General features: G+C 46.6%; 1 protein-coding gene across 6 annotated transcripts; it reads right to left on the bottom strand.

Moving 5' to 3' along the window:
• Positions 1 to 59,402: 59,402 nt before the first annotated feature.
• On the bottom strand, positions 59,403 to 133,360 carry ACTR3B (actin related protein 3B). Of its 6 annotated transcripts, XM_025291905.3 has the most exons (13): positions 111,146 to 111,170; positions 105,716 to 105,794; positions 104,960 to 105,126; positions 99,396 to 99,520; positions 98,593 to 98,703; positions 86,742 to 86,837; positions 85,736 to 85,843; positions 82,118 to 82,261; positions 79,094 to 79,267; positions 77,599 to 77,691; positions 62,858 to 62,983; positions 61,506 to 61,589; positions 59,403 to 60,848 (listed from the first exon to the last, which is right to left on the bottom strand). In XM_025291905.3, exons 5-13 carry the CDS (start codon positions 98,662 to 98,664, stop codon positions 60,753 to 60,755), a joined length of 993 nt encoding a protein of 330 aa, XP_025147690.1. In that variant the 5' UTR covers positions 98,665 to 98,703; positions 99,396 to 99,520; positions 104,960 to 105,126; positions 105,716 to 105,794; positions 111,146 to 111,170; the 3' UTR covers positions 59,403 to 60,752. The 6 variants fall into 6 exon arrangements, with proteins under 6 accessions (XP_025147690.1, XP_025147687.1, XP_025147689.1 ...); XM_025291902.3 differs by lacking the exons at positions 104,960 to 105,126; positions 105,716 to 105,794 and adding an exon at positions 133,205 to 133,360 and having other exon boundaries at positions 111,146 to 111,201; XM_025291904.3 differs by lacking the exons at positions 62,858 to 62,983; positions 104,960 to 105,126; positions 105,716 to 105,794 and adding an exon at positions 133,205 to 133,360 and having other exon boundaries at positions 111,146 to 111,201.
• Positions 133,361 to 144,179: the final 10,819 nt, after the last annotated feature.

Raw genomic sequence — 144,179 nt, 5'->3', positions numbered from 1 at the left:
ACCTCCTCCCATCACCAGTGAGAAGGGCAAGCCCGGCGTTGGCTCGATACAAAGGCAGAGTGGCTCAGTGAAAGAACCTGGGCGCTGAATGAACCAAGGTTCATCTATGGGTTCTGACCACCTAACTAGCTGTGACACCCTTGATTCTTTGCCCATAAAATGACCTTGTGCAGAATCATTTGTGCTGTACCAGTCAGCTCTGGCTGTTCTAAAAGAATGCCCTCAGTAGGTGGCTTAAACACAGAACTATTTTCTCAGAGCTCTGGAGACTGGCAGTCCAAGATCAAGGCGCTGGACGGTTTGGATTCCAGGGAGGCTCTCCTCCTGGTCTGCACACAGCAGCCTTCTAACTGTGTCCTCACATGCTGGAGAAAAAGCAAACTCTCTCCTGTCTTTTCTTAAAAGTTACTAATACCATCTGATCAGGGCCCCACCCTTCTGAAGCATTTATCCCTACTTACTTCCATAAACTTTATGGAAGTTATGTTTTTGGAGCCACCCACTCCAAAAACAGTGGGTGGCTGGGGCTTCAACATATGAATTACAGGTGGAACCCGTTTCAGTCCATGGCAAGTGCTTAATGAAAATACAGATTCCTCTAAAAAAAATGATACAAATGAACTTGTCTACAAAATAGAAATAATCTCAGAGACTTTGAGAAGAAGCTTGTGGTTGCTGGTAGGGGGCAGGGGAGGAATGGAAGAAGGGATGGTTAAGGAGTTTGAGATGGACAGGAACACACTGCTCTATTTAAAATGGGTAACCACCAAGGACCTACTGTATAGCACAGGGAACTCTGCTCAATGTTACGTGGCAGCCTGGATGGGGGTGGGGGGGTTTTGGGGAGAATGGATACTTGGGTAGGTATAGCTGAGTTCCGTGGCTGTTTACCTGGAACTATCGCACGTTGTCAATCAGCTATGCATGTGTGCGTGCTCAGTCGCTTTGGTCGTGTCCGACTCTCTGCAACTCTATGGACCATGGCCTGCCAGGCTCCTCTGTCCATGGGATTCTCCCACTGGAGTGGGTTGCCATTTCCTTCTCCAGTTAATTGGCTATACTCTAATACAAAATAGAAAGTTTAAAGTTTGAAAAATAAAATAAAATGGGTAACTAACAAGGACCTACTTATAGCACAGGAAATTCCACTCAAGTTTACATGGCAGCCTGGATGGAAGGAGTGTTTCGGGGAGAATGGATGCACGTACAGGTATGGCTGGGTCCCTTGTTTGTTTACTAAAACTATCACAGCATTGTTAACTGGTTATACTCCAATACAAAGTAAAAAGTTTTTTAAATGCTACATGGCCAATAAACAAAAGCATACAGATTCCTAGGCCCCCTTGAGGCCCATAGAATCAGAGCCCATGGGGGTGAGGCCCAGGAAGCTGAATGATGAGCAAGCCTCTCTTTCCCACTTCAGGTGCCGGCCCTGCACAGTTTGAGAACTGCTGGGTGTGTCACTTGCTCACAGAGCAAAGGAGCCCTTTACAAGAGGGACGGAATTACCAAAGAGTCCCCTGTCAGCCCCCCATTTACCAGCAGCCATATTAAAAAAAAAAATGGAAACTGTGACAGACTTTATTTTCTTGGGCTCCAAAATCAGTGTGGACAGAGACCCAGGCCATAAAGCTAAAAGATGCTTGCTCTTTGGAAGAAAAGATATGACAAACCTGTGCTTAGTCACACAGTCACGTCTGACCCTTTGCGACCCCATGGACTGTATCCCACCAGGCACCCTTGTCCACGGAGATTCTCCAGGAAAGAATATGACAAACCTAGACATCATACTAAAAAGCAGAGATATCACTTTGCCAAGAAAGGTTCATATAGTCAACGCTATGGTTTTTCCATTAGTCATGTACAGATGTGAGAGTTGGACCATGAAGAAGACTGAGTGCCAAAGAATTGATGCTTTGGAACTGGAGTAGTGCTGGAGAAGACTCTTGAGAGTCCCTTGGACTGCAAGGAGATCCAACCCATCAATCCTAGAGGAAATCATTGTGAGTATTCATTGGAAGGACTGATGCTGAAGCTGAAGCTCTAATACTTTGGCCACCTGATGAAGAGTCGACTCATTGGAAAAGACCCTGATGCTGAGAAAGATTGAAGGCAGGAGGAGAAGGGACAACAGAGGATGAGATTATTGGCTAACATCACTGACTCAATGAACATGAGTTTGAGCAAGCTCTGGAAGATCGTGAAGGACGGGGAAGTCTGGCATGCTGCGGTCCATGGGGTAGCAAAGAGTCGGACACGACAGCAGCTGAACAACAAGATCAACTTATATGAAGGGGCTCCTTATGCTGCCACCAGGGAGCCTCTGTGTGTTTGAGAATAAAAGTCAAAGGGAGCTTTTAGAGACCTCGTCACTTCAGAGGAGAAAGGTGGGAAGAAATTAAAAGCAAGCATGGTTCAGAGGCCAAGCCCAGGACAGCTAAACACGTGCCAGCCCGCTCTGTGGCAGACACCCATCACCCCACCCACCCATCTGCCAAAACTCTGCCAGATTATTCCGTGTTTTTTCACCTTTAATCACTTTGGTCAGATAAGACTTTAGAAATTCATCCTTAGAGTTCAATAGGAACATTTTATGGGGGAGGAAGCAGAGAACTAAGAGATCTAGGAATTCTGATTTTAAATTCATTAGGGTCTTTAGCAGCAATATTCACAGTGAACAAATGAGAGACAAAGAATGGGAATATCTAGGGAATTCGGGGGTTATCCGTCCATAAACACTCCTGTGAAATGAGCACTCAGAGTCCTTTCGATTCTAACAGCCCCCAAAACAGCCGTGTGGATGGTGGGACTTTGGGTAGGGGAGCAGCTCCTTGGAGGACACCTCTCAGGACCACCAGCCTGGGCAGACTCACCCAGGGGTCAGCAGACCCCAAGCTGTCCCAAGGGTCCCGGGGCCGTGTTGGGTTGGGGGGAAATGGGCTGGGAGGTGGGAAGAGGTGCAAGGAGAGAGGGGACAGGTTAGAGAGAGAACTTCTCTGAAATCCCTTTAAAACAATGAGATGTCAGGACACACGGGATGCCAGTGGGGAGGCGGAGCGGCAGCAACTGGCATCGTTGCTGGTGGGAAGGCAGCCTGGGCAGCCACCTGGGAAGATGATACGCGAGGTCTCAGGGAGCTCAGCCCTCTCAACCTGCGACCACACCTGCCCCGCGCCGCGCGGGCGCCCGGCTGCTGCCTGGGGAGCCGCCCCACCGCCTGCGCCCCGGGGGCTGTCCCCGCGCTGTGCAGACGCAGCCCGGCCGGAGAGGGGCCTGAGAGTCAGCAGCGAGGGCTCCTCCGCGGACCGATGCCGGCGGCCAAGTCAGGGCCCCCCCGGACGGCAGCTAGCCCTCCTGTGAATGATGACGGCCGGGCCCTCTGCGTTCCTGCCCCGCACTCCCCAGCCCCCAGTCAGCGCCAGCAGCGACCCGAACCCACCTCCTGAAGCAAGTCACACACACGCACGCAATACCATCATGCACACCAGTTCACACACCACTACACACACCAACTCACACCCCAACTCACACACCACCTGCACACACACCCCAACTCACACACCACTACACACACACCCCAACTCACATACCACTACACACACACACCACCTACACACACACCCCAACTCACACACCACTTACACACATGCCACCTACACACACACCCAAATTCACACACCACTACACATACCAACTCACACCCCAACTCACACGCCACCTACACACACACATACATACACACCAACATACACCAATACACACTACCTACACACACACACACACATATACCAACTCACATATACACATGAACTCACACCACCTACACACACACATACACACACCAACTCATATACACAGCAACTGACACACACCATCTACACACACATACCATAACACCCAGGCACACCCCAATTCAGATACCACGTGCATGCATACATGCACACACCAACTCATACTCTCACACACCACCTACACACACACATACACACATACCAACTCACACATACACACCAACTCACACACTGCCTACACACAAACATGACATACACACCAGTTTACATACCACCTGCATACCCATACACACACCAACTCACACACCCACACACCCCCGACATACATACCGATTCACACACAACCTACACACACACACACACACACACAGGCGCCTATGGGAGTTAAACTCGGTAAAATTGGACATCACAAGTGGGCTTGGGGAAGACGGACCTCTGAAAGGCAGCCTTGGGGAAGTGCATGGAAAGGGTTTTCCACCCCACGCACAAGGTGGCATTTGCAGGTTAGAGAAGGGGGCAACGTAGATTTTTTTGGAGCATACACACGGACGCAGCGAGGCTCATCCCTCTCTGTGACCAGCCTCCTGCCCCAGGGCCCTGCGGCCAGCCGGGGAGCCAGCCTCGACCCATGGAGAGGGAGGCCGCTCCGGGGCCGCCTTCTCCATGTCCTTGGATGGGAGCTGGCCGGGCTGGCGCTGGCCCATCACTGAGTAACTCAGCGACCAGCGCTGCTTCCTGCAGGACCAGCCTCCCGTGGGGGCCCCAGGAGGCAGGCCCGCCCCCCAGCACAGCCCACCTGCTCGGGGAGGCCCTGCCAGCGTGGATTTCATTTTCAGTCAATCGGCTCCATCACAGCGATCTTTTTCACCAGGCGACAATATATTTCAGGCCAGGAGTGGTCACCCATTTAGTATATTAGTGCTTTGGGTCTAAATCAGTGGCCGTGGCCTGGGCTCGGTGTGTGTTCACTCTGCTTCAGCGGGTGATGTATTTGAGTCAGGCTGATGAATCTGGTTTAGGAGGTGATCTATTTCCATTTCCAGCCAGTAATTATGTTTTAATGTGTGATATATCCCTTTCTGGATGAGGTATATTAAACCCCTGATGACTGTAGTATTTATTTCAGCGTGTTATGTATGCATACAGCCATTCATACACATTTCCACGTTTAATGCATCCGCTCTGCCATGCCATATATATTCCTGACTCCTTCTGAAGTTTCGGACTGAATGGCACCTCATAAAAATGCCACTTCATTAAGAATCAACAGGAATAAGCCAACCAGAAAAAAAAATTTTTTTTTTTATTGATGAAGGTTGAACAGAGAAATATCAAGTTCACGTCTCACTTCCCACAGGGGAACCAGACAATGAAATCTTTATTGGGAGATTCTGGATGTCAGGAATGCACTTCATCTTGTCAGGGGTTGTACAGCTGGGGAAAATAGATCACCTGAGGTGAATCGTGGCCAAAGAAGCCTTCTCATCTCAGCGGCTGGGGTGCCTTTGTGTCAAATGGCCCGATGTTTCCCTTCCTGAACGACCTCTTTTTGTCAGTGGGCCCTGCATTCCAGTCCCTCCCAGAAGCCCTTGAACACTGAGCATTGAGCCTTCAGAATCCTCTCTTCCCCATCGCAGCCAGCTTTCCCAGAGTGGACGCTGTGATGGGGTCCAAGTGGAGGGACCTGGTGGGCATGACCATGTGTGGAGGGCAGATGCTGCAGAGCTGCCCCACGGGACCCACTGGCAATGCCTGTATCCCCATCGCACCTGGAGGTGGGAGGTGGTACCCAGGATGGCAGCTGAGGCAGCTCTGTAGCTGAGACAGGAACTGAGGCCTCCTAGTATTTGGGGCCGCAGGACACCACACACCTAGGGGCACCAAGCAGCCACCTTCCCAACTCCCAAAACACACAAAATACACACCAGCTCCCCTCCCTCTTCCCTGGTGGCTCAGCAGTAAAGAATCTGCCTGGAATTCAGGAGACCTTGGTTCAATCCCTGGGTTGGGAAGATCCCCTGGAGAAGAAAACGGCTACCCACTCCAGTACTCTTGCATGGAGAATCCCATGGACCAAGGAGCCTGGCAGGCTACAGCCCATGGGCTTTCAAAAGACCTGGACATGACTTTAATGAAGACTAAACCACCACCACTCCCTCTAACAAGGCTCTCCCCAGGAAGTTCTCCAGCAATCCCCACCCTGTTGTCCTTTTAACCAACAAGGAGAATGCTGCAAACACTCTCCTGGTGGGTGGGATTTTGGTCAAGGTCAGGCTGATCTTTCACTACAAACACCATGTGATATCACTTATATGTGAAACCTCAGATAAGACACAAATGGACAAATCTGTGGAACAGAAACAGACTCACAAACATAGAGAACAGACTTGTAGTTGCCAAGGGGGTGAGGGGGTCGGGGAGGGATGGATTGGGCGTTTGGGATCAGCAGATGCTAACTATTGTGTATAGGATGGATAAACCACAAGGTCCGACTGTAGGACACAATATCCCGTGATAAACCATCATGGAAGAGAAGCTGGAAAAGAACATTTATGTGGGTATAAGAGTCATTTTGCTGTACAGCAAATCGTTAATGTTTAATATGTTGGAATTAATACAGCATTGTAAATCAACTTTACTTCAATAAAACTTTTTCAAAATTAATCTTTTTATTCATAAAATCCATTCTAGATTTTTTTAGAAGTAAATGAGCACTCCTGCCTCTTCCCTGGGGGACTCATCATTCCCAGACACCCTGGTCCTGCCTGTCACCAAAGAAAGATGCTGCCGTCAGCATCTCCAGAGGAATAAGGAAGGTGCTCCCGTGAAGGCCAGGGCAACACTAGGAAGCAGAGAGGGGCTCTCACGGGTGGGGAGCTGCACCCATGGAGGCCACCCCAGCCTTCATCTTTCCTTGGAGGTCTCAAGCTTTAACTTCCCAATGTCATGGACTCCCTAAGCTGTGGAAAGATAGAAACCCCTCCTCCTTTACCCTTGGGCCCATGAGCCTGACAGCTCTTGGCTGTGGGGTTGCTTGTACATTTTAGAGTGTGGGCACCTGCTGAGCTTTTACCCACTAGATACCACCTCCGACCCAGTCACGACAACCAAAAACGTCTCTCGATGTGGCCAGATGTCCCCAGAGGCAAGACTGTCCCCTGGATGAGAATCACTGCTTTAGGCTTATGGTTTTCAAATGGAACATAACAAAAAACTGACTTAAAAAAAAGAAACATAGTATATAGTGCAGTAAGGCGGAAAGAGAGAAGGAATCTGGGAAGATGGTCCTGATGGACCCGTCTACAGAGCGGCAATAGCGCTGCAGACGCAGAGAACAGGCGGGTGGACGCAGCGCGGGAGGAGCGGGCGGGGCGCATGGGGAGGGGAGCGCGGAAACGCGCACGGCCATACGTGAAACGGACGCCGCGGGGATTTCCTGCGTGAGGCAGGGAGCTCGAACCCGGGGCTCTGTGACAGCCGAGGGGTGGGATGGGGTGGGAGGGGGAGGGAGGTTCCAGAGGGAGGGGACGTCCGTGTACCTGTGGCTGAGTCTTACGGATGTGTGGCAGACACCAACACAATATTACAAAGCAATTATTCTCCAATTAAACATAAATAACTTTTTTTTAATTTTAAAGGAGAAAAACACAGTAAGAACAGAAAATATGAACAGCATGAAAATAGCCAATCTAAAACTCTGGGTTTACATTCTAAGAACCTCATTCCAAACCTCCAAGGACTGCATGGCACCCAAACGGCCTCCTTCCAGGACAGCTGCCCCAGCTGGGTGCACACAGCCTCAGGGCCCCCGCCCCCAGCTGTGTCTTCTCACACAGGCCCAGCAGGTTCCACATTCATCTTGCCTTTACCATAAAGAAATGCCCACTTCCCGGTTCCTTCAAAAGTATACTAGGGAGGAGGAAGAGGCAAAGACAGAGGAAAAAGGAAGAAAAACTATTAGAGTAATTTCAAAGATTTTAAAGACATTTCAAGGACAATTTTTTTCATTTCAATGACTCATCCCCTGCATCAGTTCAGTTCAGTAGCTCAGTCATGTCCGACTCTTTGTGACCCCATGGCCTGCAGCATGTTAGACCTCCCTGTCCATCACCAACTCCTGGAGTTTACTCAAACTCATGTCCATTGAGTCTGTGATGTCATCCAACCATCTCATTCTCTGTCGTCCCCTTCTCCCACCATCAATCTTTCCCAGCATCAAGGTCTTTTCTGAGGATTCAGTTCTTCACATCAGGTGGCTAAAGTATTGGAGCTTCAGCTTCAGCATCAGTCCTTCCAATGAATATTCAGGACTGATTTCCTTTAGGATGGACTGGTTGGATCTCCTTGCAGTCCAAGGGACTCTCAAGAGTCTTCTCCAACACCACAATTCAAAAGCATCAATTCTTCAGTGCTCAGCTTTCTTTATAGTCCAACTCGCACATCCACACATGACTACTGGAAAAACCATAGCCTTGACTAGACAGACCTTTCTCAGCAGAGTAATGTCTCTACTTTCTAATATGCTCTCTAGGTTGGTCATAGCTTTTCTTGCAAGGAGCAAGCATCTTTTAATTTCATGGCTGCACTCACCATCTGCAGTGATTTTGGAGCCCAAGAAAATAAAGTCTCTCACTGTTTGCATTGTTTCTCCATCTATTTGCCATGAAATGATGGGACCAGATGCCATAATCTAAGTTTTTTGAATGTGGAGTTTTAAGCCAGCTTTTTCACTCTCCTCTTTCACTTTCATCAAGAGGCTCTTTAGTTCTTCTTCACTTTCTGCCATAAGGATGGTATTATCTGCATATCTGAGGTTATTGATATTTCTCCCAGCAATCTTGATTTCAACTTGTGGTTCATCCAGCCTGGCATTTCGCATGATGTACTCTGCATATAAGTTAAATAAGCAGGGTGACAATATACAGCCTTGATGTACTCCTTTCCTGATTTGGAACCAGTCTGTTGTTCCACGTCCAGTTCTAACTGTTGTTTCTTGACCTGCATACAGATTTCTCAGGAGGCAGGTAAGGTGGTCTGGTATTCCCATCTCTTTAAGTATGTTCCACAGTTTTTTGTGATCCACACAGTCAAAGCATTTGGTGTAGTCAATAAAGCAATTGGCGTAAGCATTTGGCATAGTCAATAAAGCAGAAGTAGATGTTTCTCTGGAACTCTCTTGCTTTTTCTACGATCCAACTGGAGAAGGGAATGGCAAACCATTTCAGTATCACCCCCATCACCTTCACACAAATATTTTAACTTTTATACATTCAGTGTGGGCCACATGTATATTCTTCAGTGACTATGTATCAACTACATGCAACTTTGTAGCCCAATTGTTTTACTTCACCTTGTATTATAAGCATTTTCCCAAGATGCTGTGTAAGTGTTAGTTGCTTCAGTGGTATCCGACTCTTTTGCAATCCCATGGACTGTAGCTCACCAGGCTCCTCTGTCCATGGGATTCTCCAGGCAAGAACACTAGAGTAGGTTTCCATTCCCTTATCCACAAGTTGTTTTATAGGTTTAGAATTATGAGCTGTTCATAATTGAGCAATATCTCAACGATGGTAAAAACAAATAGGATAAGCTCAGTTTTGCTGTGATTAGGATCAATTCCAAACCATCCCAATGAGGTCTATTCTGTGCTCACTCCAAGTCCATGAGGGTCCATGAGCATCTGAGGACTGTCCAGCAGCTGTCCCCGTGGATGGCCTGAACACTGTGACCTCCCATGATGACAACACCAGGGGAAGAGCCCACAGAGAAGCCCCAGCAGCTTTACCTGCTGCCCCGAGTGGCCGGGATCAGTTCCTGCCACGGAGGTGAGAAACACTTCCTGCGTAGCCAGGAGAGGAGGAGGCGCTGGAAATTCTGTGCACCCAACGGTCCGTAAGTCTCCATAGGTAAACTGTTCACCCCCATCACTGACCTTTATTTTCAAAGTGGAAAGTCGCTCAGTCGTGTCCAACTCTTTGTGACCCCAGGGACTGTAGCCCACCAGGCTTCTCTATCCATGGAATTCTCCAAGCAAGAACCCTGGAGTAGGTTGCCATTCCCTTCTCCAGAGAATCTTCCCAACCCAGGGTTTGAACCCAGGTTTCCTGCATTACAGGCAGATTCTTTACCATCTGAGCCACCAGGGAAGCCCCCTTATTTCCAAAAGCAACGTTTTATGACTCAAACTGCCTAGTCTCCATAAGGAACTCTCAGTTACTTAAATCCTTGATCTCAGATTCCACTGATCATCAGAGGTACCTGGGGTGTGACTCAGAAGGTATGGAGTGGGAGCCTAAGAATAAGCATTCTGAAAGTGGCTCCCTGACAGCCAGGTTAGGGGCCACAACAGTTACAGGTAATTTTCAAGGCAGTGGTGACCAATGCCTCAATTTCCAGTGATCTATGACAAGGCTTCCCAAGCCCAAAGCTCCAGGTCCTTGCTGCGAGCCTGGGAATTAATTACAAGAGGTCTACAAATCTGTGCTCAAACCAAGCTCTGATTGAATACTGAGTAAATAGTATTGATTGTGCATACGATTTGGGGAATGGATGTGACGCGATTGTGATTGATAAAATATAGATGCCTTAAACACATTCCTGCAGATAGAGTATATTTCTGACTATATGAGTTGACTCAAGATCGACCGCATCAGTCAGAAGGGTCCCAAAAGGAAATGAACAGACACGCTAAGCTGGTAACTGAGGAGTTTAACAAGAGGACTATTAATCCAGGGAAATCCAAGAAAAGATGGGGATGGTCCCCAGAGCTAGGATTGGTGGAGAATGTGGGGACAGGGGAGGGGCTGTCACCAGAACCCGAGGGGGAGACCCGGGAGCAGCAGAGGGTTAGGCAGCCAGCGGCTCCACAGCGGAAGGAGCTGGAGAAATCAACACAGTGACTGTACCTTTCTCTAGGCTCCCCCCACCCTCGTGGGAAGCTAGAGAGCTGAGGACCTGGTGAGTCAGTACAGGGCAACCTCCCAGGGCTCAGAGCAGATGGTGAAGGGCAGAGAGGCAAAGAAGGCCTCTGGCACCAATGCTAAACATACCACTGTTATTATGTGAGCACCTGTGGCTTCCCAGGTGGTGCTAGTGGTAAAGAACCCGCCTGCCAAAGCAGGAGACTTAAGAGACACAGGTTCGATCCCTGGGTTTGGAAGATCCCCTGGAAGAGGGCATGGTAACCCACCTCAGTATTCTTGCCTGGAGAATTTCATGGACAGAGGAGCCTGGCAGGCTACAGTCCACAGGGTCATAAAGAGTCGGATTCAACTTAGTGACTGAGCAGCCCAAGCAAAGACTCTAGTGGATCATCACTGCCTAGAGAACTCCATTTCCAGCCAAGATGTGTGTGGGGGTCTGTGTGATATAACTGTGCCAGGGGGTCCCTAAGGCTATTTTCAAACTTGATGATTCACTAAAAGGACCCACAAAACTCAGGAAAAGCTGTCATTCTTATGGTTATGGTTTATGACAAAGAAAAGGTACAGATTAAAGCCAGCAATGAGAAAAGGTCGTGGGTGGAGGTACCAGCCACAAGCTTGCAGGTTTGTCTCCCAGAGCAGCTACAAGTGAAAGTCACTCAGTCATGTCCCACTCTTTGTGATCCCATGGACTATACAGTCCATGGAATTCTCCAGGCCAGAATACTGGAGTGGGACCTTTCCCAGGAGATCTTCCCAACCCAGGGATGGAACCCAGGTCTCCCACATTGCAGGCAGATTCTTTACCAGCTGAGCCACCAGGGAAGCCCAAGAATACTGGAGTGGGTCGCCTAGCCCTTCTCCAGGGGATCTCCCCATCCCAGGGTCTCTTGCCTTGCAGGTGGATTCTTTATCAGCTGAGAGACACATGAAAGGTTGTTGTTGAATCACGCGAATACACCGGGATTCTTGGCCCCCGGAGGAGAAGAATTCAATCCGGGGCCAGAGACGAGGCTTGATCGCTCAGAGCTTTTGTGTAATAAAGTTTTATTAAAGTATAAAGGAGATAGAGAAAGCTTTTGACACAGGCATCAGAAGGGGGCAGAAAGAGTACCCCCCTGCTAGTCTTCAGCTGGATGTTATATAGTCACTAGCAGTCTGTTAATGAAAGAAAGGAATGTCTTAAAATTTAGAATGGCACCAAATGGTTTATCTTGGGCCATAAAATAATTAACTTGAATCTTAAAGAAGGACAGACCACCATACAAATAGTTTCATTTACATAGATTAGGGGAACAATATCTGAGTATAACATACTGGTTTGTCAAGTAGGTTTTGGGCCAAGAGGCGAACCGACTTGGAGACAGAGTTTGGGGTAAAGGCGTAGTACATTAGCATAGCTTAAGACAAACATTTCCATAAGAAAAAGGCATTGGTTATCTCTAGTGTCATTATGGCAACACAGTATTTTAAGAGAAACCTCTCTTTAAATTTGTATAGAGAAGGAAAAAAATATTGTTAGTTTGTTTCCTCCTGCCGCTTAAGAGAGATAAAAATGTCTGACACTTGCAGGCTATTTCCTCCATTTGGAGACCCCTGGCCTTCCTGCCTGTTACCCTCTCACACACAACTCCCAGCAACAGCGTGTGACAACACAGCACACAGGAAGTGCTGCCGCCCAGGGAAGCTCGTCTGTGCTGCGGTGTCCAGAGATTTACCCGGGTCTGCCATGGAGTCCAGGCGGCAGGTCCACAGGCAAGAGACGGCAAAGGCTGCCAGGGACCACCAGCAGCCGGGAGAGAGGCCTGGGAGAGGTGCTTCCCCCAGACAGAGACCAGCCCTGCCCACCTCTGGATCTCCTCCGTCCAGCCTGCAGACCATGAGACTAATTCTCTTGTGTTTGCCACCCTATTCGGAGAAGGCAGTGGCACCCCACTCCAGTACTCTTGCCTGGAAAATCCCATGGATGGAGGAGCCTGGTGGGCTGCAGTCCATGGGGTCACAAAGAGTCGGACATGACTGAGTGACTTCACTTTCACTTCTCACTTTCATGCATTGGAGAAGGAAATGGCAACCCACTCCAGTGTTCTTGCCTGTAAGAACACTGAGACGGGGGAGCCTGGTGGGCTGCCGTCTATAGGGTCGCACAGAGTCGGACACGACTGAAGCAACTTAGCAGCAGCAGCAGCATTCCGCCCTGTTTGCAGTGCTTTCTTTGTTCAGCAGCCTTAGCAAGCCAGTATAGCTCGGGTGTCTATTGCAGAGACCCCGGGGACAGATGCTTTTTTTCACATAACGTTCTCTTCCTGTACGAGTTTCCGATGGGTGCTCTAACAAATCATCACAAACTGTGAATTAAAACAGCACACAGATCTTCTCCTACAGTTCTGGAGTCAGGAGTCAAAAACCAGGGCTGGGTCGGGACTTCCTTTGTGGTCCAGCTGTGAAGAATCTGCCTTCTTAAGAACCTGCAGGGCATACAGATTCCATCTCTGGTCAGGGAACTCAGATCGCACATGCCTTGGAGCCACTAAGCCCAAGCACCAGAGCTAGAGAGAAACCCAAGTGCCACAGCTAAGAACTGACACGGTCAAATAAATAAGTAAAATATTTTTTATAAAAAACCAGGACTAGGTCAAATCAAGGTGCTGGGAAGGCCATGCCCAACCCAAGGCTCTAGGGGAGAATCTGCTTCCTTGCTTTTTCCAGCTTCAAGAGCATCTTCCTACTGGAATGTTCCACAGCCCCTTCCTTCCTTTCTAAGTCAAGCAGGGTAGCACCTGCTTCAGTCGTCATTGCCCTCCTCTGCAGCCTGGTGACCTCCTTCTGACCCCTTCTTACAAGAGTGTTTATGATTCATCCAGGGTCCACCTAGAGTATCCCAGGCTTCCCCAGTGGCTCAGATGGTAAAGCATCTGCCTGCAATGCAGGAGACTTGGGTTCAATCCCTGGATCAGGAAGATCCCCTGGAGAAGGAAATAGCAACCCACTCCAGTATTCTTTTCCTAGAGAACCGCACAGACAGGGGAGCCTGGCCAGCTACAATCTGTGGGGTTGCAAAGAGTCAAACACGACTGAGTGACTAACACACTCACACACTAGATTATCCATGATAATCACCCCATTTTAAGATCTTAATTTAACCATATCTGTAACGTCCCTTTTGCCATATAAGGCTAACATTCACAGGTTCCAGGGACGTGGGTCTGAAGATCTCTGGGGGCCATTTTTCACCTTCCTTACTTCTCTCCTGGATCTGCAAAGAGATTTTATTATGGATTAAATACCTAAATGTAAGACCTGAACCATAAAACTTCTAGAAGAGAACATGGGCAGAACACTCTGACATAAATCATAACAATATTTTATTGGATCTGTCTCCTAAGGCAAATGAAATAAAAGCAAAAATAAACAAATGGGATTACACTGATTTTTAAACGTCAGTCTCACATTCCTGGGATAAATCCCTCTTGGCCATGATGTACTACATATTTATATATATATATATATATATTTTTTTAGATTCAAATTGCTATGTTGTGCTAAGAACATCTGAATTCATGATGGCTATTAGTTTGTGGCTTTGTGTTTTCTTGAACTGTCTTTTTCTGGTTTGGGTACCAATAGGATGCTGCATTCAGAGAATGAGTTGGAAAGAATCCTCCTCTTCAGTTTTCTGAAAGTCTGTGTGGAATTGCTATTATGTCTTCCTTAAATACGCTGGAGTGGGTAGCCATTCCCTTCTCCGGGAATCTTCCCAACCCCAGGATCAAATCTGGATCTCCTGCATTGCTGGCAGGTTCTTGACCATCTGAGCCAGAAGGGAAGCCCCACAATTGTGATAAACTTTACCATCACGTCTATAGTTCTCTTTATGTGAAGGCTTTTAACTATAAATTCAATTTTTAACAGATGCAGGGCCATTCAGTATATCTACTCCTTCTTGGGTGAGTTTTGATAGTTTGTGTTTCAAGAAATTTATCCATTTTATTTCTAAGTTGTGGAACTTTTTGGCACGATCGGTTCATAATATTCTCTCACCTTTTTTTTTATTTAAATTTATTTTAATTGGAGGCTAATTACGTTACAATATTATATTGGTTTTGCCATACATCAACATGAATCCGCCACGGGTGTACACGTGTTCCCCATCCTGAACACCCCCCTCCACCTCCCTCCCCATCCCATCCCTCTGGGTCATCCCAGTGCACCAGCCCCAAGCATCCTGTATCCTGCATCGAACCTGGACTGGTGATTCATTTCTTATATGATATTATACATGTTTCAATGCCATTCTCCCAAATCATCCCACCCTCTCCCTCTCCCACAGAGTCCAAAAGACTGCCCTATACATCTGTCTCTTTTGCTGTCTCTCATCATTATCAGGTAGAATATTTCCCTCTCATTCCTGACACTGGTAATTTGGGCCTTATCTCTTTATTTCCCCATCAGTCTTTTGAGACATTTATCAATTTGGTTGATCTTCTCCAACAACCAAATTTCGGTGTCACTGATTTTTCTCTATTATTTATCTGCCGTCTAGTTCACTGATTTCTGTTCTTATCTCTCTTGTTCCCTTCATTCTGCTTAATCTGAGTTTCCTTTCTCTTCCTTTACTAGTTTCCATGCTAGGAAAAATCACTGATAAAAATGCGACTTCTATATTATGTGGAAAACAGTCTCCAGGTTGCCACTTACCCCTGGCTCTTTTGTGTTATACCCACATATACAAAACATATCCCTGGCTAAGGAAGACAAAAGTCGCTTTAAGGTCAAATGGAACACGCTCTGTGTCTGATCGTTATCAGTCTCCATCTTCAGAGAATTTGTCCTCATTCCCTACCTATGACCTCAAGTTTAGATTAACTTGAGATTCCCTTAAATGCTTGTTAGAGGAAACTGTATGTGTTGGAGTATGTTTTTGCAGAAAATCATGCCTGTCCTCTTACAGTGGCATGTGGCAACAATGCTTGCCACAGAAAATTGAATTTACTTACCAACTGGCTATACTTAACCCAGTCATTTTGACCTAACCAATCTCTTCTGAGTAAAATTGCCTCTATATGAACTGAATCAATTCTCTTGCTAGTTTACAAAATATCTCAGATTATGGGTCCAGATCTTTCTTCTTGTGAGCTATTCAAGTAAAATTAAAATGGAAATGTGCACATTCATTTTGGAAAGCTACAGGAAATATATTTTCACCACATGCATCTTGCCAATGGTCCCCCAGGAGCGGGGTCTGGGTGGGATGGTAAACAGTCCTCCACCCGCAGGGCGGTTTTCTTTCAAGTTTGAACCCCCCTGAAGCGCATGGCAGGGGGGCGGTGCTGGCCCACAGGAGCAGGGAGCTTCAGGGGCTGCAGCCTTGAAGTGAAGCGAAGTGAAAGTTGCTCTGTCGTGTCCGACTCTTTGCAACCCCATGGACTGTAGTCCATGGAATTCTCCAGGCCAGAATACCGGAGTGGGTAACCTATCCCTTCTCCAGCGGGATCTTTCTGACCCAGGAATCCAAGCGGGGTCTCCTGCATTGCAGGTGGATTCTTTACCAGCTGAGCTATCAAGGAAGCCCGTTGCAGGCTTGGGGGCTGACAATCCTCCTTGCCTGCCCTTCGCCCCTGTGGGGCCCTCCTGCTACTGTGCCCGCCCCCAACCCCAGCTCTATGGGCTTTCACGTGAGATCGGCTTCTCTCCTATTGTGCTGCCTGCCTGCCAAGAAGTCAGGAAATCTGCAAAGACCTCTGGTGCCAAGAAACTACCCAAGGTGTCCCTTTGCCAGTAAATTTGATGTGACAAAGAGATATGAGGGAGGAGGAAATCAGGTCACCTCTGCCGGCCCTGAGGGGGTCGGGGGGTCACGTGAGGAGAAGACTGGCCTCGGCTCTGCTCCATGGGTGCGTTGGAGCTGCAGGAAGTCGTGGCACTGTCTCTTTCCATGGCACCATGTATTTAAGTATAGCGGATTTATCCTGTCCTGTTAATTTCTAGTATATAGCAAAGTGGTTCTGTTATACATATATACACACACATTTTTTTCAGATTCTTTTCTGTTATGGTTTATCACAGGGTATTGAATAGAGTTCCCCGTGCTGTACAGTCAGCCAGTCAGCTCTGTCGCTCAGTCGTGTCCCACTCTTTGCAACCCTGTGGACTGCAGCACGCCAGGCCTCCCTGTCCATCACCAGCTCTACAGTAGCACAACCTTATGATATAGCAACTATTATTACCTCCACCTGACAAGTTAGAAAAATGAGGCAAAGAGGTGAACTAGCTTGCTAAAGATCTTTGGACTAGAAAGAAAATGCCAGTCTAAGGCCATGCCACCCTGAACATGCCTGATCGCGTCTGATCTCTGAAGGTAAGCAGGGTCGGGCCTGGTTAGTACTTGGATGGGAAAGGGAAAAGCCAGACTTTGGCCCCATCCCCTCTCCAGATCCCCACCTCTTGGGGCCCACACTATGTGCTCTGCATTTTCATTGTCACTTAATACATGTTACTATCACATTCAACAGTGGGAAATGTTATACTGAGGCATAGGAGAAAAACAGACGCACCTCGGTGCCACCTCACCTGCCGTTCCTTTTTGCAGGAAACTCTGTTGCAACAGGTGGTTTTCCAGGAACACGCCTGTTGCATAAAGCAAGGCCTGGCTGTGCTGGGGTTTCAGGCGCACGGCCGCCCTGCGGGCCAGGGCCAGCCAGGGCTCTGTGGCAGTGATAGGCCCAGAAACACGGGACGCTCGGAACAGCCAGGGGTCGGCGGGCCCAGCACGCAGCGATGGGAACAAAGAGAAACCAAGCCAGTTCACGGGCAGCCTGGTTTACGAAGCTCACCCCTCCCATTTGTCATAATCCCAACCTCAGAAGGTCAGCGCTTCCCGAGTCTGTCAGATGGCTAACTACCTCCTGGGGCCCTCAGGGGACAGGGGATGGTAAGGTTTGGAAGAAAAGGCAGTGGGGAGGGCCTGGAGGTGGTGAGCCCGCCAGGTGGGGGCTGGGGTGGGGATGTCGAGGCCGCTGGAGGCACAGGGTACTTCATGGCGAGCCTCCAGGTCTCCTGCCATCATCAGTTCAGTTCAGTCGCTCAGTCGTGTCCGACTCTGCGACACCATGGACTGTAGCACACCAGGCCTCCCTGTCCATCACCAGCTCCCGGAGTTTACTCAAACTCATGTGCATTGTGTCAGTGATGCCATCCAACCATCTCATCCTCCATCGTCCCCTTCTCCTCCCGCCTTCAATCTTTCCCAGCATCAGGGTCTTTTCCAAGGAGTCAGCTCTTCGCATCAGGTGGCCAAAGTATTGGAGTTTCAGCTTCAGCATCAGTCCTTCCAATGAATATTTAGACTGATCTCCTTTAGGATGGGCTGGTTGGATCTCCTTGCTGAACAAGGAGCTCTTATTGTCATCTCTTGATGACACTCTCTTGTCATCATAACAGGCCACAAACTCACGATGCAGGTGTGGTTGTGCTGGAAAGTGTGGGGAGCCACGGACTGCATTTCCAGAACGGAGGTCCGTGCCTGGTTGGAATGCCACCTCCTGGCATACATGAGCATGTGAAGGCAGGCCGCGCAAGTGGGAGACACGTGGACCAGCCCGGAGCCCGGGGTCTGCTCACCGGGGGCAGGTCCAGGAGTCAGGAAGAGCCTCAAACCCCCAGCCCCACCCTTCCATCCCCTGCCTCACGCCCGCCCACAAAGCCCCAGGGCCCACATCACCCCCAGAGGGTGGCAGGGCTCCCCCAGTCTGCCAAGCCCCCACCACCCCCCAGGGCTCTGCTGTGACCTCCCCTGGGCACCTGCACTCCCCACAACCCTACCCCCTCTTCCCCCTACCTCCATCCCCCCCTCCCTCTATATCCCTGCCCTTACCACCCCCCATCCACTCACCCCTCCAGCTCTGCTCCACCCACCTCTTGCCTCTTGAGAGCATCACTGGCTCCCAGGACACATCCCTGACCCACTGGGCTCCTCTGGGGCTTCTCCACCCCACACCCCGACTTTCAGGTCCACGTGACAGACTGCCACCTCCTTCCCGCTCCCCCCACCCACTCCACTCCCCCCATCACACAGGCCCTCTCCCTCCCCAAAAAGCAGAAGCCAATAGAGCAATGGAGACTCAGGGAATCTGGTGGGCATTTTCAGGGACATAAATCAAGTAACTAACGCAGGAGAGGGGGCGGTGGCTTTGGGGGAGGGGTCCCTGCAACCACCCTCTGAGCACCAACCCGGGGAGACCCCCACAATGACCGTGCGTTAAGCAGGTGACTACAGTCAGACACAGGCTCGGCTCCAGTTTTATTCCCAACACACTTGCCAGGGAGAGAGGGGATATACAATTGAGAATCTGCCCAAGTAAGCAGTGGGTTCTCAGAATCCCTTCAGAGGCTTCTGGTGGAAAATTCTAGAAGCATATAATTGTGTGAGGGAACTGCACAGTTGTCTGAGAGCCGGTCAAGCAGCCTCAGGGTCTCATACTCTGTGAGCTCCTCTGACGATGGCGGGGGTCGCCCGGGGGTGATGGACGGGGCGGGGCCAGCACACCCAGCCCCGCCTCCCAGGCGCCCATGGCGGATCCAGTTCTGAGTAGATCCTCCTGAAATGCAGCTCGAAACCAACACACCGTCTGCGACTCAAAATCAGCAACGTTTGGACAGGATTTCATTTTTAAAAACAGTTTAGATTACGCTGGCAGAAGGTTTCCAACATGAAAAGAGAAAATTTGCAAACACATTCCTAAAGTCACGCACTCCCCTTGCCTTTGGCAGCAGCTGCACCTCCCGCCCACCCCTCTCATGGAGGAAATTCCCCAGGAAGGTGCCTGCTCCTTGCTGGGTCTCCGCTGGGGAGCGGGTGGTCCAGCCCCCACCCCCTGGAGGAGTCGGGGAGGGGCTGCACTTCACTAAGCACGTGTTCAGTTCAGTAGCTCAGTGGAGTCCGACTCTTTGCAACCCCATGGACTGTAGCTCGCCAGGCTCCTCTGTCCATCACCAACTCCCGGAGTTTACCCAAACTCATGTCCATTGAGCTGGTGATGCCATCTGACCATCTCATCCTCTGTCTTCCCCTTCTCCTCCCGCCTTCAATCTTTTCCAGCATCAGGGTCTTTTCCAAGGAGTCCTCTCTTCGCATCAGGTGGCCAAAGTATTGGAGTTTGAGCTTCAGCATCAGTCCAATGAACACTGAATGTTCATGTTCCAGTCCTGAATGAACATTCAGGACTGATTTCCTTTAGGACGGGCTGGTTGGATCTCCTTGCAGTCCAAGGGACTCTCAAGAGTCTCCTCCAACACCACTGTTCAAAAGCATCAATTCTTCGGCACTCAGCTTTCTTTATAGTCCAACTCTCACATCCATAGGTGACTACTGGAAAAACCATAGCTTTGACTAGATGGACCTTTGTTGGCAAAGTAATGTCTCTGCTTTTTAATATGCTGTCTAGGTTGGTCATAACTTTCCTTCCAAAGAGTAAGTGTCTTTTAATTTCATGGCTGCAGTCACCATCTGCAGTGATTTAGTTAGAAGCACTGATACCAGATAAGATGTCCTTGACTCCAGACTTGACAGAAAAGGTTCTTTTTATTATGGAAAGGACACACAAGAGTGATGTGAGCTGTGCTTAAGGGTTTGGAGTGCTGGGGCCCCCAGCTCCGGAGAGAAATTAAGGTCCAGGGGAGGGACATCCTTTACAGGGGGTGGAGGGGGGATCTCCAGAGGGGTGTGATCTGTGGACAGAGGCCCAGCAGTGCCAGCCACCCTGTGTTTGCTTGGCTCTTCCCAGGCTTATGGGTCACTATGCTGACCTGTTATAGTAACGAAATTCCACAGGTCGCTTGCATGGTTTTGGGAAGGGTGCACCTGTTGTTGCAAATTTTATGGATTTAGGCGTAGATATAAACATAGACCAGGTCTTCCCAGGTGGCACTAATGGTAAAGAATCCACCTGCAATGCAAGAGACTTGGGTTCAATCCTGGGTGGGGAAGATCCCCTAGAGATGGAAATGGCAACCCACTCCAGTATTCTTGCCTGGAGAATCCCATGGACAGAGGAGCCCGGCGGGACAGAGGAGTTCATGGGGTTGCAAAGAGCAGGACTGACTTAAGTGACTTAGCACATGCATATAAACACACATAAATATAAATCAAGGGACTTCCCTGGAGGTCCAGTGGTTAACGATCCTCCTTCTGATGCAAGGGGTGTGAGTTCAATCCCTGGTCAGGGAACTAAGATCCCACATGGCCAAAAAACAAAAACAAAACAAAAACAAAAAAATACATATTGTAACAGATTCAATAAAAAGACTTTAAAAATGGCTCACATAAAAAAAACTTTAAATTTTTTTAAATTAATTTTTTAAATAAATGAATAAACATTCATTTATTTTCATTCTAATCCCAAAGAAAGGCAATGCCAAAGAATGCTCAAACTACCGCACAATTGCACTCATCTCACACGCTAATAGTAATCCTCAAAATTCTCCAAGCCAGGCTTCAGCAATACATGAACTGTGAACTTTCTTTTGTTCAAGCTGGTTTTAGAAAAGGCAGAGGAGTCAGAGATCAAATTGCCAACATCCACTGGATCATGGAAAAAGCAAGAGAGTTCCAGAAAAACATCTATTTCTGCTTTATTGACTATGCCAAAGCCTTTGACTGTGTGGATCACAATAAACTGTGGAAAATTCTGAAAGAGATGTGGGAATACCAGACCACCTGATCTGCCTCTTGAGAAACCTATATGCAGGTCAGGAAGCAACAGTTAAAACTGGACGTGGAACAACAGACTGGTTCCAAATAGGAAAAGGAGTTCGTCAAGGCTGTATATTGTCACCCTGCTTATTTAACTTATATGCAGAGTACATCATGAGAAACGCTGGACTGGAAAAAACACAAGCTGGAATCAAGATTGCCAGGAGAAATATCAATAACCTCAGATATGCAGATGACACCAGCCTTATGGCAGAAAGTGAAGAGGAACTAAAAAGCCTCTTGATGAAAGTGAAAGTGGAGAGTGAAAAAGTTGGCTTAAAGCTCAACATTCAGAAAACGAAGATCATGGCATCTGGTCCCATCACTTCATGGGAAATAGATGGGGAAACAGTGGAAACAGTGTCAGACTTTATTTTTTTGGGCTCCAAAAGTACTGCAGATGGTGACTGCAGCCATGAAATTAAAAGACACTTACTCCTTGGAAAAAAAGTTATGACCAACCTAGATAGCATATTGAAAAGCAGAGACATTACTTTGCCAACAGAGGTCCGTCTAGTCAAGGCTATGGTTTTTCCAGTAGTCACGTATGGATGTGAGAGTTGGACTGTGAAGAAGGCTGAGTGCCAAAGAATTGATGCTTTTGAACTGTGGTGTTGGAGAAGACTCTTGAGAGTCCCTTGGATTGCAAGGAGATCCAACCAGTCCATTCTGAAGGAGATCAGCCCTGGGATTTCTTTGGAAGGAATGATGCTAAAGCTGAAACTCCAGTCCTTTGGCCACTTCATGCGAAGAGTTGACTCCTTGGAAAAGACTCTGATGCTGGGAGGGATTGGGGGCAGGAGGAGAAGGGGACGACAGAGGATGAGATGGCTGGATGGCATCACCGACTCGATGGACGTGAGTCAGTGAACTCTGGGAGTTGGTGATGGACAGGGAGGCCTGGCGTGCTGCGATTCATGGGGTCCCAAAGAGTCGGACACGACTGAGCAACTGAACTGAACTGAAGACACTGAGACACATGGGGAAGAAAGGAGAGAGGGACCTCCTCCCCTCACCAGCTGCTGGGGATCAAACTGGGTCTTCCCCAAAATTGAGCCTGACCCCCAGGACCTCACCACGTGACGTTATCTGGAAATATGCTCTTCGCAAATCAAGATAAAATGAGCTCACGGGGGAGCCCTCCTCCGAGATGCCTGGCGTCCCTATCAAAGGGGGAAATTTGAACACAGTCAGACATGCACACGAGACATGCAGACCCACCTTTCCAGGAAGATGAAGACCCATGTCCACAAGCTGAGGAGAGAGCCCTCAGGAGGAGCCCACCCACCTCCACCTTGATCTGGGACTTCCTGCCCCAGAACCTGGAGATAACTCATTCGGGTTAAGCCACCCAGTCTGGGCTGGTTTTTTATGGGGTGCCCAGGAGACTGATGCCCTGGAGGATAATAGGTTCTCAATAAAATCTAAAGATGAAATAAACCACGTAGTGGTAGCAATTGGGAAAATCCCAAAAGGGACAGACGACCACAGCTGCTGTGTAATCCTTTTTCCCCCCTCCAGAGCCAGTGACACCAACAAGCTGGCAGCAAGGTCCACCAGGTGCCACCCTCTGTCCAAGACAACACCGCCTGCTTATCTCCCAGTTCCCGGCCCCGAGGAAGGAAGCCCTGCCTGCATGTTCTCTCTGATACGTGTACATTGGAGAAAAGAAAGCGGTATCTGGATTTCCCCAACATCGACCATCTCTGCTCTGAGAAAAGTCACAGATTAGGGAGAAATGAACCCTTGTTGTTCTGAATAAGGCAGAGAGGTTGTCCTTGGTTTTCACCTCAAGTCTTTAGTTGCTGAAAACACGACAGAAATGGAGAGACCCCCCATGTGGTGGTGTTGACAAGGGGCCAGGCTTCTGTCTGAGGCTCTCTGCTGTTGTTCCGTGTGCACCCTGGGGACAGCACTATTCAGATGACATTGGGTCCCCACCCTCTGGATCCCCACCTGGAAGCAGGGCCAAGACTCAGAACAAGCTGGAAACTTTCAAGCACCACCCATGATAGAGCAGAGGGCCCTCCGAACACATGAGCCAGTTCCAAGATATATATCTTGGTGTTTTAAAATTTCTCTCTCTTTTTTGTGATTAAAAGAAAGGGTATGATCTGCTACAGAGAGCGGAGGCAGCTTCAGATATGGCTCACCCTATCACCACTGCAGATGGCGACTACAGCCATGAAATTAAAAGACGCTTGCTCCTTGGAAGAAAAGTCATGACCAACCAAGACAGCATATTAAAAAGCAGAGACATTACTTTGCCAACAAAGGTCCATCTAGTCAAGGCTATGGTTTTTCCAGTGGTCATGTATGGATATGAGAGTTAGACTATAAAAAAAGCTGAGCACTGAAGAATTGATGCTTTTGAACTTTGGTGTTGGAGAAGACTCTTGAGAGTCCCTTGGACAGCAAGGAGATCCAACCAGTCCATCCTAAAGGAAATCCGTCCTGAGTAGTCATTGGAAAGAGTGATGCTGCAGCTGAAGCTCCAATACTTTGGCCACCTGATGCGAAGAACTGACTCATTGGAAAAGACTCTGATGCTGGGAAAGATTGAAGGGCAGAGAAGGGGATGACAGAGGATTACATGGTTGGATGGCATCACCGACTCAACGGACATGAGTTTGAGCAAACTCTGGGAGTTGTTGATGGACAGGGAGGCCTGGCATGCTGCAGTCTGCCAGGGTCGCAAAGAGTTGGACACAACTGAGTGACTGAACTAAACTGAACTGATCACCACTGGCACACCCTCTAGCCAGAGTGATGAAGAACTTTCAAATAGCTCTAGGTCGCCAAGGACAAAACTGCACCACCGAAAGGCATAAATCAGGCAGTGCTGTGTATACTTCAAAAGCCACAGCTCTGTACCTCAGATGTGTATGTGACACGTAAGTCCAAAGAACACGGCCCATTTTTTCTGGCTTTCGTATTTAAAACCTGGTGTGGATTAGATGCTCTTTGGGAAGAACTCCGGTTAAAGCTGCTGGCCAATCTGGGACTCCCGTGAAGATAAATGAAAAAGACAGAAGGGGTTACAGTCCTATACCTTGGTGTGCTGGGCTGTTCTCTAGAGGAAGGTGGAGTTTGTGTTCTCAGCTCTCCCTTCAGATAAGAAGTGCCTCGTGCGGCTTTCCTGGTGGCTCAGTGGTAAGGAATCTGCCTGCGAATGCAGGAGACACGGGTTCGATCCCTGGTCCTGGAAGATCCCTCATGCTGCAGCAAGGAAGCCCGAGCGCCACGACTCCTGAGCCTGTGCTCTCAAGCCCGGGAACCACGACTACTGAAGCCGTCACCCCCTAGAGCCCGTGATCAGCAGCAAGAGAAGGCACCGGGACGCAAAGCCCGCCTGCCACAGCGAGAGAGTAGGCCACGTGGCAATGAAGACCTAGCACAGCCAAACAAATAAAAGTATCAGCCACGGGTATGAACCAGATTTAAAGAGTTCCTCGTGTAAATGAAGTTTGTCTACATCATCCTGCTGGTGGGCTGGGTGCATTGCAGCTTGCCCTCAATCCCTCCAACCTAACGCCAGCCCCAGGACCCCACCTGGGCACCCCTCCAAAATGTTCCACCTGACAGTGAACACCCAGCCAAATAGCATCTCTCCACTCTCATGTCTTGTCTGAAATCCTGCAGCATTTGCAGATAGATCAGAGGCTTAGCCTTGGTTACATATTAACATACAGTTTTCCTAGTAAGATTGCAAGATCTCAAGGGTCGAGAAGGTGCTGAACGCTTCCTTTGGGGCACCTGTGTGTTCAAGGGGAGGTGGGAAGGCAGCTGCAGTTGGTCAGGGCGGTGGTGGGTACCCTGGGGTGTAGCAAGGGAAGGACAAGCTTTCTGCGATCCGGGCTCACACGCCACAGTGCAAAGCAGGTGTTAGAAACACGGTTAGGACACGGCACTTTCCCTTCCAGGGCGTGGGTTGAATCCCTGGTCAGCGCACGAAGACTCGGCAAGGTGCACAGCACAGGAAAGGACGGAAGGAAGGAGGGAAGAGGGGAGAGATGGAGAAGGGAGCAGATGAGGAGGCATCACCGGCAGGCGGAGGGGAGGGACCCTCCTGCCCTCTCTCCATCCCCACCCACCACCTGTGCCCACCCCATGATAACCGGGGGCACCACAGCAAGGTACAGAGGACCCTCGTCTTTACAAATCAACACACAGCTCCTCGGTGATGGGCCCTTACGTGAAAATTCCAGGTGACTCCGTTAGTTTCCAGGTGGTGCTAGCGGTAAAGAAGCTGCCTGCCAGTGCAGGGGACACAAAAGACCCAGGTTCGATCCCTGGGTGGGGAAGATCCCCTGGAGGAGGAAATGGCAACCCACTCCAGTATTCTTGCCTGGAGAATCCCATGGACGGAGGAGCCTGGCGGGCTACAGTCCACGGGGTAACAAAAGAGTCAGACGCAACTGAGCACCATTAGTTCCATTTATTCGTTTACGAAACCTTCTTTAAACCATTTTAAGCTAAAAACTTTCTTAAACTGCTGACACGCCTTTGAGTCTCCTTAGTGCATGCGGATCCTATTTCGTCTTCCTGGTTCAGAATCGCCATCATGTTCACCAAGTCCTGTGCCAAGTTGACCTCTTCCTCACCATCAGGGTCAGTCCTACAGTTGGAGGGCAGCCCCTTCCCCCACTCTGATTTGTGGCTTCTGGTGGGCAAGATGCTGGGTAATTTGTGTGTGTGTGTTTGTGTGTGAGACAGAGAGAAATTTAAACTCTGAGAGAACGAAGCCCCCAGACCCCCCCAGCACGAGGGTTTGGTGAGGTCACACCAGCTCTCCTGGGTTCAGGCATCTGGGCACCCCGCCCCCAGGCAAATTCCGCACAGTGAGGCTGCTGGGTGTGCAGCCAGCAGGGAGACGGAGCGCCCTGGAACCAGGCTTTCCCTTGGCGCTGAGTTCTTGTTTCCAAAGAGCCAAAAGGGTCATATGAGCACACTCTCTCTGTCCCCCAAAGCCCAGCTGATTCATTACCACTCCCTGCAGTGATAAGTCCCTTGGACACCAGGAGGTCACAAGTAGATCCTAAAGGAAGTCAACCCTGAATATTCATTGGAAGGACTGATGCTGAAGCTGAAACTCCAATCCTTTGGCCACTTGATGGAAAGAGCTGACTCACTGGAAAAGACCCTGATGCTGGGAAAGATGGAGGGCAGGAGAATAAGGGGGCAACGGAAGATGGGATGGTTAGATAGCATCACTGACTCAACAGACATGACTGTGGGCAAACTCCTGGAGATAATGGAGGACAGAGGAGCCTGGTGTGCAGTCCAGGGGGTCACAAAGAGTGGGACACGACTGAGCCACTGAACAACTGTGATAAGTTTTTTCAATAACCCGGAAGGGTTAATGCATGTAATTTGTCCTCTGTTCTCCTGGATTTCAGCTTGGAAGTGACCTCTGAGGATGGATAATGAGGTCAGCACTTTGCAGCCACATATGGCCCACCCCCAGCCCCACGCCCCCACCCCATACTCTCCAAGGTCAGCCTGGAGCCAGAACCTACCAGCCCGAGCAGGACCAGAGCGGTCAGTGGTGCTGGGGCGCCCTCTGGTGCCCACTTCTGGGACAGGCGCTGGAAACCTGCTTCCAAAGGTCAGATGGACCGTGGCCACTGGCATAAAATCACGCATCTCTTAACATGACGACAGGTATCTGTTCCATTAGCCGACATCCATAAAGAGTGCCCCCTAGAGTTAGAAGAGCAGACAGGTGCCCTCTCTGGTGCCGACTGGGCACAATCAGTCCCTGCATATTTGGGGTGATTTCTGAGGCCGAGTCCAGGTCAGGAGGAAAGATCCTGGCTGGCAATTACACCGGATACCCCGAGCCCGAGAGACGACAGAGACAGAGAGGACTGGAGGTCAGGTGTGGGTCAAGGCTCTGCAGAGAAACAGACCCAATAGGAGGCGTGCATGTGTATGTGGGCAGTGTTCCACGGGGGATTTATTTTAAGGAATCCACTCGTGATTGGAGGGACTTGGCAAATCTGCAACTCAGAAGGTTGGCTGACCATCTGTGAAGTCAGTAACAGATGGTGTTACAGTCTCGACTCTGAAGCCTGCAGGACAGCTTGGCAAGCTGGCCACTCAGGCAGGACGTCTGTGTTACAGTTTAGAGGCAGAATTCCTTCTTCCCCAGAAACCCTCACATTTTTGCTCTTAGAGCCCTCAACTGATGAGATGCGGCCCACCTACATTATGGAAGGCGATCTCCTTAATGTCCATGCTCACAGATGTGACTCACATCCATGGCATACCGTCCTGGTAACGTCTAGTGTGCAGCCAGACAGCTGGGCCCCAGAGCCCAGCCAAGAGGACCCATGAAACACTCTGTCACAGGCGCCCTGAATCTCCCTACCCTGCTTAGAAAGTGCTGCTCATCCAACCTGTCACTGACTTCGTGTACCCTTAGAACAAGGCTGAGGCCATTAGATTCTCAATGGGGCCGCTTCTGAGTCAGATTTCTTCATTGGTTTTCTTGTTTGTTTGTTTGTTTTTTGATTGAAGTATAGTTGATTTACAATGTTATGTTAATTTCTGCTATACAGCAAAATGATTCTGTTATACTTACATACACATTCTTTCTCATGTTCTTTTCCATTATGGTTTATCCCAGGATACTGAACACAGCTCCCTGTGCTCTGCAGTAGGGTTGCTGTTTTTTCTATATACAGTAGTCTGCATCTGCTAACCCCAGACTTCCAGTCCGTCCTTCTCCCTCCCCCATCACCTGGCCTTGGAAACCACGAGTCCATCTCACTGTCTGTGTGTCTATTTCTGTCTCACAGGTTCATTTGTGTCTTATCTTAGATTCCACACATAAGTGGTGATCATATAGTATTTGTCTTTCTCTTTCTGACTTACTTTGCTGAGGTTTTGATAATCTCTAGGTCCATCCATAGGGCTGCAAATGGCATTATTTCATTCTTTTATACGGCTGGGTAATATTCCTCATTGGGACCACATCTTAACAAACTATGCAATTAATAAAGTCGATGCTTGACTGTAGAATTTAGAAGCCTTGAGGAATTTAATAACTCCATAAGAAAGTTCTTAGAGGGTCCAAGACACGTCTGGTGAGCATCTGGTTCATTCCCCTGAGCTTGGAAGTCTCCTATTCACCATTTTTAAACCCAGAAGAGACTCTTTCCCGATGCCTGAGAAAGGGGAAGCAGAAAGAGGATTTACAGGAAAAACGGAAGGTAAAATCCAATATGCACTAATAGCTTAATAAGCAGGAATAAATTGATTTTTCCATTAGAAGCCAAAAGGCAACAAGCTCAACAGGCCTCCGCCTGCTTATAGCCTGTACACACGGTGGTGTGTGGATGCAATAAGGCTTAACTGGTTTTGTTAGATGGCACAGAAGGAAATAGTACAGATCCCAACTGCCAGCCCTAATTAGAACCTCAGAGAAACACACCACCCACTTCTGCCACCGCATTCTGATCTTCTTGATAAAATGTGTGCACCCAGCCATCCTGGTGAGTCCTCCGACAGCCCTCCCACCAGATCTGTACGATTAGGCCACCCTTGCACATGGCCACGGATGCCCAGTCTGGGCTGACAGGTGGTTGGGAGCCCGTAAGGACATCTCTGCTTGCTTAGCTTTGTGTCTCCAACTCAGAGTCTCACTTCCTCCCTGAAGGCTTCCCCAATGACTCCTGGTGGGGCAACCAGTCAGTAAAGAACCTGCCTGCCAATGCTGGAGACCTGGGTTTGATTCCTGGGTGGGGAAGATCCCCTGGAGAAGGAAATGGCAACCCGCTCCAGCATTCGTGCCTGGAGAATCCCCATGGACAGAGGAGCTTGGTGGGCTACAGTCCATGGGGTCGCAGAGTCAGACACGACTGGCATGACTTAGCACATAGCAACCACCGGTGCCCCTGTGATCTCTTGTGGTGTTGACCCCAGAGCCCTGGACCCATAGCCGCCTCCAGCACTCACACATGACTTACGTTATTTAGGATGTCTTGTGGACATCTCGTCTCTGTATCAGAATTACGAACGTTTAGAACGGCAGTCACATCTTTCCGCCCATTATTTTGGTCAGCAAATGTTCCGTGAATGATGCTTCTTATACAGACATCTGCCGAACTTAAGACAGCATCACAGCAGCAGCGATTGAGCAGATGGTGTACCAAGCACTTCTACACATTACCTTATTTGATTCTCCCCATATGATATGTCCCTATAACATATGTGGCTTGACTTCTCATGTTGTCAATGGGAAACTGAATCTCGTGTCTTCAGTTGCGGATCGTGAAGGTCCGCACAGAGCTTTTCCATCGGCTCCAGCCTTCTGAATCTGAACTCTGCTCTTTCACACCAAGCAGCAAGGACCCGATTTCCCCATCGCTCTGGGTAGGTGGGGAGGGGTCAGCATGAAAATGGTGGCAGCTTCCATTACATTTTGTAGATCTGGGAGTGACCAGATGTCAGCTAAGACGTGTCCTCCCCAGTCTTCCCCCTCAGTCTTACTTTCCTTATCCCTCGGCGGAAAGGACATTTGTCACTTCTGACTTCTGTTCGCTATTCCAAGAATACTGGCGTGGGAACCTGTCCCTTCTCCAGCAGATCTTCCTGACCCAGCAATCTAACCGGGGTCTCCCACATTACGGGTGAATTTTTACCAACTGAGCCATCAGGGAAGCCCTTTCAAGAAGCTAACTGCCTCAATAAGAAATTTGTGTGTGGGGGGGGGGGTTGATGATGTAATTTTATTTAATACTTTGTTGACTCTAGTTGCTTTACAATGTTGTGTTACTTTCAGATGTACAGCAAAGTGAGTCAGTTTTGCATACACTACATCCATTCTTCTTCAGACTCTTTTCTCAGACAGGTCATCAGAGATGTTGGGTAGAGTTCCCTGTGCTACACAGTGGGTCTTACTGGTTTTCTACTTTGTGTACAGTAGGTGTATATGCGTGTTCATCCCCAAATCCTGATTTACCCCTCCCCTTTCCACCACATTTCTGCTTTGGCAACCATAATTAAAACATTTGCCTTTCAAGTGAGTTATTTGTAGTTATAAAATGTAAAACTTGAATCTATCAAACTGTCATCCAAAAGCAGTGTTGCACACCTTAAGCTTACACACTGCCGTGAGTTTACACTGCTGTGAGCTTACACTGCTGTGAGCTTACACTGCTGTGAGCTTACACACTGCCGTGAGCTTACACACTGCTGTGAGCTCACACTGCTGTGAGCTTACACACTGCTGTGAGCTTACACACTGCTGCGAGCTCACACTGCCGTGAGCTTACACACTGCCGTGACCTTACACACTGCCGTGAGCTTACACTGCCGTGAGCTTACACACTGCCATGAGCTTACACACTGCCATGGGCTTACACACTGCCGTGAGCTTACACACTGCCATGAGCTTACACACTGCCGTGAGCTCACACTGCCGTGAGCTTACACACTGCCATGAGCTTACACACTGCCATGAACTTACACTGCCGTGAGCTTACACACTGCTGTGTGTCACTGAAAGTGAAAGTCGTTCAGTCGTGTCCGACTCTTTGTGACCCCATGGGCTGTAGCCCGCCAGGCTCCTCTGTCCACGGGATTCTCCAGGCAAGGATACTGGAAGGGGTTGCCACTTCCTTCTCCAGGGGATCTTCCTGACTCAGGGATCAAACCCGGGTCTCTCACATTGCAGGCAGACTCTTTACCATCTGAGCCAACAGGGAAGTCCCATTGTGTCATTACATCTCAATAAAACTGGAAAAAAGAAAACATAACAGGTAGCAAATTGGGGGGCGGGGTGTCAGCGGGGCGTTGTAGAGGAAGCCCTCTTGGGCTTCTCCTTGACTCACCGGCCCTGTCCTGGGGCACCCCGCCTCGCACACCCCCGCCCGCTGCCCAGCTAGACTGTAGGGTGCAACCCACAGCCACAACCACTCTGCACCTCTTGTCGTGACGGCCCTGGTCAGGCCGATGGAGGCAAGTGCTCTGCCCCACACCCCTGCCGCAGTGAAGCCATCTTCCGGCTGGTTTTGTCTCAGTGGGTAAAGAAGCTGCCTGCAGCACAAGAGCCGCAGGAGACTCAGGTTCGATCCTTGAGTCGGGAAGATCCCCTGGAGGAGGAAATGGCAACCCACTGCAGGATTCTTGCCTGGAGAATCCCCATGGACAGAGATGACGACTTGGGGTCTCAAAGAACCAGACACGACTGAACAACTGAGCACACACCCCGGAGAAGTGCGGGCCTTAGTCCCCCGTGGCAGCTGTCCTTACCAGGACAGGAGAGGGAATTCTCTCTCGGTGGGCCAGTGCTTAGGACTTGGCGCTTTCTCCACCCCAAGCTCAAGCCCTGGTTGGGGAACTAAGATCCCGCAAGCCGTGCGGCACAGCCAAGAGAAGAAGAGGGGGAGAGACACAGGAGAAGGCCGTGGGAAGTCAGACCCCAGAGCGCAGGCAGCCACGGGTGACGGAGGCAGAGCTTGGAGTGATGCCGTTGCAACCAAGGAAGGCGGAGGACCGGGGCCGCCTCTAGAGTCCAGAAGGGGAGCCTGGCCCTGCCGGCACCTTGACCTTGGAATTGCGGCCTCCAGAACTGAACAGCAGAGATGTCTGCTGTTTAAGCCACCCAGTTTGTGATAGTCTGAGGGCAGCAGGCCTAGCAGACTCATCCAGGAGCCTTGTTTTCATTTGTTTTGTTTGCTTTAAACAGCAGGGAGAGGGCAGGGGGGAAAAGGAAGAGATCGATAGCCTAAGATTAAAATGAAGGGTCTTCTAGTAATTTCTATCACCTCATTCCTACTCTCAACGGTCCAAATAAGACAATATTAGCTGTGTTGATGGAGAATTCAAGGCCAGCAAAGAGCATCCTCCAGAAAAGTGTCCTATTTCCTTAAGTTTAGATGAAAGAAAAGACGCATAAAGACCCACTGGTGTGCTTTTAAGCCACCGGCCTGACTCTTGGGAACTAGAACTTGATGTCAGCACATGTAGCATCGCAGGAGGGGGCAACCCTGAACTCAGGCCAGGGCAGGAGGCCCTATTGTCCTTGACGTCATCGATCCTTCAACTCTGCTGTGGCAGAGACGGCTCATCACTGCCCAACATCCACCCTCCTGCTTTGTAATCATGAAACACCGATTCTTAGCTAGGCCCAGTGTCCCTCAGCCAAATGATTACACGAACCAGCATCCCTGGTAGCTGGCTGTCACCTTGTTCAAGCAAGCTCAAGAAAGTGTGGGATGGTGCCTCTGTGTAGTACCCTGAAAACGGGGCACTCCCTTTCTTGTCACTTTCTTCCTCCTGCTGACTGGAAAGCAGGTGTGTTAGCTGGAGCTCCAGCCACCACTTTGGGCTATGAGGACCGTGGCCACACTCTAGGGACTGTAGGCCAGAACACTGGGAGGAGCACATCCCAGGGGCACTCAGGTAAACTTCAATGCCAGCTATGGACAGCCCACCTACAGGAAAAAATAAAACCTTATATATTGAAACTACTTTTGATACTTGTTTTTTGTCACAAGGAGTCAAACTAACTAGATCCTTTTATTTACAAATAAAAACTCCACTCTTTCACTAGACCAATAAATATATTGAGGGCAAAAAATAGGCTTCTACATGAAGTGTTTTAAACCAACCTCCTCTACTCCTGAAAAGCTTGTTTGTAGATAATTATATTCATGAAATGGGAATATTTTCTTACTTGCCTGACAGGAATCATTACTCACCCTAAAGAAGTCATAGACCTACTACAAGCAGCGCAGTTTAAATTCTTTCTTTCATTTTTTCACTGCTCTAACCCTTAGTACATCTGATACGCCAGTCTAACAGTAAAATTGAGCCTCTGTCTTCAGATCACCCGGGCAGTTTCTGCTTATACCGCTTAGTCACTGGATAACATTTCCATTTCTAAAATGGTTAAAAGAATCTGATCCTATTAAAAATACAATTGAACCAAATTTGAAACTAGAGTATCTGTCTCTTCTGACAAAGGGGACAGTGTGTGTGTGTTGGGGTGGGGGGGGGTGGCTTTCCAGCTTTTTCCTTCCCACATGATGGTGTCTCTTGTTCTTTCAGCTCTTTCCTTGTTCAGCCTCTTCCCACCTACAGCTTCCGGAGAGGAACTCAATTTGCTTTTATTTTAACTGCCTCACAGCCCGAGTTCAGATGCAGAGACAAAGGACATAAATCACCATGTTTAGGATCAGACTGGTGAGGAAGCCAGGCAGAAAAAGCGCTGGGGTCTGAAGAAACCTGAAGTGAACCGGGCAATTCAACTGCCTTCTCCAGGAGACGGCAGCATGAGCCACCTGCCCGGGGGGACACGTTTCCCACGTGGTCTCGCAGCTGGCGTTCCCCATGGGACCAGGTCTGCCCGGCAGAAGTCAGCAGTGGAGAGGGGCAGCCCACACCAAGACGTCATCTCCGGCAGCACAGGCGTGCAGGCTTGTGTTTTTTTTTCGGGCGGTAGCAGCAAGGATGCAGCTACGTGGTGCAGCGGGACGGTGGTTCGGCATTTCCGGTTGTCTTCCGGGCATTCCTCCTCGTGACTGTGCGCTGGTCCTCCTGGGTTTTCTGAAACCATCAGCCCTCTTGTTCTTGTAGACTCTAACTCGGTACAGTCGTCATTTTATAATAATTTTAAGAGGAGTATGAAAGAGAGTCGTGAAAGTATTAGTTGTGTCTGACTCTTTGCAACCCCGTGGACTGTAGCCTGCCAGGCTCCTCTGTCCATGGAATTCTCCAGGTAAGAATACCGGAGTGGGTTGCCATGCCCTTCTCCAGGGGATCTTCCCAACCCAGAGCCTGAACCTGGGTCTCCTGCATTACAGGCAGATTCTGTACCATCTGAGCCATCAGGGAAGGCCCAATACTAAATTCTATACTAAACCTATATATTGGATTGGCCAAAAAATTAGTTCAGGTTTTTCCATAAGATCATAAGGAAAAACCCAAATGAACTTTTTGGCCCATCCAATATTATTCTTCAAGCTTTCTGCTGCTGAATATTATTTAAATTTGAAAGTCTCAAGAGCAGAAGCAAGTTTTGAAGTAAGTATTTCTTAAAATCCCCTCCCAACCTAATTCTGCTGAAATAACTTATTGTGTTTTCACTGTATCCTATCTGGAGATAAACCACATGCTTTGCAAATAGGAAATGAGAATAATCTGTTCTGAAGGACAACCTCAGTTTGACAAAACCCATGGCTCAGAGGGTAAAGAATCTGCCTGCAATGCAGGAATCCCTGGAGATGCAGGATCAATCCCTGGGACAGGAAGATCCCCTGGAGGAGAAAATGGCAACCCATTCCAGTTTCTTGCCTGAAAAAATCCCATGGACAGAGGAGCCTGGCAGGCTACAGTCCAAAGGGTCACAAAAAGTCAGACACGACTGAGCAACTAAGTGCACACACACACATACACAAAACATTTATTAATAGGAAACTCTTTATGGGGGAGAAAAAGACAATCTTGTGAAAGTAAAAGGTAGATAGATATTGTTTGAATAGATCAATAGTTTATAGACGATCTTGCCTGAAATCCATGGACATGGTAGCTCTTGCTATCCTGAGCTTGCTTTAGTTCACGGACAATCTCCCTTTGGAAGTGTTCAGTTCAGTTCAGTCGCTCATTCATGTCTGGATCTTTGCAACCCCATGGGCTGCAGCACGCCAGGCCTCCCTGTCCATCACCAACTCCCGGAGCTTGCCCAAACTCATGTCCATCAAGTCGGTGATGCCATCCAACCATCTCATCCTCTGTCTACGTTCCCTGGGCCCCTGCCAAGTGTACTGAGTGTATGATATTCATGATGCACCCTCGCAAATGTTTTAATTCTTCACTTGCTTTTGTCTGACACAAACACAAGTTTAAGCTGGATAATCATTTGTGCTTCACCAGGAGAACAAGATTTGGTAGAGAAGCAAACCAGGTCCATCAATAGGAGTGTCCCTGTCCCAGGGCTGAGCCACAAGCCACACATCTGCCCCGCCCCACATTCAAGTTCCCCCCTACAGCCTGAACTTGGGGACCCCCCAGCTATGCCAAAGGGAAGAGAGGCGGGCCCTGGCAGGCCGCTCTAGTTGACTGTCCCAGTGTGAGCATTCACCGGGTGCCCTCGAGAGCTCAGAATGTGTTTCCTGGCCACAGTTGTTTCTTCTGTCTTCAGCTTTACAGGAAGACTCGCGGATCAGTAAACAGCACGGCCTGGCGCGTGGCAGACTCACCCCTGGGCGGTCTCACCCCCTGCTCCCCAGGGAGGAACGCAGCCTGGTGATAATGGGCATCCTTACAAAGGACTGGGATTCCTCCCAGGGGCCTGTGCTCTCCCACCTAGGAGGGGTTGCCCCTCCATCGACCCCTGCAAGGTGAGTGGGCCACGCTGCTTCCAGTTGCATCTCCGCCCTCCTGCACACGGCTGCTTCCCCAGATGTCGGTGGTCCTTTGGACGCCTCTTCCTGGGAAACTTTGGCAGCTGCTTGATCACAGGGACTCCGCGCTCAGCCTGAACAGCTTGCTCCTGCCATCCTGAATTCTGAATCATTTTCACACAGGGGTCCACGTTCTGATTTACCACAGTGGTCCTGAGACCACTCAACGAGGGGCCTGGTGATGAGGCACAGTGTTCTGTGTGCAGAGAAGTTTCTTCGCGAGGCCCTGCCCTCAGGAACAGAGCCCCAGGGAGAGGGGCGAGGAGCAGCAACGTCCACGGCCCAAAATGAACTTGAGAACATTGATTGCCAACTGCTTCCTGGAGAAGTGAGGCCTGAGCTCGGCCATCCACGTCTGCAAGTGTCTGGGAATGCAGGCTGGGCCGTCAGAGGTAGAGAAAGCACTTTCTGCCCGAGCCCAGACGCCCGGTCCTTTAGTGAGACATGCTGTTCCTCTTTCCACATGCTGATCCTTGCAATCCTGCAGACCAAGGGCTTCTGGTCACATTTGTAACAGCTCTTCTATCCCAGGAACCGTGCTGAGCCCTTTCCTTTCCACCTATTCCCTCTTTTAATCCTAAAGCACATGAGGTCTGCCTCACCACCCTCCTCTTACAAGTGGGGAGACTGCCTGGGTAACGTGGCAGAGTTGCCTGCGGAGACCCCAGGAGCATGGCAGACAGACACCCAGCAGCCCCAAGGAACCCAAGGCTCGTGTGTTCAGGGGTCTCGTTATGCATTAAATGGCCTCCCCACAAACCTGTATGTCTTTGACTAACCTCCAGTACCTCGGAACATGATCTTATTGGGAAATAAGCAGTTTTTTGTTTTTCTCTCTTTTTTTTTTTTTAGCTCACCAACATGCAGAGTCTTAGTCCCCCAACCTGGAATTGAACACATGCCCCCTGCAGTGAAAGCACAAAGTCCCAACCACTGGACCATCTGGGAACTTCCAGGAGGTAAGTGGCTCTGATGACATAACTCTGTGATGAGGTCATGTTGGAGAAGGGCGGCCCTTCACCTGAGATGATTGGCATCCTTATAAACAGGGGGAAGGTGGGCCCCGACAGGCCCAGAGGGAGAAGGCCACCGAGACCAGCCCGGCCCTGCCACACTGTGACCTTGGACCCTCAGCCTCTAGACGGTGCAACGGTGCATCTCTGTTGCTTTCGGCGCCCTTGCTTGCGGTCCTGCGTTAGCACAGCCCCGGGAAATGGATGCAGGTCTCCCCAGCTGTCTTCTGGGTTTTGCTGTGTCATCACAAGACCCCAGGGAGTTGGGGACCTCATCATACCCACCCCCAGGGCCACCGGCGGCCCAGGGATGGGCGATGCTCGTGGGACCACAGAGCACAGCCGAGCAGGGCAGGGACCAGCACTCTGGCGCAGCGGCTGCATCTGGGGGTCTTTCTGCCATCACCCAAGTCTTCTATGGGAAAATGCAGTTGGTGATAGAAACGTTTCAAAGGCTTCATTGCCTTGAAGTGATAGCAGCACGCAGAGCAGCATGGACTCCACATCGGGCGGCCAGTGTGCGTGCTTTGGGGGAGGGAAGAATGTAGACTGGACCATCCACACATTACTCATAATTTCACCTTCCCATTGAAAAACTAAACACACGACCTGACGGCCGTCAGACCGAATGTGACAGCCTGCCCCAGACCCACAACCTGCAGCATGTGAAATAAAATCCATATTTTATGGCAAGACAAGAACAATCTAAACATAAACATTCTTCTCTGCCCTTTGACGTCTTCCCTCCCCCCACCACCCAACTGCTGTGTACATGTATATGCATTACGTATGGATCAAACCTCTCCCATTGGCAGAAACATGCTCAGCCTAAAAGAGCAACCCTGGGACTTCCCTGGTGGTCCAGTGGCTAAGACTCCGCACTCTTAATGCAGGGGCCTGGGTTCCATCCCTGAGCAGAAAACTCGATCCCACACGTCATAAGTGAAAAGATCCTGGGCACTGCAACTAAGACCTCATACAGCCAAAGCAACAACAATAACGAAAGCCCAGGACAAAAAGAGCAACATTCTCCCAGCATCAGCAAGACAACTCCTTAAAGGTAGCATTCCTCCTTGATCCTGTAAGGGATTCCTTGGTAGCTCAGATGGTAAAGAGTCTGCCTGCAACGTGGGAGACCCAAGTTCGACCCCTGGGTTGGGAAGATCCCCTGGAGAAGGAAATGGCAACCCACTCCAGTATTCTTGCCTGGGAAATCACATGGATGGAGGCGCCTGGTGGGCTACATTCCATAGGATCACAAAGAGTTAGACACAACTGAGAGACTTCATTTTCACATTTTTTATCTTGTAAAGTGCCCACATGACCCACCCTGATGGTGCTCAAGTCTGGATTATGTAAACTGTCAATAATACATCATTTCATGTACAGCCCTCTATCTCAAAAAACTGTGTCTTGACTTCTAAAGAGTGGAACAGTTCTCAGAGCTTTCTGAGATGTACTTCCCAGGTTATAATCTTCAAATATGGCTTGAATAAAATGTTCCAACTCTTCCTTAGATCAACCGATTCATTTTTCATCACGTGTTAGCCCAGGAGACCAAACCTCAGGGGCAGCTTGTGGCTGTGTGGTTTAGACGCTAAGTCATGTCTGACTCTTCAACCCTGTGGACTGTAGCCCACCAGGCTCCTCTGTCCATGGGATTTCCCAGGCAAGAATACTGGAGTGGGTTGCCATTTCCTTCTCCAGGGGATCTTCTCGGCCCAGAAATCAAACCCAGGTCTCCTGCATTGCAGGCAGATTCTTTACCATCTGAGCCCCTGGGAAGCTCAGCAACCCAATCGATGGCTAGGATTCCATTGATAACAGCTTCTATAATCTCTGCCCTCACTTCCAACTTAGGACCAACTGGGGAAAGCCTAATACACTCCCCTAACAAGTCACATAGGGAAGTCAGCTGCCCCAGGTTCCCCACACCCACAGCCTCTACCCCAGAGCCCCCTTCCCCACAATAGAGCTGCCCCGCCAAGCATTCAGGACGGTGGCGACCCCCAAGCTCCCACAGCTCTGAGTAATCAGCCTCTTACTTACTTGGGTCTTTATGTATTTCCACATAACAAAGTTTTGTCTTCTGTACTACCAATTATTTTTCCCCAAACTAAAAGGAAAGCAGTTTCCATCTTTATTTTTCCTTTACCTTTTCCAGAAGTAAAACTACATTCTCACAAGGAAAAACAGCCAGAGTGCAGGGCTGGGGTACAATCAGAGACACATCCCGCACCCCACCCCCACCCCTGTCATATAACAGGAACCGCCTACGTAATGGAGAACTGATCATGCTCTCCAAAGTCCTGAACCAAGAAAACATCCACAAGTAAATGACCTTTAGAAACTCCTTGCACTAACCACAAATGCGATGCCCACTACAACTATTAAATTGAAAAAAAAAAAGATTATCCTCTTTAAGAATATCCACCTCTCCCCACCCAAAAAAAAAGAATATTCTCCAAAGCACACAACTGTGACTAGAGAATAAAATAAGGAAAATGGGACTCCCCTGGTGGTCCAATGGTTAAGAATCTGCCCACCAGTGCAGGGAACATGGATTCGATCTCGATCCGGGAACGAAGATCCCACATGCCTTGGGGAAACTAAGCCCCACAACTACTGGAGCCCACACACCCTGGAGCCCATACTCCCCCAAAAAAGAAGCACCCCAATGAGAAGCCCCGGCACTGCAACTAGAGAGTCGCCCCTTCTCTGGGCAACTAGAGAAAGCCCACAAGCAGCAAGGAAGACCCAGGAGCCAAAAGTCAAATAAAATTTTTAAATAAACAAAAAATAAAACTGGTGATTCCTCATGCGAGAACAAAAGATGAGTGAGCACAGCATCACATCGCTCATATTTTTAATCATACTCTTAAAAGGAGTTTGTTTTCCCTAAAAACCAGAAACTGATGTAGCGGTGAGCACCACACTGTCGGTCCCCAGCATGTTAGCACGGCAGGAACCACTAACATCTCTAGGTCCTTTCCCTCCAGGAGTTTTGCTCATATTTGAAAGCAAATTCCAATAAATAGAAATCATGTCCTCACAGGAAAACTGCACAAACGCAGCCTGAAGAGGGTAACACCCTGAACATGTGCGTCCTCTCAGATAAGAGCATGAGAAATGAAAACCCACAGGAAGGAATGCCAAACGGCCCATTCTGTGAGTTACAGTCTTTCTGCAAAATACCCTCTGTGACTTCCATTTTCCTTAATTTTTTTAATCACCAATGACCATCAGAAGCACAATTTTCATTTCTCTTCAGTTCATAGTAAAAAATAATAATAATAATAATAATGATTCCAAAGTAAAAAAAAAAAATCCTTTTCAGAAACCTCAATTTCTCTCACCAAGTCTACCAAGAGCAAGATGAGAGACGGCTCTCCATGGACAACGCCCTCTGAACACAGCTCTCCCCAGGGGATCCCAGTAGGAGGGTTCCCCAGACTCTGTCCTCTGGACCAGTGGCGCTCAGAGGCGTTCCTATTTCAGGGATAGACACTGAACAGAACGCAGCAAACAGTATCCTGCTCAGAAGGACACCACGCATCCTAGCATGTTAAATGCTCTCATCTCCTGGGTCGGGAAGGCCCCCTGGAGAAGGGAACGGCTACCCACTCCAGTATTCTGGCCTGGAGAATCCCATGGACTGAATAGTCCATGGGGTCACAAAGAGTCGGACATGACTGAGCGACTTTCACACTTCCATTGAGTAAAGACACATGCTTGGGTTTTTTGGGTTTTGCTTTGTCTGCGCTGGGTCTTCACTGCTGCACATGGGCTTTCTCTGGTTGCCGTGAGCGGGCGCGACTCTTCGTGGGGGTATGTGGGCTTCTCACTGCAGTGGCCTCTCTTGCTGTGGAGCACGGCCTGGTGGTCATGGTCCACTGGCTTAGTTTCCCCACGGCATGTGGGATCTTCCCAGACCAGGGATAGAACCTGCGGCCCCTGCACTGGCCAGCATGTTCTTAACCACTGGACCGTGAGGGAAGTCCAAAATATGCTTTCTAGAAAGAAAGAAGGAAGGAAAGAAAAGAAAAAAGGAACATGCCTTCTCTAACACAAGGCTTCCTAAATATACTTGAGCTTGGAACTTGGTTTTCATCTCTCTGTTATAACAAGCACCTCCAGAAGCCACAGGTCACTTACGAAAAGTCCTGAGTAGTTTCTGTTGGTCTCCATGGGGTCTCTGGTTCGAGTCCTCTGCAATCCAGTAAGGCCAATGCTGTGCGGTGGACGCAGGCAGGAATTTTGATCACATCTATCTCTTCTCATCCTGTGTTAACAAGAGGATCTTGTGGTGAGAAGGGTGGGGAGAGATGAGCTGGTTGGTCTAACAGGTCTGTCACTCTTTCATCCCCACAAATCCATCTCTGATGCTGGGGACAGAACTCCAAGTCCACTGACCATTCTATTCATGCTGGCAACAAGCCTTCCCTGGGTAAGGAACTGAATAGGTATAATTCCAGTACGTACAGCCCAAGGTTTCCTACAGCAATGCACTGGAGTGGTAGAGCTTAAGATTTAAGAAAAAATACATATGCTCAAAAACGTACATCTCTTTGTGTGAGTGTGTCAGTGATGTTTTCGTTGGAGTATAATTGCTTTACAATGCTGTGTTCTTTTCTGCTATACAATGACGTGGATCAGCCATATGCATACACGTGTATTCCCTCCCTCTGGGACCTCCCTCCCACCCACCACCCATCCAACACCTCGAGATCATCCCAGACCACCAAGCTGAGCTCCCTGTGCTTTGTAGCAGCTTCCCACTCAGTTCAGTAGCTCAGTCGTGTCCGACTCTTTGCGACCCCATGGACTGCAGCACGCCAGGCTTCCCTGTCCACCACCAACTCCTGGGGCTTGCTCAAACTCATGTCCATCGAGTCGGTGATGCCATCCAACCATCTCATCCTCTGTCGTCCCCTTCTCCCACCAGCTATCTATAAACAAAACTCTGAAAAACTATCCCAGGGTGTGGTTATTAAGTCCTACGGACATCATGATTCCATTTTCATGTAGCTAACCTCCTAACGTGACACTGTGAAACAGGGCACCTACTTTCCTATGTCATGAATGTAACAACCTCTCAGGGCACTGATACAACTAACTTAGTAGATGCGTTACTATCAGAGGCTTAGGAATCACTGCCCAATCACGGAGGACACTCCCTCTTGGAAAGGTCACTGCTCATAACAGCTCAGCACAAGGGCCGTCAGCTCTTTAGAAGTTACTCAACTGTAAATCAACCCAGACGTGAAGGGCATGTTACCGGAAACTTCATAATACTATTCATCTTTGCAGCAGGGACATTTAAGTTACATACACTATTGTAATAGCATTCTTAAACTGTAATTCAGAGCTCTGTAATGATATCAGGCAATAATGTTCTGATTACCTATAAAGTTTAATTTATCATAGACATAAGAGCTAATGGATAAATGTTAAAACATACTGATTCAGCTCGAGAAAATGACTGCACAATCAGTACACTATCCTTATTAAGAGGAGACATGTCAGTGGAAAACACCAGTCCTTTGTACCTTTATAGCTCACAAACTTACTTCTCTTGATAGTTTATGTTTAATGACTAGTTAGAGCACCTAATCTATACTGTGTTGTATCATAAATCCTTCTGTAAGAGCTCTCAAATACCACTGATTGTGGACAAATCATAGAAGCTCTTTTTCTGCAAAAGAAAGAAAGCACAGTGCTAAGAAGAGTGAAGAACACCTGTTATTTTTTTTTTTAATTGGAGGATAACTGCTCTACAATGTCGTGTTAGTTTCTGCTGTAGAACAACGTGAATCAGCTATAGGAGTACATATATCCCCTCCCTCTTTGAGCCTCCCTCCCATGCCCTCATCCCACCCCTGGAGGTCACCCCAGAGCATGGAGCTGACTGTGCTGGACCGCAACTTCCTGCTATTTTCCACATGGTAGTCTGTACATGTCAACGCTGCTCTCTCAATTCATCCTCCCCTCCCCCTCGAGGTCCACACATCTGTTCTCTATGTCTGTGTCTCTATCCCCGCCTTGGGAATAGGTTCATCTGTACCATTTTCCTATTAATATAATAGAAAACACATCCCATATATGTGCATTAATATACAATACCTGTGAAAAACATCTACCACTTTTTAATTCAGCAGGAGAACATTTTTAGTTTTAAACATTTTTAATTTTAAGTGTAAATTTTAAATTTTCAGTTTTAAAACTGAAAACTGGGCTTTCCTGGTGGCTAAGCGGCAAGGAATAGGCCTGCCAACGGCAGGAGACGCGGGTTCAATCCCTGATCCGGGAAGATCCCACATGCTGCGGAGCAACTAAGCCAGCATGCCACAACCACTGAGCCTGAGCTCTAGAGCCCAGGACCTGCAACTGCTAAAGCCCGAGCGCCCTAGAGGCCATGCTCTGCAACAAGAGAGGCCACCGCAGTGAGAGGCCCCTGCACCTCAACTAAAGAGTCGACCCTGCTCTCCACTAGAGAAAAGCCTGCACAGCAATCAGGACCCCGCATGGCCAGAATAAAGAAATAGATAAGTATCTTTTAAAAGACTAGAAACTAACTGCATCCTCATAGCTGTGCGGCCTACTTCCCTAGACCACAAAGAGTCTGTCCCCCACCTCATCTGACAGCTCTGATCCCCTTCGCCTGCTGGTCTACAGGGTGAGGCACGAACATCCTGCAGCTCTTCGCAGGCAGCCTCTGCCAGACTCTGGTCTCATGAGTCAGCTTTCCCAAGAGAAGACTCCTGAGCAGTCCTCAGGTCTGGCCGACCCCCTCTTTTCTTCCTCGTCTGCTCAGTCTCCAGAGAAAAGCTACAGGCCTCGGCTGAAACTTCCAGGAATGCCTGGCCAATCTGATCACTGGGTCTTCTGTTTACAGTCTTGTGACGTGTAAACAGAGGGGTTTGTTCTGGAGAAAAAGACCAAACTCCTGCACCCAGCCCCACCTTGAGTGCCCTTACTCCATCCACACCAGGTTTGTATGCCTTGAAAGTGAAAACCACTCAGTCGTGTCCAACTCTTTGTGACGCCATGGGCTATCATGGAATTCTCCAGGCCACAATACTGTAGTGGGTAGCCTTTCCCTTCTCCAGGGTATCTCCCCAACCCAGGGATCAAATCCTGGTCTCCCACATTACAGGCAGATTCTTTATCAGCTGAACCACCAGGGAAGCCCAAGAATACTGGAGTGGAAGATGGTGGAGGAATAGGACGGGGAGACCACTTTCTCCCCCACAAATTCATCAAAAGAACATTTAAACGCTGAGTAAATTCCACAAAACAACTTCTGAATGCCAGCAGAGGACATCAGGCACCCAGAAAAGCAGCCCATTGTCTTCGAAAGGAGGTAGGAAAAAATATAAAAGACAAAAAGGAGACAAAAGAGGGAGGGACGGAACTCCGTCCCGGGAAGGGAGTCTTAAAAAGAGAGAGAAGTTTCCAAACACCAGGAAACACTCTCACTGCTGAGTCTATGCCCAGCCTTGGAAGCAACAGAGAGCAACATAACAGGGAGGAAAAATAAATAAACAATTAAAACCCACAGATTACAAGCCCAACAGTAACTCCCCCAATGGAGAAGCAGCACAGACGCCTGCACACGCCACTAGCAAGCGGGGGCTGGGCAGGGAGGCGCAGGCTACACCGCTTAGAGCAAGGATCTGACCTGAATGCCCCAAGCGCTATCTGAGTGAAATAACTTGGGCTAGCAAACCAGACTGTGGGATAACTACCACGCGAAAAGCCAGCCCTAACCTAAGACACCGCCAGGCCCATGCACAGAACAAAGGACTGAACAGAGACAGCCGGCTGCAGACCATCCTCCTCCAGTGACAGGCAGCCAGAGCCAGAAGGGGGCAATCGCAGCCCCAGAGAGACATTATCTACAGAACTGTAAGCAGGCTTCTTTGCTAACTAAGACTTCTTGGGGTTCTGGACAGTCAAAATCCGCCTGAGAAGGTGTGCCAGTTGTACACCCAGAAAACCGAGCGGCGGGGAGGCGATAAGTTGCAGCGACTGAGCTCACCAAACACCTGGTCACCTGAGCTGCTCGGACCTGGGAAGGGCACAAAACACAGGCCCAACAGAGTTTGCGCCTCTGAGGACTACCCGAGTGCCTGAACCTCAGCAGCTTAGACCTGGGAGGTGCATGCAGCCCAGGGCCGCCCTCAGATGGTTCACGGTGGAGCAACCTAGAGCCTGAGCAGTGTGGGCAGGGAGGCTACACGTGCCGTGAGTGGGGGCAGGCCCAGTGTGGCTGAGGTACTGCGAGCACACGCCAGTGTTATTTGTTTGCAGCGTCCCTCCCTCCCCACAGCGCGACTGAACAAGTGAGCCTAAAAAAAAAAAGTGTCCACCATCATCCCCTTTGTGTCAGGGCGAAAATCAGACACTGAAGAGACCAGCAAACAGAAGAAGCTATAACAGAGAGAACCGCCTTGGAAGCGACAGGCAATAGATTAAAACCCTGTCGTTAGTACCGACTACATAGGAAGGGGCCTACAGATCTTGAGAAATATAAGCCGGACCAAGGAACTAGCTGAAAATGAACTGACCCCACAATACCCACAACAACACCAGAGAAAGTCCTAGATATATTTTTACTATTTTTATGATCATTCTTTTTTAATTTTTAAAAATTTTTAAGTCCTCCATTACTCCTTTAATTTTCACTTTTATAACCTACTATTACTTTGCAAAAAAAAAAAAGACCCTATTTTTTTAAAAGCAAACTTCATATATATATATTTTATAATTTTTGTGACTTTGTTTTTTCTCTCTTTTTTTTTTTTTCTTCTTTTCTTTAACATTGTATTTCTGAAATTCCAAACTCTACTCTAGATTTTTAATTTTTGCTTTTTGGCATTTGTTATCAATTTTGTGCCTATATTTTCTTTACAATTTTTGTGACTTTGTTTTTCTTTTCTCTTTCTTTTTCTTCTTCTTTTAACATTGTATTCTTGAAATTCCAAACTCCACTCTAGATTTTTAATTTTTGCTTTTTGGTATTTGTTATCAATTTTGTACCTTTAAGAACCCAATCTTCAGTACCCATTTTTACTTGGGAGCGAGATTACTGGCTTGACTACTCTCTCTGCCTTGGACCCTCCTTTTTCTCCACCAGGTCGCCTGTGTCTCCTCCCTAACCCCTCTCTGCTCTACCCAACTCTGTGAATTTCTGTGTGTTCCAGATGGTGGAGAACACTTAGGGAACTGATTACTGGCTGGATTTGTCTCTCTCCTTTTCATTCCCCACTTTTATCCTCCTGGCCACCTCTGTCCCCTTCCTCCCTCTTCTTTTCTCTGTATAACTCCATGAACATCTCTGAGCGATCCAGTTGTGGAGTACACATAAGGAAGCGATTACTGGCTAGCCTGCTCTCTCCTCTATTGATTCCACCTCATCTCATTCGGATCACCTCTAACTCCCTCCTCCCTCTTCTCTTCTCCATGTAACTCTGTGAACCTCTCTGGGTGTCCCTCACTGTGGAGAAACTTTTCATCTTTAACCTAGATGTTTTATCAATGGTGCTGTATAGAAGGAGAAGTTTTGAGACTACTGTAAAAATAAGACTGAAAACCAGAAGCAGGAGGCTTAAGTTCAAACCCTGACTCCAGGGAACTCCTGACTTCAGGGAACATTAATTGACAAGAGCTCATCAAACAGCTCCATACCTACACTGAAACCAAGCACCACACAAGGGCCAACAAGTTCCAGAGCAAGACATACCACGCAAATTCTCCAGCAACACAGGAACATAGCCCTGCCTCCAATATACAGGCTGCCCAAAGTTACTACAAAACCATAGACATCTCATAACTCATTACTAGACACTTCATTGCACTCCAGAGAGGAGAAATCCAGCTCCACCCACCAGAACACCGACACAAGCTTCCCTAATCAAGAAACCTTGACAAGCCACCTGTACAAACCCACACACAGTGAGGAAACTCCACAATAAAGAGAACTCCACAAACTGCCAGAATACAGAAAGGACATCCCAAACTCAGCAATATAAACAAGATGAAGAGACAGGGGAATACCCAGTAGGTAAAGGAACAGGATAAATGCCCACCAAACCAAACAAAAGAGGAAGAGATAGGGAATCTACCTGATAAAGAATTCCGAATAATGATAGTGAAAATCATCCAAAATCTTGAAAGCAAAATGGAATCACAGATAAATAGCCTGGAGACAAGGATTGAGAAGATGCAAGAAAGGTTTATCAAGGACCTAGAAGAAATAAAAAAAGAATCAATATATAATGAATAATGCAATAAATGAGATCAAAAACACTCTGGAAGCAACAAATAGTAGAATAACAGAGGCAGAAGATAGGATTAGTGAATTAGAAGATAGAATGGTAGAAATAAATGAATCAGAGAGGAAAAAAGAAAAATGAATTAAAAGAAATGAGGACAATCTCAGAGACCTCCAGGACAATATTAAATGCTGCAACACTCGAATCATAGGAGTCCCAGAAGAAGAAGACAAAAAAAAAAAGACCATGAGAAAATACTTGAGGAGATAATAGTTGAAAACTTCCCTAAAATGGGAAAGGAAATAATCACCCAAGTCCAAGAAACCCAGAGAGTCCCAAACAGGATACACCCAAGGCGAAACAGCCCAAGACACATATTAATCAAATTAACAAAGATCAAACACAAAGAACAAATATTAAAAGCAGCAAGGGAAAAACAACAAATATCACACAAGGGAATTCCCATAAGGATAACAGCTGATCTTTCAATAGAAACTCTTTAAGCCAGGAGGGAGTGGCAAGACATACTTAAAGTAATGAAAGAAAATGACCTACAGCCCAGATTATTGTACCCAGCAAGGATCTCATTCAAATATGAAGGAGAAACCAAAAGCTTTACAGACAAGCAAAAGCTTAGAGAATTCAGCACCACCAAACCAGCTCTCCGACAAATACTAAAGGATCTTCTCTAGACAGGAAACACAAAAGGGTGTATAAACTCGAACCCAAAACAATAAAGTAAATGGCAACAGGATCATACTTATCAATAATTACCTTAAACATAAATGGGTTGAATGCCCCAACCAAAAGACAAAGACTGGCTGAATGGATACAAAAACAAGACCCCTACATATGTTGTCTACAAGAGACCCACCTCAAAACAGGGGACACATACAGACTGAAAGTGAAGGGCTGGAAAAAGATTTTCCATGCAAATAGAGACTAAAAGAAAGCAGGAGTAGCAATACTCATATCAGATAAAATAGACTTTAAAACAAAGGCTGTGAAAAGAGACAAAGAAGGTCACTACATAATGATCAAAGGATCAATCCAAGAAGAAGATATAACAATTATAAATATATATGCACCCAACATAGGAGCACCGCAATATGTAAGACAAATGCTAACAAGTATGAAAGGGGAAATTACCAGTAACACAATAATAGTGGGAGACTTTAATACCCCATTCACACCTATGGATAGATCAACTCAACAGAAAATTAACAAGGAAACACAAACTTTAAATGATACAATAGACCAGTTAGACCCTAATTGATATCTATAGGACATTTCACCCCAAAACAATGAATTTCATTTTTTTCTCAAGTGCACATGGAACCTTCTCCAGGATAGATCACATCCTGGGCCATAAATCTAGCCTTGGTAAATTCAAAAAATTGAAATCATTCCAAGCATCTTTTCTGACCACAATGCAGTAAGATTAGATCTCAACCACAGGAGAAAAACTATTAAAAATTCCAACATATGGAGGCTGAACAACACGCTGCTGAATAACCAACAAATCACAGAAGAAATCAAAAAAGAAATCAAAATTTGCATAGAAACGAATGAAAATGAAAACACAACAACCCAAAACCTGTGGAACACTGTAAAGGCAGTCCTAAGGGGAAATTTCATAGCAATACAGATATACCTCAAGAAACAAGAAAAAAGTCAAATAAATAACCTAACTCTACACCTAAAACAACTAAAAAAGGAAGAAATGCAGAACCCCAGGGTTAGTAGAAGGAAAGAAATCTTAAAAAATAGGGCAGAAATAAGCGCAAAAGAAACAAAAGAGACCACAGCAAAAATCAACAAAGCCAAAAGCTGGTTCTTTGAGAGGATAAATAAAATTGACAAACCATTAGCCAGACTCATCAAGAAACAAAGGGAGAAAAACCAAATCAATAAAATTAGAAATGAAAATGGAGAGATCACAACAGACAACACAGAAATACAAAGGATCATAAGAGACTACTATCAGCAATTATATGCCAATAAAATGGACAATGTGGTAGAAATGGACAAATTCTTAGAAAAGTACAACTTTCCAAAACTGGACCATGAAGAAATAGAAAATCTTAACAGACCCACCACAAGCACAGAAATTGAAACTGTAATCAGAAATCTTCCAGCAAACAAAAGCCCAGGTCCAGACGGCTTCACAGCTGAATTCTACCAAAAATTTAGAGAAGAGCTAACACCTATCCTACTCAAACTCTTCCAGAAAATTGCAGAGGAAGGTAAACTTCCAAACTCATTCTGTGAGGCCACCATCACCCTAATACCAAAACCTGACAAAGATCCCACAAAAAAAGAAAACTACAGGCCAATATCACTGATGAACATAGATGCAAAAATCCTTAACAAAATTCTAGCAATCAGAATCCAACAACACATTTAAAAGATCATACACCATGACCAAGTGGGCTTTATCCCAGGGATGCAAGGATTCTTCAATATCCACAAATCAATCAATGTAATACACCACATTAACAAATTGAAAAATAAAAACCATATGGTTATCTCAATAGATGCAGAGAAAGCCTTTGACAAAATTCAACATCCATTTATGATAAAAACTCTCCAGAAAGCAGGACTAGAAGGAACATACCTCAACATAATAAAAGCTATTTATGACAAACCCACAGCAAACATTATCCTCAATGGTGAAAAATTGAAAGCATTTCCCCTAAAGTCAGGAACAAGACAAGGGTGCCCACTCTCACCACTACTATTCAACATAGTTTTGGAAGTTTTGGCCACAGCAATCAGAGCAGAACAAGAAATAAAAGGAATCCAAATTGGAAAAGAAGAAGTAAAACTCTCACTGTTTGCAGATGACATGATCCTCTACATAGAAAATCCTAAAGACTCCACCAGAAAATTACTAGAACTAATCAATGAATATAGTAAAGTTGCAGGATATAAAATCAACACACAGAAATCCCTTGCATTCCTATACACTAATAATGAGAAAATAGAAAGAGAAATTAAGGAAACAATTCCATTCACCATTGCAACGAAAAGAATAAAATACTAAGGAATATATCTACCTAAAGAAACTGAAGACCTATATATAGAAAACTATAAAACACTGGTGAAAGAAATCAAAAAGGACACTAATAGATGGAGAAATATACCATGTTCATGGATTGGAAGAATCAATATAGTGAAAATGAGTATACTACCCAAAGCAATTTATAGATTCAATGCAATCCCTATCAAGCTACCAACAGAACTTTTCACAGAGCTAGAACAAATAATTTCACAACTGTATGGAAATACAAAAAACCTCGAATAGCCAAAGCAATCTTGAGAAAGAAGAATGGAACTGGAGGAATCAACCTGCCTGACTTCAGGCTGTACTACAAAGCCACAGTCATCAAGACAGTATGGTACTGGAACAAAGACAGAAATATAGATCAATGGAACAAAATAGAAAGCCCAGAGATAAACCCATGCACCTATGGACACCTTATCTTTGACAAAGGAGGCAAGAATATGCAATGGATTAAAGACAATCTCTTTAACAAGTGGTGCTGGGAAAACTGGTCAACCACTTGTAAAAGAATGAAACTAGAACACTTTCTAACACCGTACACAAAAATAAACTCAAAACGGATTAAAGATCTAAACGTAAGACCAGAAACTATAAAACTCCTAGAGGAGAACATAGGCAAAACACTCTCCGACATACATCACAGCAGGATCCTCTATGACCCACCTCCCAGAATATTGGAAATAAAAGCAAAAATAAACAAATGGGACCTAATAAAACTTAAAAGCTTCTGCACAACAAAGGAAACTCTAAGCAAGGTGAAAAGACAGCCTTCAGAATGGGAGAAAATAATAGCAAATGAAGCAACTGACAAACAACTAATCTCAAAAATATACAAGCAACTCCTACAGCTCAACTCCAGAAAAATAAACGACCCAATCAAAAAATGGGCCAAAGAACTAAATAGACATTTCTCCAAAGAAGATATACAGATGGCTAACAAACACATGAAAAGGTGCTCAACATCACTCATTATCAGAGAAATGCAAATCAAAACCACTATGAGGTACCATTTCACGCCAGTCAGAATGGCTGCGATCCAAAAGTCTACAAGCAATAAATGCTGGAGAGGGTGTGGAGAAAAGGGAACCCTCTTACACTGTTGGTGGGAATGCAAACTAGTACAGCCACTATGGAGAACAGTATGGAGATTCCTTAAAAAACTGGAAATATAACTGCCTTATGACCCAGCAATCCCACTGCTGGGCATACACACTGAGGAAACCAGAAGGGAAAGAGACACGTGTACCCCAATGTTCATCACAGCACGGTTTATAAGCCAGGACATGGAAGCAACCTAGATGTCCATCAGCAGATGAATGGATAAGACAGCTGTGGTACATATACACAATGGAGTATTACTCAGCCATGAAAAAGAATACATTTGAATCAGTTCTAATGAGGTGGATGAAACTGGAGCCTATTATACAGAGTGAAGTAAGCCAGAAAGAAAAACACCAATACAGTATACTAACGCATATATATGGAATTTAGAAAGATGGTAACAATAACCCTGTATGCGAGACAGCAAAAGAGACACTGATGTATAGAACAGTCTTGTGGACTCTGTGGGAGAGGGAGAGGGTGGGATGATTTGGGAGAATGGCATTGAAACATGTAAAATATCATGTATGAAATGAGTCACCAGTCCAGGTTCGATGCACGATACTGGATGCTTGGGGCTGGTGCACTGGGACGACTCAGAGGGATGGTACGGGGAGAGAGGAGGGAGGAGGGTTCAGGATGGGGAACACGTGTATACCTGTGGCGGATTCATGTTGATATATGGCAAAACCAATACAATATTGTAAAGTTAAAAAATAAAATAAAATAAATTTTTAAATAATAGAATACTGGAGTGGGTAGCCTATTCCTTCTCCAGCAGATCTTCCTGAATCAGGAATCGAACCAGGGTCTCCTGCATTGCAGGCGGATTCTTTACCAACTGAGCTATCATGGAAGCCTAGCTCATGGGCACTTAGCAAACGTGTGATGACAGAATGGGGGCTTAGCACAGTACCCAGAACCCAGCAAGCACGCAACAAACGATGGCTTTTCCTGGTTTAAAAAAAACAAAAACCTGAGGCAACCGCACAATCTGAGAGGTGCACGGAGAGCTGGACCACAGCCTGCTGTTGTTTCCTTGACAATGTCCTTATCTCATTTTTCCAGAAACTCTCATCACTGGAGTCGTCCAGTGGGATCCTGTGGTCATTGACTCCTCTGGCCCACATCATCACTTCTCAGAAGGTGAGGAGGAGACAGAAATGAACTGATGTTAACAAGGACCAGAAGCAAGCCAACAGCGATGCCAGAGTCGAGAGTCAGGATTTCAGGCGGCCAGTTCTCTGCTCCGTCCCCATGTTCAGCCACACTGTCCTGAACAGGAACACCAAGAGCCTTCCCTCAGATCCCCTTCTCATCTGATCACCACGGCCAGACAAGCTATAAGCACGAAGAAAGACTACTCGAGGTCAAAGTGTGTCTGATGGGAAGCCATTAAAAATTTATCTGCAGTAAGTGCTAGTGGAGCCATGACTGAATTAAATGGAGATCTGATCAATTACTGCAGCTGATCTGACCCCTTAATATTGAAAATATAACCAATGGCATATCATTTAAATTTTATTGGACAGCATAAACTCTTGGGTTGGTGATTATTGATTTGTTAATAATTTATAACTGTATTTCCCTTTTATCAATTAAAATTTTTTGGAATTCTTTATGGCAAATACTATTAACATACACACACACACACACACACACACATAATTGTTGTTGTTGTTCAGTGGCCCAGTCGTGTCTGACTCTTTGTGACTCAGTGTCTGACTGCAGCACCCCAGGCCTCCCTGTCCCTCACCAGGAGGAATATATATATATATGATTGTGTGTGTGTGTGTGCTCAGTTGCTCAGTTGTGTCCAACTCTTTGGGACCCCATGGACTACCAGGCTCCTCTGTCCATGGGATTTTCCAGGCAAGAATACTGGAGTGGGCAGCCATTTCCTACTCCAAAGGATCTTCCAGACCCAGGGCTGTGTCTCCTGAGTTGGCAGGTGAATTCTTTACCACTAGTGCCACCTGCATACACCCTCATAAGCAGAAATAATCTGTAGCATCCCAGGCTAAAAACAATGACTAGGCCTTCCCTGGTGGCTCAGCAGTAAAGAACGTATGGATGTGAGAGCTCGAAGGCTGAGCACCGAAGAATTGATGCTTTTGACCTGTGGTGTTGGAGAAGACTCTCGAGAGTCCCTTGGACTGCAAGGAGATCCAACCAGTCCATCCTAAAAGAGATCAGCCCTGAATGTCCATTGGAAGGACTGATGCTTAAGCTGAAGCTCCAATACTTTGGCCACCTGATGTGAAGAACTGACTCATTGGAAAAGACCCTGATGCTGGGAAAGATTGATGGTGGGAGGAGAAGGGGACGACAGAGGAGGAGATGGTTGGATGGCATCACCGACCCGATGGACATGAGTTTGAGCAAGCTCTGGGAGTGGTGACGGACGGGGGGCCTGGCGTGCTGCAACCCATGGGGTCGCAAAGAGTCAGACATGACTGAGCAACTGAACTGAACTGACTGAACTGAACAAATGCAGGAGACACAGGTTCGATCCCTGATCCAGGAAGATCCCACATGCCTCAAAGCAACTAAACCTGTGAAGCACAACCACTGCATATGCTCTGGAGCCCAGAAGCCACAACTACTGAAGCCCACGCACCCTGGAGCCCGTGCTCCGCAACAAGAGAGGCCCACACTCTGCAACCAGAGAGTAGCCCCTGCTCTCCACTAGAGAAAAGCCTCAGCAGCACAGCCAAAAATAATTTTTTTTAATGGATAAAACCTGAGAAATCAATCATCAAAGAACAAACAGCTGCTTACTTTTGAGATATAATACAGGGTAGAAGGAATTCATATTTTAACATTAAAAAAATCCTTCCATGATACCAATAGCAAACTACAGGACTTGTCCTCTTTTTAATTAACGAGATTTATTTCCCTCCAACCAAGTGAAATTGATGTAATTGCCAATCAGAACCCCACACAATTATTTTGCCATTTAAGAATCCTGACAGTTACTTTTAAAAGAAACACATGAAATATATTTCAACTAAGTAAAGAATTATTTAACAGATAAATATTCTTAATGAGGCTCTCTTGTGGTTTTAAATAAGCGACACGCTCAATTAACCTCACAAGCTTGTTTGGCACAACGGTGCTTTTTACAAATGAGATAAAATGGAGGGATAATAAACAATGAAATTGCAAAACTCTGGGTGCATCCATCAGGGACGAGCTCATGGTTCATACTAGTTACTTTGGAGAATGAACTGGTTATCACTTCCATAAAATCTGCTTATGTTTTCAAGATTCCTGGGGGGTCATTTCTTCTGCTGGGCTCTGCAGACAGTGACACAGCGGAAAGAGGTCCACTCACACACGTGTTCCACCGCACTGCACACCTACCTCTCAAGTTTACAGAACATTTACTGGAGTTACACTTTAAGAGCTGGATTTTTTTTTCCTGTTTTTAACAGCTTTATTGAAATATAATTCCCATGCTACAGAATTCACCCACTTAATGCATATATTAATAATTCAATGGCTTTTAGTGTATTTACAGTTGTGGATCAATTTTGGACACTTTGTGTGCGTTTAGTCACTCAGTCATGTCCAACTCTTTGCAACCCCATGGACTGGAGCCTGTCAGGCTCCTCCATCCATGGGATTCTCCAGGAAGAATACTGAAGTGGGCTGCCATCTCTAGGGAATCTTCCCAACCCAGGTATCGTACCTGAGTCTCTTGTGTCTCCTGCATTGGCGGGCAGATTCTTTACCACTGAGCCACCTGGGAAGCTCCCTTGGAGGGTTTACTCACCCCAGAAAGAAACCCCGTTCCTACTGGTAGTTACATTTCCTCCCAACCTTCCCTACCCCTGCCCACAATCCTCTCCCAAGCAATCACTGATCTATTTGATAGAAGAGCTAGATTGGGTGGATGGAGTTATTGTAGACAATCTTATTTTCTCTTTAAAAAAAAAAATTATTGGAGTATAGTTGATTTATTCATACAACATCCAGTTAGTTTCAAGTATACAACAAAGTGAATCAGTTACACATATACCCACTCTTTTTTAGATTCTTTTCTCACACAGGTCATTGCAGACTTCCCTTGTGGCTCAGCTGGTAAAGAATCTGCCTGCAATGTGGGAGATCTGAGTTCGATCCCTGAGTTGGGAAGATCCCCTGGAGAAGGGAAAGGCTACCCACTCCAGTATTCTGGCCTGGAGAATTCCACGGACTGTACCGTCCATGGGATCGCAAAGGGTCTGACACACTGAGCGACTTTCACTTCGCACAGGTCACTGCAGAGCACGGAGTAGGCTCCCTGTGCTGCACTCCCTAAGTATCTGTATTGGTCCTTCTGTATTGGTTATCTGTATTATACACAGTAGTGTGTACATGTCATGTCAATCCCAACCTCCCAATTTACCCCTCCCCCCTTACCCCCTAGTAACCAGAATTCTGTTTTCTACATCAGTCACTCTAGCTCTGTGTTGTCAATAGGTTCATTTGTACTACTGCTTCAGATTCCACATGTAAAGGATATCATAGAGTATTTGTCTCTGCTTTACTTCACTGAGTATGACAATCTCTAGGTCCATCCATATTGCTGCCAATAGCAATACTTCATTCTTTTTTATGGCTGAGTAATATTTCATTGTACATGGACCACATCGTCTTTATCCATGCACAAGCTATATTTTATATTGTTAAAAAATCTTAAAATAACAATGGTAAACATCCCACACCTCCAAAACCCAGCTTTCATCTAAGGTTACCCAAACACACAATGCTTCTCACACCCAGCCTGGAAAATGGGATGGAGTCTTCACTTGAAAAGAACCTTCATTCAATATTTACTGGGTACCCACCATGTGCCAGACATAGCGAGGGTCCTGGGGGCACAAACATCAGTCCCGTTTTCAGGAACCTCAGTCCAGTGAGGGACAGCGGGCACAACTGGTATCTGGGTAACTAGAGACTGACTCGGTGGGGAAGGTCCAAGAAGGCTTCCCACACAGGTGATGCTGCAGCTGAGGGCAAGGGTACTCAGAAAGAAGCCCCTTCTGGGCGGATCCCTTCAGGATGCTGTGCACCAACCTGCTGCTGAAACAACGCCATAACACCAAAGAGTAACTGTCAAATCCAAGCATGATCAACTGAAGCATGTCTATGGTGCACATTCAGCCAACACTGAGCATCCTCACGGTGTCAGAGAGAGACAGCTCCCAGAGCCAGGGGAGGAGACAGCTGCTGTGAACAGGATAGCTTTATCACATGGATGATGAGAATGATTCAGCTATATCAGCATCGTGATTAAAAGAAAGGACCCAGTGATGTTTAGATTCTACAACTATACACCTTTTTTAAAAGAAATGACTTTTTAAAAAATATTTGGCTGTGTTGGGTCTTACTTGCTGCACGCTAGCTTCCTTCTAGTGGTGGCACGTGGCTCAGTAGTTGTGCCGAGCAGGCTTATTAGCTGGTCTGAGGCATGTGGGGTTTTAGTTCTCTGACCAGGAATCGAATCCGTGTTTCCTGCATTGCAAGCTGGATTCTTAACCACTGGACCACCAGGGAAGTCCTGTAATATCTTTTTAAAAAGTACCTTCTTATTGAAAGTCCTTAAGGCCATTTAGTTCATGATCCTAAAATTTTATTTTCAGCTACTCAAACAATTTTATTACAATTTAAAATTTTTTAATACAATTTTATTACAATTATGATGAAAAATGCAGAGACATAACTTTGCCCGCAAAGGTCCATATAGTCAAAGCTATGGTTTTTCCAGTAGTCATGTGTGGATGTGAGAGGTGGACCATAAAGAAGGTTCAGTGCCAAAGAACTGCTTTCAAATTGTGATGCTGGAGAAGACTCTTGAGAGTATCTTGGACAGCAAGGAGATCAAATTAGTCAATCCTAAAGGAAATCAACTCTGAATATTGACTGGAAGGACTGAAGCTGAAGCTTCAATACTTTGGTCACCTGATGTGAAGAATTGACTCATTGGAAAAGACCCTGATGCTGGGAAAGGCTGGAGCAAAAGGAGACGGGGGCAGAGGATAGATGGTTAGATAGCATCACTGACTCAATGGACATGAATTTGAGCAAACCTCAGGAGACAGTGGAGGACAGGGGAGTCTGGTGTGCTGCAGTCCATGGGGTTGAAAACAGACACGACTCAGCGACGGAACAACAATATGATGTCTCAAGACACAATAATTGCTTTATAACAGAATAACAAAGGCTAAAATTTACTGAACACTTATCATGGTCCCATTATTGCTCTCTTTTATCTTATTTGCCTTATACAATCCAGTCAATACACATGACAAAACATACATTCACAAAGCCTTATGAACGAAAATGAAAATAATTTAACATCTAAGCATCCTAGATCAGCAGCTCCCTAGCACACATTACATACCAAGGGATTTGGATTAGAGGGGGAATGCTCACACATCAGTTACCAAATTTTAAGTAAAGCATCCCAATAATACGCTTATCATCATAAAGTTGAGATTATGTCTACATCTGCCAAATAGGGTAACATGATTTCTTATGCTATCTAAAAGCTTAATAGTTGTTTAAAAAAAAAGAACTATTGACATTTTAGAATATGTTCTGTGAAAGTGTAAGTTCATTGAAATTTTTTTAATAGAAAACTGTTCATTGAGAGCTACAAGGCATTTTCATCATAGAAGGCTGATTTTACCCATCAACCAGTAATACCTAACTCACGATATTATGATCTTGTACTAATTCAATCTGAAAAGGTACTTACAGGCTTTCTTAAAATTACCACCATAACTCTAAGCATTTACCCTCCTTATAGAATGACCAATGCACATTGCAGGTGGCTCAGCTGGTAAAGAATCCACCTGCAATGCAGGAGACCTGGGTGATCCCTGGGTTGGGAACATCCCCTGGAGGAGGGAACGGCTACCCACTCCAGTATTCTGACCCGGAGAATTCCATGGACTGTATATAGTCCATGGGGTCACAAAGATTCGGACACGACTGAGCGACTTTCATTTTCACTTTGACATATGGCATCTGGCAGGTTGATTGAAGAAACAAAAAATGATGATAACTCCAATCTACTTGGCGCCTGGCCAAGTCAAGGCAAGGTGGGAATGGCAGGAGGGAGGAGACGTGGCATGTTCACGGTGAGAAGCACAGAGACCGGGAGGCTGGGGAGGCAAAGGGCCCACATGTGAAGACACCAACTGATATGGAGATGGGACAGCAGAGGGGCCCCCGGTCCCGTGGTTTCTGAGCAGAAGCAGGAGTGGTGTCAGGGGAGGTGATCCTGCCAGTATGCTGTTTGGTACACCGTGGGAGGGCTGCTGAAGGAGACACACCCACCTGGACTTGTGACAAAGTGGTAGCTGGAAGATTCAAACAGCAGCCCTGGGACCCTGAGCAGAGCAAACCCCAGAGGGAAAGTGGAGAAAATGTCTGGACAAAGGAAGAACCAGGTGGCCTGAGACCCTCCGCTGAAGGGCCTGGGTCACTGACCATCAGGAACAAGTGGCAGGGACCACCTACAGCCCAGGAAACCCAGATTTTACCATACTGAGCACAAAGATTCCTTTATTATCCCCAATGTCATTTTAACCTTAAATAATAAAACCAAATGTTTCTTTACAAATTCAGATCTTTAGAGAAAAAAAAACAAAACATACTTCACGACCTAGAAGAAATGCCATAAAATAGCAGCTTATACAGGAACATAAGTATTATATGAAGGATGGGCTAAAACTAAATCCCTTAATTTAGCAAATTACCTTTTAAGCCAGCAATCTACTCAGCAGATGTCAGAGTAGTTGCTCCAGTCTTAAAGCCATGAATTCTCAATTCCTGGGACAGGATGGTAGAAACCACCAGGATCACCCAAGCCCCCACACTCACACAAGTTCATCCAGCACCATCCACACCACTTTGAATGACGGAGGCATCCCACACCTTTCAGGAAACTTCCTCCCCAAACTTCTGTTATCATCAAAGCCTCCGCTGATGTGAAACAAATTTCGATACTCTTTGAAAAAACCACAGGCACCAAGGGGAAAACCCAAAGACCACCACAGCACCACAGGAAATCTTTATAAAGAGTTTAAGTGCTTTTATTACAATAGTGCAAGGTAGTATTTCATCCAACGCTCACCAACAGCACACTGGCATCTTCTATAAAACAGTTCCAGAAAGTTCACACAGGAAAAGGAAAAGATACATTGTCTGTAATGATTCTCATACAATACTGCTTAGTGGTTAAACTTCATGTCGCTCAATCAAGTGTAGTCGTTATCTAGCAAACATGTGGCAAAAACGTTTTGCTCTGCTTTATTTTGCTCGCCTACAAACACGTCAGAACATGCCTCATGATTAGAAACGCTTTATGACGACACTCCATGACACCGACATCTACGCGTGCTCGCGGTCAAGCCAGTTGTACCAAAGAACCATAAAATACAAAATGATAGGAAATATAAACATCAATTTTGTATTTCAAGTTTATAACATTTTATTTACAAAAATAGTCTGGGAGGAAGAGGCTTTACAGTCCCATACTCTGTCCTGGGCAGGGGGGGGTTGGGGGGAGCTATTGTCACATTCTAGGGTTTTCCCTACCTATGACTCAAGAGTCGCAGCTGAACTCCAGAACCCAACTGTGGACTAGAAGCTTGGGTGGAGAGGCGGGCGAGGGGGCGGGCCGAGGGGCTGGCCGGGGGTGGGGCAGAGCTGCGTGAGGGGCGGGGCAATGGGTGGGGGGGGAGCTAGGGGCGGAGTGAGGGGCGGGGAGCAAGGGCGGGGCGGGGCGAGAATGGGGCGGGGCGAGGGGCAGAGCTCTGTGAGGGGCGGGGGTGGGGGCAGGGTGAGGGGGCAGGGAGCACGGGCAGGGGTAGGGGGCGCAGGGGCAAGGATGGGGCCGGGTGAGGGGCGAGGGCGGGGTGAAGTGAGGGGCAGGGTGGAGAGATGGGCGGGGGCAGGGCGAGGTGAGAGGTGGGGCGAGAGCATAGAGGAGCCGGGTGGGGGCATAGAGGAGCGGGGCGGGGAGATTGGCAAGGTGAGTGGCGGGGCGGGGGTTGGAAATGGGGCGGGGTGAGGGGGTGGGGCGAATCAGGTGGGCGGGGTGAGGGCGGGGAGATGGATGGGGTGAGGGCGGAGAGATGGGCCAGGTGGGGGTGAGTGGGCAGAGTGGGGCGGGGCAAGGCGAGGTAGGGTGAGGGTTAGGAATGGGGCAGGGCGGGTGAGGGGCGGGACTGGGCGGGGTGAGGGCAGGGGCGAGGGGCGGGACGGGCGCGCAGATGGCTTTGCGAGCTGTCCGGCGGGCGGCGCCGCATGCAATGGGACACCACGCTCGCGCTCTATGTACAGGGCCCGTCGTCTCCGGGTCTGAAGGACACTTGCGCTCCGACGACACCACTGCGGGGGCGGTGCCCAAGCCGCCACTAAGACATGACCCCGAAGACGGGGTTGTGACGGCAGATGCTCGGGCCGCACTCCTCGTAGTCCTTCTTCGTGTGACAGACCTGCAAGAACTCCGGCTGCGAGAGGAGCACGCACACGCGCCGGCAAGGGGACAGCATCAGACAGACGACCAAGCAGAGGAGACAATCCCCCATCCGAACCGCCACCCTCTCCCCCACCTCGGCCGCGGACTGTGTGAGCCTGAACTGCCAAACGGGAGTTTTATTTCGTTTTTTAAAAAACTTGCCCGCGTGCTCAGGCGCTCAATCCCATCTGCCTCTTGGCAACCCCATGGACTGTCGTCCGCCAGGCTCCTTTGTCCATGGGATTTTTCAGGCAAGAAAACTTATTTAGCTTCTATTTAGGAACAACTATGTGCTTGCTCGCCCTAAGTTAGCAATTCGTTAGCTAGTCACAAATTTGAGGAGAAAAAGCAGTAATTACTCAGAAAAATTTCTGGAATTAATGATTAATGCGACATTGTAGGTTATTTTCAGATTCACTTATCTACAATATCTGTAACCCCTAATTTGCAAGGGTATTTATGAATTAGTGGTACTAATTTGCACCACTAATGGTCATTAAAGTATTTTTTCTATCTCAATTAAATGTGGGGCTGTTTAGAGCCACACACAATTAGAGCACACACCATTTCATCTCCGGTAAGAGAGAATTAATTCAAAGTCAACAGAGAACAGAGATGAAAAGACAGCACAATCCAGGAAAGGACTCACAGTTGAGGCCAGCATGGAGCCTCCGAACCACACGGCGTAGCGCTGCATGTGGTGCGTTATCACCTGGACCTCCACGGGCTTGGGCTGCAAGGGAAGTGATGTGAGCTGACTGTCCTGTGCACAGGGCACCCTGACGCCGTCCCACCTGGGACCCTCCTCCCACCCCGCTGGCCCCACCTTCAGGCTCAACACCTCCATCCTGAAAGGAAGGTGCTCAGCCCTCCCACTGCCAAGTCCACGGCCCCAGCCCCAATCCCAGCCCAGGTGGTGCAGAGAACAAAGAATACAACGCAAGGGCAAGTTACCTCAATTTAAAGGCATTTTTAAGAAATAAACACTCCATGCAACTAACCCAGCTTATTTTTTTGAACTAAGCAAATTAGATGTTTTCACATCTAGAGATAATTCTAAGAAACACTTAAGAAAGATAGTGCTAAGTGGTGTCCGACTCTTACAACCTCATGGACTGTTGCCCGCCAAGCTCCTCTGTCCATGGGATTCCCCAGGCAAGAATACTGGAGTGGGTTGCCATTTCCTTCTCCAGGGCATCTTCCCAACCCAGGGATTGAACCAGGTATCCAACACTGCACACAGATTGTTTACCAACTGAGCTACATGAGAAGCCCAAAGTCACTTAGTCGTGTCCGACTCTTTGCGACCCCATGAACTATAGAATTCTCTAGGAATTCTCTAGGCCAGAACACTGGAGTGGACAGCCTTTCCCTTCTCCAGGGGATCTTCCCAACCCAGGAATGAAACCGGGGTCTCTGCATTGCAGGTGGACTCTTTACCAACTGAGCTATCAGGGAAACCGTGGGGCAGTAACACTTAGGTGTCCCAAAAATACTCTAAGAAATGATACCACCTTGGGGTGATCCCAGGAGGTGAGGACACGCGGGTTTGCTCCCATGGGCCCCACACCAAACCCAACCCTGTAAATCCACCAGCTGGTTAAGGGTTATGATCTTGAGGAACACAGTGGAGTGCCATGCTCATTCCAGTGATGAGAGCTAATCAGAACGTTTCAAAGGACATTAGAGTTCCTCACTGAAAAGTGATCCACTTCCTTGGGGTACTGGTCATCACAGGACATGCCTGATCTCTTGACAACAGGGAAGAAACTGCTGGCAGGCATAGAGGGCGGGGGGAGGAGGGGGGTGCTGGGGAAGAGTTGCGTTGGTGCACTGGGAGGTCCGCATCTGTCCTGACTGCACAGCTGGAGGGAGTCCGGGCAACAGACCTCTGACTGTGACTTCACAGTGTGGCTAAGAAAGTGGCTCCAACTCGTGTTTACCCCTCATGGCCCAGACTAGCGCAGCGTCCAGCCCCGCCTGGCTGCCCGGAGGCCTCACCTTTATCCTGCCACCGCTGAGCTCCTCGCTGAGCTTCAGCCTGGCGTCCACCACTCTCTTTAAGTCTCTCTGCAGACGACGTCCGAAATCCCTGAACATTGTTGAGCCTCCCGAAAGAACAACATTCTAAAAGACACAAAACAGAGGTTTCCTCGCGTGAAATCACCTGCCCACAACACACTCCCCACTCACCCTTCAGTCGTCTGAGTAATACACTTCAAGCTATATGAGAAGCTAATCACTGAGGCAACGTCAGTGCTATCAAGGAAGAAGTATAAATCAGGGCTTCCCTGGTGGTCCAGTGGTCAAGAATCCACCTTGCAATGCAAGGGACACAGGTTCAATCCCTGGTGGGGGAAGGAAGAGCCCTCGTGCCTTGGGGCAACTAAGTCCGTGCTGCAACTAGTGAGTCGGTGGGCCAGGACCAAAGATCCCACAGGCTTGCAACGAAGACCCCGTGTGTTGCAACTAAGACCCAACGCAGCCAAATAAATGCATAAATATATTTTTTTAAAGTACAAACTGAGCTTTTCTCCTGCGTCACAAATTGTCTCTTGGTGCTTTTCCTCCACCATAACCAAGTAAAATCATGCTGCCTGTTCTACTTCTCAAGGGGGCAACTTCTACCACACCCCTCCCCACACAGGCCTCCGTCTTCTCTTGACAAATCGCAAATCTGCATCTTTCTGACAACATCCTGCCCCGACATCAATGTCACCGATAATCACTGCCACACCCTGTCATCTGTGGCAAAATCACTCAGAAACAACAGGAGGGGGCTTGGTTCCCGCCAAGAGTCAGGGGGCCACCCACCAACGCTGCACCCAGCGTTGCCTGCTGCCCCTGTCAGGTGCCCTGCCTCAACACAGCTAGGAGTTGAGAACACCAGAACGAAGTCTAGGACGGGTCAGACGGCAACCTTAATAGAGTAAAACAAGGGTCTTCTGAGCCTCATCTTTTTTTTTTTTTTTTAATTGGAAGATAATTGCTCTGCAATGTTGTGTTGGTTGCTGCTGTACGACACTGTGTATCACCTGTAAGTATACATATACTCCCTCCCTTGTGAGCTTCCCTCCCCATCCCACCCCACCGGGCCGTTGCAGAGCACCACGACCCTCATCTTCTTGAAGAGACTCCTGATAACACCTTCACACAAAATGCGTACCTGTGAGCTACTAAGAATCACACTTTAAAAGCATTCTTGGTTATTCTGGGCATTGGCTTGTAGAATAAGCCTCACAGTACAATTCTCAACCTCATAAATTTACACTAATACAATAACTTTCACCTATTACTGTTACTGCAATTCTGTCACCTGTTCCATTAGCACTTTCTAGCATTTTTAACTCCAGTCCAGGATACAGTCGTGGGCCAGTTACTGCAATTACCGGTCATATCTCTGTAATGGATTTTTTAAATTTACAAATTAATTCATTAGAGTATGAAAAAAACGAATGTTCATTATATTTCAGAAGCATTGCAAGATCTTCAGTTCAGTTCAATTCAGTCTCTTTGCGACCCCATGAATCGCAGCACGCCAGGCCTCCCTGTCCATTACCAACTCCCGGACTTCACTCAAACTCATGTCCATCGAGTTGGTAATGCCATCCAGCCATCTCATCCTCTGTCCTCCCCTTCTCCTCCTGCCCCAATCCCTCCGAGCATCAGGGTCTTTTCCAATGAGTCAACTCTTCGCATGAGGTGGCCAAAGGACTGGAGTTTCAGCTTCAGCATCATTCCTTCCAAAGAAATCCCAGGGCTGATCTCCTTCAGAATGGACTGGTGGATCTCCTTGCAGTCCAAGGGACTCTCAAGAGTCTTCTCCAACACCACAGTTCAAAAGCATCAATTCTTCGGTGCTCAGCTTTCTTCACAGTCCAACTCTCACATCCATACATGACCACTGGAAAAACCATAGCCTTGACTAGATGGACCTTTGTTAGCAAAGTAATCTCTCTGCTTTTTAATACACTATCTAGGTTGGTCGTAACTTTCTAAGGAGTAAGTGTCTTTTAATTTTATGCCTTAGGTCACCATCTGCAGTGATTTTGGAACCCAGAAAAATAAAGTCTGACACTGTTTCCACTGTTTCCCCATCTATTTCCCATGAAGTGATGGGACCAGATGCTATGATCTTCATTTTCTGAATGTTGAGCTTTAAGCCAACTTTTTCACCCTCCTCTTTCACTTTCATCAAGAGGCTTTTTAGTTTCTCTTCACTTTCTGCCGTAAGGGTGGTGTCATCTGCATATCTGAGGTTATTGATATTTCTCCCAGCAATCTTGATTCCAGCGTGTGCTTCTTCCAGCCCAGCGTTTCTCATGATGTACTCTGCAGTCACTTGCAAAGGCATAACGTGTAAGATTCATTCATCCATTTATACAAAACAGTGCTGTGTACACATGGTTAAATGATTTTGGACAAAGTTGCCAAGATGCTTCAATAGGAAAAGAATAGTCTTTTTTAACAAATGATGGTGAATGATTAATATCCATGCAGGGGAAATGAACATTTACTAACTATCTTACTTCACACACACAACTGAACTCAATATGGATCATAGATTTAAGGGCTAAAATGTACAGAATTTCTAGAAGAAAATATTTCCTTAAAATCTTCGTAACTATGACATAGGCAGAGGAGATGACATGCTCTGCTGGCCATGTTCTCAGCATACCTTCTCCAGCAGTAATTGGCTGGCCTATGGAAATAAGGCTGGTTCGCTAACTAGTGTTTTATGAGCATCAGAATGTTACACAAACTTATTATTTTCAACCCAAGTGGCTATTCAGAGTTATCCTGAGAGTTTAAACTTAGCTAATAGGCAGTGTTGGCTTTGGTCTATTATCACCTATGCTTGTTCCACTTTCAGAATGGTGGAAAAAAAAACAAAAATAGAGAAATAAGTGAAATTACCAATACATGAATTCTGTCCATCTCATTTCAAGGGAAGCAACAGTGCTTCTCTTAATGATTTTGCACCTTACAAATAGGAACATTTAGCCTTACAGGATTCTTAATCAATTTCCACACAGAAAAGTAAGCAAATATTCTTCTAAGGGAAGTCTTTCAATACGATATCACAAATAGTAAAACTTTAATACTGTAATTTAAGCCCCTCACTTACAGGAAGGAAACAGCCTCCTAAGGCAGACACCACAAGACATGTACAGAGAGCTCTCAGCAGAAACCCCAGCTCAGAGAAAGCATTTCTAATGCCCTCCTTAACTAATACCATCTTTGAAGACATGAGAGAACACTGTAAGCCCCCCACCTTACTTCACTGTTTGTACAGCACAGGCCAACACAATCTCTTAAAATAAGATTTTTTAACTCAGCGTTTAACAGCTGAGCAAATATGTACTGAGGCTCCCTTTGGAAATCCTCATTTCACTAAGGTTCTCGTCTTATGCTCTAATCCATACACATGCCCTTCGCATCTCACCCCAGCCCACGTTCCCACCTCCTCCCTGGTCTCGCCGGGTTCTTTCAGGCCCTACTCTCCCCAAGGGACGTCACTGTGTCTCAAAGGTCCTGCGCCCTGCCCTCCGATCTAGGGGCCCGTCCTTCCCTGAGTGTGAGCAGTCAGGGGTCAGAGACTCACGAGGCACTCCACACGCTCATCCGTTCACACGGCCCCACACAGCCTGAGAGCTGGCTGTTGCAGGCACAGAACCTGACCTATCGCAAGAGGGGAGATGCAACTGTACGCCCAAATGAACAAGGGACAGCAGTGTCAACCTGGCAGGTTGCACACGCCAGGGAGGAAGCCCTGAAGTGGGAAGGTGGAACGGAACGTGAGGGAGGCTGAGATGGACCTGGATCGGTCTGCCCAGGAAGCCTCGCTGGAAGCCGATGACCCAGCAAGGACATGAAGGCATAGAGGAAGCAGGTCAGGGACACGCCTGCAAGAGCTTCCTGGCAGAGGCGGCAGGTGCAAGGGCTCTGGGGCAGAAATGTGCTCGGTGTGTCTGTAAAGTGGCCAGGAGGGAAATGAAGGAGGCTGGAGTGTGGAGAGGTGGACATGACCCCTGTGACTGTCCTGCTGGACCCTGATATGACTTCCCAGTGGGCTCCCCAGCCCTGCCTTATCTCCCCCAGGTGACTCCCAGCACAGTACCTTGGTGAGCACAATAAAGCTTGTCACCCAGTCACCACTCCTGCCCTCAACCCCCTGGACAGCTTTTCGGCTCTCGCGGGCCAGGAGCTGAAGCCCTGCCATTAGCCCCCATGGCCCCAGGCCGCTGCACGGGCTGCTCGCTGCACAACTCCAGGCCTGCCAAGCACTCAAGTCAGGGGATGGCACCTCCCTCCAGGCACCAATCTGTGGCACTGACTCCTCTAGTACAACCTGGGGGATGAGGCAGGATTGGCCTTTCCATTTCTGAAAGGTTTTGGGGTGGCAGGGATATCAATGGAATTTACTGCACACTGAATAAATGAGTGGGTTTGCTAGACATTGCCATGCCCACTCAGATGCCATGCTCACCCTGCCCGTGTCTACTCACAGGTCTTCTTGGCCTCAGCCGCCCTGTCTTCCACCCATGGAGGTGGCTCACCCATCCACCTCTATCTGGACCTTCTGGGAATCAACTTCAGCTGAGGGGGACCCTCTCTCCTGTATTGCCATCATGCAGAGTCTTTATGAAGCTCTAATAAGAAGTAAAATCTCAAAATGCACTCACCTGCTGAAAGTCTTAGCAAGTCTGATTATTGATTTACCAAATTACAGAATTCCTCCCTTTTCCTTAACTGAGTCAATTCAAATAATAAAAAATGCATATTTCAACAACTACTTTATCGGAATAAAATGTTTTTAAAATGCAGCATTTTCTGAACTAAACCAAAACTCAGCAGTGGCCACAGGACTGGAAAAGATCAGTTTTCATTCCAATCCCAAAGAAAGGCAATGCCAAAGAATGTTCAAACTACCGCACAATTGCACTCATTTCACAGGAGAGCAAAGTAATGCACATAATTTTCCAAGCCAGGCTTCAACAGTACGTGAACTTCCAGATGTTTAAGCTGGACTTAGAAAAGGCAGAGGAATCAGAGATCAAATTGCCAACATCCATTGGATCATTGAAAAAGCAAGAGAATTCCAGGAAAACATCCACTTCTGCTTCACTGACTACGCCAAAGCCTTTGACTGTATGGATCACAACAAACTGTGGAAAATTCTCAAAGAGATGGGAATACCAGACCACCTGACCTGACTCTTGAGAAACCTGTATGCAGGTCAAGAAGCAATAGTTAGAACCGGACATGGAACAACAGACTGGTTCCAAACTGGGAAAGGAGTAGGTCAAGGCTGTGTATTGTCACCGTGCCTATTTAACTTACATGCAGAGTACATCATATGAAATGCCAGGCTGGACGAAGCACAAGCTGGAATCAAGACTGCCGGGAGAAATATCAATAACCTCAGATATGCAGATGACACCACCCTTATGGCAGAAAGCAAAGAGGAACTAAAGAGCCTCTTAATGAAAGTGAAAGAGAAGAGTGAGAAAGCTGGCATAAAACTCAACATTCAAAGACTAAGATCATGGCATCCGGTCCCATCATCTCATGGCAAATAGATGGGGAAACAATGGAAACAGTGAGAGACTTCATTTTCTTGGGCTCCAAAATCACTGCAGATGGTGACTGCAGCCATGAAATTAAAAGATGCTTGCTCCTTGGAAGAAAAGCTATGACCCACCTAAACAGCATATTAAAAAGCCAAAACATTACTTTGCCAACAAAGATCCGTCTAGTCAAAGCTTTGGTTTTTAAAGTAGTCATGTATGGATGTGAGAGTTGGACCATAAAGAAAGTTGGGTGCCGAAGAATGAAAGCTTTTGGACTCTGGTATTGGAGAAGACTCTTGAGTGTCCCTTGGATTGCAAGGAGATCCAACCAGTCCATCCTAAAGGAAATCAGTCCTGAATATTTTACTGCAAGGATTGATACTGAAGCTGAAGCTCCAATCCTTTGGCCACTTGATGCGAAAAACTGACTCATTGGAAAAAGACCCTGAGGCTGAGAAGGATTGAAGGCAGGAGGAGAAGGGGACAACAGAGGATGAGATGGCTGGATAGCATCACCTACTTGACAGACGTAAGTCTGAGCAAGCTCTGGGAGATGGTGATGGACAGGGAAGTCTGGCGTACTGCAGTCCCTGGGGTTGCAAAGAGTTGGACACGACTGAGCGACTGATCTTAACTGAAATAAAAACTCAAAATGCACTAACCTGCTGGAAGTCTTAGCAAGACTGACCACTGATTTGCTAAATTAAAGAATTCCTGCCTTCCCTTAACTGAGTCAAATAACAAAACTGCATATTTCAACCCTTTATTGGGATAAAATTTTTTAAAATACCACAGCATTTTCTCTGAACTAAACCAGAACATTATGGTGTCATTTCAAATTCCTGGCCTCACTATGAACAGTCCTAACGGTGACCACATGCTTATTGAGCAGGTGCCAGGTGATGGTCGCTGTCCCACGTAAGCAAGCCTCACATGGCGTTATGAAACAGGCACTGCCACACCATTTCACAGATAAAAGAGCAGGGCCGGCAGTCAAATCACAATCTGGAGCTACACAGCGAGTAAGCTGCAGGCCTGACCGCACAGCCCGAGCTTGTGGCCACGAGGTTTAGAGACGCTAATAAAATGGCGGTAGTTACCATTCACACAGTACTGGCTACACCCAGGCTCAAGCTCTACCCTGCGCATGTGTTCTCTAACCGAATCCTCGCGAGAGTTCTGAGGGACCGTTACGCTGATCGTACCCATCATGCTCCAGGGCAGGAAGCGGCTCAGAGAGCGCCAACCGTCTCTGCACCGAAGTGACGCTGCCTGACGCCCCAGGCAGCATGAAGAAACCCCGTGGTCTGGCTCCGGAGCCTACACGCTTACATGTTACGATGCAAAAAATGACACTCCTCGAGAAACTTTCAACAAAAGCCAAAGTTCAATGTGATTCATTCTAAAGAAAATTTAAAAGACCAGGTGATCCTTTATCACACGGAACAAGAGTGGTGGGTAAGTTTCCAAGGTGCGAGTTTCTAGAAGTCCGCCCTCCTCAGGAAAGACGTTCCCCCAACACCCAGTTACCCCCTCCCGCCAGCTCCTGTGGGATCCTGCCTGGAGATCCTGACGAGCTCAGAGCCCGCTGATCCACGCGAGCATCTCAGCATGTTGGAAGGCGTCTGCTCCATCCAGTCAGCAAATCCTCAGACCGGAACCTGCCCATCAAGAAGCATCACTAGTCAACACACCACCAAGTGTGTCGTGGGAGAGAAGGAAAGCTTGACCTGAGCTAGAAAAATATCAAAAACTTAACACGCAGGAAAACGAGTTGGATACTGAAGCAGATGAAGCGTGGAGCATTAGATACCATAAAAAAATGCTTCTGAAAAACGTTAATTCCTTAAGACAATGTTCACAACACAATGCTAGGTTAATATACAAGATACAAAATGTAAATACAGCATGATATATTTACCTACCTACCTATATTTCAAGAAAAGGAGAAAGACAAAATGATAACTGATAAGTAGTGGTTACTGTTTTATTAAAGATTTTGAGTGAGTGAAAGTCGCTCAGTCCTGTCCGACTCTTTGCGACCCCATGGGACTATACAGTCCCTGGAATTCTCCAGGCTAGAATACTGGAGTGGGTAGCCTTTCCCTTCTCCAGGGGATCTTCCTAACCCAGGGATTGAACCCAGGTCTCTCACATTGCAGGCGGATTCTTTACCAGCTGAGCTATCAGGCCAGGGCTACTTCTCAAATTTTCTAAATGCATTTTAATCTGGAAATAGTCATCTCTGCTCATCTGCAGAGTCTACGTTTTCCTGTGTTTTCACAGTGCTGTCCGCTGACTTGCTGAAAGGCCACGGACCCCAATCTGCACAACACACCTTTCACTCATCTGCTTGTTGAAACCCCTGTAGTGGACTGGCCTTTTCAACAGGTCCTTACTTTGCTACATAAATGTCTATTCCATGATGTTAAATAAAAAGTCTCAGTCATAATTATCTCTATAGGACAGGTCCTGTCTTTATGCCAGTAAAAAAACATCCTGGCCAACATCATCATATACACTAGCCAGAGCCTGTCACCTTTTTAAGTAGAAACACAAAGTCTATATTAATAGTAAAGTCCACTGAATATCTTACATGGGATTAAAAATAACAAAAGTTCCACTCCTGTAACATTAAGTGTATTTTGTGCTAGAGGCTCTATCCTTATTCTTCATCCAGCTTGACAGATTCGCAGCCCCCCCTGCCCACCATCCTGTGTACCTTGGCCAGCTTCCTCTCTAAACTGCAGGCACAAAATAGCTGCATGTTTTGCTGGGATCGCAGTATTTGGGTTCCGCTCTTGGCTCAGCTGGTAAAGAATCCGCCTGCAATGCAGGAGATATGGGTTCGATCCCTGGGTTGGGAAGATCCCCTGGAGAAGGGAAAGGCTATCCACTCCAGTATTCTGGCCTGGAGAAGTCCATGGACTGTATAGTCCATGAGGTCACAGAGTCCGACATGACTGAGTGACTTTCACTTCACTTCTTCACTCGTCCCTGAAGAGATCTCCATGCCAACAGCTCCCTACAGGTTGAGAAAACCCCAGAGTGACTAGCTGCTAACAATGGTTCTCAGTTCAGCTGCACATCAAAATCTGCGAAGCTTTTAAAATCCAGATGCCCAGAAAATTATATCAGAATCTCAGGGTGAGACCCAGACATCTGTGTACTTTACTGCTCCTGGGATGAAGCCCACAGACAGCCAGGGCCAAAATCATCTTGTTTCCAGCAGCATCTGCTGCCTGGAATGACTTGGCCTCGTGGGGAAGTCACAGGCCAAGAGTCAGCTCTCACATGCTAGTCCTCTCCAGACCCAACTTCCATCACACTTAGAGACTAAACAGAAAAAGGGGGCGTGTGAATACCCCTTTTAAAAAATTAATTTTTAAATTTTTCTTCTTTGCACAGGCTTTCTCTAGCCGCACCAGCAGAGGCTAGTCTTCATTGCAGTGTGTGGGCTTCTCACCGCGGTGGCTTCCCTTGTTGTGGAGCAAGGGTTCAATAGTTGAGGCTCGCAGGCTCAGTAGTTGTGGTGCATGGGCTTAGTTGTTCTGTGGCACGTGGAATCTTCTTGGACCAGGGATCAAACCCATGTCCCTTGCATTGACAGGCAGATTCTTACCCACTGGACCATCAGGAAAGTACCATGAATAACCTTCTTATCTACAGGCCAGACAAAAAAAAATTAAGATTACAACTCCTCCTTTTGTCTAAAACAATTGTTTGGCTTTTTTGAAGATTCTCAGTTTTCAAAGGTACATCATATTTTACACCAACTTCTTTTTCTTGCCTACTAGCCTGAGGAACATGTTAACTCAAGGCTCGAGGAGGTCTCGGGTGTTTTCAGTAGGGCCTACAATAAGCCTTCTGCTCACTTCACCATAAAACACTCCACCTACAGTTTCTGCAACTGGGCCTGGGAAACACAAGAAATCCTGGCCCTACTGGTCCAGGTGGTGCCTTGAAGCAGGTGAGGCAAAGGGGAGACACCCTGCTCTGAAGCCAAGGGCAGGCCTCAGGGCCCCAGGGAGCTGCCTCAGAGCCTTTCCTGCAGGTTCCCCTATAACCCTCTCTGCCACCAGAGCTGCCCATCTCAGCCTGTGGGGACTGGAGGGACCAGGCACGAAAGCAGAAGTCAGGAGCCCAGCCTCCTACAGGGCCTCGTGCCTGAGTGGGTAACCCATCGGGGCTCAGCAGACAGCAGTCATGAGCTTGTGTGGGTGTGAACCTGCTTCCTACTTCTCCTGGGTGGTTTACTGAGCATTTTGGAAGCCCCATGGCAGGTGCCTGGGACACTGACAAGAGTGGGCCCAGCAAGCAGAAAGAAGCATCAGAAACAAAGAAGAGAATGACAGTAAGACTGGAGAGGAAAGACATGATCCCAAAGACATGCCCACTCAGCTCTCTGGAGCATGATGTCCGTGTGTTCTGCAGAAGCACTTGTATGTAGCATGTCGTATGTAGCATGTCTCTAACCAGAATAGGGCCTTAGAGTTTCTCATAAAATCCCACCAACCGTACATCCATGCATTTCATGAACACAGATGTCATGGTGGAAGGTTCCGGCCACAGCAAGCTCACAAGGAGGAGCTGACGACAGGAAGCGGGACCACAAGTACAGAGTGAATCCGAAGAACAAGGCTGCCTACCCGAGAGCCTCTAACCTGGGGTGACAGCCTCCAGAGACGACGGGCAGAGCAGCGGCCGGTGGGGGCCACAGGTTCAGGGATAGAGAAGCCTGACAACTGCACTAACTCAAAAGATACAAGCACACCTATGTTCATGGCAACTTTATTTACAATTGCCAAGACGTGGAAGCAATCTAAGTGTCCATCAACAGATGAATGGATAAAGATGTGGTACATATATACAATGAAATGTTACGGAGCCATAAAATGAATGAAATAATGCCATTTGCAGCAACATGGATGGACTTGGAGGGCAATAGGCTAGAGGGATAAGGCAGAAAAAAAATACTGTATGATATCACATAGATGGAATATAAAAAAACTAATGAACATAACAAGACATAAGACACAGTTATAGAAACAATCTGCTTCCCTGGTGGCTAAGCTGATAAAGAATCTGTCCTGCAATGCGGGACACCTGGGTTCAATCCCTGGGTTGGGAAGATCCCCTGGAGAAGGGAACAGCTACCCACTCCAGTATTCTGGCCTGGAGAAGTCCATGGACTGTGTAGTGCATGGGGTCCCAAAGAGTCGGACACAACTAAGCCACTTTCACTTTCACTTTTCATAGAGAACAATCAGTGGTTACCAGTAGGATCGGGAAGAGGCAAGACAGGGGCAGGGGATTGAGAGATACAAACTATTCTGCATAAAATAAATAGGCTACAAAGACATGCTGTACAACTCAGGAAATATAGCCAGGATTTTATAATAACTACAAGTCCAAGACCAATTTGCTCCATTTAACCTAGGTCCATCTAGTTCTGGGGCTCAGGGTCGTCCTCTGTTAAGGAAGGAGCTCAGGCTACCAGGCCATCTCTACTTCCTGTAATTCCACTGAAACTGAACTCAACTGTCTAAAGACAAAAATCTCACCCCATCCTGAACCTTCGTAGCCACTGGCACAAGTTTCATCTCCATTACAATGAAACGAAGACTAAAGAGAGCACACCTGTTCCCATGCTTTCACGGACATGAAGATACAGCCAATGTCAGGTGAGATTTAAGAAGTAAAGAGAACAAGGCATGAATTTTACTAAACTTTAATACTCTCCTCTGTCTCTAGTTTCCCTTTCTTGCACATTTTATTGGAGAAGAGAGATGTTTAATTAAGCACATGTAACAGTAAAAATCAAATCCCACTGGCCTCTAAAGTCAAATTCCCTGGGGTTCTCAGTCCCTTTGCCAGATCTCCAGATTGGAAAATCTTTTGTGGGTCCGAGAATTTCTTTGGTGTAATTGTTCTGCCTCCTGAGAAATCTGTATGCAGGCAAGAAGCAACAGTTAGAACTAGACATGGAACAGTGGACTGGTTCCAAGTTGGGAAAGGAGTATATCAAGACGGTATATTGTCACCTTGTACATCATGCGGAATGCTGGGCTGGATGAAGCACAAGCTGAAATCAAGATTGCTGGGAGAAATATCAATAACCTCAGATATGTGGATGACATCACCCTTATGGCAGAAAGTGAAGAGGAACTAAAGAGCCTCTTAATGAAAGTGAAAGAGCAGAGTGAAAAAGCTGGCGTAAAGCTCAACATTCAAAAAATGAACATTGTGGTATCCAGTCCCATCACTTCATGGCAAAAAGATGGGGAAACAATGGAAACAGTGAGAGACTTTGTTTTCTTGCAGACTTTATTTTCTTGCAAAATTACTGTAGATGGTGACCGCAGTCATGAAATTAAAAGATGCTTGCTCCTCGGAAGAAAAGCTATGACCAACCTAGACAGCATATTAAAAAGCAGAGATACTATCTTGCTGACAAAGGTCCATCTAGTCAAAGCTATGGTTTTTCCAATAGTCATGCATGGATGTGAGAGTTGGACCATAAAGAAAGCTAACCACTGAAGTATTGATGCTTTTGAACTGTGGTGTTGGAGAAGACTCTTGACAGTCCCTTAGACTGCAAGATCAAACCAGTCAATCCTAAAGGAAATCAGTCCTGAATATTCATTGGAAGGACTGATGCTGAAGCTGAAGCTCCAGTACTCTGGCCACCTGATGCAAAGAAATGACTCATTGGAAAAGACCCTAATGCTGGGAAAGATTGAAGGCAGGAGGAGAAGGGGACAACAGAGGATGAGATGGTTGGATGGTATCACCGACTCAATGGATATGAGTTTGAGCAAGCTCTGGGAGTTGGTGATGGACAGGGAAGCCTGGTGTGCTGCAGTCCATGGGGTAGAAAATAGTCAGACATGACTGAGCAACTGAACTGAACAATAAAAATAAAATTATAATTTGTTTTCACCCATAAAAAGCTGTCTACATAGGAAAATGTTCCTATGTAGAAAATGTTCCTACATAGGAAATAATAAAAATAATATTTCTTAACTATAAAATTTCAAACAATTTTAAAACACAAAAAGTAGAAAGTAAAAGTTATCCATCTCCCAACCCCAAAGATATTTTAAGTCTGGCATATATCATTCAAAACCTTTTCAAACATATATGTATGTATGTATGTATATTGAATGGGTTGCCTTGGAAACTAACAGAGATCATTCTGTCGTTTTTGAGATTGTATCCAAGTACTGCATTTCGGACTCTTTTGTTGACCATGATGGCCACTCCATTTCTTCTGAGGGATTCCTGCCCGCAATAGTAGATATAATGGTCATCTGAGTTAAATTCACCCATTCCAGTCCATTTCAGTTCGCTGATTCCTAGAATGTCGACATTCACTCTTGCCATCTCTTGTTTGACCACTTCCAATTTGCCTTGATTCATGGACCTGACATTCCAGGTTCCTATGCAGTATTGCTCTTTACAGCATCGGACCTTGCTTCTATCACCAGTCACATCCACAGCTGGGTATTGTTTTTGCTTTGGCTCCATCCCTTCATTCTTTCTGGAGTTATTTCTCCATTGATCTCCAGTAGCATATTGGGAAAGTGGAGAGTGAAAAAGTTGGCTTAAAGCTCAACATTCAGAAAATGAAGATCATGGCATCCGGTCCCACCACTTCATGGGAAATAGATGGGGAAACAGTGGAAATGGTGTCAGACTTTATTTTTGGGGGCTCCAAAATCACTACAGATGGTGACTGCAGCCATGAAATTAAAAGACGATTACTCCTTGGAAGGAAAGTTATGACCAACCTAGATAGCATATTCAAAAGCAGAGACATTACTTTGCCAACAAAGGTTCGTCTAGTCAAGGCTATGGTTTGTCCTGTGGTCATGTATGGATGTGAGAGTTGGACTGTGAAGAAGGCTGAGCGCCGAAGAATTGATGCTTTTGAACTGTGGTGTTGGAGAAGACTCTTGAGAGTCCCTTGGACTGCAAGGAGATCCAACCAGTCCATTCTGAAGGAGATCAGCCCTGGGATTTCTTTGGAAGGAATGATGCTAAAGCTGAAACTCCAGTCCTTTGGCCATCTCATGTGAAGAGTTGACTCAGTGGAAAAGACCCTGATGCTGGGAGGGATTGGGGGCAGGAGGAGAAGGGGACAACAGAGGATGAGATGGCTGGATGGCATCACTGACTCGATGGATGTGAGTCTGAGTGAACTCCGGGAGTTGGTGATGGACAGGGAGGCCTGGCGTGCTGCGATTCATGGGGTCGCAAAGAGTCGGACACGACTGAGCGACTGACCTGATCTGATCTGATGTATGTATATATACATACACAAACTACATTTTAAATTAAATAATAGTATATATAAATTTTACGATTTCCCTTTTAACTTAACATATACTATAACGTCTTTTCATCTGAATTTACACTGATTCACCTCATTCTTTTTGAAGACTGCACAGTACTCTACTGTGTATGCCCTCACACCCGGGCCTGATGGTCTCCTCTAAGCTCAGCCCCCCGCCCCGAGCTGAGAAGGTAAGACTCTGCAGAGGCTGCGGGCCTAGAGCATGAGGCAGAGCACAACCACAGGTGAAGGAGGGCCAGCTGACCGCCACTTCCTGTTCTCAATATCCAGCTGTCAGCAACATCTCCTTTTATCCTGTAATTACACAGACTAGCCTTTTCTCATTTCAGGTTTCAAAGCTCCCTGGTCACACAGAATTCTGGAAAACATTATCACATGGGCATTCCCACCCGACGCTTCAGTCAGGATCTGACTTCTTTCTGGCAACAGCACATGTGGGACAAACCTAAACATGCGTGAAGCAAGACCAGAGAATTCAGGGAGAGCAGGCGGGGACGGGCTGCCTTTATCATTCGGTCACTATGCAGGGTTAAAATTGTCCAATTTAAAATACAGCTGGCCAGATAAGAATAAAGATACAAGAAGACTTAAATTAAAAACCTCCGGTTAACTGAGTCCTATTTCCAAACATTTACGTCATCGCCACCCCAAGAAAAACATTTCACCAGTATGCTGGCCTTTAAGAAATCCTACACTACCGCGGTGAGACAGGAATGTCTGCACACTGATGTTAAGAACCTGTTCTTCTAAGAATGCTGGGCCTTAGGCTGTGGGATGAAACCCGAGCACCTCCCCCAGGCGGCTGATACCTTATACAGCGGACGACGAACGTCGATGGGGCAGTTCTGTATGACTTCATCAACAACCTCCGAGATGGACTCCATGAAATCTGGATTGGCAAACTGAATTTTGTAGAAACAAAAAGAAACATTACATACTTCTCTCAATAACTTTTTTTTTAAGTGACTTTAATAAATACAGAATGTACTGTAACTTTTAAAACCATCAGGCTAGAATGACCACGTCAAATACTGGTATGTCAAACGAACCCAAGTGAGTGTGCACGGGGTGACTGACGGTGACACGTCCCGGCGACACATGTGGGCTCAGTGAGGGGAAAACATTCACAGGAGCCAAGAGCACCCGGCCCTGCGTCAGGAGACACCGGGAGTCCTTCAGTCCAAGACTGTAAGTCACATGTGTGTGATGTTATGGAAACACCGTTGAGTAAGAACAAGTGTATCACTTATGAGTATTAATGTCATGTAAAAATTAGCCCAGGATACAAGAGAAAACACAGCCAATGAACGATCACACTGGAAACCTGAGCCAGAAGCCTGGCGGAGATGCAAGGGGGACGGCTGGAAGCGGTGGCTTTTCAATGAAACAATATGGTAACAGTCACATCACTGAGTAAACAGCCTTCGATTCAGTTCTGTAAGTCAAATAAGGTAAAGTGTAAAAGAATTCAATTTTAAAAATCTGAACTATGCTTTAAAAATCAAGGACACCTTTAATGAACTCAAGAAGGTAACATCCGGGTGCTCACCGGCTGTTCACTGGTCATGGTCAGTTTTGTGTCTGTTTTAAATCTATAATATCAAAGGGCACGAATGAGTGTTAAGACTGTGGTGAGGCAACACTGTGAGCCATCTGCCTGCACGAAAGGTCACACATGCTGGAAACAGGTGGCAGCGTGTACCCTACCTAACAAACCAAAATACGAATACAACCCATTTTATTAAATCTTAAAATGTCGTCTCATTACTGTATCTGTAAGAGTTAATAATAACTCTTTGTGACTATAGTTAACACAGTGAGGCCTGCAATTCTTAAAGCCTGTCTAACTGATGGAAAGGCTGCTGCTCAGACAGGAGCTCTAACTAGCCTGCAGCAGGAAATACGGCAGGACCCACCATCCGGGGTTCAAAACTGGAGTTGGAACGGACCATCACAAAAAATGGAAAGGTCACGTGCCCTCCTACGCCCACACTGATGGTCTGCCGGGGTTAACTAGTTTTCTCGTTACTATGAGAGCAACTCCATTCCATTATCTTCTATTGCTCTTAAAGCGTCTTCCTAATTACTTGTTATCTGTTTTTTCAACAGAGAGCCAGGTCTAAAGAGGGCAACAGTCAAGCAGGTGCTATAACACACGGTGCTGTAACAGCTGCAGAGGGTACGGCGGGCGCCCGGCGGTCCTCACGGGAAGGTGGCCCGAGGACTGCTGCCTACATACACCAGGGGGCAGCATCGCTCCACCACACACGACGGACTTCGCTCTCAGAAAGCCCGCCTCTTTACCTCCGGGTGAAAGAAAATCTCAGGGCCCAGGAACCTTTCGTAGCCAACATCTATGATGAACTTCTTCTGGTTGATGGCGTTGATCCCCGTGTACTGTTTGATCCACTTCCGAGGATCCACATCATACTTGGCGAACTCCTTGACTATATCAGGGCAGATGTAGCAGTATTTCTCCTGCAGACACACACACACAGAGAAGTCACCAGAGTCTGCCTCTGACCAAGACCCAGTAACCCCCAGCCCTGGACACTCCGAAACCAGTCCTGCCCGCTCATCACAACTCCAGTGCAGACGCAGTCAGGCCTCACAGACTTTTCATGACTCTGCTCCGGACTGTGAGTGAACCTGCTTGCTTTGCAGCTTGGCTATTCATCTCAGCCCTCCCCTGTCATATTCTGCTGCTTATCAGCTGAAGTACTGACAGCATGTACTAAGCATCTTGTCTCCATCTCCTGTCTCCTTATTCCTTGTGGGGCCCCACGCGGCGCCTGCCCAGGCACTCACAGCCATCCACCCAGACCAGCAGACCTGCGCTGCAGCCCCACACTGAACACGGCCGACCTCACCCTGATGCCGAACACGGCTGATCACGGGTCGTGAACCTGCTGTGCAGTCTGACACGGCACAGCCACCAGCTCTACAACGTGGACACACAGGACTCACAAGAAAACACACACCCCTGCCTGCTGGAGTGTGTGCTCCAGCACGGAGTCAGGAGAGGAAGCAATGACGTGACGAATAAGCAGATGACACGGCATGCTACAAGGTGCCAGGCGCCACAGACAAAAGAGGCCAACAGGCAGGACGGAGCGGCCACGCACTGCAGCCTGAGAACCCGCTCCTGGTTTTCACCCAGGTATCAGCACCAGCCTGAGACATGCCCAGTGTCTCCCTGGTGTCTGGTGATGCTCCCCTGGGGATCTCTGGTCAACCACCTGTCCTGAGAGCTAACCTCAGCAGAGCAGCAGGTGGCTCTTGGGTACCAGATCCTGAAATAAACTTCCTGTGGGCAACGTAGGCTGTGTTCAACACCAGGCACAGAGCTCATGCTCACCGCACATCTTAGGGCCTCGGGAGTTGGTGATGGACAGGGAGGCCTGGCATGCTGCAGTCCATGGAGTCGCAAAGAGTCAGACACGACTGAGAGACTGAACTGAACTGAAGGTGGTTTCACGATAATAAGTTTGAAGTGTCCTAGAATCCCTGAAACAGATCCTAATGCCATATACTGTCAAATTATAAGCTCCACAACACTGTGCTCGTTAATATCAGAGTGAGTCCATACAACTGCAAGTCTGCAGACTGCAGACAGAAGCGTGCCACTGCCCTGGAATGGAGGCCTGCTGAGTTCTTAGGGCATCTCTAAGTGACGGCATGAACACCTCAGTGAAGCTGGATGGGGCGCGGCCGTGTCTGCACTAAGCTCTGGACCCCCGCTGCCAGGACCGTGAGTGCCAGGCCCACCAGCCTCAGGCCTGCGGAGACCACCCCTGTGGGGTGCAGGGGCTCCACCACCTTTCCAGGACGCCCCCGCCCCGGTCTCAGGAAGGAGTGAGTGGAGGACTAACCACAGGCCGGGCAGCTGGCTAGAGGGACAGGAGTCTCTCTCAGCCCCACCTCACAGCTGAGCCACACGCTGTGCGTCCTGAACGCACCAGATCCAGGGTCAGGGTCAGCACCAGGGCCCAGAGGGCCCGAGACAAGGAAAGGCCACCACGGAGACCCGGAAAGCAGCCCCCCAGTCACCGCTCAGGGCTCCACTTCCCCACGTCCACCCGGAAGGCCGGTCACATGCATAACAGAGGGGGCGGGGAAGGGACAAGAAGAAAGGCGAAGGGAGGGCAGATGGGGGAGGTTTCAGTCTAAAAGGATGCTTCCGTGACCTTCCAAGGGGAGAGGGCGGATCTGGGGTCGGGCCGGGGCTGCGAGTTCGGCTCTGAGGCACCCCCTCCCTGGAAGCTCCCGTCCTGGACACCCAGGGTAGCGGGGGCCCCTCCTCGCAGGAGCCCCGGCCCCAGAACACCTGTGCTCACTGAGGGCGGGGAAACAAGGGAGTGCCCCCTTGCTCCCTTCAAGCCCCTTACTGGGTGCTTAGTGGGGGACAAGCAGGGGAGGCTAAACTTCCTGAGGTTCAGACGCTGTGTGCTCTATGAGAAGGGGAGACGCCCAAGGCCCCCTGTCACCCCCACACTTCAATGCTTCTCCGTAAACAAAACCCTTGTTCTTCATCTGTATAATAATCACCCTTGTATTATGAAGACTCTCTTGCATTTTGGCTCTAATAAAAAACAGTAATTTGTCCTGATTTCCAGTAATTTGTCCTGATTTTCAGTTATTTGTCCTGATTTTCAACCTGGAAAGAAAGCTTCTTTAAAAAGGGTCTGTCAAAAAAAAAAAAAGGGTCTGTCAGCTGCTAGATACAGAGAAACACAAAGACCAGACTGATGGGCCCGGTCAAGCAGGCACTTTTAGAAAGGCCCGGTAGGACGTTTTTCCTCTCATCTTATCGATTTGATCTTAAAGCCCCCTGAAACCTTTCCAACATGGTCATTACAGTCTAGAAACGACAGGGGGCAGGGTGGGGGGGCGCCGATCAACGACCCCACCCTGGAACAGCATTACTCTGAGCTGTAATTCACAGGGCTCAGAACCACACTCTACAGGTACTGGAAATGCGTCTGAACGCTGGCTGACTTCACCAGACTCCTGACATCACTGCTGCTGCTCCCTAAGCTAGAGATGAACTTGGAGGGACGGGAGGCAGACACGCTTAGCTAACTGAAGTTCTAACCTAATTAGGCTCCTTGAAATGATGCTGGCCTGGGTCCAGTGCTCAACCCCGGCCACCAAGCTGCCCTCATTAACAGCAGGAACCCCCGCAAGCATAAACGGATAGAGACCCACGTTCTCTTGGGGAGGGAGGAGGAAGGAAGATGAAGCGGGGGGCGGGGGGGATGGCAGCAAGGGAACCCTCCAAACACCATTTCTCTCCGGGCAGACCGGCCTGCCCCCGCCTGTCTCTACCTTGATGGCTTTGGCGGTCTCCAGCGACTGCTCCGGAGGGATCCCCGCCTCCCGCTCCCGCAGCAGCTGCTGGATGAAATAGGTGATGTCCCGCCCTGCAATCGGGATGTGCTTGATGCAGCTTCCAATCACGTAACCTTCTGCCTAGGGAAGGAGGGAAAAAGACCAGGGGAGGCCTGTGAGGAAGTCCAGGAGGCACGGGCTCCCGGCACTGAGTCAGCCCTGCCCGCCCAGCACCACGGCGTTTCCCGCGGCCACACTGTCTGCGGAGGGCTTGCTCAGGCCTGGAGCCGAGTGCGGTTCCGTTAGTAGAACCTGATGTTTTCATCAAGAATGTGAAGAGAAAACCCTGTAAAACAGTTCATTTCCAAAAAGTATGGCTGCCAGTCAGAACAACGGATGAATCCTCCTTTTGTTCCTCTAACAAAAAGGAAAAAGTTTTATTTATAAGTGTTAACAGCAACTAGAAATGGACCTGTAGTGAAAATTCAGCAATCTGGTTAGCAGGCAGGACGCAGATTCCAACAACCTGGACTCAGTCTGGTTCCACAGGCATGGGCTGAGGGGCCGTGGATGCTGGTAACATGTTTCAGCCTCGGCGCCCTCATCCATAATGTGGGGCAAATGGGGTGGATGTTGGTGATACAGCCTTCATGGGTAAGTCCAGCACCCAGCCTGTCCCGGGAAGGTAGTAAGCGCCCAGTAAGTGGTGCCCTCCACTGTGCAGTGAGCGGCACTGCCCAGGGATAACTGGTCAGCCCACCTGAGCGCTCCGCCACGGGGGACCACGCTGGGAGGGGCTGGGCCGTCCTCCGCCGGTGCCAGCAAGGAGCTGCAGCCCGGCACCCCCGCCCACTGCCCTGAGGGCACAGCCGCCACAGAAGCCAGGCTGGGCGCCTCCAGCTCGCTCCAGGGAGCTGATGGTCAGTGAGGCCAGCTTCCTCGAGGGCAGAAGGGACCCTCAGTCTCCCGGGAAGCCCTGTCTCCTGGGCCACGAGCCCCTGGGACAGAGCGGACAGAGGCGGCTCCGTGTCACAGAGTGTCAGTCCTAACAGCTGTAAGCACAGACGCCATCACCAGTTAAGTTGCAGGAACAAGTCCCTGAGTTCCTCTTGAGGTTTCTTCTGACGTAACTCTGTCTAGCAGAGAAGCTGTGGCCTTCCCAAAGAGTCCAAGCCATTTATTAAATATTTTAAGATCGAGATAAAAGATATGAACAAATTATTAAAATAATAAAGATAAACATATAAACACTCATAAGAATATGAGCTCTCTCTGACACAAACCACTCACAATTTTTATATTCTATGTCTTGCGTTAGTCACTCAGTCTTTGTAAACCAGGCTCCTCTGTCCACGGAATTCCCCAGGTAAGAATACTGGAGTGGGTTGCCATTCCCTTCTCCAGGTGATCTTCCTGACACAGGAATCAAACCCAGGTCTCCCGCACTGCAGGCGGATTCTTTACCATCTATGCTTTATATATAACACTTTCTAAAATGAATTCAACCAGTGTTCAATCAGCTTCATTGCAGCATTAAATATATTAAAACGGCCCACAAAACCAACAACAGGAAAATAAATGAGTGATGCTATACCCAGAGGATGGGCTATTATGTACTGACTATTTTTTTCACAGAATATTTAACCATACACTAGGGATAAACCAATATGCAAAATATAAATTTAGGATTACACTGTACAGTCAGAATACAAAATCAGACACAGAATATTCTAATTCTGCTTAAAATATATGCACGTGTGTTTAAGAGCTTAGAAAGATATATAACCAAAAGCATAATGCAGTCCTCTGAGTGGGTACTACAGGTCTTTTTTTTTTTCCTTCTCTATCTGTCCAAATTTTGTTCAACAAATGTAATTTTTATAATCAGGAAAATACTGGAAATAAGAAAGAGATAAAAAGCTGAACAACAGCTTTCTCTGTGGGCCTGAATACCATGTAGAAGTTTTCTTTTCTTCTCCTCAACCAGATGCCAGAGGGAGGCAAAAAGCAGGGCGCCATCCAGACCCAGGTCTGCCCTGTCTCTGAGGGCATGACCTCAGCGCGGAGGCTGGCCCTCAGAGGTAACCTCGAGGGTCTCCAACACTGGTCATGGCCCTCAAGAGTGGGGAGGGCTCAGGGCCCAGCGGAGGGTGCTCTGCCGGCATGGAAAAGGCTCTGCCCCGTCTCTCCTCACCCCCCCGGGGCTCAGGGCACACTGGCAGGGGGGCAGGCGGGAGGAATGTGGCTGTATCCTCCTGACTGTGGACTGTGGACTGTGGACTGTGGACACAGGAAACTTGCCCCACAGTGAACGCTGGCCTTCCAGGAATTAAAGCTTTAGCATATTAGTATATCACTTCTCAAATGCCTGAAATGAAATGGTGACTATTTTTTCAATTAAAATAAATGAATTGCTTTAAAAAAAAAAACACCCAGTTTGTACTTTTAAAAGACACACACACACACCAATATATGCAAAAAACACACTTGCAGTATCCATTGATAACTAGTAACAGGGTTGAATCTGAGTCTGGAGGAGGAAGATGAGGAATCAGAGCGGGTCTGACTGTCCACTGTGCGCCCTCTGCAGGCAGCTTCAATTCATCTTTAAAATTTTAGAGCAAACCAAATAATGTGCTTCCCTGGTGGCTCAGCTGGTAAAGAATACGTCTGCAATGCGAGAGACCTGGGCTCGATCCCTGGGTTGGGAAGATCCCCCTTGGAGAAGGGAACAGATACCCACTCCAGTATTCTGGCCTGGAGAATCCTATGGACTGTATAGTCCACGGGGTCAACAGTTGGACACGACTGAGTGACTTTCAAATTTCAAATAATTAATTTAAATAATCCACTGGACTGAAAGAAAAAACAGATAGTGTTCTATTGAAGCCTGAATTAAGAAATCACTTCTCTAACACTTTGAAATTTAAAACCAAAAACTGACATTGCAGAGTATTCTGCAGGCCAAAATGAACAATCATCCCTTGAAAGTGAAAATCAGTCATGTCCAACTCTGCAGCTCTATGGACTATAGCTCCTCTGTCTGTGGGATTCTCCAAGCTAGAATACTGGAGTGCGGTGCCATTCTATTCCCAAGGGAATCTTTCCAACCCAGGGATCGAACCTCGGTCTCCTGCATTGCAGGCAGATTCTTTACCATCTGAGCCACCAGGGCATCTCCCTTTCTTGGCTCTTAAATAAGAAGCAAGAAGTGATTCCTCTAAAGCAGGAGCTGGGTCAAGCTACCCACCTCTTGTGACACAGCAAAGAGGTCATCCTGAGCTACTGATACCCAAGCGGACAGCTCAGAACGTGAGCCAGGAAGACCCCCTGGTGATGTTCCTCGGGGTCATGCGGAGCCCAGGAGACCCTAAACCACTGCTGACATTCTGACTGCAGGAACCTCCCACTGCAGATCCCAAACTGCCAGCACCACAGACACTGGGGCTGTCTTCTTTCTCACACTCCTGGGTGTAAAACTCCTGCTAATTTGCTGAGTACAGCCATGTCCTCTAAAGTGGTGTCTTAACTCCAGAAGGGTGTTTTCCCTTCGTCTCTTCCCTCACCTCTGATCAGGTGAGGCCCACAGAGTGAAGCCCTGAAGATGCCGCTTACCACTGGGATGGCGTGGGTGACCCCGTCCCCGCTGTCGATGACGATCCCCGTTAACGTGCGTTCGCCCACCTGGCGCGACGTCCACGAGGCGGCCAAAGCCAGAACTGCCTGCACGGGAGACACGGAGACCGTGAGCCTTCGGGGAGACTCTTCCCAAGGCCTTCACCTGAGGGTTCTCAGGTTCAGTCAAGCCTTCTCTTACTCAACAAGTCTGAGTAACTTCTTCCCTTCCCCACCCTCCATCTTCCCCCAAGAATTCAAATCCCAGTCCATTGAGGGACTAACATGCAAATTCTGTAGGCTTCACCTGAGGAGTCAAGCTTTCCGCATAATAAACCAGAGTCTTGCAAAGAAAAGCTGATAAGAACCACCAGACGTCGTGGCATTTGCTATCTCCCAGATTAATTTTCTATGTAACTCCTCCTCCTCCTTTTTCTTAGAAGTGAAGGACCAGAGTATGCAGAAAATATTTTGGGAGATACTTTTTAAAAATTTATTCCCGAAAATCTCAGTTCCTTTATATCGAGTAGCAGATAAATAACAACAACCAAAACCAACAAAAACCCCACATTCAGAACAATTAGCTTCTATAAGTGCATGGAGCCCAAAACCCAAAGGGGGGACCCTCTAGAGAGTTTTGTTCTGTTTTTCAACACATTCTATAGCATCTTTTCTTTTTTATGATCAGAAGGGAAAGAAGCCAAAAAAGAACCATTGTCTCAAGCTTGTCACCCAAATACCTTAGATGCTCATGTATGTGCAAAGACAAAAGCTGGACAGCTCCATACCAGCAGTAAACACACAGATCACAGAACATGTTCGTACAGCATTTGAGTTCAAACCCAAATACTGTGTGTGTGTGTGTGTGTGTGTGTGTGTGTGTGTGTGTGTAGGGTGCAGAAAAGGAAGAACACACAGCAGTCTCACAACAGGGGCCTTTAGGATCACCTTCCACTATGAGACAGCCAAGAATATTTAAGAATCATAAAAATCACTCTGCTTTTACCTGAACTGCAATGTAGAGTCCTGGGACATTAAACGATTCAAACATAATTTCTGCGAGATACTCTCGATTTTCTGGTGTATTCAGTGGCGGTTCTGTCTGTAAGAAAACATTCACTGTATGTAGCGTTCACTCAAATTTCATGTCACTACAACAGAATCGTAAAAAAGTTACCCTAAAAGCATGATAACTAGGCTGCTGTACCATTTCCTAATTTCACAGGTAGGGCACACTCAGGGAGTACTCTAAAGAAATCAGTACTTTAAGAAATGGTCTTACAGCTCCTAATGTCTTAGGAGCTTTGACACAGCAGAGCAAAGACCTCTCTAAACACTTCTGCTCTTACTAGCCACCCCCAAAACAAGAACCAGACACAGAAAAGGAAACTCTACCTTCGATAATGCAACACCCACACACCCTGAAGCTGAGGAGACCTGCGGCGAGCTGCCAAGGGCAGTAACACCCCCCGCCCCCCGGGACAAGAGAGGACACCAAGAAGGGGAAGGACCGGTGACTCCAGATGGCAGGCCAGCCACGCGGGTCTCCGAGAAGAGCTGAAGCAGGGCATCCCCGCGTGGAACAAGACCAGTCTGAGCAGAGAAGAGCTGAGAAGCCTCCCTCCCTGAGCCCCAGCTGCTGTGAGAGCACAGGCCACAAGGTCAGATGAGGCAACTTTGCCATCAGCTGCGAGGCAGAAAGACCCACGCAGAAGCAGCTTTGCCCAGACCCTCTTCACCCGCGCCCGGCCCAAACTCACACGCAGAGCTGTCCAGAAGAACTCCCTTCATTCGAAGATGAGGAAAAAACTCAAAGAAACCAGCCAAAGGCCGTATAAAAACACCACAAGAGAAAGGGAGGGAAGACAGAAAAGTAACAGGAAAAACAAACGGCAGACCAGAAAACACTGACCCAGAAAAACAGAAAAAAACGAATCAGGTGAAAATCATGGTAAAGACATTTCAGAAAATTCAAATATCTGTTTTAAAATAACTACCATTATCAAAGAGGAGGAAGTAAACAGGATTACAGAAAAAGAATAAATAAACCTGCTTTTTGTCATTCAGCAGTATGTTGTGAACACTTTTCCATGTCAATAAATATGGATATACATCATATATTTAAGCTGCAAAAAAAAAGAAAGAAAAAATAAATAAATAAAAATTCTCTGGGCCTTTAGGCAAAAAATTCCACGTTACCCTTTGTTATAGACTGAGCTGTGTCTCCCAGAATTCCTACGTTGAAGCCCCAACACTTGTGTGAACGCATCTGGAGAGGAAGCCTCTAAGGAGGGAAGAGGGGTACGCGAGGTCATGGGGGAGCCCTAATTCCACAGGATTAACGTCTTTGCAAGAAAAGGAAGGCAGACTGGACAGCTCTCTTTCACACCTGCACAGAGGGAAGACCGTGGAGGACACGGAGAGGTCAGGGAGAACAGTCTCACCAGACACCAGCCCTGATAGCACCTGACTACAGACCTGAAGCCTCCAGAACTCTGAGAGAACACTGTGGGATTTTAGCACGCTTAGTCTGAGCAGCCCCTTCATGGATCACACATCTGTCATGGCGAAGGGGCTTGCATAACTCAGTGAAGTGATGAGCCATGCCCGGCAGGGCGACCCAAGATGGATGGGTCATGGTGGAGAGTTCTGACAAAACATGGTTCAATGGATGAGAAAATGGCAACCTACTCCAGTATTCCTGCCAGGAGAACCTCATGAATAGTACAAAAAGGCAAAAAGATATGGCATCAGAAGATGGACCCCCCCAGGTCGAAAGGTGTCCAATATGCTACTGGGGAAGAACGGAGAAATAGCTCCAGATACCTTGGCCACCTGATGAGAAAAGCTGACTCAGTGGAAAAGACCCTGATGCTGGGAAAGCTTGAGGGCAAGAGGAGAAGGGGAAGACAGAGGATGAGATGGTTGGATGGCATCACCAACTCTGTGGACATGAGTTTAAGCAAACTCCAGGAGATAGTGAAGGACAGGGAAGCCTGGCGAGCTGCAGTCCATGGGGTTGCAAAGAGTCAGACACGACTTAGCAACTGAACAACAACAAATGTTCGAGCACACAGAACAACCCTTAAAGCACAGAAAGTACAGCCAGTCTCAGCCATCAACACACACAGGTGTGTACCACTGGGTCACTTACAGGGTCCTCAGGGCAGGAAGGTGTGGCCACATTGCTAACCAGTTGTGTTATAAAAACAAATCTTCCCTGGTGGCTCAGTTGGTAAAGAATCTGCCTGCAATGCGGGAGACCTGGGTTCGATCCCTGGGTTGGGAAAATCCCCTGGGGCAGGGAAAGGTTCCAGTATTCTGGCCTGGAGAGTTCCATGGACTGTATAGTCCATGGGGTCGCAAAGAGTCGGACACAACTGAGTGACTTTCCCTTTTCACTTTTAAACATATAAGAACCTGGGAGAATCTCATTCCTATGAAGCTTTCCTGAATTAACTATTAGGAGATAAGCTTTAGCCAGACAATCAAAATGCAGAAAGTACAGCCAATGACTCACAGTGAGCAATTAATCCATATAAGATGTAGAAATAAAGATTTTTCTTTTCTGAGAATTATAGCCATAGAACAGAATGTAAACACTGTAAATTAAATCAGCAGAACCAGTATTAAGTTGAGAGGTATACGTGGAAAGGAGGAAAGAATAAAAAGACATTGATAACCTTGTATCATGGAATCAGAAAATAATTGTTTTATTGACAGAGTATCACATATATTAGTATACATAATGTTATAGATGTAAATATTAGAATGTTTAGTGAAAGTGTTAGTCGTGTCCAACTCTTTGCAACCCCATGGACTACAGCCAGGGTCCTCCATCTGTGGAATTCTCCAGGCAGGAATACTGGAGTGGGTAACCATTCCCTTCTCCAGGGGATCTTCCTGACCCAGGGATCAAACCCGGGTCTCCTGTACTGCAGGCAATTCTTTACCCTCTGAGCCACCAGGGAAGCCCAGTGTTTAGTAACAATCAGTCCAAAGCAGGTGACAGAGGAAAGGAAGAGAAGGTAAGAAAAATGTGGAAGTGTAACAACCTAGTCACTAAGCACAGGAGGAAGCAGTCACCCCTACAAATACAAGTAAATACGCAAAAGTATAGCTACATTAAAAAAAGTTTTAAATACTGAGTCTTGGGACCAAAAAAGGGAAATACCAGAAAAATTCAAATCTGGATTGTGGATGAGTTAGCAGCATCGCATCAATGTTGATTTTCTAGTTTTGATAATTACATTGCGGTTATGAAAGATGTTAACAGAGGGAGCTGGAGGAAGAGTATATGGAAGTAATCTGTAAAGATTTTTTTTAAACTTTCAAGTCTAACATTCTTTCAGAATATTTTAAACTGTACAAATAAAACTAAAACAATTTTTAAAAATTACTGAATTCTCAGGAAGAACTCACCCAATAAAAATCAAAGAGAAAAATCAAACCTGAGTTTTCAAACATGAACACACAAACAAAACACATAAAAACCAGACACCATAGCGGGCAGCAAAACAGCGGAGTGGAGGCCACACCAGCCCGCCCAGGAGAGCTCTGTGGTCCACGCCCCGCCTTCGATGTTCGTAAGTTTGGAAACTGACTTCCTCTCTCTGTGCACAATTAGTGCTGACCTCACAGAGGCCTAAACCCGGGCAGCACCTGGCATGTGGTGAGTTACTGTTACCAAAAGCATCAGCAAGGAGCAGTGAGAAACACGCCTGCTAGCGACACAGTCTCTCGGCTAAGACCAGGAAACAAAATCGCATTACCCTGTCCAGGCAAAAAAAACAAAAAGTGCCTCAGAGGGGCGCTGTTTCTAAGATCGGAAAAAACCTAAATGCCCATCACTAGAAACTGACGCAACAAGTGACCCCACGTCCATAAACACAACCTTCCGCAGCGATTAAAAAGCATGGGCTCTATGGGTGCTGACACAAAACACTCCCTCGAATAAGCTGTTAAGTGAATACTCCTTAATGTTCTTCTGTGTCAACAACTTCAAAAAAAAACAAAAGAAGGTGTGCAGTGGAGAGGAATGGGAGCTGCTTGAAGGGCAGAGGGTCAGATTGTGAGATGGAACATTCCAGAAACCCGTCACAGCACAGGGTGAACTAAACACGAACATACGGTTAAAGGGGTACATTTCACACAATGCTTTTCATCACGATTGAGTCTAAAATAAAATTTAAACCCGAGATGGACAGCGGTGTGTGTATCCCGTCACCACGGTACAAACAAGCGCATGTGCAGTGCCCACGCCTGCGCACGAAGCCCTCTGCTTGAGACCCAGGAAAGGCGGGGTCCTCTCAGGAACGTGTCCTCTCAGGAACGTGTCCTCTCAGGACGCAAACCGGGAGGCAGCGCGGAGCCGAGAGGAGACCCACGGACCGGAAGTCCTCCGCACCTTCTGACTCCGTGCTGTGCGCTATCTCTTCAAACAGGTCAGCTGGCTGTCGATGGGGGGCTTTGGTTCAGACTCCTGTCTAGCAACTAAGGCAAAGCTCAAACACAGTGCCCCAAGCAAGTTTTAATTACTGTAATTAGAATCAATATATTCCCCGGATGGGAGAGAGAACGCAATCTTAAAGAAGAAATAATAGAGGCATCAAAAGCAGACTGTAAATAAGGGATCTAAAAGTCACCCAACAACATGTAACTTATTTTAATGTGCCAGCCTCAAGGTGTTGCGATTAAACCTGTTACTTCCTTAAAAAAAAAAAAAAACCCAGTGCATGGTCAGCACAGCGTCAGGGCTGCTATTCTAGATCTCTTTCATGTAAAGCACATGAGTAACAGCTGCAGGTTTCAACAGTGCTGGCTACCAAATGTCTCCTTAAAGTGCTTCCTATCAACCTGACACGGAGAAGGCAATGGCACCCCACTCCAGTACTCTTGCTTGGAAAATCCCATGGATGGAGGAGCCTGTTAGGCTGCAATCCATGGGGTCGCTAAGAGTCGGACACGACTGAGCAACCTCCCTTTCACTTTTCACTTTCATGCATTGGAGAAGGAAATGGCAACCCACTCCAGTGTTCTTGCCTGGAGAATCCCCGGGACGGAGGAGCCTGGTGGGCTGCCGTCTATGGGGTCAAACAGAGTCGGACACGACTGAAGTGACTTAGCATAGCATAGCATATCAACCTGAAAAACAAAGGCTGTTGGTGGGGTTAAATAACTGGGTAAATACGTGCAAACGCTGAGTGGGGGAGGGGCAGGGCACACAGCAGGCGCTGGGCAAATGTCAGCTATACTGTCGATAAGCTAACTCATGCCAGAAGAAATTATATAGATTAACCACAGAGAGCTACAAAATCTTTTCTCACCTTGAAGAGGAATGCAAGCACCTTAGTAAGTACACTTGATAAACAAAGCATTTAAACTAAGGAGAGGGGAAAAAAGGATCAGGAGAAGACAAAAACAGCATGGAAAGCGTGCGTGCTAACAGGGAGTGTTTCTCGTCTCCCAGCCAAGAGCTGCCTGTTTGGTGTGAAGCAAAAACTGAGCCTATGGAAGACGTTCCCAGCAAGAAAACAGATGAAGCCAGGCTCCTGGATTCTTCCTATGTTTGAGCTCAGTGTCAACTGGTGCTCCAAATAAATTCCAGACGGATGAAAATTACGTGTCAACATCAAAGGAAAATAGGCTTGCTACATAAAAATTCACAGGTATATAAGCTCAAAACATAATGTGCAAAGGGGGGAAAAATGATAAAAAACAAGTATGTGCTCTTGACAAAAGGTTGCTACCTATTATACGTAAGAGTTCACAGTATAAACAAAATGTGGTACATACATACAACAAGAATATTTATCGGCCCTAAAAAGATGGAAATTCTGATACGCTACAATGTGGCTGAACCCTGAAGACATTATACTAAGTGAAGCATGCCAGTCACGAAAGGGCAAATGCTGTTCAAGTCTGCTTGTGTGCGGGCCTGGAGCAGATGCAGTCACAGAGATACAAGGAGGATTGGGGAGCAGGGGGAGGGGAAAGGGGGGACTTATTCTTTACGGGGTCAGAGTGCCAGGCTGGAAGATGAACCAGCCCTGGAGGTGGACGGTGATAACAGCTACACAACAATGTGAATGTATCCCATTCACCAAACCGGACGTCCAAAAATGGTTAAAATGGTCAATTTTACGGTATGTACGTTTTACCACAAAAGAAACTTTTGTTGTTCAGTCTATCAGTCATATCCGAATCTTTGCGACTCCATGAACTGCAAGTCAGGCTTCCCTGTCCTTCACTATCTCCTGGAGTTTGCTCAAACTCATGTCCACTGAGTCGGTGATGCCATCAACCATCTCATCCTCTGTCGTCCCATTCTCCTCTTGCCTTCGAGCTTTCCCAGCATCAGTCTTTTCCAATGAGTTGCATCACGTGGCCAAAGTATTAGAGCTTCGGCTTCAGCATCAGTCCTTCCAATGAATAATCAGGGTTGATTTCCTTTAGGATGGACTGGTTGGATCTCCTTGCACTTCAAGAGACTCTCAAGAGTCTTCTCCAACACTACAGTTCAGAAGCATCAATTCTTCAGTGTTCAGCCTTATGTTCCCCCCCTCACATCTGTACATGACTACTGGGAAAACCAGAGCTTTGATTACACGGACCTTTGTCAGCAAAATATGCTCTCTAGGTTTGTCATAGCTTTTCTTCCAAGGAGCAAGCATCTTTTAATTTCATGGCTGCAGTCACCATCCACAGTGATTGTGGAACTCAAGAAATAAAATCTGTTACTGTTTCCCCTTTTTCCCCATTTATTATTCGTCATGAAGTAATAGACCAGATGCCAAAATCTTTCTTCCCTGGTGGCTCAGACAGTAAAGAATCACCTGCAGTGCAGGAGACCCGGGTTCAATCCCTGGGTTGGGCAGATCCCCGAAGAAGGGAATGGCTACCCACTCCGGTACTCTCTTGCCTGGAGAATCGCACGGACGGAGGAGCCTGGTGGGTTGGTACATGGGGGTCACAAAGAGTTGGACGCGACTGGGCGACTAACACATTAAAAAAAATCTTCTAGGTTAAAAAAAAAGTTCATAGAAATCACAGCTATACAAAAAGCAATATAACACTGAAACGCAAAAACACAGCACAGGACATGAACAGGCAATTCACAAAACAGGACAGACAACTAACATACGAAAAAAGGTTTAAGGTTCAAGTTATTAAAAATGCGAATTAATGTCACATAATCAAAAATATTAATCCAATTCCGACAAGAGTTCAAATAATGTGGTCTCTTGTACACTGAAGATTTCAGTATGAAATGGTACACTAAAGATTCAAACTTATTAATACTTCTGGACCCCAAAATCATATTCATACAGAACTTTTATATCTTTAACATAACAAGTATTCTAAATATAGAAAAAACTATGCAAAGATTACTTCATATTACTTCTTATAAAACCAAGAAATTGGAAGTGAAAATAAACAACTAAAAATAGTGGAAGTGCTAAAGAGACAGGCAGTATTCACTGGATAGAGGATGATATAGCCACTAAAATGAGGATTATGAAAACCTCTCCCCTCATGGGGGGAGAGGGATGGAAAACATAATATTGATGCAAAAACATATAAAAACACAGTGAAAAGATTAAGTGAAGATACGCTAAATATTAAAATGTATGTTAATGGCACAGGGGTGTGAAAAGTCCCACAGATATCTTCCAAATTTTCTAATTCACACTTACAGTCCTATACTAAAAAATCTTTACAAATGTTGTGAAATCTGGGGTTACAGCTTGCGTGCAAAGTTCCACAGAATTGCCCAGTACAGCTGTCTGATGTATCTATCCAGACGGAGAGACTCACAGAGGCAGGGCGGCGAGCAGAGCTGGGGAAGTGGCCTGCTGGCTCCCAGCACAGGCGACCTCGCCACACCCGGCCAGAGTGTTAAGATGCTGAATGGGATCTTGTCTTGCCACTGTCTTCATGCCCACAGTCACGTCATTACGGCAGGCAATGCGAGTTCCCTACCCAGCACCCAGTCTCCCTTCTGCTTTAATGACGGACCACTGATCGACCATGGGCCCACAGGAAAAGCATTTCCCAGACTTCCTTCTGGACAGGGACAGCTAAGTGACTAAGTTCTGGCCAACAAGAAGCTAAGGCTGGTGGATGTGGCTTCTAGGAGAGCTCCTTACAAGGCTGAAGGGAGACGCAAGTAGTAGACCGCCTTCTGCTGCTCTTAACACCTTCCTGGAATGCAGAGGTTGTGCCTGGAGCTGCAGCAGCCAATCTGTGCTCATAGGGTAACCTTTGAATGGAAGCTATGTGCTAAACAGACCTCCAGGGACACAAAGAAGCTGCCCTGCTTACTACAAATGTGTTTAAGAAAAAGAGAACCCTTAACTTGCTTAAACCACTGCATTTTACACTTTAATTACTTGCTACCAAACAATTCACCATCTGGGAAGAATTTACCTTAAAATCTGTATACTTCCATTTAAGGGAATGTTTTCAATATAATTAGGTTCTCCTGGTTCCCAAATTAAATTCAGCATTATTAAGAGCAAATTCTCATGGGTTCTGAGAACCATAATCATAAATCTATTTTTTCTCAATCCTCCACTTCCTTTGTGTCCCGCTCATAACTGTTCCTTTAGGACACCAATCTAAATGAAGCTTTCCCAAACCATTATTTAGTATGAGATTTAAACTAGAGATATCGAATTCTTATTTTTTTAATACTGAAACACGATTAAAACGTCACATGAACACAAGTTACACACACATTTTTATTTATTAACAATGGTGCCACATCATCTGGCATTAACTCAAAATGAACAAATGAATCAGAACCTCAAAACCAATCCACACATCTGGGTGAAGACAGCAAACTGAACACGTGGGCCTAATATTGCTCCACCCCCAAGACTCTCTGTAACTGCAGCGAAGTAACCTTTTTAAAAGTGTAAATCCTCAAGGCGGGGAGAACAGGAGAGGAGATGACAAGGCGCTGGAAGCTGGAAAGCACGTGGTCAGGGGTGGGACCACGCGAACCCAGGGCCGTCCACCTCCACTCCAGCCGGCGACCACCACACTGGACACAGTGGGTCCACATCACTCTCAAGAGTCAGGAAGGGACCCACCACGGAGGGTCAGGACACACGGTCACGGGCAGTGTGAGGGACGAGAAAGCGGGTACAGCATCGCTTCTGGGTGTGTATGTGAGGTGTCTCAGGGACAGATGAGCAGTCAGGACCGAGTAGAGAGAAAGGCCCTCACCCACATGGGCAGGCATCACCCAGGCCACTGAGGACCCCGTGGCAGAAACACACAAAGGAAGGGCGGTTCTCTCTGAGCCGGCAAGTCCATCTTTCCTGCTGCTCCTGGTTCTCGGGCATGCATGCTGCTTGCTCCTCCTCCTTGACTCATATTCAAAAAGTCTGCAAATCTCTCCAAGACAACTCAATTCCCACTCAAGAGCGCCCCAAGGTTCTAACACAAGCGATTCTGTTTTGAGCTCTGGGCAAATCAGTGTTGGGAAAAGGGCAGGACTCCCATTTGCTATCTGCTCAATCCACATGACCGAGAGGAGCTGAGTCTCTGAAACGTCTTGAAATACATGAGCCACGATGAGATCATTCTCATGCTATCCAGGCATCTGGTCACCGCAGCCATAAAGAATAATCTGCAGGATGACTGAGGACCTTTAATTTAACCCCATTGGCTTCTCTTATCCCAAGAAGCCTTCATCTGATGCCAGAGTTTCATAAATGTCTCCAGCTGACTTTCAGACTTGACCATACATCTCTCTACACCAGCTTCACCCCCCGGAACTTCCCCATTAACAGAGGACTGCGGGGATGAACCTGAAAGACATGTACCTCTTGTTACCGCCTCGGTCACACTGTGCAATGAAATGATCTGGAAAGTCCAAAGCACAATACGTGGAACACAGGATTTTCTGACCTTTAAAAAACTGGATTATTTTTGAGGGTTCATTGTAGGTACTCATTTTTGGCCAATGAACTTTTCCATGTTCATATGAAACACGCCCCATTTCTTTCAAGAACGTGGTTTATCTTGTGCGTGTGTGTGTGCTCAGCTGTGCCCGACTCCTTGTGACCCCATGGACCACAGCCCACCAGGCTCCTCTGTTCATGGCATTTCCCAGGCAAGAATACTGGAGTGGGTTGCCAGGTTGCCATTTTCTTCTCCAGGGGATCCTGACTCTGGGATCGACCTCACATGTCCTGTGTCTCCTCACTGGCGGGCGGGTTCTTTACCACTAGCGCTTGCCAGGCTAACGCAGGCTCAAGCAGAAAAAAATTTCTTGGAGGAAACGTTGCCTGTGGGCTGTGTCCTAGTGGTGTGCATCTGCCCCACAGGCTGAGAGCAGGCATCCCCTGAGTGGAGGGAGAAGAAAGCTCTGGCAGGGAAGCTGGGGCAGACAAAAGGAAGCTGCTGGGTGGCACCTCCCCTAAAGTCCTGTCCAGCAGGTAGGTAGTTACGTGATGTGCAAGAGAAGGGGAAACACCAAATGTGACAGGTGAGAATCTGTGATTTGCTCTGGCTCTAAAGATAAAGCCACTCAGACACACCGTCAGCTTCCTGGCTCCAATTGTTTTACATAAACCACAGTAGATGCACAAGAGAGAAAATACACGTGGCCAGTAAAACACGGTACTCACCCTCGAAAATTTCAGTTGTGGTGACATAGCCAGAACAAAAGATCCGAGCCCCTTCAAGGACTCGCTCGAATAGATTTAAATACACAGATTCCATGGACCACTGCAATAGTCTTTGTAGTTAACATATTTTAAGGCAGATAATTCTAAAGAACACTCCATATTTAACATTAGAGAGAACTACATAATTGGACCAGGGACCATTTGAGAATGTACTTAAATGGAAAAAATCCAAAGCTAAATTATGTAGGTTTTAATGTGCAATTTATGTTGCGTGCAATTTCTCTCCATAACGCAAGTGTTTTCTATGTGCAATTAATTTTAACTTAAAAAGAACATTTCATGGAAGGGAACATGTGATGTTGAGGAGAACAACTGGGAAAGATTCCATAATGAGAGGTTTCTTTTCATTTCTCTGTCATGTTTTACCTTGTTTGAACAAGATCAATTAAGTACCACACTATCAGGGCCCATAATTCAGCTCAATTTTATTTCAGAGTAAGATTTAAATCCTGGCAAAGTAACATCTTGACTCAGTTTCCTCCGCTATAAGAAGCAAAATCAGAGTCGTACGCTTACTTCAGGAGGACATCTGAGTACACAGCTGGCTTCCCACCCAAATCCATTCCTCCCCCATTTTCGGTGTCTCCGGAGGCCCGTTTACGGACCTGCCCTCCTGGGGCCAGGTGTCTGACGTGGTCCCCCCGTCAGCCCCAGGGAGAATCTTGGTTACCCACACCTGTGAAGGTCACTGCACTCCCCTTGCAAGGGACCAGGTTAGGCATGGATGGATGGCGCAAATCTACCAGGAAGGTTTCTGGGAAGGGGTTCTTAATTCTTAGGAAGCACTTCTACGTCTGAAAGCCAACACACCAAGAGGTGGTACAGGAACTCGGGCCGCCGTCCCGGCCGGAGGGCAACCAACACGAGAGGCCGAACTAGTGCCTAGGCTGGCCGTCGCCTCCCGTCTCTGAGCTGCTGAAATAACCAGCCCTGGAGCAGCCTGACTCTGGCCTTCCCATTTTGTGAGACAATAAGCCCCTTTTGGTTCTAGACATTTTTGCTGAGCCTTCTGTCATTTACCCAAAAAGTACCTCGATTCATACAAACAGCTTCAGCAGGAATTTAAAGCTCCCCAGGGAAGAATGAAACTTGGACTTAAAATCTAAGCAACTTGGAATTTACGGGGATATATTCTTGTTAGTTCCAGTCACTCACCATTAAAAAATAATGATCCTCAGGTTCAGCTCGAAGATACTTAAAAATCACTTGTTCCATGAACCTTTCCATCAGATCCCAGTCTTCAATTATTCCATGTCTTATTGGCCACTAGAGCAAGAGAAACCAAACCACGTTCATATCAGTAAGAGCAACAGTTTAACAACCACACTGGCCCAGGAGAGATGGAAGAGACCCAGTTATTAGAGAAAATAGGGCCTTTGCATGGAGAGAATGTGAACTTACATAAAGAAGTAACAGGCATTTCACCAGAAAGATTGTATTAGATTATTGCTTATATTCTACTCCAGCCATTTCTAAGCACAAAGAATTGTCTTAACAATGGGATAGGTAACAGATGGGAAAGTACAGCTAACCTACCACACCATTTGATCTGTGGAGTTTGTAGGGTTTTTAGAACAAATGTCTAGTTAAATAATTTTAGTGCTGCTTTTTCAACTGATCAATCTACAACTTTTCCACATCTGGCTGGGTATTTAGTCCACCTGCAATATCCCATGGGGGCAGACCTTGCTTCCCACATGGTCCAGCATCCCAGGTCAGTTCTGCATCCCAAGGCTGTGTGAGTTCACCTGCTCTCCCACATCAAAAACACCCGAGTCAAACCAACAACAACAAAAACCTCTTTTCCAACAGAAGAATTAAAATGCACTCTGCCGTTCACAGGCACCGTCTCCACACAAAGCACCCCTCTGCATCACCTGTCCTGCTGCCCTTTCCTGGCTGTGCTCTTACAGGGGGGGTTACCCTGGTGGCATCTGTGCGCTCACAGAGGGGTTTACCTTGGTGGCATACGTGGGTTTATCTATGGCTTCGTCCCCTATGAAGAAGTCCAGGTCATCAACTCCCCTCAGTACTCTCCTCTGAGCTTGGTCGACCACCTTCGCCGACTCTCTGATGGCGATACCTGAAGGAAAACAACACAAAGCATCCATCACCACACACACTCATTCCAACCATCTAGAAAGGATAACATAGTCCCTATAGATGTATAAGCAAAATTTCAACGTTAGGGTTTTATTTGGGGTCAAGCGTGCTCACAGAAAAGACTATTAATGAGGAGTACATAAAGTAATACAGAAACAAGCTGTTAGGTCCCAGTATTATTTTCAGCAAGGCACAAAGAAACTTAGCTAGTCTATTTTCAAAGCTGACAAAAGCTGTATTACTAAATTTCTTAGTTTCATCTGATAAAAAAAATCCCTCAAGATAGTAAATGAAATGCCCATGGAGTATCAAATAGGTGCCAAAATTTAAAATATAGAAAGAGACAAAATTTAAAATATTTTAAGGAGTAAACTGAAAAATGACTATATGCTCTCAAGTCATATTCATAAAGCTCTATGTCAGATTTAAAATACATTTTTAGTATTGTTACAAAAAAACCTGACTTCTCATTAAAAGAAAAACCAAGAGTTTGCTAATATCTGACAAAAGAAAAGTAAAATAATCAAACAACTGTATTATGTAAAAATATTAATGACTTTTTGGAAAAATTTTAATAAGAGCTTAACCTTGATATTTAGAAATATACTTAATAGTAAATAATCATATAAAACTTAACTCCAGAATTTAACATCTAATGTGGAAAGCCTTACAAAGATTCAATTTTCCATTTCAGTTCCTAGCCCCTGGTTACATTCTGAATTCCTATAAACTCTTCTTCATCAACTTTATTCCAAAACAAATTAGTAAACACATAGTTATTTTTAAAGGTAGACTATCTGAAATTCCCAATTTATTTACAAATGAAGAACAGCAACAAAGCCATGGGAGTGAATTTTAATCCTTTTCCTCAGAAAGGCATCTTCAAGTAACAGCCTCAAAAGCAGAAAGAAAAGAGGACAGAAGTCACTCTGCCCGCCTCCTTTTCTCACCCCAACCCACTGCACACTGAGCCTCGAAGCTTTCAAGTTATGAAGGGTGGCACGCATCTGAAGGACCAGAATTTCCTGCAGGACACGCTGGGGACTGAGCCAGAGAAGGCATTCGGCTGAGAAGCAGTGAGCCTGTCGGGGCCGCAAGGCTGAGAAAGGGGCCAGAAGAGTCTGGAGGGCCAACGCGTACGAAGGCGCCTGCAGAAACAAGCACAGCCCACCTGTGGACACACCGTCATCCCGGCACCCGCGGCACCTCAGAGGGCCCGCGAGCGCCCTGCCGGAGACCGCGGAGCTCCTGACCGCGCGGCGGCGCCGGCGGCAAACTTAACCAGAACCTAGAATCCCACCCCAAGTCAGCGTCAGAGACTGCAGACACACAAAGGCACAAAGACTCTTCCATTCATGACGCCATGGGCAATCGCTCTAACGAAAGAAAAATCACCACCTTAAAGAAAAACACGCTAAATTTCATGAGAATGAAGCCACCGCACTCAAAAATTTACACAACAACAAAGTCAGTCTTTGTTGTAATCCCAAAAGCTACACGCAAGTACTCTGACCCCAAATTACAAAGGACCAATGTTTTAGTGGCCCTTAGCAACAACAACAAAACCATAAAGTGTGCTTCTTTTAACTGTTATACAGAAGGAAAGAGAGGAAAGGTGGGTACACAGAGCTTATATTCAAAACCTTTTGTTTATCCCTACGCAAAGCAAAATGTGGTCCAAACAGTCCTTGTGAACATGTTGGAGAAAAGCGTGGCTATCAGTGAGAACCTCTGAGTGTTCCTGGAGTATATATACGTGACTCATCGCAGAACACAGATCTAAGTAACCCACAGCTTTCTCCAGCACACCAAACCCTACTACAGGACCCTGACTCAGGTGGAAACAGAGAGACAAGAAGTGTGCAGCGAACACTGAGATGTAGGACAATATATATAACAGATAACAGGGTCAACACCTAGACCTTCCAGCTGCTTACATGCATGTGGCATCTCCATGCGATGAAATACCATGAGGTTGTGAAGAAGAGCCAAATGGTCCTCCATGTGTTAATCCACAAGGAGGGTCATGAGAAAAAAAAGAAAAAGCAAGATCCAAAATGGTGTCTGTGGAATGCCACCACTTGGGTACAAACACGTCTGTCACTATTAATATTTGCTGGTGCACGTAGGGTTACTTGGGAAGGAAGCACAAGAAACCAGAATCATTAGCTGCCCATCTAAGAGGGCAGTGGGCATGAGAAAGTGACTTTTCACTGGACATTTTTAATAACATTTAATGTGTATGTCACATGACTGTACTGCATATCCAGTTCAGTTCAGTTCAGTCGCTCAGTCCTGTCTGACTCTTTGTGACCCCATGGACTGCAGCACACCAGGCTTCCCTGTGCATCACCAACTCCCAGAGTTTGCTCAAACTCATGTCCATCGAGTCGGTGATGCCATCCAACCATCTCATCCTCTGTCGTCCCCTCTTCCTCCCACCCTCAATCTTTCCCAGCATCGAAGTCTCTTCAAATGAGTCAGTTCTTTGCAGCAGGTGGCCAAAGTATTGGAGTTTCAGCTTCAGCATCAGTCCTTCCAATGAATATTCAGGACTGATCTCCTTTAGGATTGATTGGCTTGATCTCCTTGCAGTACAAGGGACTCTCAAGACTCTTCTCCAACACCATAGTTCAAAAGCATCCAAAATTCATTAAACTTCGAGTTCTGCTTCTGGAAAGGTGGAATAAACATACTTTTCCCTACTCCTCTCTCTAAGCACTGCTGGAATAACTGGACTTTATGTTTGAAAGAAACATAAAAATGCTGAGGGGTGAAGCAGCAGACTGGCTGGGGACCCCAGGACCCGAGGACCAAGACAGGGGTGACTTCCTGGGTCTCCTTTGTCCCATAGACACACTGGTTGCCAGGGAAGCCAATGACCCAGAAACACCAATGGGAGCAAATAAAGCTGGTCCCCAAAAGCCTGCTATCTCGAGCCAAAGATGAAAGGGGCAGTAGAAACATACCACTCCCCGACTCCAGTCAAACACAACAGAAAAACAAACCCCCACATACAGTGTAGACACCACACGGGAGGCAGGACTCAGCCCACCCCTCGGGCTCACACTGGGGTTCCAGCAGAGAAGGCCCATCGAAGTCAGCACTGCCACCTGCGCCCTCCCAGTGCATGGCACCTGCAGAGGCCTGTGGGGGGCAGTGCCAAACTCCTGCCCTCAGTCAGCAGTAGCATGCAACCCCTCCCCCAATGATTGCCAACAAAGGCCAAGAGGAAAACCTGAACCTGAACCCCAAACCAGCATTAACAAGGGGTATCCCCCTTTTCCTGCTTGAAGCAACACCAGAAATGACTTGCTTTTCTAAGAGTTAAGTAAAATCTGGAATCTCATAATAACCAAAATGTCCAGGTTTAAAAAAAAAAAAATTTCTCACCATAGCAGGAACCAGGAATATCTCAAGTGAAAAAAGAAAAGATGACCCATAATGCCAACATTGAGATGACACAGATAACAGAATTAGCAAACAAGATTTTAGGAGCCATCACAGAACGTTTCAAGGAGCAACTACAAACACATCTGAAACAAACGAAAAAGAAAAGAAGGTCACAGCAAAGACAGAAGATATAAAGACAAAACCACACAGCAATTTTAGAGCCAAAAAACACAATACCTGAAACAAAACCTCAATATTGGCCCAGAAGAAGAAAAGGATGGGGAACAAATCAATGAACTCGAAGACATAACAAAAGAAATTGCCCAATCTGAACAATGGAGAGAAAACACACTGGAAAACAAATGAACAGGGCCTTCGGGACGTGTGGGCTGGACAAAGGCAGACGCAACATTCATATGGGATGGGGGCAGGAGGAGAGGGGGACGACAGAGGATGAGATGGCTGGATGGCACCGCCAACTCGATGGACGTGAGTCTCAGTGAACTCCGGGAGCTGGTGATGGACAGGGAGGCCTGGCGTGCTGCGATTCATGGGGTCACAAAGAGTCGGACACGACTGAGCGACTGATCTGATCTGAACTGAACATTCATACACCCCGAGTCCCAGACAACAGGAGAAAGGGAAGAGGGCTGAAAAAGTATCCAAAGAAATGATCATTAAAAATTTGTCAAATCTGACCCAAAAAAAAACAAAAGGAACAGAAAGAAACCTACAGATTCAAGGCTGAGTAAACTCCAAAGAGGATAAACCCAAAGAAATCCACACCAAGAAACATTATAGTCAAACATCTAAAAACTAAGGAACCAAACAGAAAATTCTGAAGACCTCCAGCAAATCTGCCATCAGAAATCAGGGAGTTCAAAAGGAAACTGCATATTTCTAACTGCTGAGAGAAATGTCTGCTAAGAATTGTATATTCAGCAAAAATCTCCTTCAAAGATGAAGAACAAATCAAGACATTCTCAGATGAACAAAAACTAACAGAATCTGTCACCAACATATCTACTCTAAAAGAATGGTTAAAGAAAGGTCTCTACACAGAGGAGAAATGATAAAAGATAAAAGAAGGAATCCTGGGACACCAAGAAGGAAGGAAATTGATGAAAAGAGCAAAAATACGGGCAATTACGATTACTTTCCTTCTCCTCTTGTGTTTGCTAGATAGTGTTTGGCAGTTGAAGCAAAGATTGTTAACGCTGGTGTGTTTCTCAATGTAAAATCTTAATATAACACAAAGTAGGGAGGGTAAAGCAGATAAGGTTTCTCTACATGTCACTAAAACTGGTAAATGTTAACACAATCAGACTAAGAAAACCTGTGTATACATAAGAGCTAGGTGATGGTTTTGTCGCTAAGTCGTATCCGACTCTTGCAATCCCGTGGACTGCAGCCTATCAGGCTCCTCTGTCCATGGGATTCTCCAGGCAAGAATACTGGAGTGGGTTGCCATTTCCTCCTCCAGGGGATGTTCCCAACCCAGAGATCAAACTTGGGTCTCCTGCATTGCAGGCAGATGATTTACCAACTGAGCTATGAGGGAAGCCCATATAAGAGGTAGAGCAACCACTTAAAAAAAAAAACACACACACACAAAGAGAAGCACTTGAAAACACCACAGATAAGTCAAAATGAAATTCTAAAACACACTCAAAGTAATCCACACAAAGTTAGGTAAAACAAAACAAAGAAATGAAAAACAGAAAGAACAAAAGAGAAAAAGCACTAATCAATAATCACAATAAATGTAAGTGGTCTTTTTTGGTTTTTGGTCACACTGCACAGCTTGTGGGATCCTAGTCCCCTGACCAGAGATCAAACCCAGGCCCTTGGCGGTGAGAGCATGGAGTCCTAACCACTGGACCTCCAGGGAATTCATATAAATGTAAGCTGTTTAAACACACCAGCTAAAAGACAGATACAGGTCCAGTGGATTTAAATAAAAAAAAAAAAGACAAGCTCTACACTGTCTACAACGCTCTTCGACCATAATGATACACAGGCACACCTGGTTTTATCGCACTTTGCTTTGTTTAGTTTTCACCAGTTGAAGGTTTGGGGCAGCCCTGAGCCCAGCGAGCCTAGCAGCGCACTCTTCCAGCCACACTTGCTCACTTCATGTCTCCGTGTCACACTTTGGCAGTCCTCACAGCATTTCAAACTCTGCTACAGCAGCTAACAGACAACAGTAATTTTAAAAAATAAAAATATTCAGTGTATTTCCCAAAAGAATGTCATATATTTTACTAAACCCTCAAAGGATAATTCCTAACTTACATAAACTGTTCCGAAGGACAGAAAAGAAAGCTAACAAACTCATTTTATAAAGCCAGTATAATTTTGATACACAAACTAGACAAAACTAGTACAAAAAAGGAAAATTATAGCCTAATCTCACTTTCGAACACTGATACAAAAATCCCAAATAAATATTTGCAGATACAATTCATGTACTTGATATTTCTAACCATGTAGGGTTTATTTCAAGAATGATAAAACACTGTTCAACATTCAAAAATATATCAATGTAATACATCATATTAAAGTTTAAATGTCAAAACCACATAACTGTCTCAACAGATACACAAAAAAGCCTTAAGATCAACATCCATTCATAATTTTTTTTTAATTTTAAAAACCTCTTTAGTAAACTAGGAATACAAAGACACTGTATTAACCTGAAAAGGCATTTCCTCAAAAGCCTACAGCAATCGCTCCTGAAATACCAAAACCATTCTTCTTAAATTCAAAAAGACAAAAGTACCTGCATGCCCAATTCAGGTCACTGACAGGAGTCCTGGCCAGTGCAGCCAGATCAAGAAAAAAAAAATGAAGTACTCGGACTGGAAGAGACAAAATAACCATTATTTGCAGTTAACACAATAGCTTACATAGAAAACTTAAGAAGAACCTGCAGGCAATCAGAACAAGTAAGACAGGACAGCAAGACTGTCGATTAAAAAAACGACTTAAAAGATCCAGCAGCATTCCTACCATGCTGGCAATAATTAGAAATTTTAATTTCAAAAAAACATTCACAGTGAAAACATAAAGAAAGGTACCTAAAAATAAATGCAGCAAAAGCTATCTATGGGCTTTTTAATGAACACTGAAAAAGACAGGAGACAGAAATAAATAATAAAATACATATACCATATTCATGGATAGGAAAATTCAATGCAGTGAGATACCAAGTTTTCCTCCAAATTACTCTACAAATTTAATGTGTCTCTAATCAAAATCCCATCATAATTTTTCATGGACTTAAACTGATTCTAAAATTTATTGATAAAGAGTAAAGTGAAAGTCGCTCAGTTGTGTCCCACCGACTCTTTGCGACCCCTTGGACTACACAGTCCGTGGAATTCTCCAGGCCAGAATACTGGAGCGGGTAGCCTTTCCCTTCTCCAGGGGATCTTCCCAAACCAGAAACTGAACCCAGGTCTCCCGCATTGCAGGCGGATTATTTACCAGCTGAGCCACCAGGGAAGCTGGATAAAGAGTAAGGGTCTAAGAACAGCCGAGGTTATTTAAGAAAGAAAAAGGAGGAGGAACCAGACCTACCAGATATAAAGAGACAAGCCAAACTAACAGTATTTACAACAATTTGTAAATGAATTTGGAACAGAGAGAAACAAATGCACAAATGAAATAAAATACCACCAGAAGTGCTCCCACCACACAGGGCACCTCACAGGCCAGGAGAGGCGTTCTGCGACGAACGGTGGCGGGGCAACTGGCCTTCCACTTGGAAAACCACGCTTCTCTCCCACACCACACTTTTTAAAAACTTAAAATTTCCTTGGAAGAAAACACACAAAATCTTTATGACATTGGAATACAAATGCATTTTTAATAGAAATAGATTATAAAATGACTGGAAAACTGTACTACGTGAAATTTTTTAAAGCGCTAGCTGTGCCCGTGAACATATCAGGTCACATGTTGTTCAGTTGCTAAGTCCTGCCCAGCTCTTTGCGACCCTAGGGACCATGGCCCACCAGGCTCTGTCCATGGGGCTCTCCAGACAAGGGTGTTGCAATGGGGTGCCACTTCCTTCTCCAGAGGATCTTCCCGACCCAGGGACCCAATGTCTCCCACCATTGGCAGGTGTTTTCCTTACCGCTGAGCCACCGTGTGCAAAATTCTTATTTAAATCAAATTTGATTTGACTGTATGTGTTTAAATCACATGTGCTGCATTATAAATTCCCTTTGTTTGAATAAATGTTACAGTAAAAACATATGGTAATCCCATAGGAAAATACTTTGAGGTAATCAATTTTGCAAAAACATGATACATAGGAAATTACCATGCTTAAAACAGTGTCTCAAATTTCTCAATAAAGGCTTTAAAATTGTATCTTAAAGAAAATAAAAAAATAATTTTAAAAAGATGTCATAAAATAGGAGAAGATATTTGCAAGAAATTGGCATTCAAAAGGTTAGGATGTGCAGAACCAGAAACTGCCGTCCGCTGCTGATGCGTGCGGAGGTCAGTACAGGCTTCCGGTCAGTACAAAAGAGCCACCCACCTGGCAATAAGTGACAAGGCTGAGGAGGTGCGCACCTGAGTGGTGACATGACCCCATTTCTCATTATGACTCCTGGGAAACCGGCACGAGCAGATAAGAGACGCACTGCAGCATTTTGTATACCAGGGAAAACCGGAAAATGCCCAGATGCTGTAGATTCATGGATTAAGAATTCTCATCTAGATCTGCATAGAGCAACACTGATACATCTTAAAAAACATAGTACTGAGGGGTATATTTTCCCCCCAAAAAAACTGCATGAAGTTATTTTCCCCATGATATCATTTTGGAAATGTTTAAACTCACAAAACAATACAAGAAACTGTCATTGCATCCTGCATCTGAGACATGAGGATGAAGCCTGGACTGGATACAACAGCCAGCAGAGGAGGGACAGTGGGGAGGCCTGGAGGAGGAGGAGGGGCTGGCACTTGCTCTGAGGCGCGTCTGCGTTTATGTATTTACAGGACGCAACTGTGCCCACATCTGTTCTTTCTGGGTGGTGGGTAAATGGGTCTTTGTTATATAATTTTTTTTTTTGACCAAAATAAAGGTTTTAAAGACATTCAAAACACAAACACATCTCTTGGCTCTGTCTCCAGTCTAGACCTTCCCCCACAGCATCACGCCTTTTCCCAGCTGCTGACGGGACCTGTACGCCTGACCTTCCACACACGGGACTGTCTGAAGTGTGCTCCGTGTCTCCTGACCCCTCCCACACCCTCCTTCTACAGGTGGGATCAGCACGCACACACTCGTCTGCCTGAAACTTTTCCATCACGCTCCCCATTTCCCAACAACGTGGGGGAAAAAAAAGGGTAGAGAAACCTTCCTTTCTTCCAACAATCAAGCGAATTCTGCACAAAAGCTCAAATACTGATAAATGAGATTCAAGCCGGCCACCCTGGTGAAACAGGACAGGGCAATGTGCCTCTCTCTCTAGGCCAGGACAAGGGCCCTGGAAAGTGAAGATTCCTGGGATGCAAAATAAAATCACAGCTCCATTCTCCACGTTCCTGGCCAGCTCTCCGGCCACCCTCTGCCTGGGGTGATGACCACACATCAGCGCTTGCCTCCCCTCTGCGCCCACAGAGCCAGGAAGCCCTGCTCTGGCATCTCTACACAGCCATGCACGTATACGAGCTCCATCTTCTCTCCCTGGAAGGCACCCTGCACCTTGAACTTCCACCGTGGGAGCAAAGCCTCTGTGACCAGGAACACAGTTCAGTTCCCCGGGCTGGGAGGAGCAGCCCACCAGCTGCCCAAGGCACCTGAGGCCCGCTCTCCACCTGTCCCACCACACTCCCTACAACCCAAACACCTCACGCTGCCTCCCAGCTTCTCTACTCTTGCAACAAATTCAGCCGTGATGTCACTTCCTTGATGTCCATCTCCTTGACATTTTTCTCTCTAGCTCCTGCCACTGCTATTCTGACAGCAACGACCTGAGAGCTTCTGGACTGAAATCCTGCTAACAGTTGACTTCAACTGCCCTCTCTATTGGTAATGACAGGTCAGTGGGGCGGCCAGCTGCATGCTGCTGACAGCCTTACTAAAGCAAAAGCTGCAAGGTCAGCCTCTTAGAGCTGCAGCACTTAAGGTAAAAACTACACTGCTCGGAAAAATCAGAAAGCCCAATTCCAATGTATCATTCAATTCAACACGGAATGATCCAATTCTGTTGTTGTTTAGTCACTCGGTCCTGTCCGGCTCTTTACGACCCCATAGACTGTAACTTTCCAGGCTCGTCTGTCCATGGGATTCTCCAGACAAGAATACTGGAGTGGGTTGCTATTTCCTCCTCCAGGGGATCTTCCCAACCCAGGGATCAAACCCGTGACTCCTGCATTGGCAAGGCGGACTCTTTAGCGCTGAGCCACCAGGGAAGCCCTTAACTGAACTGCGTCCCCTCAAAATTCCTATGTTGAAGCCCTAACCCCAGTGTGACTGTATCTGGAGACAGGATGTCTCAGGAAGTAACACAGGGTAAATGAGGTCACAAGGGTGGGGCCTCAACTCCACAGGACCGGTGTCCTTATGTGAAAAGGAGGAGACACCAGAGGTCTCCCTCTCAGCCATTTGCAGAAAAAAATGGCCACGTGAGGCCACAGTCTGAACCACCACCTGCAAACGGAGGAAAGAGGCCTCACAGGAGACCAACCCAGACCGCGCCCAGATCTGGGACTGCAGAGCCTCCGCTGTGCCATCCGTTTAATTTCTGTTGTCAAGACATCCGGTCTGCGGTGCTCCGTTACGGCAGCCCTAGCAAACGAATACACCAAATCACGAATTTAAGATGAAGATGCGGCAGACCAATGATGCCAACTGTCAGGGATGCCCCATCATGGAAATCAGGTACTGAGACATAGAAAACCAAACTGGTGATCGGAAACCCAGCAAGCACGGACCTGGAATGAGGTGAGTTAGGCCTTCTCAAGAAATCTGGGTGCACTTTCTGGTGGCGTGAATACTCATCTCCGCCAAAAAGGCCTTAGTCTCCCTCGAACGATACTCATGACGAAGCCCCTTCCCCCCGGCTCTGCAGGGCTGCCCACCGCGCTCCACGCTGGCACCAGAGCCTGTGACTCCAATGTCCTGAGCCCGCAACCGCTGACCATTTCTAAGAGCACAACTTACCTGACGAGGGGCTACATTTAGGAGGCAGAACCTCACTCCTGCCTGACATAACCTCTTTGGTCAACAGTCTCCAAACAATAACCCAGCAGTTACACAGTTTCAGAGAAGAATTCTGCCCTGGAGACAACAACTGTGCATAAGGAGTGGGCAGGGGCACGCCGGCCAAAAGGGAGGGCGTTTCTTCCCCTAGCACGCTCGATTGACTAAAACAGAACAGGACACTTCCGAACACAGTACAACAGTCACTGGGCCTCTCAGTTTTAAAAAAAAAGTCCTTCAATAAAGGGAACAGTGTAACACAACAGATAATCCACCAAAGTGCTAAATTAATACAACTATACTTACTTAAAATTACAAATTAACCTTAAGCAACAGGCACACCTCTTGCAAGCAGCTCAGACATGTATGCCTGAACGAACTGTGTGACTCATTTGGAGACAGGCTGTCTCAGGAAGTAACACAGGCCAAATGAGGGCAACAAGGTCGTAAGGGCTACATTTAGGAGGCAACCACCCAAGCTGAAAAGTGAAAAGAAAGTGAAGTCGCTCAGGCATGACCGACTCTTTGCGACCCTATGGACTGTGTAGCCCACTAGGCTCCTCCATCCATGGGATTCTCCAGGCAAGAATACTGGAGTGGGTGGCCACTCCCTTCTCCAGGGGATCTTCCTGACCCAGGGATCGAACCTGGGTCTCCCGCACTGCAGGCAGGCTCTTTACTGTCTGAGCCACCAGGGAAGCCCACCCAAGCTGAAACGCCACTGACTGTGACAAAGGACTGTATCACAAGAAAATCAGAGGACTGGGGTGTATGTTGAGGGTGGGTGGGTGGCATGAGAATTAGGTGACAGCCGTAGCCAATAGCAACTCTCGGCAGCCAGATGAGTAACTCCCCAGGAACCAGAACAATCTTCTAAAAGGAGATGGCAAATAAATTAACATACCTTGAAAACCAGAATCAGAATGCTTAGAACAGTTATGAGAAACACAACCCTTTAGAAACCAAGGGCGGAGCTTTACTTACATGAAGGGATAATGAACTGTGGCTCTGTGTTGCCTGCGTAGCCAAGCTTGGTATACCTAAAAGCACAAAGTCATCAACACAGGTTTAGACAATAATACTCTCCTCTGTGTTCCATTAACGTCTTTTATTACGAGCTCTCCAAGTCCTAAAATATCAAGACTCAAAATACCCCCATGAAATTAAAAATAAAAGCCTTGTGGTGACTAAGAATCAAGCACTAAGTTCAGATCAGCAAGCAGTTAACAAAAAGGTTAAAAACATGCTTGTCTCTACTGGAAAAACTGTTGCACACATACATTCATACATACATAACATCTGTGTATCCCTAATGATTTTTAAGGTGCTTTCATACTCTTTTAACCTTTACAGGAATCCTACAAAGGAAGTAAATATTGTCCCCGTTTGGCCGGTAAGAAAACGCGAGGCACTGGGAAGTTAACTGAGCTGCCCAAAGCCAAACAGCCAGTGAACGGGAGAGAGAGCCCACATCCCAACACACAGGCTCTAATTCTAGAGCTGCCTCTCAGCAAAGTGTACTTACTTCGCAAACTTTGTGAACTTTTAGGGGGCTCAGGAAATTATATAATTTTCTTAAAATGTCATGGCATATGTCTAGAAAAGCTACTGCCACCTCCTGAGAATATCTGACAGAAGCGTCTCTTTATCATCTCGTTGCAGAGCAAGCCCACTTTCTGTCAAGATGCTCTGTATGATGGATTCCAAAAGTCTTAACGAAAATGAATGCCAAAATACTACTATCTGTTCCAAAAGCACTTGCTAATCTCCTAAATATATTAAAAAAAAGGAAAAAAACAAAGTGGGGAGGGGGACCACCACTCGGAACCATCTGCTGGAAATGCAACCCTGGAAACACTCCTGAGCGCCCCCTTCTCAGCAGGCCCGCAGTCCCGAGGGGTCAGGCCCGGAAAGGAGGCTTCATTCTGCAGTAACGCTTACAATGAACAGAAACACTTCCTAGCCGCGCTGAAAGTCATTTTATTAATTCATCTTATTTTATGAATTAGTTCAAGATGCTTGATACCCAATTTTTTACATGTACTTTTATTCATTTATTTACTTGAAAAGTGTCAGTCACTCAGTCATGTCTGACTCTGTGAAACCCCATGGACTGCATAGCCCACCAGGCTCTTCTGTCCATGGGATTCTCCAGGCAAGAATATTGGAGTGGGTGGCCATCCTCTCCTCCAGGGGATCTTCCTGACCCAGGGACCGAACCTGAGTCTCCTGCATTGCAGACAGATTCTTGACCGTCCGAGCCGCCAGGGAGGTATGCATTTAGTTAACTGGTTGTTTTGGGCTGTGCTGGGTCTTTGGTGCTACGGGAGGGCCCTCTCTCCTTGAAGTGAGCAGAGGCGACCCTCTGTGACAGCGCACGGGCTTCTGCTGCAGTGGCTTCTCTTGCTGCAGAGCACAGGCTTCAGCAGTTGCAGCTCACACGCTTAGCTGCCCTGCAGCATGTGGGATCTTCCCGGAACAGGAATCAAACATGTGTCCTCTGCATTGGCAGGCAGATTCCCATCCACTATCCCACCAGGGAAGTCCTAAATTTTCTATGTGATTAAATCATTCCACATCTTAATAAATTAATTTTATGATTTTTAAATATACGTTAGCCATCTGCTAATTTTACTTTTTTTGAGCATACAGTAAATGAACAAAGTTTATGAAGAAAAAAAAACAAAAAAAAAAGCAAGTCAACCCCACTTAAATCATGCCTGACTGCTCAGTCTCCAAGGATCTAGGGTCCTGGTATCATTAGGAGGTGGGGCAAGCCTGGCCCTGAGACCCATCAGGTCAGTTCCTAAAAGGCAAGACCCATCTGAGGGCACTCCCAGGTTCTACTCAGGACACAAAACAAGTGGGCATGCAAGACCTCCACTCCAGGGCTTGCCAGACCCACAAGGGACGTCCAGAGCCAACCCAGGGGGCAGGGACTTACTAAAAGGAAAGCAATATATACTGAGCTTCAAAAATCCCAGGCCATCCTCAATCGAACCATTTTTCTAGAAGTATATTCCAACTAACAAATATAAATAAACTGAATGATTGACCCAAGGCTAAAGAAGCCTCAAGAAGCTAACAAGCAGGCCGGGAATCACTGAAATCACTACACCCAAGTCTGTGCTTTTAACAGGTCACATGGCCCACTGCCCCCGGGCCTTCCCAAAATTACACACCTTGTACATAAATAAGTCTGCCTTCCCACATGGATTAGAGTGTGAGTTTCAGGATGACCAGGACAGGATCCTTTTTTCCAGACTGTCTCCCACCCCTGGTATAGCCCTGACAAGTAGCAGACACTCCATAAACATCTGCTGAATGCCTTCTCACGGGGCGTAAGAAGAGGCGGTCACTGTCGAACTGCTGGGGAAGGAACCAGCATTTGACATGGCAGGGCAGGGGGTGGTGCTGACAGTCAGAAAAACATCCTGATGGAACCAGAGAAGACCAAGTTCAGTGCAGCCGCTCAGTCATGTCCAACCCTTTGCAACCCCATGGACTGCAGCACACCAGGCCTCCCTGTCCATCACCAACTCCCGGAGCTTGTTCAAACTCATGTCCATGGAGTTGGGGATGCCATCCAATCATCTCCTCCTCTGTCGTCCCCTTCTCCTCCCACCTTCAATCTTCCCCAGCATCAGGGTCTTTTCCAATGAGTCAACTCTTGACATCAGGTGGCCAAAGTATTGGAGTTTCAGCTTCAGCATCAGTCCTTCCAATGAATATTCAGGACTGATTTCCTATAGAATGGACTGGTTGGATCCCCTTGCAGTCCAAGGGACTCTCAAGAGTCTTCTCCAACACCACAGTTCAAAAGCATCAATTCTTCAGCAATCAGTTTTCTTTATGGTCCAACTCTCACATCCATACATGATGGTAGATAAGAGATAACCTGGAGTAACAGGCAAATTTGGCCTTGGAGTACAATATTAAGCAGGGCAAAGGCTAACAGAGTTTTGCCAAGAAAATACACTGGTCATAGCAAACACCCTCTTCCAACAACACAAGAGACAACTCTACATATGGGCATCACCAGATAGTCAATATCGAAATCAGACTCATTTTATGCTTTGCAACCAAAGATGGAGAAGCTCTGTACAGTCAGCAAAAACAAGACCGGGAGGTGACTGGGGCTCAGATCATGAACTCCTTATTGCCAAATTCAGACTTAAATTGAAGAAAGTAGGGAAGACCACTAGGCCATTCAGGTATGACTGAAATCAAATCCCTTACAATTATACAGTAGAAGTGACAAATAGATTCAAGGGATTAGATCCGATAGACAGAGTGCCTGAAAAACTATGGACAGAGGTGCATAACACTGTACAGGAGGCAGTGATCAAAACCATCCCCAAGAAAAAGAAAAGCCAAAAAGCAAAATGGCTGTCTGAGGAGGCCTTACAAATAGCTGAGAAAAGAAGAGAAGCGAAAGGCAAAGGAGAAAAGGAAAGACATACCTATTTTAATGCAGAGTTCCAAAGAATAGCAAGGAGAGATAAGAAAGCCTTCCTCAGTGATTAATGCAAAGAAATAGAGGAAAACAATAGAATGGAAAGTCTAGAGATCTCTTCAAGAAAATTAGATACCAAGGGAACATTTCATGCAAAGATGGGCTCAATAAAGGACAGAAACACTATGGACCTAACAGAAGCAGAAGATATTAAGAAGAGGTGGCAAGAATACACAGAAGAAATATACAGAAAAGATCTTCATGACCCAGATAACCATGATAGTGTGATCACTCACCTAGAGCCAGACATCCTGGAATTCGAAGTCAAGTGGGCCTTAGGAAGCATCACGGCAAACAAAGCTAGTGGACGTGACCGAATTCCAGTTGAGCTCTTTCAAACCATAAAAGATGATGCTATGAAAGTGCTGCACTCAGTATGCCAGTAAATTTGAAAAACTCAGCAGTGGCCACGGGATTGAAAAAGGTTAGTTTTCATTCCAGTCCCAAAGAATGTTCAAACTACCACACAGCTGCACTCATCTCACACACTAGCAAAGAAGTGCTCAAAATTCTCCAAGCAAGGCTTCAACAGTACATGAACCGAGAACTTCCAGATGTGGAAGCTGGATTTAGAAAAGGCAGAGGAACCAGAGATCTAATTGCCAACATCTGTTGGATCATAGAAAAAGCAAGAGAATTACAGAAAAACATCTACTTCTGCTTTACAGACTACGCTAACATCTTTGACTATGTGGATCACAACAAACTGTGGGAAATTCTTAAAGAGACGGGAATATCAGACCACCTTCCCTGCCTCCTGAGAAATCTGTCTGCAGGTCAAGAAGCAACAGTTAGAACCAGGCATGGAACAACAGACTGGTTGCAAATTGGGAAAGGAGTATGTCAAGGCCGTATATTGTCACTCTGTTTAACTTATATGCAAAGAAGAGTAAAGACTTTGCCTAATACTTTAGACATTGTTTTAATGAACACAAAGAAGACAGAGACTGTTTAATCTCTCCTTTACACTTGTGTGTGTGTAACAGGGTCATTTCAGAAACAAACCAACCTTGAAACAAATACAGCTGACTCTCATAAACACAGGTTTGAACTGGGCAGGTCCACTTACAGGTGGATTTATTTTCAATAAATATACCCAGAAGATCGTGTGCAAGACCTGCATTCAAGTGGAGAGCCTATCCTTACACAAGCGTAAGATGACTGAAATTTAATATAAACTTAATAATGTGTTAGTTTTCTTACTCGTTGCGTTACTTTCAAGGAGTCACATTATTGTACAGCATGACTGCCCCTCCACCCCCAGCAACTGGAGACCCTGCAGATCGGCTACCACTACAGGCCAGTGGTGGTGGTTAAAATGCAACGGTGTTTCCAACTCTACAGGAACAGGGCTGTAATACTGTCTGCCATAAGAACTCTGCAACCATTCATCCCCCGTGTAGAGGCGGGGCTACCAAGAAACTGTAACAGCAGGTACACCTGCTCCCATCACTCGCTGCCTCCCTGTTATCAACGCATGAAGTGCACTGTAAACAGATCTGAATTTCTTTACATTTCATTACCTTCTCATTTTTGATGTCTACTGTTAATAACAGTGTTTTATGTAATATAATATTGATGTAGGGACTGACAGGTGACTCATCTTACGTACAGATGATGTAAACTTAGCAGTATTGATAAATACAGTACACGACCGACTATAAAGCAAGCTGAGTGCCAAAGAATCAATGCTTTCCAATTGGGGTGCTGGAGAAGACTCTTGAGAGTCCCTTGGGCAGGAAGGAGATCCAACCAGTCCATCATAAAGGAAATCCATCCTGAAAATTCATTGGAAGGACTGAAGCTGAAACTTCAATACTTTGGCCACATGATGTGAAGAACTGACTCACTGGAAAAGACCCTGATGCTGGGAAAGATTGAAGGCGGGAGGAGAAGGGGACAACAGAGGATGAGATGGTTGGATGGCATCACCGACTTGACGGACATGAGTTTGAGCAAACTCCGGGAGCTGGCGATGGACAGTGAAGCCTGGCACACTGCAGTCCATGGGGTCACAGAGAGTCAGACATGACTGGACTGAACTGAACTGAAGGCTTCTGGTCAACGGAAGACTATTAGTAGTAGTTAAGATTTGGGACAGTCAAAAGTTACATGTAAATTTACAACTGTGCTGGGGTCGGTGCCCCTAACCGCAGTGTTGTCCAAGGGTCAGCTGTACAGAAAAATTCTAACATTTATTAAAATTAGGTGCTAAGTATCACTCACGTCTGTTATATTACTTTTTATATTTCTGAAAGGCAACAGAGTGTACTGCACAGGTTGAGGCCATGCGCTCTGGAACCAGACTGCCAGAGCTCAAACCCCAGCTCTCTCCTTTGCCCAACAGGTCTCTCTGTGCCTCAGTTTCTCCATCTGTAAAAGCAGGGTCATAACACAGCCCACTTCCTAGCGGTGGCGAGCTAATGCATTCAAAGTGTAATGAGAAAGAGAACAAGCATGGCAGCGGTGCTCTCTGTATTTTTCATCTGCCTACTACTATCTTTATGTGTGATTCAGTTCAGTTCAGTCGCTCAGTCGTCTCCGACTCTTTGCGACCCCATGGACTGCAGCACACCAGGCCTCCCTGTCCATCACCAACTCCCGGAGTTTACTCAAATTCATGTCCATTGAGTCGGTGATGCCATCCAACGATCTCATCCTCTGTTGTCCCCTTCTCCTCCCACCTTCAATCTTTCCCAGGATCAGAGTGTTTTCAAATGAGTCAGTTCTTTGCATCAGGTGGCCAAAGTATTGGAGTTTCTGCTTCAGCATCAGTCCTTCCAATGAATATTCAGGATTGATTTCCTTAGGATGGACTAAAATACTTCCTAATTTAAATTAAAAAAAAAAATGTTTCCAAAGCCGTTACGTTCATGTGTCCCAAATGGCACGGCTCAGTCTTTCTGCTGTGCCCACTATGAACAGCACAGACACACTCACGCGTGAGGTGGAGGAGATAAAATGCACCAACGGTGACACGACAGATGCCCGGTGTCCCTCAACAGCCGTGTCTCATCCCCATCTCCAAGCTGCGTGTCCTGAAATCATGAACCTCGGCCCACCGTGGCCAAAGGTCGGGCTGGACAAATGGACACGGCCCTTCCGGGGCCCACAGCTCTAACATTCCACCCTCTGCGGATGATGCCGCTGAGAGGGTAACAGGCAGGAAGGCCAGGGGTCTCCAAATGGAGAAAATAGCCTGCAAGTGTCAGACATTTTTCTCTCTCTTAAGCGGCAGGAGGAAACAAACTAGCAATATTTTTTTCCTCCTCTATACAAATTTAAAGAGAGGTTTCTCTTAAAATACTGTGTTGCCATAATGACACCTGGTTTCGCCTGAAGTTAGCTATTCTTGAGCCTAGAGATAACCAATGCCTTTTTCTTATGGAAATGTTTGTCTTAAGCTATGCTAATGTACTACGCCTTTACCCCAAACTCTGTCTCCAAGTCGGTTCCGCCTCTTGGCCCAAAACCTACTTGACAAACCAGTATGTTATACTTAGATATTGTTCCCCTAATCTATGTAAATGAAACTATTTGTATGGTGGTCTGCCCTTCTTTAAGATTCAAGTTAATTATTTTATGGCCCAAGATAAACCATTTGGTGCCAAGATTATCCCAAAATGCATCTTATGGGCGAGGGGCCTGGTGCTATTCTGAATTATAAGACATTCCTTTCTTTCATTAACAGACTGCTAGTGACTATATAACATCCAGCTGAAGACTAGCAAGGGGGTACTCTTTCTGCCCCCTTCTGATGCCTATGTCAGAAGCTTTCTCTATCTCCTTTATACTTTAATAAAACTTTATTACACAAAAGCTCTGGGTGATCAAGCCTCGTCTCTGGCCCCGGATTGAATTCTTCTCCTCCGGGGGCCAAGAATCCCGGTGTATTCGCGTGATTCAACAACAACCTTTCACCGCCACCGCACGCCGCCCGGCAACAGTTGCCAGGGTGCTCGGGTTCTGAAGTCACTGCGCTGAGATGGCACGGCCCTCCCATTAGAGGTGATCTGACAACAGCTCAGCTTTACAAAAATCATCGAGCAAAACACAGCTCTTAAAATAGGGAAGGTGTTCTAGACACCATTTATGCAAAGATACATTCCAACCAGCCTGCTAGCCAGAAACCACATAGTAGGCACATGTGAGGATACGGAGAGGGGAGGGGAGGGAAGCACGGTCCTAGTGCTCCGAACGCTCCCCAAAATGCTCACCCATTAGACGCAGACACGGAAAACACACTTACGACAATCAAAGGGGCAAGGGGCAGGAGGACAAATCAGGAGCTTGGGATTCGCAGATACATACGACTATACACAAAACAATAACAACAAGGTCCTGCTGTGCAGCATAGGGAACTATACTCAGCATCTTGTAATAATCTACAAGAGAAAAGAATCTGAAAAACCGCACATGTGTAACCGAATGACTTTGCTGTATACCAGAAACTAACACAACATGGTAAATCAACTATTTTCCACGTGCTCAGCCGTGTCCGACTCTTTGCGACCCCGTGGACTGTAGCCCCCCAGGCTCCTCTGCCCATGGGATTCTCCAAGCAGGAATACTGCAGCGGGTTGCCATTTCCTTCTCCAGGGGATCTTCCTGACCCAGGGATCGAACCCCAAGACTCTCGCATCTCCTGCATCGGCAGGCAGGTTCTTTACCACTAGCTCCACCTGAGAAGCCCTATATTTCAATTTTAAAAAAGAAAAATGTCATGTAAAAATAAATAAATTTTTTAAAAACCATACAATAAATGCTGCTGCTGCTGCTGCTAAGTCGCTTCACAGTCGTGTCCGACTCTGTGCGACCCCATAGACGGCAGCCCACCAGGCTCCTCTGTCCATGGGATTCTCCAGGCTAGAACACTGGAGTAGGTTGCCATTTCCTCCTCCAATGCTTGAAAGTGAAAAGTGAAAGTGAAGTCGCTCAGTCGAGTCCGACTCTTAGCGACCCCATGGCCTGCAGCCTACCAGGCTCCTCCGTCCATGGGATTTTCCAGGTAAGAGTACTGGAGTGGGGTGCCATTGCCTTCTCCAAATAAATGATGAGAATTAGGTTTTTAAAAAAAAGGTCACCTGTCAGAAACATGATTTCAGGTTGTGCTCCTCACAGTAGCATGGCCTACATTATCTGGCAGGTGAGTTTCAGATTATCTGGGAAGGCATCTGGAAAGAAAGCACCAACCCTGACTGACCGGATCACCTGGGAAGCTTCTGAAAAATGCAGATTCCCAGGGCCTGTCCCAGAGTCACAGAGAAGTCACCTGGATTTTTGTATTTTAAACATCCCCTTCCTTCCTCCCCACCTCCGTCAGCCACAGTTCTGAAGACCAACCAGTGCAGGAATCGCTGACTCAAGTATATACCACATGCAGTCATCTCTGAATTTTTATAAAATGCGAGCTCCCCACCCTCGTGCTCACGTCCTAACCAAAAAAGAGACAAGAATCAGCAACTTTCCTACCAGTAACAAGTAAGAATCCACGCTGGATGGAAAGATGCTATTCAGAACGGCGACACAGAATAACATTTTACCCCTGAGAATGAGACATACGATGGGAGGAACACTCCATACACACGGAGACAGAGGCACGCCCCGCTCAGACAGGAAGCGCCACCGGGCGTGGAAGCAGCGGCACAGAGCACCACCACACTCACCTACAAACTCAACGCGCAACCATTCAAAATCTGGGCCAATATTGAAAAAGGTGGTAGTACATTTTACACTGAAGATTACACATAACTTTACAATTAAAAAGTTGAAGTCTCATTATAAGGAGAAGTTTCATCTTATTTTTCAATACTGTAAATGCATACACCATTTTATCCAAATAGTTTTAAATGCATATACCCCACTGTCCAAATAGCACATTTCTAGGAATTCACCCCACTGAATCATTTTACATGTATAAAAAGAAATGCACAAAAAATGTCCTCTACAGCAGTATAACAGGAAAACAACAACAACAAAAACTGGAAACACGAAATGCCATCAATAGAGGATAAATTAAACAGATTGCAATCGTTCAATAAAATGCTACACAATCATCAAAAAATGAAGCAGACGTGTAACTGGTCATATATAAGTATACTTTGAAAATAGTTGACCCAAAAAACGAATCAGTCAACAGAGAAATTGAAGAGGAAATTAAAAAATACCTTGAGACAAATGACAAGGAAAACACAATCACACACAATCTATGGGATGCAGCAAAAGCAGTTCTTAGGGGGAAGGTTCATAGTGAAAACAGCTGCAAGACAGCACGTATTCACACTGCAGGGAGTTAAACAGGGCCCGCAGTGCCGGGTTCAAAGCGCAGCCCTAGCTCTGGGACTTCAGGAAGTAAAGGAATCCCTCCAGCTTCCGTTTCTTCATCAGGACAAGGTAGTAACAACGCCTCTGTTGTTGCCGTTTAGTTGCTCAGTCATGTCTGACTCCTCGTGACTCCACTGTAGCCCACCAGGCTCTCTGTCCATGGGATTTCCCAGACAGGAATACTGGAGCGGGTAGCCATTCCCTTCTCCATGGATCATCCTGACTCAGAGATTGAACCAGCATCTCCTGCATTGCAGGTGGATTCTTTACCACTGAGCCACCAGGGAAGCCCAATATCAATCCCTACCTCAATGCTAAATATGACTCAGTGTTTCTAGAAAATATCTCCTAATCCAAAAAGTAAAAGGATCTCATAGTCAATAACTTCATTCAACTGCTGAATTATCTGATATATAGTCATCACCAACTGTATTTCTTCCATGAACTGCCCGTAGATCATTTTTCCACTGGACTTTCGGTATTATCAATTTGTGTAAACTTTCGCACACTGAGGGCTCCCTGGTGGCTCAGATGGTAAAGCGTCTGCCTGCAACGTGGAAGACCTGGGTTCGATCCCTGGGTGGGAAGATCCCCTGGAGAAAGGGAAAGGCAACCCACTCCAGTATTCTTGCCTGGAGAATCCCATGGACAGAGGTGCCTGGTGGGTTATAGGCCAAAGGGTCACAAAAAGTCGGACACAACTGAGCGACTTCACTTTACACACTGAGGATATAATGTTTGCTCACATATATTACTGATTTTTCTGAATTTGTGGTTTACCTGCAATTATACATTTTCTGAAGGATAATCGTTTAAACAATTTAGATGATCAAATCTATCAATTATTTTCCTGAACAATTTCCTTTGCAGTTTCTACTTTGAAAGTCTCTCCCTACACTAATTTCCCTTCCAGTTCTGTGAACATCCGATATACCTATATATGAAGAGATATAGCAGTCAAGATTTTCCCAGGCATGTGTACATGAAGAATTAAGATTGACAACTTTCACATTAAAAGGCTTTGTTTAATGTTTATCTGAAAACTATCTTCCCAAACGACAGCTAGCATGGCGCAGCCAAGCATCATTCTCAAAACACAGAAACCCTGCTTACAGACAGCAGTCTTCCCAAACACAGTGCCACCTTTGAGCATCCCGGACCCGAAGCCTCTTCTCATTCGGAAGCCAGAACAGACCGAAGTTACAGAAACAGAATCAAGGGCTGCATAAGGCAGGCCCAAGAGTGACAAGTCTGCCTACTAACCCAGCACGTTCTTGCACTTCAAACTTCCAAACCCGCTCACAAGGCACCTTGAGAAGTCTCGCTCCCACTCCCACACCCACCCACCCATTTCGCCTTCCCCTCTATTCTCGTGTAGCCTCCAACGTCTCTGTCTGCAAACACAACACGTCCTTATTCATCTTGAACATTTTAAAAGGTCCCTGAATTGAAAGAGACACGTGTACCCCAATGTTCTCTGTCTGCAAACACAACACATCCTTATTCATCTCGAACATTTTAAAAGGTCCTTGTGCGAAGCTTCTTCCGCTCCCCGTGTTAAAGGCCCCTCTGCGCACAGCAGTAACTGCCTGCGGTGAGGAGGGCTGATCTGACTAGTGTCATCTCGACGCACTTACATACCTCCCTCCTACAGCCCTGTGTCTAGAGCAGAAGCTGACAGTGTCAGCTCAACCAATTTATGTTTGAAAGCGGAGATGTCACATCTTAAAACAGCGTTTTTAAAACTACATCCAGGACGCAGGTTCTTTTGTGTGAGACCCCTTATGAGGTCCAGTCTCAAACCCCAACCAGAATAGCCCTACCCACTCCTAAGATGTTCTGTTTAAAAAAAAAAGACTACATTGCCTCAGAGCATGACTTTGATAAAACTAAAATTGTTCCCAGATCTTAATGTAGTATTCTAGATAACACACACTCTACACACTGTATACGGCAAAAATTAATATATAATCATAATCAAGTTCTTCAAACATTCCTTAGGCTGTCATAGAGAAAATGGTAGTTTCTGTTTACAGGACACAGTTAAATATGTAAGTTCAAATTGATTTATTTTCTCTAAATCCAATAGTCTGTGTTTTTCTTTTTCTCTATTTGGTCTGTATATTTTACATTACCCAATATACATGTCCACTTCTACGTGCTAAGTCGCTTCAGTCGTGTCCGACTCTTTGTGACCCCAGGGACTGTAACCGCCAGGCTCCTCCGTCCATGGGACTCTCCAGGCAAGAGCACTGCAGTGGGTTGCTGTGCCCTCCTCCAGGGGATCTTTCCGACCCAGGGATGGAACCCACATCTCTCATGTCTCCCGCGTCAGCAGGTGGGTTCTTTACCACTAGCACCACCTTTGCTCCATGTCTGGTAAATACAATATCGTGACCTGTGGCCTCTTTATGGGTTTGGGGCATTATCAAGTGAATTTTGACTTCCAGGGTAAAACGGTAGACTAAACACGTGATCTAATTTCACTCTGTCCCGAAGCCACACTAAAACCAAAACAAAATGATTCTTTCTAAGACGCAGAAACCACAACAACAGGGAGAAAAGAAGAGGTGGCAACTGCAGAATTGGGCCCTGGACAGCTGAGGATCAGCGCTAACTGTCCTGGGAACGTCCGAAAACCAGCCGTGGGCAAAGCTGAGAACCGGCCCCACACCCCCGGGACCCTGAAGAAAGGCCCCGCGATGGGCAGCTGCACAGGGCCCTGTGGATCCAGGACTGAAGGGCCCAAAACACAGGCCAAGATGAGCGTGGCCCCCACCCCGCACCAGGGCGGCGGCTGCTCTTCCCCGACCCCGGAGTCCCCACAGGCTGACTCTGGGAGTGCAAAGCGAGACTTGGAGCGTGAAGCAAGGTCACCGGCCTGGGAGAGTCCCGGAACCACTCTGAGAATTACCCGATTGAACACAGAAATCCCTGACAGCTGAGACGTGCTCCCTGCCCCCAACCCGGCTCTCAGAACACAGACCCAGCCCTCCAGGCAGAGGGTCAGAAATGCACTCTCTGAGGAAAGCGACCACCTCAAGAGGAAAGACCCAAAGACCGTTAAGACAGAAGCTATTCCAACAACAATCCACCTGGGGTGGTGGTGGTGGCGGCGGCTTAGTCACCAAGTCGTGTCCAACTCTTGTGACCCCAAGGACTGTAGCCCACCAGGCTCCTCTGTCCATGGGATTCTCCAGGCAAGAAGACTGGAGTGGGGTGCCACTTCCTTTTCCAGGGGATCTTCCCGACCCAGGGATCGAACCCAGGTCTCCTGAATTGGCAAGGCAGATGAATTACCAACTGAGCTATGAGGGAAGCCGCCTGTATCACCCGCCAAATCTACAGACCTGATCTATTGCATAAGGCAGGGCTTCCCTGGTGGTGCAGTGGATAAGAACCTGCCTGCCAATGCAGGGGACACAGGTTCGATACCTGGTCCAGGAAGATTCCACAAGCTGTGGAGCAACTAAAATCTGTGTGCTGAGAGCCTGTGCTCTGCAACAAGAGAAGCCACTGCAGTGAGACGCCCTCGCACCGCCACTAGAGAGCAGCCCCCACAGCAATGAAGACCCAGCGCAACCAAAAATAAATAAACAAATTTTTAATTAATTAAAAAATAAGGCAGCAGTAACTTTCATAGAACAAGAACAAATAAGAAACACAATAAAGACAGGAACATCTAACACATCATTCTCAGTTAAAGACGGGTAAGTGGACCCTGATTCTGGGAAAGATTGAAGGCGGGAAAAGGGGACGACAGAGGATGAGATGGTTGGATGGCATCACCGACTCAATGGACTTGAGTTTGAGCAGGCTCTGGGACTTGGTGATGGACAGGGAGGCCTGGCGTGCTGCAGTCCATGGCGTCGCAAAGACACGACTGAGCGACTGAACTGAGGTGGACAAAAATAAGCAGAAGGCCTCAAAACCGTCATTAATAAGATAGCTCATACAGATATACTCAGAACTCAGAACACACCAACAGGGAATATACCTCTTCTGAAGTACATAGAGAACATTCACAAAACTGCCCATATCGTAGACTCAGTGAAATCTAAGGAACAGAATATAAACAGCACTCTGAGCATAATGTAATTAAATTAGAATCAAAAACAAAATTTGAAAAGGCCCTTCTACTTGAAAATTTTCAAACACACTAGTATAGAAATACTGAGTTAAGAAGGGAATTCAAAAGAAAAACACAGAAATTTCTTGAAAACAGTATCGATGAACTATACCCAAATCCCAGTGAGGGATACATACAGTTAAAGACATCAGAGCTGGGGACTCTCCTGGCAGTCCAGCGTTAACAGTTCGCCTTCCAATGCAGGGGGTGTGGGTTCCACGCCTGATCAGGAAGCTAACATCCTACAAACCTCCCAGCCAAAACACCACAATGAGAAACAGACACAACACTGTAACAAATTCAACAATTTAAAAAATGGCTCACATCCAAAATAAATCTTAAAGACTTAACAGCCAAATTTTCACAGCATCAAATGCCTTTTCAATACAAAGGGAAAATTAAAATGAATTTAATATCCAACTCAAAAAACAGAAAAGGAAAACAGAGGAAATAAAAGCAGAAATAAATGAATCAAAAAAAAAAAAAACAGAAAAATAATAGAATAAGTGAACCCCAAAGCTTATCCTTTAAAAAAAAAAAAAAGATCCACAACACAGCCATATTATTAGCTAAGCCCTGAAGAAAAAAGGATGAAGACAAGACAGATAAATTCGAGTGACAAAAGGAAAACATAACCATAAAAACAGAGATTTTTGAAAATCATGACTACTCTACACATAAATTTGAAAAATTTAGATAAAACAGAATTGTTTTTAGACAAATACAACATAACCAAAATTGATTTGACTCGAGATGGGGCATCTAACCAGCTTCAGAAGAACTACAAAGAGGAGCACTGAAATTCTACCAAGACCTTAAACCTCAGATAATCCCAAAACTACTTAAACTGCCCCAGAGCACAGAATAAGAAAGAAAACTTCTTCCTTTGTTTCATGAAGACAGTGTAACACCGATCCCACACGCTGACAAAGAACTCACCAGAAAACTAAACTATAATGCATACCAAGTTCCAACGGGAAAACCTAAATAAAGTATTAACAGATTCTACCTACATATCAAAAAATGAGGCATCATGATCAAGGGGGGATTATTACGAAATGCAGGAGTGCTTCAACATCAGGAAATCCACTATGTGAACTAAGAAAGAAAACCGCACGTCCCACTTAGGATAAAGAAATCGTGGAACATGCAACACGCATTCATGCTTTAACATTCCAAAACACAGCATGACAGATACTTCTTGACATATCTGGATAGCTTTCTTAACATGTATTTGTACGGGTATACATATACACACAAACAGCAGCCCAAAAGCCTGCATCTTACTTATTTTACAAACACCAGAAACTATTCCACTAAGATAAGAACAAAGGATAATGCCCACTAACTCCACTCCAGGTTAACACTATTTGGAGGCAATGGCCACTGCAGCATGTCAGGGAAAAAAGTAAGTAGACTCCTAAAAATGGAAAGGAAAAACAATCTCTATTTGCCCGTGACAAAATTCTCTATCTGGAAAGCCTGAAAGATAAAGGGAAAAAATTCATTCAAACAATAAAAATCATTTAGTAATTCAGTAAAGAAGCAGACAAAATAAATGCCTTTAATATAGTGAAGAAAAACAAAATAGAATGGAAGAGAAAACGTCATTTACAATAACCAAAAAGAAAATCACATAACTGGGTGATTAACAAGAAAGCTATCTGAGGTAAACACAATATTCCTACAAGGCACAAAACAGACTTGAACTGATGGAAAGAATACACCATATTCTCTGATGGGAAGACAGTATCATAAATATAATAGTCCTCATTAACATATGAGTTTAATGCAATCCAAATCAAAATACCATCAGCAGTTTTCCCCAGGGACTAAAAGAAGAAACTGCATGTAAAGTCCATTTGGAGAAATAATAAGGAAGAATAGACTGGAAAACACTTTTTACAAAAGGAGGTGGAGAAACTTCCCTGGAGCTCCAGTGGTTAAGGCTGTGTGCTCCCAAAGCAGGGGGCCTGGGTTTGATTCCTGTTCAGGGAGCATCCCACATGCTCCAACTGACCCCAGGTGAAGCAACTAAGACCCAGCACGGCCAAACAAAAATTTTTTTTTTTTTAACGAGGTGTACGGTTGAGTCTTTTCGCTGTTGACCTGAAACTATAGCAACACTGTTAACTGGCTATACCTCAGAACAAAATAAAAAGTTCAAAAAAAAGACTAAAAAGTCCAAACAATATTACCTGACAATAATAATTTTTTACAGTGAACATAGGGATTTATTTTTCTGGATGATTTACTATCAAATAAAGTTAAGAGTCATTTATACTCTTAAAAATGAGGTGCTGGGACACCAACCTCATCACATATGAAGTCATAAAGCCTCAGGAGTTACACTCAGTGATGCTGCCACAGAAGCAGACAGGTTCAGGCACCCAAAATGAATCCAGAAATAAACCACTGCAGAGGCAAATGCAGTACGCAATGAAAGCGGTATCTTCAAGCAGTGTTTTGTTACGCTTTTTTTCATAAATGAGGCTGAGATAAACAGGGCAACCAGAAGGAAAGAAGACAGAATTGGCTCCAATGAGGTCCATTCCTCATACCCCATCCCAGGATAAATTTCAAGTGGAACAGCGATTTATATAAAATCTGGCAATGGGGAGGGGGAACACCCATCTTAACTATGATTCAAAATCTAACAATAAGGAAAAGATAAATAAACCTACTGCTTAAAAAAAAAAAAAAAAAACTCTTTGCATGGCAAAAGACACATGATACGTAGGGAAAATGTATTTGCAACTTGTATCACAACAGGCCAATGCCTCAGTATGCAGGAAGGAGGCCTCAGACTGCTCTCCCTACCAAGGTGAAGGTGCAAGTTTGCTTGTAACTTTGGCCTCTAAAGAGCCTCTTGATGAAAGTGAAAGAGGAGAGTGAAAAAGTTGGCTTAAAGCTCAACATTCAGGAAACGAAGATCATGGCATCCGGTCCCATCACTTCATGGGAAATAGATGGGGAAACAGTGGACACAGTGGCAGACTTTATTTTTGGGGCGCCAAAATCACTGCAGATGGTGACTGTAGCCATGAAATTAAAAGATGCTTACTCCTTGGAAGCAAAGTTATGACCAACCTAAATAGCATATTCAAAAGCAGAGACATTACTTTGCCAACAAAGGTCCATCTAGTCAAGGCTATGGTTTTTCCAGTGGTCATGTATGTATGTGAGAGGTGGACTGTGAAGAAAGCTGAGCACCAAAGAATTGATGCTTTTGAACTGTGGTGTTGAAGAAGACTCTTGCGAGTCCCTTGGACTGCAGGGAGATCTAACCAGTCCATCCTAAAGGAGACCAGTCCTGGGTGTTCATTGGAAGGACTGATGCTAAAGCTGAAACTCCACCTGATGCAAAGAGTTGAATCATTGGAAAAGACCCTGATGCTGGGAGGGATTGGGGGCAGGAGGAAAAAGGGTCGACAGAGGATGAGATGGCTAGATGGCATCACCAACTCGATAGACATGAGTTTGAGAGAACTCCGGGAGTGGGTGATGGACAGGGAGGCCTGGCATACTGCGATTCATGGGGTCGCAAAGAGTCGGACACGACTGAGCGACTGAACTGAACTTGGCCTCGGGCTGGCATCTGGAAACTTAAGATTTCAGGAGGGTTCCCACCATGCCCCAAATACAGTGGATGCTGAACACCTCCTTTCCTTCTGGGGCTGGAATTTTGGTTTGTGCCAGGCGGAAGGTGCCACAACCAGCCCCGCAAGAGAAACTCTGGGCACTGAGCATCTCTCTAAGCAGCTTTCCCAGTGAACAGGGTCTCACATACGTCACACTGGATGTCAGTGACTCCACTAAGAAAGGACTCGGGATGCCCGCGGCTGGCTCCCCCAGACTCCGCTCCACGCACCTTTCTCCTTGGCTGTTTTTGCGTTTACCTTTTCACTGTCATCCTGGGATTGTTCCTAGCAAATCTCTCAACCTGGCGGTGGCCTGTGGGACCCTCAACACACCCTAATCCACAAGGAGCTTCCAAAACTAAAGCAGCAAAAGGCCGAAGGCCTGCAGAAAAACGGGCTAGAGAAATGAAGACAGAAAATGGAAATGCAGATGCCACTTCATCACGTGGAAGGACGCTCATCTTCCCATATAATAAGAAATTCAAATTAAAACGATATCATTTCCCACCTTCCAGATTGGTAAAAAAAAAAAAAAAAAAAAAAAAACTTCTTTAACTCAGCAATTACAGAGATGAGTCTGTAAGAAGACGTAAGCACTGACACACATCGCTGGGGAAGACACACACTCCGGGGTGGGATCTGACACGATCCGGCAAAAGGACCTTATGACTCAGAAGTCCCACTTCTAAAAACCTGTCTCAGAGATGCTCCAGAAAAAAAATGCAAAAAAAGACAAATGCACAGCACTGACTTCATTGCAGTCTTTTGATAAAAACAAAATGCTCAAAAATTGATGGGGACATGTCTCAAGATGACCAGAAACACCGTGAATGGAGCTTCTACTACTGGACAGCTGAAGCATGAAAACAAGGAACAGCAGTAAGAAATCATGAACCATTGAATGTAGTAAGAATCACATAAGTAACTCTTTGAGAACCGTAACCCACACAGATGATAAAAGGGAGTTACTGGAAAGTGCACCCTTTTTGTAAAATGTTAACTAAAGAATGTAGATAATACTTGAGTTTAAAATACATACACAATTTTGCAAGCATCGCTGTAATCATCAATTGGAACAAGAATACCACCAATGGAAACTAAAACTGATGGGTGAAAAGTTTTAAGGCAGAACAGGGTATTTACACAATCTCGTAACCTTTCTCCACAAAAGACATGAATTACAAAGGGGAAAACGGTGACCACACAGCGAGAAATCTAGTGGAGGGCACTATATCCAATGATCCAAGTGAACTTCATCAACTGCCTTAAGCCTCCTGATAAGAGGAGTTAAGTTCTAGGGAGATGGCGGACAGCACAGAGATGATATTAGCAACACTGTATTGTTATATACTTGAAAGTTGCCAAGACAAGTGGATCTTAGATCACAAGAAAAGGGTGTTTACAATGCCAGGATGGAGGTGTGAGTAATGCAATATGATAATCATTCCGCAATATACAAACACACCAAATCAACATGCTGTAACCTTAGATTCATGCAATGTAATATGTCAATTACTTCTCAATAAAGCTGATTTGATGCACTAATAAGCTCTGACATGACTTCTCTGGTACCCCTGACAAAAACGCACACCCTGTGTCTACTGTAAGGAAACACCAGACAAGTGTAAATTGGGGAGCATTATCCATAACAACTGGCTGCCAAAAATACCAACGTCCTGAAAGACAGAAAAAGGCTAAGGAGCCGGTCCAGGGAAACGAGACTAAAAAGACACGATGACAAGCAAACACGGTGTACGGTGCTGGATGAGGGCAGAGAGCTGAGCGTCCAGAGACACAGCGAGACCATTCATGGGATCCAGACTGCAGAGCAGATAACACTCGGCATAAACGTCACATTTTCTGGTTCTGATCACTGGTCTGTGATTGTATGTTCTCAGAAAGGATATACTGAAGTACCCTGGTGTAAAAAGCAGGATGGCTGCAACTCACAAACAGTTCAGAAAGATAATAATGTATAAAGTATACAGAGAACAGTAAAGCAAATGTTAGTAGTTAGAATGCTGGATGGAGACTATATAGCATTTTTTTGATACTCTTTTTGCAGCTTTTCAGTAGATTTGAAATTTCTCAAAACAAGTCTAAAGAATACAAAAATCTTCAAAACTATAAGTTCAGTTAGGAAAGTGAGGCTGTTCTCTGAACACTCAGCAGCCCAGTAACTCACTTAAGTGGAGCAGGCAGAGCCGTGGTCCGTGTCATCCCAGCCCCCTGAACACCTGTGCTCACCAAGCTGGTCTCAGGGTTTATTAGATGAGGCCAGGCTCCCTGGATGAAATTTATTTGCTATTTTAAAAAAGCACCATTTAGTATACTGTCTACTCAATCATAAATGCCCACTATCAGTGTGAATTTTCCTTTTAGAATTTAGTACAAGAAAAAGATTTTTCACCTGAAAAACAGGTATTTCTCTTCTTCCCTGATGACAGGAATTACATAACTGAGGATGACTCTCTCATAGTCTTGTCATACAGGAAGGCCAAGCTTGAGACCAAACCAGCTGCACAACAGGCCTACAGTTTAAGGTGATTTTCCAGGCCCGTTCTTTTCTTCGGTCCTAGTTATATTTATCTGCATTTTATCCCTTTTTATCCTATTTTGAGCTAAAGGTCAATCCAAAATCACTTGGCTCTGCAGGAAATATAAGCAGCAGTAATATGCTTAAATAAACCTGGGCTCTTCCAGGCTCCCCCTCCTGGCCACACACTGGACACTGGAAATTCCTGACTGACCATCACCGTTTCCACAACAGACTATGTCCATGTGAAACCCACTGGGAGGATTCCCAGCCACTATTTCTAAGTCCTGACACAAAGCCTACAACAGCGTGAAGACAATAACATAACTTGGGGCCAGAAAACAAAGATATCCTGAAGTTATACCACCACGTGAGATACCACCTACCTCCAACGGTCATAACTGAGCACCACACTTTTGATATTTATAGCAAGAACGATGAGTAAGGCTCCCAGCTTACTATTATTAAAGGTATGACAAATCCTGTGGGCACATTTTACTGCTTCTATCAAGAAATGCTTTGTATTTCAACAGTTTTATGAGACCAAAACCACAAAAACCTCATGTGCAAATGTGGGGATGAAAGATTCTTTGACCAGCTGCCTTCTCTCCTGACACAACCAGACCTCAGGTGGGTGTGGGGTGAACACTAGATGGTTGGAGAAGGGGATGCGTAAGGAAGCCAGTACCTGGGGGATGTTCCTATCAACACTGCTTTCGGCTCAGGTTCTGGGTAGCGAAACAACTACTGAAATAAAAAGCCCCAAAACTTCTGGTACAGTGTGTATCTCTGAAAGGAAAATTAATACATGCAAAGAGGCAGTTTTTTCCAGCTTGTAACCACTCCTTTTTCTGCAGCAAAAGGAAAGAACAATCCGTAGGAGATGGACTGTAGCAAATTAAGGAAGACACCCCCACAAGGTTGTCAAGGAAACTAAACCGAGTGCATTTCTCTACAAAGAATCGAGGCTAAGGTGAACGTGCCATGGAATATTCATTCTGTGGCAAAAAATGACTAAAATCCCATCTTGAAAAATCTTTTTAAGAGGCTAAACTTACTTCCAGGCTATTTTATTAAGCACTTCACCTACAGTGCAAGCAGGCAAGCTTGAATTTCTAAACCAAAACCTAAATGGATTCAGCGAGCACCTTCCTAAAAATGAGCCGAGCCTGGGCCACTGGAATGGACCGGGAGATTTCCGAAGGGTATCTCTGGCATATCTCAACATCAAAAGAAGCAATCATGGCCCACAAGTAATGGGCTGGGGGGTGCGGGGTAGGGGAGAGATAGAAACTATACCACCACCAACAGCCTTTCCCACATTTTAGATGTTTCTGTTTTTTCAAAATGGAGCCTTTTTAACATTTTTAAATGCAAAGACAACTCTAGGCAAACTAAAGCAAGACCTTAGCCTGACTGAGCCATTCAATACTGGAAGAGGAGTGGGCTGCAAAAAAAAAACAATCTTTTTTTTTTTTTTAAAGATGTCAACTTGGGAGACGGTTGTAAAAACCTCCCACAAGTAAGTGATAAAGAAGCCCTATCAGCGAGGAGAAATGGCATGCGCTTGGGGACCCAGGACGAGGGCCACTTCTGAAGAGAAGGCAGGGGCGCCGTGAGGCAGGCGGAAGGCGAGGGAACGGCAGCGGGGTGCGCAGCCGGCACCCCCGAGAGGCGGAGGGGTCCCGAGGAGCCCCGGCCGAGCGCGGGGAGTAGGCGGGGAGGCCACGTCTCCCCTCGGCTTCCTCCCCAGCAAGGTGAGTGAGTCAGGGGGCCCCTGGACAGGTGAGGGCCGCGAACCGGGCCCGGGGCACCCCAGGTGAGACCGGGGGGCCGGGCCGCGGGGCAGGCAGGCGCCAGGCGCGCCGGGGCCAGAGCGGGCGCCCGCGGCTCTTACCCGGTGCCGCAGTCCACCACGCAGGGAGGCAGGGAGCCCGCCATGCTCGGCCCACGCGGCCGGCCCGGGAGGCTCCCCCGATCGCCGGCCCGCTCGCCGCCCCGCGCAGCCGCCGGGCTCCAGGGAGCCTCCGCAGCGCCGCCGCCGGGAGCCCGGATGCTCGCCGCCGGCCCACGTGACGCCCCGCCCACCGCCGCCTGACCAATCACTACGAGGACACGCCCTGTCCCCGCCCCCGGCCGCCCGCCATCTTTAGTGCTGGCAGCGGGGCCTCGTTGCCCGTACGTCCCACCTTGCTGCGAGAGAGGCTGTGAGCTCGTCTAACTGACTTACCGTGGACTTGACCCCGAAGCCTGACTCCTCATCTTTTTAAGTCTCCGCTCAGATGTCACCTTCTCAGGGAAGCTGTCCCTGTTCATCTGCTAGGTGCCCCCTCCGCCCCCCCGCACCTTACTCATTATCTCAACAATCTATTGCTTTGCTTCACAACATTTGGAGCAAATTTATACCGTGTATATATATTTATTTGTACTCCTATAGCAGGCTATAGGCTCCGCTAGATACGGCTCCTGAATGTCTTCTCACTGATGACAAGGATGCACAGCACAGTATTTGGTGCATTCATGCTGCTGCTACTGCTGCTAAGTCGCGTCAGTCGTGTCCGACTCTGTGCGACCCCATAGACGGCAGCCCATCAGGCTCCCCCGTCCCTGGGATTCTCCAGGCAAGAACACTGGAGTGGGTTGCCATTTCCTCCTCCAATGCATGAAAGTGAGAAGTGAAAGTGAAGTCGCTCAGTCGTGTCCAACTCTCAGCGACCCCATGGCCTGCAGCCTACCAGGCTCCTCCGTCCATGGGATTTTCCAGGCAAGAGTACTGGAGTGGGGTGCCATTGCCTTCTCCCGGAAACACCCAAATGTTTTCTGAATAAAGAAAAAAAAAAAAAAACTTGACGTTAGAATTCTTACACCTGTCAGAACACTGCATGCTTTCCTCTATAGAAGAAAAACCTGTGCAACAAATGCACCGACAGCTTTAAGGGGTGATTGACTTTCAATCAGGGTAACACTACACCAGGATCATATCAAAGGTGAAGTGATGTCCAAAAGATCTTCCTGGAACCTGGACCGAAGTACACACCACTTACCAACTATGTTATGAAGGTCACGAAGGTCCCACTTGCTTCCTCCTCCCTCCCTATCATGTATTCCTGACCTTACTTTTTAGGACTCTTCTGGAGATGTAGTTCCATGCAGTTTAACTGGTATTAAAAGCATTTTTAAACTGTTTTTACGTATGAGAAGTAGTAGTAGATTACTTGATCACGTGGGATAACCCATGATGATTCCCTTTTTTTTTTTTTCCTTAACCTATTCAGGTCAAATAAGGCCCAGATCTAGAAAATTTTTGAGGAACCTAGAAAGAGAAGTAGAAGGTAGGAAGAAAAGAAAGGTGAGGAGTGTGGAGGAAAGCCTGTATAGGACCCCAAAGTAAGTAGGTGAAGTCGCTCAGTCGTGTCCGACTCTGCGACCCTGTGGACTGTAGCCCACCAGGCTCCTGCGTCCATGGGATTCTCCAGGCAAGAATACTGGAGTGGGTTGCCATTTCCTTCTCCAGGGGATCTTCCCGACCCAGGGATTGAACCCAGGTCTCCCGCATCTCAGGCTTTAACCTCTGAGCCACCGGGGATGCATAGCACCCCAAGGCTGGAGGCAAAGGCTCACTTGCCTCCTTTGTGTTTTGCCAAAGCCCTGGCCAACCCCACTGTTCCGTGGCCCTCATCAGAATTCTGTGGATAAACTCTAAGTTGCAGACAGTCAGCACTGCAACCTCTTTCACTCCCTTAACACATATTTATCAAGTGCCTACTATGGGACAGGCCTTGCGTTAGACGGGGCATGAAACAGTAAGTGGGACATTTGCAGTCTTTGCCCCTAAGACATTTTTTTTTAATATTTATTTATTTATTTACTTGGCTGCACTGGGTCTTCACTGTAGCACGCAGGATCTTTAGTTGCACAGAGTTTTAGACCCTGGACCACCAGGGAAGTCCCTCTGCCCATAAGACTTTAGAGTCTTGTGAGAGATAGCAGAAGTCTGAGCACCACAACTAAAGAGTAACCCTTGCCCTCCACGACTAGAGAAAAGCCCTCACAGCAAAGAAAACACAGCATGGCCAAAAAAAAAAAAAAAAAGCCAAACAGGGCATCTACACCTGTCTTAGGAGTCAGTGAAGCCTTCTCAGAGCAATGGTGCCTAAGCTGAATCCCAGAGGGTGGATGGAGAAACACTCGATGGTGGAGAGGGTGGGGCAGGAGAGGGTTTCTGGGACGAGGAGGCTAGAGGACCTCAAGACTCATAGACGGCCCTATCACCTTCACCAGGGAAGAACCCTTAGTGGGATTTGGAACTGGCTAGTAATAAAGGCTGCAGTCCTTGGGGTTGTGAAGAGTCAGACGCGACTGAGCGACTTCACTTTCACTTTTCACTTTCGTGCATTGGAGAAGGAAATGGCAACCCACTCCAGTGTTCTTGCCTGGAGAATCCCCGGCATGGAGGAGCCTGGTGGGCTGCCGTCTAGGCGGTCGCACAGAGTCAGACACAACTTAAGCGACTTAGCAGCAGCAGCAGTAATAAAGGCGGTCCCTTTTCAGGGAGTGTCCCTTCTGCAAAGGACTTACTGGAAATGGCGACCAAGGCCAGCAGCTGGTAGCAAGCAAAAGACTTACTGACTTCAAATGGGTCCTCTCAACCCCACTAACCCTTGATGTTTGAGTAAAGGTGTTTTCACACGCGGGGAACAGAGACCTCTTCAGGGGGCACAGGAGCAAATTTTATTATTCCATATAAAGAAAATCCAGAAATTCCAGGGCAATTCAACCGTTGGATGACATCACTGTGGAAGTACTAGAAACTTGATGGCCTAAAACAAAAGATATTTAGCATCTCCTGATAGGGCAGAAGGTCAAAATTGAGATGTCAGCAGAACCAGTCCTCACCGAAGCCTCGAGGAGGAGCCCCGGTGTTCCCAGAAACCCCTGGTGTTCTCGGCTTATAGATGCATCACTCCAGTCTCTGCCTCCGTCTCAACGCCATGCTCTCCCTCTGTTTCTGCACCATCACCTGGCATTCTCTTCTTTTTTAATATTTATTTATGTGGCTGTGCTGGGCTTCCCAGGTGGCTCAGCAGTAAAGAATCCACCTGCCAATGCAGGAGATGCTGGAGATGCGAGTTCGGTTCCTAGGTCAGGAAAATCCCCCAGAGGAGGCAATGGCAACCCACTCCAGTATTCTTGCCTGGGTAATTCCGTGGGCAGAGGAGGCTTGTGGGCTCTAGTCCGTAGGGTGGCAGAGAGTCAGAGGCCACTGAGCACACATGCGTTTGGCTGCACAGAGTCTTAGTCACTGCGTGCGAGATCTAGCTCCCTAATGAGGAATCGAACCGGGGCGCCCTGCACTGGGAGCGTGGAATCTTAACCAGTGCACCACCAGGAAAGTCCCTGGTGTTCTCTTCTTATAAGGCCAGTCACACTGGATTGAGACCTGCCCTAATGACCTCATCTCACCTTGATCTCATCTGCAAAGGCCTTGTTTCCAAATAAGATCCCTTCTACAGTACTGGGGGGACTACTCCAGCATGTCTTTGGGGGAGACAGTCTAGCTCGTAGTAACCCCAGCTTATACCAAAAGCAGCCACTGGTGAGGGGGATTGACGCATTTGATTAGCTTAGACTATTAAAACCACACCCCTGGGCTGCTGAGGAGCCTCGCCATGTCTTCAGAAGCATATGGCACCCATACCTGCGGCGAATGGGATTTGATGAGCATAAGGGGAATGACTTTCCAGGTGGCGCTAGTGGTAAAAAACCCACCCGCCAATGCAGGAGACAAAAGAGGCGCAGGTTCTATCCGTGGGTCGGGAAGATCCCCTGGAGGGGGGCATGGCAACCCACTTCATTATTCTTGCCTGAAGCATCCCGTGAACAGAGGAGCCTGGTGAGCTACAGTCTGTAGTAGTGAAAGTGTTAGTCGCTCAGTCGTGTCCGACTCTTTGCGACCCCTCGGACTATAGCCCACCAGGCTCTTCTGTCCATGGCATTCTCCAGGCAAGAGTACTGGAGTGGGCTGCAGTTTCCTTCTCCAGGTCTACAGTAGAGTGGTCCACAAAGGGTCGGACGCAGCTGAAGCAACTTAGCCCGCACGTGGAGAATGACAACAGTTTCCGCCTCACTCGTCATTCTCCTGATGAAACCACATACGGTCGCTCATTCCACGTCTTTTCACTCCTCTAGCCTCTTCCTTGCTGACCCAGGTGGAGCTCTGCCCCTTCTCTGAAGCTCTCCCTCAGCTTCCAGAAAGAGTCGTCGCACTCTCCTTTGGACTCCGAGAGCCTCTACATCGTCCACGTGTTCGCTTATCTGATGGCATCACAACGGTTGCGCTTCCATTGCCCCTGGTACACCAGCCTAAGAGTAGAAGTATGTCTCCGATAATTTTATGTCTTTGGGTTATCGGGCACTTCTGACATTTTGTGGCCACTCAGTGAAAGGTTCTTAAATAAATGGAAGTCATCAGCAGTTGTTAAGCCTCTCAATTACACATAACATTTGTTTTTACTTGCTTTCTTGTCATCATCAAAAGCAAATAAAGGCGAACCTTCCTTGTGATTTCTGTGTTAGTGTTTTCACTGTTTTTTTCTATATATCAAAGCATATTCTCTGTTATTCTTCTGAGGTCATAAACTCCTATGGATCAGAGACTGATGGCATCCCTTTTGACAAAGGCCGAAACACCCACAGAGAAACAAATCTCCCATTCTGTAAGAGGCACTTCAAGTACAATCTCTGTTAATTGTATTGCTAAGGTTTGCTCCTTCCAATATACTTTACAAAATTCTACTCTCTCCTTATAGTGAGAGGACTTTTTAATTGACTTCCCGTGACAGAAAGAGGCTTCTCTTTACTATGTTTCTACCCAACAATGACTTCCTACTCCTCCATCCCCCTACTCCTAAAGGGACAGAAACGTGGGAACAGGAAGTCTTCCTGTATAGAATTCAGCATCTCTTCCATGGCAGATGACAGGACTGTCTCATAACTACTCTCCTGAGGTCTGGATAAGCCAGCATCACTCTCCAATGAACCTTTAATAAACATGTTTGATGCTGGTTACAATGCATTTTTATGCATACGAAGACAACTTAAAATAATCAGGACTTACAGAGCTTGTCAATCTAATGGAATTTAGTCAGGGCACACTCAATGTGATCTTCATTTCCTGCATTTAACTAGTCTTGCTGGGCCAAGAAGGAAAAAGAACACAAAAACGAAAGGCTATCCTGAAAAGCTGCCCAGCCAGTGGCTCTATGAATCTTAAGTTGCAAGGCTGTGGGCAGAACGATCAGTGTGTTCTCTGTTGCCATGAGGATGCAAATAGAGAAAAGAGTGCCCCAGAAGTAGGGCCCATTCCTTTGAAAGTAGCTGGCACCCTCCTTCAAGAGGAAGGGTCTGTCCTTGCAGTCAATGGACCTCCCAGAGGGCTTGGCAACAGTGGGACAAAATGGTCCAAGCTAGAGCTGATTGGCCGGAGCGCGCTGAGTTGATAACCGACCTAAAACAACAAGCCTGGGAAGGAAATCACCAGGGGCTTCTCTGGAGGCTCAGATGATAAAGAATCTGCCTGCAAGGCAGGAGACTCTAGTTTGATCCCTGGGTTGGGAAGAGTCCCTGGAGCAGGGCATGGCAACCCACTTCTGTATTTTTGCCTGGAGAATTCCATGGACAGAGGAGCCTGGTGGGTTATAGCCCATGGCGTCACAAAGAGTCAGACAAATTGAGCAACTAACACTGACTTTATTCAGATCAATTCTGCTTCTTCTGCCTGCACCCACGGCAGTGACTTCGACCGGAAAACTGGTCCTCCACCGCCTCCCCTCTTGCACTGTCCATTCAGTCTCTTCACATTCCTGATACCTACCCCTCTGCTTCTTTCCTCTGTCACTCTTGCTAAACTACTCCGTAGCTACCCACCGGCCAGCCTACCTCCATGTTTTCCCCACCCAAGACATCTCTGAGGTGAGTTTCACTGCTAGGAGAAGCAACCTGGTGAGACCCAGGACCTCTGTCCCTCACGTCTGTCTCCTTTCCCCACAATCTTCAGCGACTCCCTCTTGGAGAAGCTGATCCCAGCCCTCAGGTGGCGTTCAAGGTCCTCCATGATCTGTTCCCGAGTCACCAGCTTTGTTTTTTTCAGTTTGGCTGCACAGTCTTAGTTGTGGCACTGGGGATCTTTGTGACGTCAGGCAGGATCTTTGAGTTGTGGCATTCGAACTCTTAGCTGCGGGGTGTGGGATCTAGTTTCCTGACCAGGGATTGAACCCAGGCCACCTGCACCGGGGGTCTTAGCCAATGGGCCAGCAGAGAAGTCCCCCAAGTCACCTTTCTAATCTCATCTCACTAGACATCCTTGACACGTCTGGGCACGACGGACAACCGACCAAACCCTCTCTATGGTCTGGTCTTCACGCAGGCTCTGCAGTCTAGAACATTCTTCTTTGCCTACCCCATGCTCTCCACCCTTCCTGATTCTGTTCAGAGCTCACTCATCCTTCCAATTTCAGTGCAAATCTGCTTCATCTTCTCATTCAGGACAGGTGCATCTTTATGACTCTCATCAGAATCAAGCACCTATGCTGTCAGCGTCTATAGCTGAGGTCTGGAGAAATGCACTCTAACGAGGTCTTCTGTTCTGCCAAACAGTATTATGGTTTTATCTGGAACTATTTCCCAGCCATTTCTTAGGGAGAAGGCTGGATGACAGCAAAAGCTCACAAAAGCACTTTCAGTCCATCACAGATTTAATCGTCATAATCCCAAGAGGGAGGTATTATGAAAACCTCTCTTAATCAAATAAGGAAACGAAGGCTTGTACTTTTCAATTAAGATATGTGCTTAGTCACTCAGTCCTGTCCAACTCTTTGCAACCCCATAGACTGTAGCCCACCGGGCTCCTCTGTCCATGGGATTCTCCAGGCAAGAATACTGGAGTGGGTTGCCATGCCCTCCTCCAGGGCATCTTCCCGACCCAGGGATCAAATCCAGGTCTCCTGCATTGCAGGCGGATTCTTTACCGGCTGAGCCACCAGGGAAGCCAGGAAAACTTTAGTTTTGTTCTGGGCACTTTCTTTAGGCCCTCTCGACAAAATAGGGAGATGCTAAATTGTTCAAAGCCAGCATTTGGTAAGCAAGAGGTTCAGTGTATATTAGAGCCAGAAGGAATCTCAACATTCAGTCCTTCAGAACAATCCTGTCCTTTGAGAATTTCAAATACACTTTGAAATTTTTTGAGCTCTTCACCTTGAATGTCTTCTATTTCCAGTAACAAATGCCCAAGGACTCCCATTAGGCAATCACTATATGTTCTCGAGACTGAGTAGCATCCAATAAAAATCTAATTCTCCTGCCAATGGGAATGAAACTGCTGAGTAGTAGAACTGGACGCCAGGCAATCTGGACAGGACGTTCTGCCAAGAGCTTGGCCCAAATGCTTCTTGCCATTGTGCAATCTCACAAGCAACAGGTTTTGGAGCAGCTGCCTTCCCAGGGCCTCTCCTTTCCTTATTGATGTTCATTCTAGAACATTTTTTAGAAGCATCACAGCACACACTTATTAATATAAGAGAATAAAGGAAGCAAGACTGTACCATTTCAACTTATCTTCACTGGCTATTGACTTGGTCCCTTTGGGCAGGAGAAGATGCGCAGGGAAACTTATAGAATTTCCACCTGAGGGGCTTCCCTGGCAGCCCAGTTCAGTCCAGTTCAGTCGCTCAGTCGTGTCCAACTCTTTGCGACCCCATGGACTGCAGCACGCCAGGCTTCCGTGTCCATCACCAACTCCCAGAGCTCAGTCAAACCCATGTCCATCGAGTCGGTGATGCCATCCAACCATCTCATCCTCTGTCATCCCCTTCTCCTCCCGCTTTCAATCTTTCCCAGCATCAGGGTCTTTTCCAATCAGTCAGCTCTTCACATCAGGTGGCCAAAGTACTGGAGTTTCAGCTTTAGCATCAGTCCTTCCAACAAATATTCAGGACTGATCTCCTTTAGGATGGACTGGTTGGATCTCCTTGCAGTCCAAGGGACTCTCAAGAGTCCTTCTCCAACTCCACAGTTCAAAAGCATCGATTCTTTGGCACTCAGCCGGCAGTCCAGTGGCTAAGAATCCATGCTTCCTGGGTTCGATCCCTGGTCCGGGATGATTCCACGTGCCATGGAGCAACTAAGCCCGTGCACCGCCACTGCTGAGCCCATCCTCCTAGAGCCTGCGCTCGACAAGGGAAGCCACTGCAAAGAGAAGCCCAAACACCAAACCTGGAGAATAGATCCTGCTTGGTGCAACTAGAGAAAGTCTACACAAAGCAACAATGACTCAGTGCAGCCAAAAATAAATAAACAAAAATAAACTAAAAAAAAAAAAAAAAAAGAATCCATGCTTCCATTGCAGGAGGCACGGGTTCAATCCCTGGTCAGGGAACTAAGGTCCCACATGCAGGGAAGCCTAAAAATAAAAAAAAAAAGGAGTTTCTATCTGAATAGTAACAGGTAAGAAGGTGCAAAGTGAGAGCCCATGCCTGCTGGATTTCTTTTCATCTGGCGGAAACTCTGGTTGCAACAACGTGTCCCTGAAAACCAGAAGCACTGTCGCAATGTTTCCAGTCTTATCTTACTGGTTTTTGTGCTTCTTACTTATCAAGGTGCAAGATGAATTCAAAGCAGGAGTAGTTTGCAGAAAAGCATTTGCTCTCTGTGTTCCCAGTAATTATAACTGATAAGAAATAGCTATCAGTTAAAATAAAAATTATGTCATATTCTTAATCCACATATTTTTGGTTGTAATAGTTTGTACCAACAGAAAATGTATAAAATTAATTTTGCTTGTTTATTGATGTATGTAAAGAGTCTAAATTTTGAGGTCTTTCAGAACTGTGTCCAAATCTCATCTCAGGAACTTAAATATGTGTCTGCACAGGTTACCTAATGTCTCTAAGCTTTCACTGCCTAATCTATAAGGAGGGATTTTTCTGAGTTTTCAAGTTAGCTTATAAAAATACCAGGCATTATAACATGGAAAGTGTTCGGTATCATTACTCTCCTGATTCTCAGAGGCTTCTTTTCCTTGATTAGTAATTCTCTTAAACTTAGACTTTTGTGGCCACATCACACAGCTCCAGTCCAGCTACTTGGGTTATAACTAAGGGATAAAAAGGACTGACCTGCCCTCAGTAATGCTTAAGATTTGAGACATTTTGCATTAGTGGAGATGAGCTTTGTTGAATCATTCATGTCTCCTAACAGCTGTCCCTTGTGACCAAGGACACTTCATTGTCATGGTGCTAAAAATTTTGTGATTCAAAGCTAAATAGTCTTTAATGGTGAGAAGTACAGACTTTGAAGCCAAACTCCCTCAGTTTGGATTTCAGCTCTGACTTTATGCATTTATCAGCAAGTCCCTGGTGGTTCAGTCGGTAAAGAACCTGCCCGCAGTGTAGTAGACCTGGGTTCGATCCCTGAGTCGGGAAGATCCCCTGGAGGAGGGCAAGGCAACCCACTCCAGTATTCTTGCCTGGAGAATCCCATGGACAGAGGAGCCTAGTGGGCTACAGTCCATGGGGTCGAAAAGAGTCGGACACGACTGAGCAACACTTGCACATGTATCTTTCAGATGCTGACAGTGGGCTAAGTGATTGGGGTCTAAAGATAACACCTGTGAGGGTGAGTCGAGGAGGGGTGTAGACACGTTAGTCTTTGAACATGCTAGAATCGAGTGGGGACAATGTAGGGAGCGCCCAGGAGAGAATGATGCATTCTGATCAGGAGAGCCAGGACAAGCTCCACAGAGAAAGAGACATTTAAAAATAAAACAGAGAAAAGTGGGAAAGGAAGAACAGCATTTGCAAAGGCACAGAGGCTTATTTCAGGAAATGACTAGTCCAGTATAAGTCAATGCAGGATGCAGGGACTGAGATGAAGTTTGAAGAGTTTGAAATTAAACTAAGGAAAACTTTCAGCACTATTGTGGGGCATCATAGTTTATTCTAGACAATAAATATGCCAAGTGTTTTGGGAGGACAGTGTGTGTGTGTGTGTGTGTGTGTGTGTGTGTGTGTGTGTGTGTGTCTGGTGTGCGTGTCTGGGAAAAATAGGGAGGAGGAGATGGAATGCAAGGACATCAACTAGGGAACCAATAAGCAGCTAAAACAGAGGATCATGGCGGCAATAGAGATAGAAAAGACATTGCAGTGATAGAAATGTAGAAATAAAAGCTCTCAGGGGCCAGCTGGATTTTTTAGTGAGGAAGAGGAAGACAAAAAAATCACTATATTTAGTTTGGATGGTTCTGTGCATCATGAGGCCGTGAACTGAGACCAAAGATCAAAGTTCCCTCTGAGGCACTTCCTGGACACCCAAGAAAGGATGCTTGAGAAGCAGTTAGAAGTGCTGGTCGGGAGTGGAGCGGGTGCACAGGTTTTTTTGCTCCAGTGCTGTAGAAAGGGCATCACTAATTCCCTGTTCTGTTAGGAAGGGGCGCTGTGGGTCGTTGGGCTATTCATCTTGGTCTTTGCCCATGACACAGGAATATAGAAATGTCAAGACTCTTCCTGCTGCCCCGCAAGTCTCCTCTCTCCGGTTATCTTTCTGGCTCTTTCAGCTGTCATATGTCTGGCATGCATCCCAGTTTCAATTCTTTGGTTCCATTGTCTCATAAATTTATTTGTACTTGTCAGATCTTGTGTCCGAAATTTTGGCCTGGACCAGATGAGAGCTGTAGTCATGAGTGATCCGCCACCCACACGCTCTGTCACTGGCCTGCATGTGTTGCTGTGTCTCACACAAATACGTCAACAATCCCTGACTTGGTCACTGAACGAGCACACACCCTATCAGAGGCCCCAGTTTTTACCAGTCAGTCTGCC

Source organism: Bubalus bubalis, chromosome 8 (assembly GCF_019923935.1).
Source record: "Bubalus bubalis isolate 160015118507 breed Murrah chromosome 8, NDDB_SH_1, whole genome shotgun sequence".
Lineage (NCBI taxonomy): Eukaryota > Metazoa > Chordata > Mammalia > Artiodactyla > Bovidae > Bubalus > Bubalus bubalis.
This window is presented reverse-complemented; position numbering and strand designations above follow the sequence as displayed.

Bases quoted from the DNA above. Each gene is read 5' to 3' on its own strand.
- ACTR3B (XM_025291902.3), bottom strand. From the start codon at position 133,248: ATGGCGGGCTCCCTGCCTCCCTGCGTGGTGGACTGCGGCACCGG. The intron at 111,202-133,204 runs GTAAGAGCCGCG...TTGTGCTTTTAG, and splicing joins GTGGTGGACTGCGGCACCGG to GTATACCAAGCTTGGCTACG. The intron at 62,984-77,598 runs GTATCAGCCGCC...TGTGTCTTTTAG, and splicing joins TTCGTCGTCCGCTGTATAAG to AATGTTGTTCTTTCGGGAGG.